At 37.2% G+C, this 144,179-nt stretch overlaps 2 protein-coding genes across 5 annotated transcripts; one reads left to right on the top strand and one right to left on the bottom strand.

Moving 5' to 3' along the window:
• Positions 1 to 23,206: 23,206 nt before the first annotated feature.
• Positions 23,207 to 41,657, bottom strand: APIP (APAF1 interacting protein). The gene is made up of 7 exons (XM_061203233.1): positions 41,492 to 41,657; positions 34,538 to 34,638; positions 30,195 to 30,243; positions 28,895 to 29,012; positions 27,300 to 27,435; positions 24,110 to 24,277; positions 23,207 to 23,483 (listed from the first exon to the last, which is right to left on the bottom strand). The coding sequence occupies exons 1-7, from the start codon at positions 41,546 to 41,548 to the stop codon at positions 23,384 to 23,386; spliced, it is 729 nt and encodes a 242-aa protein (XP_061059216.1). The 5' UTR covers positions 41,549 to 41,657; the 3' UTR covers positions 23,207 to 23,383.
• A 241-nt stretch (positions 41,658 to 41,898) lies between these two features.
• On the top strand, positions 41,899 to 118,999 carry PDHX (pyruvate dehydrogenase complex component X). Of its 4 annotated transcripts, XM_061203236.1 has the most exons (12): positions 41,899 to 42,071; positions 55,397 to 55,477; positions 78,160 to 78,260; positions 85,972 to 86,171; positions 88,826 to 88,924; positions 95,866 to 96,040; positions 97,662 to 97,809; positions 107,490 to 107,548; positions 110,746 to 110,904; positions 113,304 to 113,368; positions 116,131 to 116,252; positions 118,260 to 118,999. In XM_061203236.1, exons 1-12 carry the CDS (start codon positions 41,918 to 41,920, stop codon positions 118,349 to 118,351), a joined length of 1,455 nt encoding a protein of 484 aa, XP_061059219.1. In that variant the 5' UTR covers positions 41,899 to 41,917; the 3' UTR covers positions 118,352 to 118,999. The 4 variants fall into 4 exon arrangements, with proteins under 4 accessions (XP_061059219.1, XP_061059221.1, XP_061059218.1 ...); XM_061203238.1 differs by lacking the exon at positions 116,131 to 116,252 and having other exon boundaries at positions 118,260 to 118,326; XM_061203235.1 differs by lacking the exon at positions 118,260 to 118,999 and having other exon boundaries at positions 116,131 to 117,995.
• The last annotated feature ends 25,180 nt before the right edge of the window (positions 119,000 to 144,179 follow it).

The following is a 144,179-nucleotide window of genomic DNA, read 5'->3' on the forward strand; positions in this document are numbered from 1 at the left end:
GGAAATGCAAATAGCTTATTTGGCTGGAACTTTATGTGCTTGGAGAGGGTTTACAGAGATGGGGTTTTAAAAAGAAGCATGGGAAACACAGACTTGGTTATTTTGAGGCGCTTGGCTTTTGTTCAGCTTTGCCTTTGGTCAGTTAAATGTTGATGGCCTCTCCTCGCTTCCACCCATTCAAAACCACGAAAGAAAAACTTGGTAAATTCGATATGCAAAAGAAATATTTTTAATATGCTTGGAAAAAAATGACACAAAGTCAAAAGTCAAACAACAAACTAGGATAAAATATTTGCACTGCACAGAACGATTTTTCTAACATACTAAGTGTGTTTACAAATCAGCAAGAGAACTACGTGTGGTGATGCATGTTAACTAGATTTATTGTGGTGATTATTCCACAATATACACAAATATCGAGTCATTATCTTGTACACCTGAAACTGATATAATGTTATGTGTCAGTTATACCCCGATGAAAAAAAAATAAGAAAAAAAAAAAAAAGACCAACACATCGAGACAAAGGACCCAAAGAGACGGTTTAAAGAAAAGACATCTAAATATTTGTAAAGGTGCTCTGCCTACTTACAATAAGAAAAAATCAAATGAAATCAAGAGTAAGATATAATTGTCATTGTTGGTTTGGCAAAAATCAAAAAGTGTGGCAAACACTGGCCCTGCCAGGGTTTGGGGAAGCAGCCCCTCTCATACACTGCTGGTAGGAGGATAAACTGGCACAGCTTCTATGAGGATAATTGGGCAATATGTATCCAAATTACACAAGTGCGTATTTTTTAACCTAACAATTCCACTCTGAGAAATTTATTCTGCAGTTATATTCACACATGGATATGATGTTGTACATACAAGGACACATATATTACAACATTTTTTGTAATGGCAAAAGATTGGGAGAAAAAACCTAAGTGTCCTTCACTAAGGAACTGGTTAAGTCCATTATGACGCATCCATACCATAGAATTCTTTGATGTCTTTAAAAAGAGCAAGTCTGTCCTGTATGTACTGATGTGGCAGAATCTCTAACATATAGTGAAAAAAGCAAGGTACAGAGCAGTGGGTTAGGTTTATTACCATTTGTATGTGCATGTGTGTTGAAGGAAATATATGTACACATAGGCTTGAACATGCATTAAACACTTCTAGAGGAATCAAAAGAAAATTATAACACCAGTTGCCTCTAGGGAAAGAAAATAGGTAGCTGGGGAGAGAGGAATTATGAAGATCTACTTTTTTTTGTACAATCGTGGTGTCTTTGGCATTTTTTGGCAGTGTGTTTCTTTTTTTTTTTTTAATTTTTACTGGAGTATAGTTGCTTTACAATGTTGGGTTAGTTTCTACTGTACAGCAAAGTGAATCAGCTATACATATACATATAGCCTCTCTTTTTTGGATTTCCTTCTCATTTAGGTCACCACAGAGCAATGAGTAGAGTTCCCTGTGCTATACAGTAGACTCTCATTAGTTATCTATTTTATACATAGTATCAATAGTGTATATATGTCAGTCCCAATCTCCCAATTCCTCCCACCCCCCTTCCCCCTCGATATCCATATGTTTGTTCTCTCTGTCTGTGTTTCTTATTTTTAGGGGTTTTTTTGCATACCTTATCTGATTTTTAATAGTGAAGTTTTAAAATTTTGGTTGACCGACTCCCACCCTTCACCATTACATTGTTTTGCATTTGGTAGGACGATCAATTGAGATACATGTTTCATAGTTTAATTTTCCATAAAACTCCAAGCTAAGTTATCTCCTTGCAGGAGGGAACAGAGGGAAGAGCTTGGCCTCAATGAGCTGGAGCTGCAGGTTGAAGATGGCTCGGGGAGTTGGCTGCTTCTGTCCACTTGGTGTGAGGCCAGATCCTCGGCCTCCCTTGCAGGTGGGGCAAGTGAGAAAGATCATGTGTCGGGGCGCTGGGGGGGAGGGGAAGGTGTGCACCAGAGTTCACTGGGAGTCTTTGATTTAAACACTTTTCCAAACCCTGGCTTTCTGGTTACTTAAACCCAGAGACAAAGATTGTGAAACTCCTGTCTGGCTTCGGTTTTGGTTACAACCCTGGGTATGTGTTCACTGACACATTCCGGCATGGACATAATCTTCGCTAACCTTAATTGGAGCAAAGCTCAGTTTTGCTGAAAAGAATGAATTTATATATCTATTTTTTAGTGAAGTATCTGGTATCAGTCTGAGTGAAGTATCTGGTATCAATCTGCTTTGCTTTCATATGCTTATGTCACCTCACCAAAGGACTGATTTCCTCAGCAAATAAGAACGAGTGCAGAAGACCCAAGTGTCCAGAGACTGTGTTTAGACCTCTCAAGGTATAATTAATAAAGACAATAAAGGATCAAAGGTGATTTTCAACTGACAAGGCCAGGCCCTTCTAATTAGTGAAAACTGCCCAACTGCCTTGCAATATTTTCTTTGCCAGGAGACAACTCCTATCCTAAATGTTTAAGCGACTTCTTGTTGATCTGGTTTCGGAGGATTAAGTTCAGTGTAATTTCATCTTTCCCAGGTGTGAGACACTTGTGTGTGCAGTAATATGATTCTGTACTGTCAGGGAAAACAGTGTGTCTTTGTCAGCACTGTTTGACAGAGTCAAACCCCTGAATCACAACCTCACTCTCGACAGGCCTAAATTCTGTGTGGTTACCACTTGCCCCTCTGCTGAACGCTGCAAGGCTTCGGCTGATGGCTTGCGGTCACACAGGTCAACGGGGCAGAGATGGTGTGTGCCAGCAGCCAAGCTGGACTTCAGAAAGCGTTTCCTTTCTGATTCCTTTGGATTCAGCGTCTAAGGGCTGAGCGATACTACCCCTATTTTCATCAAGGGTTAAAAAGAAACGCTCAGTAATTAATTTGTGTTTGTGTTAGCTAGTAGTGAAGTCAAGTATTTTTCTGATTCTTTGGGTAATGTTCTCAATGATGATTTCCTGATGAATGTTTGCATTTTTGATATGTAATATGCACCCTGATATAAAACGTATTAGCTACTGTTTATTAACAATAATAGCTAAATTTTATTGAGTTCTAAGAGTCACGTACTCACAAATCACGTGACCAAGAAAGGTGAATCTATTCTTGTCTTGGTCCACGCGGAACCTAGCACTTGCTATGGACAGACAGAAATGGGCCGTATGGCTATTTGTCTGTACCTGTCCACACAGAGGGGGACTAGAAATGTGAGACAATTGTATTCTGAGCTGGGGATTACAGAAATTTATTTTAAGTCTTGCTGTCTTACAGGAGCAAGGAGCGAGAAGAGTCTTAAGGGATGGAACCTTAAATATCATAAGTCAAACCCCACAGTTTCACAGATGAGGAACTAATGCTTCAGAGACAGAAAGCAACTTATACAAAGTCACAGAGGAGATGTTAGTGGCCTTGCTGGGCTTAAAGCCAAAGTCTCCTGACACCCAACATAGGGGGTCTTCCTTTTACACCTTTTTGTTTCCACAGAGTTTTCCTGACTCTTGTCCTACAAAAATACTGTGTGGGCCTGGTTCCTCACTGTATGGTTTAAGGTCAGTGTGTTCCTCAACATTGCACATTAAAGTTCCTTATCTGAAGTCTCTATATAGGTAGCCCAATCCACATGAATTTGCTGCTTTTATGATTCAAAAAGATTGAATTTAGTCAGCTTCTTAAGATTCTACTTGATGGTTTTTTATTGAGAAAGTAGCAACTAGCCTAGTCTGCCTTGAACTTAGTACATCAAGAAATCATATTCTCTTATTGAATTACTTCTTTGTCCAAAGGCATCCCCTAAACTTATGTGAATACTTTCTAGTCTTTCTTTTCCATCCAGAAAGAAACATGTAACAACTTGAGAAGAAGAGAGGAGGGTCATCATAGGTAGGACTTGCCCAAGGCTACCAAGTGTGATGAGCCATTAATAGCCTCTGTGTTCTTGGCAATTAAACTTTAAGATATTTCTTCACTCCACCATCATGACCACCAAAACCAGGTCAAGCTTCTTTATCATACATTCTCATAGCACCATAGCTCTCTTTTTTAGCACTCTTCCATTTGCTTGTGAGATGATGTGACAAATTTCTTCCATCTCCCTAAGGGTAGGAACCTGACTGGTTTTGTTCATTCTGCACCTCCCGCACTTAGCACGGTGTGCAGCACATAGTAGCTGCTCAACAAATACATGTTGAATGAATGAATAAACAAAAATAAAACCATAATACTTTGTTTTATTCCTGTCCTCATCATCCAGCAACCTAATGTTAGAATGTTTTATTTAAATTTAAATCCAACAGTGGAAATCTATAGGAAGATCCCATCTTAATACTTTGAGAGGCTCACCTGTCCCATGCTAGCCAATGACCTATACCAGATATCAATGTATGCAGAAGGCAGCCCTGGAAAAGACACCCCTTGAAATTTCTTTGTATGGCCATGAAGCTAGTATGTAGATTTAACTTAAAATTTGGATCTCAAGCTTCAGAGGGCTTTAAAACCCATCAGCTAGACATCACCACAAACATTTGGTCATGATGCTTTCTCACCATTGGGGCAAATATTCTGACAACTTCCCTCACCACCCTGACTGGCACATATGCACACACAGCAGGTCAAAGGCAGACCCTGTGGTAAATCCAGCTATGTAGACACGGGCTGGTAGAGCCACTCCAGCAAACAAGGGCAGGGGTTGGAAGTGAGAGGAGCAGAAATGGAAGGTCCACTCTCCCCCAGTGGAGTTAGACCAACTGGGGCACAGTGGAAGATGCTCTGGAATAGATTTGGGACAGGAGCCCATTACTGTCTAGCCTTTCTTTGAGAAAATGATCTTACCCTAGAGTTAATCCAAAGCATGTCAGTGATTTAGAAGGCCAAATCCACACAAATAACCTAGATGTTGCCATACCTGCATTCCAGAGTAGGACCTGACGTGAAACCTGGTGTCACTGCAGAGACTTTTAGTGATTGTTTATTTGCCTAAGCTAAGGCATAGAAAGAATGATCTTTCCCCAGCTGGAACGAGGACAGTGTGACCTTGCACCATAACTACTCTTAACTACCTTGTAATCTTCTACTTATGATCAGTATCTGTGGGCTGGGCGTACTAGATGTCTTTCCCCTGACATCTCAGCAGGGCTTATGACCTGCTCTGCTTCTGGAACATGAGAAAGCCAGGCCCTGAGAAATAGAGACAGATTGCTTGCTTCAGAAGCCAACTCATCAAACAGGACTTCGTTTAAGTAATTGGTCTAAGTTTAGGTTGAATTTGACAGCAGCACAGCCAGAATTCTCTGTCTCTGTCTTTTTACTACTGAACTTCTCCAATTAGTGGTCTATGCCTGCTTCTCAAGGTCTTCTCCTTGACCCTCTGACGTTAGCCTTCTATTTTTCAGTCTTTCCCAAGTTTGGCCATCTCCTCATTTGGATCCAGGTTTGTTGGTTCTTTCTACACTTGCCCCTGCTGTTTCTCTTAATGGTTCCCTGCTACTATCCTTGCATCCAAAGTCTAAGTAAGGGCAAGAAAAAAATATTTTGTAGCCTTCTAAATTGAGGTGAGTTTGATGCTTGATTTATTCGTATGCTGCTCTGGTTATGAGAGACAGAGTCCCATTCAGCCCCAAGTTCTGAGTTGTGAGGGATACTTTGCTTAAATTCCCAGCTCTGTGACTGAGCACATCCCCAAAGTTAAAAGGTTGAGGCATTTGGGCACTGAATGGGGGACCTAAATTGTTATTACAAATGTCCCCTTTATTGCATCTTACCAGACGAGTGCATAGTGGGAGATTCTCACTCTGAAGTACATAGACACTGGCAGGGTTTATGAGGAAGAGCATATTGAATTTTGAAGCTTAAGGACTTTAGGCAAATTTCCTAGAATGCACCAATTCTCCTTTTTGCCAAATTCAAAAGTGCCCCCAAAAAAGCAAAATAAAAAACCAAACTACGATTTATTAAGCAGTATACTTGACACTTTGCATATGTGATCTCATTTATGCAGTCCTTAAAGGAGGCATTTCCATCCCCACCAAAGGCACATCACCAATAAATGGTGGAGGTAAGACTCAGAGTTATGTATCTCTGAGGCTAGAGTTCATGTTTTTAATAATACTACCTACACTTTTTTTAGCAGCAGATATTTTACCTTCTCTCTCCCTTTGAAACTCTCACATCTTAAACTAAATGCTATGCTCTTCTGGTTTTCTACCTACTTCCTCTTTTTCTATTTCCTTTGCTGGTTTCTCTTCTCTCTTCTACACTCTGGAATGTGCCCCGAAGTTTAGTGTTCCTCCACACCCTTGGAAAGATCATCTATACACATGGCTTCAATGAACACTTCCACGATACCATCAGAGTCTAAATACCAGGATAACAGAGACAAGATCTGTCTTATTCACTGGAAAATCTCGAGCATCCTGCAGAGTACTTGACACACAGTAGATGTTCAATAAATATTGTTGAATAAATGAATGGATGAATGGATGGAAGAATCACTGATCTGCTGAAAATTCTCCCACATTCTTTTTCCCAATGTCTAGACCCATATCTCCGGCTACCTACTGGATATTTTCACCATAGTTTCCTGCCATTGCTATGAAATGGCAGTAAGAGTTTGGTGGAGCCATTGAGGGTTTAAACAATTTTCTGGGGCAGCCACACCAATTGGACTCTCTCATGGTTTACCATTGGAGGCAGCCTTATTACCATAGTGGGTTATAGACGTTCTACAGGGGAGAATAGAAGCTTGGTTCCTTCCAATGATGTGGGTTTGGGCTCCTTCGAGAAGGCCCCAGTGCAGCTGCTGGGTGGAGTCCTTGCTAAGTAGACATGGATGGAGAAAGATTGCTGTATCTGAAGCCACTGGTAGCTCATTTAAGGGTGACAATATCACCACACTCGCTGGGTAAATGCATCTTTGTGTTCAGCGCCCAGGGAGACTTAATGCCAGGTCAAGTCTAGGCATGGAAGAACAATGAGCTCATAGCCATGAAGAGTCATGATCCTATCAGGGCCTTCAGATCTGACTCTTGGTTCCTCTTCCTGCTACAAGTCCTCAAATATTCCTGTAAACTCGGTTATGAGTGCCAAAGTTGGTGGCTGTCCTTAGTTATTACGGGTGCAATCAGCTGAAGATTTGTTTAGTCTGAAATAATTAACCAAATGACTTGTGGGAGGTGCTATCAGAGAAGCACATAGAAGCTGGATGACATCTACTGCCTGAGTTGTCCTGTCCACTTAATTGTCTCATACCTGTTCTACAGTACGTGCCCTGTGGTTGGCATTAACACGTGCTTCAAAGATCTTTACACTTCATGCTGCTGTCATAGGTCTCTCCTCATGCTTCTACCTCAGACCAATTTGACCCCAGTTTTTCAGTCTTCCTGCTTCAGGCACCTGAGCAGCCAGCCAGGCCATTTGCCACTGCCAGAGAGTCTGTATATATTTTAACCTTGAGCCACTTCTTTTGTCCAAGCAAAGTGGGTGACCACATTCATCACCTGACACTCTCCCCAGGGGAAGCATCTTTGCCTCACCACTATTTTTCTAGATTACCCCTGGGTGAGGATATAGTGCAGTCTACGGCTATTTTTGACTTCTATGCACATGCTAACTTAACCATCCATAAGTCAAGCCCAGGCTTTTTCCTCTTCTTTCAGCTGGTTAAGGAACTCACCACATGACCATAGGTGTGAGATAAGGGAGAAGTGCTTGTGCCACAACGAATGTATAAAAGCCTGAGCTCTCTGCTATTGCAACTGCCTCGTGACCTCTGGCCCAACTCATGCTTGACTCCAGGGGTACCACTGCCACCTTATGAACTGTGGATGTGCCTAAGCGACGACTTGGTGGGTCTGACGAAACCCAGCTCGTGATGATGATGGGTGTTCTGGATGCATGGTCACCTGGTGTATCAGTCAGGGTTCTCTAGAGAAAGAGAACCAATAGAATGTGTGTGTGTGCATATATATATATATATATATATATATATATATATATATGCACACACACATATATACACATTATACATATACACACACACATATGGACGTGGAGAGAGAGATTAATTTTAAGGAACTGGCTCACACAATTGTGGGGCTGTCAAGTCCAAAATCTGCAATGCAGGCCAGCCAGCTGGAGACACCGGCTAAAGCCAGTGTTGCAATCTTGAACCCAAGGGTCTCTGGAGGCAGAATTTCTCTTTAAAACACTTCAGTCTTTTCCCTTAAGGCCTTCAACTGATTGGATGAGGCCCACCCTTATGTGGAGGGTCATCTGCTTTACTCAAAGTCTACTGATTTAAATGTTCATCACATCTAAAAATTACCTTCAGAGCAACATTTAGACTGGTGTTTTCCCAGCCCTCTGAGCACCATAGCCTAACCAAGTTGACACATAAAATTAACCATCAACCTTGATGTCTCTATGAGACACACCCAGGAGCACACTGTGGTTTTTCAAAAGGCAAATAATCCTCCATTGCAGAAGCCCGGGACCTGCATAGTGATTCTCCCACTGGGACTTGCTGTAAACTACACATGATAACTTTTTCCACCACGAATTCTCAAATATCATAGGGTCCTGTGGGTCCTATGGCCCAAGTAGCAGGGCTGCTTCCACCACAAGCTGGAGCTGCCGCAGAATCCTTTCCTGCTCTGGGTGTCACTCAAAGCTGGCAGCCTTCCAAGACAACCAGTGTATATGCTGGAGCAGTATTCCCAAGTGTGGAATATATTGCCTCCAGAACCCAAAGAGATCTATGAGGCATTGTGCTTCCTTCTTCCTAGTGGGAGGTATAAGATGTAAAAAATTGTCTTTCCCTTTGGATGGAATATGCTAGCATGCCTCTGACCATTGGACCTTTAGCATTTTTCCTCATGTGGTAAGCTCCTGAATCTTCATAAGATTTATCTTGCACCACTGGAGCAGATGCTAGTTAGCTAGTTCTTGCTCACCTGGCTCATTTAGCATAATGTCATCAATGTAGTGGGTCAACACGATGTTCTGTGAGATATACAGAAAGTCCAAATCTCTTTGGACTATATGTTGAGAGTGAGCGCTAACACAGCCCTGGGGGAAAACTATTGCCTATGTCACATGAAGGCGAACTGTTTGTGATCCTCTTTTCTGATATAGAAATTGATGGCTCCGTAACATGTATCTGAGGCCACGTTAATCTTCTTTAGCAAAGATGCCATATCTGTCATGGCAGCTGCAGTTGGGTTTGTGATAGTCTATTGTCATCCTCCAGGACATATGACTGATTTCTGTAGGGGTCCCAATGGATGAATTAGGTGGAGATGAAATGGGGATCTCTACCATCTCCTTTAGATCCTTAAGGGTGGCATTAATTTCTGTCATCCCTCTGAGGATATGAATTTGTTTTTTATTTAATATCTTGGCTGGGAGCAGGATGGGAGTAGATAGCAGTTTCAAAGGCTTCTACTTGGTCTCCTCTACTCTGATAGATGGTTTTTACCCCACAGGCCAAGGATCCAATGTGAGGGTTGTATCATCTCCCAACTATGTCTGTTCCAACTATACATCTGGAATATGCAATGGGCCCACAGTCAGCCAGAACCTGGTCAACAGTCTGTTTGTAACCGGCTCTTCTGAACCCACTGTAATAGAGAGGCCATGATACTTTGGGTCTCTAGCTACCAATGTTACCTCAGACCCTGTGTCCAACAGTGGTTAAGTGCTTGAGTATTCCCCCTTCTCCTACAAAATAAACCAACTCTCCCATAACCAGTCTTACATCCCAGCTTTCTTTGTCAAGCACCCTTGGAATTCATTCCCGCAAAACTCCCCTGGCTCCTGCTGGTATCTGTAGCTATGTGTTGCAACTCCTTGGGCGTCCATTTCCTCTCTAACCTGACCTAGCAAAAACACTGGCTGGGTTATTCTGTGACTTAACCCTACTTACGCGCCGCCTCGTGGCCAGGAGGGGAGGTAGGGACAGATCCTGGGGGATGCTGTCTTGAGGGGGGAGAGGCAAGGGAGGAGTGCCAGTTCCTAATAGGGAAGAGAGTTCACTTCTTCAGGCCCAGAACGATCCGGGAATCTGGGAATTAAAGATTTTCAGGGACATCACTACTGATTTCTCCACTGAATGTGTCGAGGTCCCATTCTTTCCTAACAAGAGCCTTGACCTTGTTATGGCAGACTGGCCTTAATTGCGAGCTGAACATTCTTTGAATCTGAGATACTCTGATAATTAAAACCTGGACCTGTTCTTCAGCTTGCTTTGTTTGGCTACTGCGGGAGATGAGAGTCTCCTGGCTACCAAAGAAACCCTCTGGCTTTCACCGTTGGCTTTCAATTACCTATTAATCACTGTCAGCCTTTTGTTATCTTTCACTGAAGCAATAATCACAGTAGCCACCCGGTCCCATTGTCGTTATGGTGACTATTTGCTCCATAATTTTCAAGTGCCTGATATACCGTGTGTGCTAGTGTTTTCTCTTCCTTGGTATGCAATCCTACTTTACCATTGGTGAAAGTTCACAATTGGACTGTCGCCTCGTGTCAGGGGCTATTTGCTCCAACTATCACTCGATGGGGTCAGCAATGCCAACGTGGTGGTAAGAGATTCAGCTCTAAAACTCTATCTTATACCTACTTTCTCAGATCACCCTTGCTATTAACTGTCACAGGCTGAGTACCGCGGGAAGCAGACTCTGAGACTGATGTACAGGATATTTATTAGGTGGTGTCTTCAGGATCAACACATGTGGTTAGGGTGACAAATTTATCCTGGTTTTCCTGGGACGTTCTTTATTTTAGCACTGAAAATCCAGCATCCTGAGAACTCCCTCAGTCCTTGGAAAACCGGGACTGTTGGTAACCCTACCTGTGGTAGAGAGGGGGCAGAAGCAGGGTTGAATGAAGGGAGAAGCCAAGCTGTAATCCAGGCCTGATAGCCTCAGCTAACCCCATAGACAAAGAATTCTGGAATTAAATTTGCCCTTCAGACATGTCCGGCATCAGGCTAAAATTTCCAAGCCTTTATACTCCTGTTGCCTCAGACATTGGATGTGGGCTGCCCTGGGAAGGGCATGGCCTTGGGTGGGCAGTCTCTGAATGGGGCTGACAGCTAAAGGCTATCTGCTGACAGCACTTCTAGGAGTCCGGGCCACAAACCCTTCCATGAAAAGGGATCTATGTGTTGCATCCCTGTGTCTAATACAGATGTATGTAGGTATATTCTTATATTTGCATAGACTATCTGTGGAGGAATGCACAGGAAATTGGTATCAGTTGTTACCTCCAAAGAGAGGATATAGGTGACCAGGAGAGCAGAGTGGAAAGAGGAAATGCTCTAAGGAGATAGTCCTTTGTACAGTTTGAATTTTTCTATCATGTTAAATGTATATGTACATTGCAAACATGAACTTGAGTTGAAATATCAGTAAATAAATAAAAATTAAAATAAATTAAGAAATAATTCAGAACCTAAGGAAATAAAATGTTTTGTTTTTACAATACTTTCATTTGGCAGATATTTATGGAATACCTATTACATGCCAGGATCCTGGAGACCCAAAAATGAAATATAGATAAAACCCCTGTTCTTATGGATCTAAAAATATACCACATCCCTAGTTAACAAAATGGGTACAAATATTTAATTCTACCAAGTCTATATTCTTATTTTTCAATCCAAACCAACATATCCATTTGGGTTGTATGAGATGAATAGTAATATTAATAAACTGGTTTGTTATGGAATTGCCACCTGATTTTACACAAAATCCAAAGAGTATATCCACAACACAGTGTTTTACAACATTCATTTTGTTTTAGCCTTAACATTAACCTTTGATGTTAATGCCTGTGTTTCTATTTCTTCCTTTCCCTCCCTGTTCTCCCAAATCATCTTATTATGCAAATTTTATATGGTCCTGAATCTTTTTCAGAATGAGTGTGGGTATATATAAATGAAATATAAATGCTCTAACAACATATTTATGGTCCATGCTGTGCTGAATATAATAAGGCATATGGGATCAACAAGGTTGAAGCAGAACACTAAAAATTTATGGTACCGTGTAACCAGAACACCAATAAAAGCAATACTACTACTAATAAAAATGCTAGCAGTTAGCTTTCTTCCAGTATTTGCACCAAGCATCACTGTTAATCATTTACTTCCTTACAATTCCATGAGGTTGCTCTTCTTCCTTTAAGACGTAGGCCTTAGAGAGCATTTGCTTCTGAAAGACCCTGTTTTCAACGAATTTAGAAATCTTATCCAGTCTGAAGCTTTCTTCATTAACCCATTGTTTTATACAGTTGGAAATATAGCTTAACAGGTGGAAACAATGAGGGCTTGTGAAGCTACTAAATCAGCCCCCCTCCCTTTTTGCAATAAAGAATGAACATGTGTCCATTTTCAGCTTTCCTCCCAAAGTTTTCATATAATTCTAAAGCTTTCTCATTAATTGTGAGAACTTACCCTGACTGCTTTAAACAATGTGCTGAAAAAAAACTGTGTACCAACCAACACATATATATACCAATATACCAATATCATCTCTCTATTTACCAGTTTTGTAGGAAGTAATGTGCATACCAAACTCAGGTCCCATTCACATTAATGTGAGTTAGTCTTTTTATTTCCTACAACTGCATAGCATCTACTCTTAGGTATTGTACCAGTTAAGACTCTGTTAGGAAAGAACTCATCTCAAAGTAACTTAAGTTAAAAAAATAAAAAGCAAATTTGTTCATCCCTTCTGACTTGAAGGCTGAGGTGAATCCAAAGGCATGACTGAAATGAGGCACTGAAACTCACTATTTCAGTAGACAGTTCTCCATTAGAACTTTCTATTTCTATATCTGCTTTGAATGCTTCCCTTTGTGTGTTGGTTTCATTCTCTTCAACCAAATACACCTTTCCTCCATGTGGTAGGGAAGGTGGACCCTGGCAGCATTCCTTGAATCAGGAACCTCATAATTGGAACCATCCCTGTGGGCAGGGGAATGGTGCCCCATGATTGGCCAGGCCTGGGTCATGTGCTGAAGCTTGCAGCCAGAGGGCAGGCAGGGTATTGTGATTGACAGTCATTCCAAAACTTAATGAGATGGCCAGGATGTGGAAGTGGGTCCAATGAATGAAGGGAAATGGGCAGACGGTTCAAGCAACACCTTACCACTCCATGAGTGCCAATACTTGAGCACTGAAGAAGTACTGAGTATAAAAGAAGAGTAGCTGAAATTAGGAGTCAAAAGATCCTTAGTAAATGGCAGCCAAGATATGGAAGAAAGTTAAGTGATTCTTCTCAAGGTCAATGTAAAAATATTAAGAATGCTAACACATAGATGTCAGGAGAGAAAGTATAAGTCAGGACAGAAGATTAAAAGAACAAAATAAAAGATATATGTTCAAAGAATAAAAAGGAAGAGAAACAAGAAAAAGGCAAGAGGGGGGAAAAAAGTAATAAAGAATAAAATCTCCCTTGTTAAGAAGGATGGGCAGGAGGAATTGAAGAAAAGGAAAAGCAGTAGGAAAACCTCAGTCCTAGGGTGTGAAAGCATTAAGAAGGATTACAAGTGATAATAGATACTTTAATATATTGTGGATTTGGTTTAAGGTAAAGTTTTTATTTCATATTGGAACTATAGGTGGTGATTTTTTTCTTAAGTAAATAGGAAAAATGCCTCAAGAATATGTGAATGGCACAGCATGATTGAAGATTAACAGCTAGAGGTAGTTAAGACCTGGCTTAAAATCACACTTATTTGTAAGTTTGGTGAGTCAGAATCACTGTAAATGCTAAATGGTAATTCTTATGAAGTTACCTGGGGGGAAAGTATTATCCCTCACATAACACAGCAAGGTTTTAATAGGAATTCTTGGCTGGGAAGGGAAATCACTGGAAGTAAGAATTCAATTTTGCTTTCTGGATAAAAAGAGGTAAAGGAGAAAATTACAATAGGTTCTGAAATTTAGGAAAATGGAGGAAAGAAGTTCTTTTCAGAGACTTTCTATAAAAAGCACATGTGATGCTGCATTCCAACAAAACTTTATTTACAAAGACAGGTGATGGGCCAGATTTGATACATATTATCACAGATACCTAACTGCAAGTAATTTTAGGCATTATTTTAAAAGATGACTTTGTGTTTGCCTTAGAAATGTGCCTTTGATCATCAACAAAGTGAAAGGCAATCTACTGAATGGGAGAAAAGTATTTGCAAATCCTATCTCTTACAAGGGGTTAATATCCAAAATATATAAATAACTCATACAGCTTAATAGCAAAAAACAAACAAACAATCCAATTAAAAAATGAGCAGAAGATCTGAATAGACGTTTTATCAGAGAAGATATACAGATGATGAACGGGTACATGAAAAGATTCTCAAGATCACTAATCATCAAGGAATGCAAATCAAAACCACAGTGAGCTATCACCTCACATCTGTTAGGATGGGGAGAAAAGAGAACCCATGTGCACTGTTGGTAGGACTGTAAATTGGTGCAGCCACTATGGGAAAAAGTATGACACTTCCTCAAAAAATTAAAACTAGAACTGCCATGTTTCAGGAATTTCACTACTGGGTATTTATCTAAAGAAAATAAAAACACTAATTTGAAGAGAAAAAAAAGCACATGTGATTGCTGATATGACATTGATGAATATAGATTGAAATGAGTTTATTCATTCCATTTTGTGATAAGATCACTCACTAGTTAGAGATGCCATGCAATTAAATTAAATACAAAATTGCTAAAAACAAGGGAATTGAAAGGGCAGAATTCTACCTGACATCCTGTAAAATGAATGGCTTTGAAAGTGTCATTGGAGAGTGTCACTTAGGTGCAAATCCTTAGAGGTTGGAATTTAAAACAGAATGAACACATTTCTAGGTTACATGAGACAGAGGTTATCAGGATCCTCATACCCATGAAGAACTATTAGAAGAAAATGGAAAGGGCAGAAATATACAGGTTCGTCAACTTGTATAAGTTTATTCTTAAGAATTGTAGAAGGAGATAGGGAAATAATTGCTTTTTTAATGATATCGTATATATGTATAAATGAATCACTGTGCTGTACACCTGAAACTAACACAACGTTGTAAATAACTATTCAATTAAAAAAAGGTTAAAAAAAAGAAAACAGATAAGTCAATCTGAAAATGTCCCTATGTACATTATCTTGAACAATTAAAAAATTTAGGAATCAAATGCATATATCTACATTTGCTGAGAGATATTTGTTCATCCAGGTTGGGCAAATGTCACAGAATTTAGAGTCAAAGGCCTAGGACAAATTCCCACCTCTACCACTCACAGGGCTTGGACAAGTTAACTGTTTGGAACTTATGTTTTCATTTGTAACAGGGGGAATTCTTCAAGAAACAAACATTTTTGATCACCTTCCTACGTGTGGGCTCAAGGATATGGAAATCCACAAGACATGACATTGGTTTGCCAGAAACTTGTATTCTTCGGCAGATGGTGATAACACTGAAATCACAGGATTGTTGAGATGACTAGAAGAGTGAAAGTGTTTGCTAGACTATAAGATTTTATGCAATTGTTATTAATGAATAAAGTGATTCATAGTTTGCTAATGGGAAGACATAAAAATTAGGCATTTAATAAAGAAATATTAGATAAACTTTATTGCCTCACAAGATTTTATAATCCTGTTCTTCCCAACCCCTTCCTTTGCAATGTAATATAATACTGATTTGTTTATTTATAACTCTCCCTTTCAATTCTGTTCCAGACAGGGATTTAAGACTTTCCCAGTCCTACTCCATTAACCACCGTGACCAACTATGTCCATAATATAAAAGCTAACATGACATTCATTCTTCCCAGGCTCAATTCTTTCTCTGTGGAATTAGGAGGAGGTGAGGCAGACACTTCATCTTACTCCTAATTCCCATCTGCTTTAATATTGCTGGGAGGCCCAGAGTCACTCATTCAATATCTCTTCACATCTACTTACTATCCTAGGTTTGCAACAATATCATTTGAGGGGTAACGATTTCCCATTTGGGCAGGAACATTCAGTGCCCTGCGGATGTGTATTCCATTCTCTTGTCCATGGTATATTCTTGTGGCATCTTTTAGATCATTTATATCAAACTTATAAGCTCACAGATGGTCATCAGTGCTTCGACTGGGAACCTTACATTTGACACCAACACAGCTGCCTGCTTCAAAAGAGTACTTGCTACCCTAATATGTTGTTATTTCCTTCGGATATGGTATTTTGGTTTTCACCCAGTTTTTATAAAATCATATAAGCTTAAATGAGCGTAAGATTTTTGTATTTAGAGCATGAGAAAGAAAAGTTTATTAATTGGAAAGCATGCATAAGGGAAGAGAACAGATCTTAGCTAGCCAGTGAGTTCCAATTACAGTGGTATTGAATCATGTTAAAGTTGACTTAAAGGGGTCAAACACCAGGGCAATCCCCCTTTTTCTTTACTTATATTAAAAGTGATGGATGCAATGAAACGTGAAACCAAGAATGAACATTTGTGAAACCAGTGGAAACATTTGTGAGTAGTTTTAAGACACAGTGTTGAAGTAGTAGATAAATGTTTGGTGATGGCTTGATCAATATCCTTAAGAAAGGAAACAAGTAGGATTGAGGGCCATCGATAAACACGTACTATTGAAAGAATGAAAGAAACTAGGTTAAATTCGCAAATTATACGTATAGGATTATATGGGTGATTTAAAGGATTTTTAAAGGTAATTCTGACTATTGGAGATTTTCACTTTACTCTTTAACCTTCAAACCTAAGATAAAGCTCCACTGTATACCAATACAAACAAAAAACAAACCAATTTCTTGGTTTCGTTTTCAAAGATGTGGCTCTAATTGCAATAAAAAATAATATCAAGCATGAAAATAAAAGGTACTTAGTAAAATTATAAGTAAAATAATAGAAGGAAGAGAATAATTTATATTTTAAACGGTAAAAGTTAATCATACAGTTGAATAATAAATGGAAACCGAATGCATGATTAATAAATGGTCCCCAAAGAAATTTTGGGAACTATTAGATCAGTAAAGCCAGAGAAGCTTCTTTCCCTAAGTCTCTAATGCCTATCTCAGAAGCCACATATGCTTAAAGAGGAAAACTCTCTTTACACCCATAAGAGCAATTAGTATCATATTGATGAGATAAAACTGATTTGATGTGGGAAAGCGCAGAGGGCTTGCTGGGCGGTCTTGGTAAATTTTTTACTTGGGTAGTTTAACCTCTGAATTTAATTTTCCTCATGTATTAAATGGGGGTAATAATACCTTGAAGGGCTATTATAAGAATTGGGTATAATGTATTTAAAGGTCCTTACCATAGTGCTTGGGCTCCTAAAAAATAGAGACTGCTATGATTATTACATTAACACCTGGCCTGGGCTGGGCACCATTATGATGACTTGAAGAAATTCATTCACAACCTTTACTTCTAAATCAGAAAGTTTCAAGAACAATCATAGAGGAGGTTGATACAATATTAATTAATGCAATATTTAATCATCTTGCTTATTCTTTGGTTTCTAAAACTCCAATAATAAAAAATTATAGAATTTTAAACAAGAAGAAAATAAATGGAGGAAAACTGTATTTTCTTCTTTAGTCAGGTTTATTTAATTTTCAGAAAATATACTTTCAAACAATAAAATTACACGATTAGTGACAACTATGACAAAGAGATGAACACAGCTTATAACTTATAACCACAAAAGAAGAATACTTAGTTCAGTGATTATCATCCGAAACGTGATGACTCAGTGATTATAGATTATAGGGCAATGAAATAAAAATCAAATTCTGTTTGTCTTATAGTCCTGTTTTAAAGAACTGTGGTGGGAGAATTCTTATTGCTTCTTGAAAAGTGATATCGATGTTATAAGTCCCATATCTGACTACCTTGCCTGGAATTGCTGATGAGATATGGCAGTTTTCTTCATCAAAAGGGAAGTATTTGAGCCAGTTGAAATATAAGATGAAACTCTGCTTAAGGTTATGACTTTACCGTTCTGATTGCTTGGGACATTCTCTGGGGAACTATAGTATTTTGAGTTGCTTCTCACAAAAGAGAGCTGGGTGGGACCAGAAGGCTCTAAAATCATTTGAGAAACAAATAATATACTCTTGACTAAAATGTTAATTCCTTATTCAATCTGGGAGTGAATGGAATGTCCTGCACTTAATGAAATAAAAGTGTTTGATCTAGATCTCTTACCAGTTTAACCTTTCATTCATAACCCACCTTTCCCCTCCTTATTTAAAGAAGTGGGGATAATTGAGAGAAAAACAGTCACAAGGGCATGCAAAGAATGTCTGTTGCTCCCTTCCACAAATATTCACTGAACATGCATGTGCCAGACGCTGAGAATAAGCTCTCCCTGAGCGGTATGTGTATCACCTTTGGACCTCAGCTTCTAACAGTCACATTATAGGGATCATATTCTTCTTTAACAACAACAAAAACTAACTAGGAGATACAGACTTCCACCAGCTACCTGTCTCCCCAACCTCTAAATCAGGTTTTGCTCATCTTTTCTGTGTGTCTAGTAGTAAAAAAAAATACAGTCGGAGACAGGCTGTACTACAGCACAGCTTAAATGACTTACTTGCATTACAATTACCGCGAGGGTAGCTAAGTGAGGGGTGTTTAGGAAAGGAACTTTATAGTTTGAATGCACTTCTAGTATATGATAGGCACTGTGGTAAGAAGTTTACATCCTTTCTCTTAAATTCTACATATTTATTATTCCTATCTGAGCTCAATTTCCTCATCTAAAAAAATGGGATAATACTTTGAAACCCTCTCAGGAGGATTAAATGGGACTTATAGAAAGGAAGGTAATTAATATTTATAGAGTAACTACTATGGGTCAAGCCCTGCGGTTTGTCCCTTCACATACTTTATCTCTTTCATTAGCTCCATCTTAAGAATGAGGAAAATGAGGTTAAGCAGAAGTGACCAAAACTATTTTTCCCCAGTGGAGGAACCTTCACCAAGAACCCAGAAAACACATATTTATGGAGTGCTTACAATGTGTGAGGCATTTTTCTTGGTTGTAGTGAACAAGACAGAGGTCTGTCTCAAAGAGGTTTGGCGTACTCATCCAGAAAATGTTTGGGGGTGAGAGGGGGCGGATAATGGCTCATACAGAAGAAAAATCAGTGGCACTGTTTTGGGCCAAGTTAGGTTTCAGATGCCTATTAGACATCCAACGGGTGAGGCGTAGGAGGTGGAGAGATATGTCTGGAATGTAAGGGAGACATCTGGGCTAGAGATAAAACACTGTGAGTCATCAGCACATAGATAATGTTTAAAGCTATGGTGCTGAATGAGATTTCCTGGCAAAAAAGTGTAGGTGGAGAACACAGTTAAGGGCAGAGAGTCCCGAGGCCCTCCAACATTTAGTCATCTGACAGAGGAAAAGTATTCAAGAACCACAGAAGTGACCAATGAGGTAAGTAGAAAATCGCATGAGTTCGGGGTCATGGAAGCCTAGAGAAAAGTTTCAAGGAGGGAGTCATCACCAGTGAAGCTACCGTAAAGGCGCATAAGATACAGAGAACTGGCCACTCATTTTGGCAAAAAGCTACCGTAAAGGCACATAAAATACAGAGAACTGGCCACTCATTTCGCCTTTCACTGAACAGATATTTACTGAGTACCAACTCCGTACTAGATACTGTTCAAGGGACTAGAGATACACCTGTGAACAGAACAGAGGAAAATCCCTGTCCTCATGGGATTCACATTCTAGTGAGGGGGGAAAAAGATAAACAATTAAATTATAGTATGCTAGTTGATTCTGAGCCCTTTACAGGAAACGCAAGCAGAGGCGAATGCTCTGGGTATGGAGAGTGGGGCTGCAATGTCAAATAAGCCCAATCAGGCTCTGGACTGGGGGCTTGCACCTGTCCGTTGTTACATCAAGGAAGGAAGCTTCCCTTTGCTTCTGAACGGCACTCAGTCTCCTTCAATTGACTTGAAGGACACCGGGGTTGGGGGGCGGGGGGAGTGGGCGGCATGTGTGGGGTGGGGAAGGACCCTTACTGGGGCCCTACTTGAAAGATTCAAACTTAGCAAATGGAATCTTGCCTATAGTGCTGGGAGGGCAAGCCCTCCTCGTTGTCAGTCGCTGGCAGTCAGAGGACGATCTAATTCACACAAGCAAGACCTTTAGAAGATAGCCGTGGAGCCACACATGGGAAGAGCATCCCAGGAAGAGGGCCCAGCAAGGGCAAAGACTCGGAAGCTACGGAGCATTGAAAAAAATAAAATAATAAAATAAAATAGAGTAATCAGGGAAGACAGCACAGAGGTGATCTGTGAAGTCCTGAACAAGCAGAGGGAATGAGCGAGGCAGGCGTCTGGAGGAAGAGGTTTAAAGAGGGAAGAACACGTGTGAAAGTGCCTGGAAAGTGGTAAAGACTCAGGAGGATGCCAGAGTGGCTGCAGCAGAGTAGGTGAGGAGGAGGGTGACCGAATGAGGCAAGAGGGGATCGGAGCCTTCATTGTGAGACGGGAAGCCTGGGTTTTGAGCAGAGAGCGCCATGCGGGCTACTGTGTTGAGCAGACACTGTCGGGACCAGGGATGAGGGTGGGGAGCAAAGGCCGAAGCAGGGAAATTAGTTAAGAGGCAATTGCTATAATTTAGGTGAGAAATGGCGGGCCTTGGGCCAGGTGGTATGTGAGTGCAGTGAGAAGTTTAGAGCAGGGGTCCCCAGCCCCTGGGCCGTGGACCCCGGTACCGGTCCGCAGCCTGTTAGGAACTGGGCCACGCAGCAGGCGGTGAGCGGTGGGCGAGCAGTGGAAGCGTCATCTGCCGCTCCCCATCGCTCGCATTACAGCGGCCTGAACCATCCCCCACACCCCGACCTCCTGCCGCCCCCGTCCGTGGAAAAACGGTCTTCCGCAAAACCGGTCCTGGTGCCAAAAATGTTGGGGACCACTGGCTTAGAGACTAGTCTCAATGTTAAAGCTGATGGGATTTGCTGATTAGCTGGATGTAGCCTGTGAAAGAAACCGCCAAGCAGGATGCTAAGATTATCTGCCTGGGTGACTGGAAGGATGGAGTTAAGGTGGCGAAGACACCAGGAAACTGGGAATTGTTTTTGGAATTGGGAGGAGATCTACTGCTTAAGGGGAGTGGCTGGCCTCAGTGGGAGTCATGGACAGTTCTTCACGAGAGTATATGCAGGCAGAGGAGGAAGCAAGTTCTTTCTTGGTGGTTTCTATTTTTTTCAGTGAAACAGCAGTCAAGGTCATCAGCCAAGAGGGAATATGCAGGGAGGTGTCTGAAGTCTGAAGAGAGAAACAGTTGTCAAGGGGAGGAGGGGAATGAAGAAACCAGGGTAACAAAGTAAAAGTCACGAGCAGCATTAAAGGCCCACTTGACCTTGACGTGGTTGTGTTTCCCTTCAGCCATATTAAGGCGCACAGGTGTGGGTTTGGAGTCAGAAGAGAGCTGGAATCATCTGTGACTGACGGTTTGCTGAGTACAATGGAACAAGGAGGAGGGGAAAGGCATTTAGTGTCCAAGGAATTCACTCACCCCAGGGCCAGGGGTAAGAGAGGAAGTGAAAACCACCACCACTGAGAGCTTCAGGGGAAATTGTATCCCCAGGGGAGACAGGTTTCACTTAGAGCAAAGAAAGCAAAGGAAGCATTCAAAAGGATGAGGATGCGGGGGATTTCTTATTCTTGGTAAAGCAGTTTCAGTGGCCTTGATGCTGCTGGATCGGAGTGGGTCAATGAGCAAGGGAGAGTACAGAAGTTGACAGAAAAGCAGATAACTATTTCAAAAAGCTTTGCTTTAAAGGTGCTCGAGTTAGCTGAAGGGTGGTTGAAGGCAAGGTTTGTGTGTGTATTTTAAGGTGAAAGGTATTACAGCATGTTTTTATACCAGTGGAAGAGGGTAAAAAATTAACGCAAGAAAGCAATGGGATAAATGTGGGGATCTTTGCAGAAAGCAAAGCCCTTGAGAAGGTCAGCGGACATTGGATCCAAGGCGTAAGTGGAAGAACGAACTTAGAATTCGGTGGAAGGAAAGAGGCAAAGAAGGCTGAAGGCATGAAGGTTGATGGAAACGTCAAATGGGAAGATTTGTTAGTTCCTGGGAATGAATCTACTTATCTCTGAAAGTATGAGGAGGTTATCATCTGAGAAGTGATGGGGGAAGGAAGATTGGGTATTTGATGTCAGATAAATAGAGCTGTGAGGAGAAATGGTCACCAGGTAGGGAAAACGAACTTACTAGGGAAGTGTAGTAGGTTTGTTTGGCAGCATGGAGTGCCCACCTGAGAGGTGTGGCCAAAAATCTGAAGTGAGATCAGTCAACATAGTTGTGTACTTTTTCCCATCAGGCCTTGCTGCTTTGGTACAGGTGCCAAGTAACTGGCTCACAAGGACTGTGGGTTTTGCCAGGTGAGTATGATGGGGGGGGTAAGATACAAGGGGGTTAGGATGTTTCCAATAAAGTGGTGAAAATGCTGGGCCATCATCCATGCTTCATAAGGAAGGAAGCAAGGATAGGAAAGGAGTCATGGACAATGACAGATGGTAAGATCAAGGGACTGGAAGTCTGGATGAGGCTAAAGACTTGCTGGAGTGAAAGAACTGGGGTAAATGAACGCAAATGGTTCAAGATGATAAACCGAGAAGGGGGTGTATGAGGTTATAATTTAGGAGATGGTGTATTATTTTCTCTCCCAATTAAATAGAAGCATTAACCAAATAAAACCTTAAGATCAAGATGATGTTGCTTTTGGCTACATTAAAAAAAAAGCACTTTCTGATTACATCTCTGGGTTGGTCACAGTTTATTTGGCTAGGAGAGTTTGAGTTAATATCACTTGATTTGAATTTTACAACCGATCCCAATATAAGATGAGTGCCCTGTGTTACAATCTAGGGAAGCACTACAGCATATAGGGGAAATCTATAAAATTGTTTTGACATCAACATTGAGGGATATATATGTCCTTGACTTTTCATGTAAATTTATGATACCAATATTAAAATAAGAAAATGCTCATTCTGTAATTAAGTGGACATTTTCCAATGAATTCTATTATCCTAACAACTTTAAAGAGTAATAGGAATTCTCTGGGAGTATATATAAAAAAATTAAAGGAAAATATTTTGCTGTTAAGGGGTTTAGAAATAAACACAAAAAACATTCATTATAAAATTTTTATTCCATTGTATTGCCATTTAAAATACAAGAATATAAGCAAATGTCATCCAGTGTCAGAAGATCTGCAGCATTTAGTGACAAATCAATAGCTTCATGGAAATTTTCAATTCATTTAAAAAAATACCCGAGCCATTTAAGTAATAATTAAAATGAGCTTTGTCTCTACGTATAATAAACTTCCACTTGGCTTATACAATTCCATTTTCTCCAACGGGAAGCTGTGTAGGATCCAGTCCTACCTTCTTCATTGATACGGCAACATCAAACAAATAGTCATAACACTCACACCTGTTAAAAAATAAATAAATAAAAGCAAAAAGAACTAAAAGTGTTCAGTGAAAAGAGAGTTCTCCAATCCTAACAATCACATTTTTCCTCTGCATCAAGTTAACCCTGTTCCTAGCAGATTTTTTTTTTTCTTTCCTCAATTCTAGGCAAAGTTTCTCTTAGTTTGTCTCCAACATTATTAAAACACGGAATCATACTGAATCATGCCACCATACTATATACTTCTCAGGAAATAAAAGGGAGTTTAAAATATACTACTTATGTAAATTTAAATTTTTTATTATGTGCCATTTTTTGAAATAAATATAGCAAATCTTTATGCGACTTGGGTTAACTATATTCTAGCCCTCAATTCAGGGAGCAAGATCTGTATCTCCTTCTTTGTATCAAAGAGCATAGTGCCTTGCCAAATAAAAGCTCATCTGAAAAATATTTCTTAGCAAAAGAATATATAATACAAATAAAATATTGAGAAATAATTAATGATAAACTATTTAAATTTAAACCAATTTGACCAGTAACACACAAAAAAATCATACTCCGTTTTCAATCATAAAACATATTTCATTCTCTTTTAGAGTGTGGTGACTTGCCCCAGACGTTCTTTGGTTTCGGTTTACACTTACATGCTTTTAGCCTTCTCCCACGTCTCTCCCCAGACGTAGACTCCATGCCGTCTGACTAGTACTGCACAGGAGTCTGGGTAATCATTCATTGCTCGGGCCATTCGCTCTTTGAGGTCTTTCTCCTCAGGTGTATTCTCAATAATGGGTACTACTAACATATCATCGTATCTGTTAAGACAAAACAAGCCATTTGCTTTCCTTTTTAAAACAAATAAAGGTATTCATATATAAAATTTATAATTTTTTCAAATAACAAGTTAGACGTTCTCTTTATATCTGAAAAGCCACTCCAAATTAGGAACAAGATGTTGCATGTTATTCTGTGTATCTTGTATAAACAACTGTATCAAGAGACGCCTTGGGAATTTGGCAGGCATTTTTCCAATCCTAAGTATAAGTGGCAGAAATTTGTACAGGATACCAAAACCTAACAAAGAAACTATCAAGATCATACAAGTATTTCCCTGAAGGATAGAGAATCACAGTAGTTTTAACAGGAGATGAGAAATGATAAATTTCAGAATTAGAAGCATAGGAAGGATTAACAACTGAACTACTTATTAAAGCAGGAATTTCCCAACGATACAAAATCATTCTATTCTATCTCTGCAGGACCCGAAAGTGTCTTGGATAGACAAATAAATAAATGCAGGTGTGGTTTATGGCCCTGGGATAGCAAAAACCTTTTGGAGCTAACTATTAAAGGTATGACTATATTTTCAGAACGTTCTCAAATCTGTGACATTAGAATTTCTTTACCTTATTTTTAGTAAGTACATGTGATGAAATCAGAATATGCATTTTTCATTTTTGTTTCTGCAGTAATATTTAAGCAAATAGCTTGTTACTGGTAAAACTATGTCTATTTGTGAGGTCATTTACAACCAATCAAAACTCAGACATGTTTTCCTTTTAACATGAATTTCTCTTGCCTTGTTAATGTTACATCTGCTTTTTCACTACCTCTGTGATGGCTAAACTTAACCAAAATAAGTTCTATCCATATATTACCAGAAGTTACTACTTTAGGGAAGGTACAGACTGAGTAGCTGTCATGTGATAAAGAACCTGGCCAGGGTTTCCCTGGTGGCGCAGTGGTTGAGAATCTGCCTGCTAATGCAGGGGATGCGGGTTCGAGCCCTGGTCTGGGAGGATCCCACATGCCGCGGAGCGGCTGGGCCCATGAGCCACAATTGCTGAGCCTGCGCGTCTGGAGCCTGTGCTCCGCAACAAGAGAGGCGGCGATGGTGAGAGGCCCGCGCACCGCGATGAAGAGGGGCCCCCGCTTGCCGCAGCTGGAGAAAGCCCTCGTGCAGAAACAAAGACCCAACACAGCCATGAATAGCTAAATAAATAAATAAAAAAAAAAAAAAAAAAAAAGAACCTGGCCAACCATTATCAGGAACAGTACGAGGTTGCCCATTATTTCACTTAAGTAAAATAGAGGTAATTATAAAATATCCTTAAATGTGGAAGGAATAAATTGCTAGTCCCAAATCTTTCCTAGTATTGGCCAGGAGAACCACAAACTTATATTTTCCTCTACCATATACCGAACAGTCAGAAATATCTCCAGGTGCAAAATAATTCACAGCAAAATAAGGCCTCAGGAACGGAGCCAGGGTAGTCCTTTGACCATCAAACAGTATTCTTTTCACTCTACCGTAGGCATGTTGCATCCAAAAGGTACAACAATTATATTTAACATGGTAACCTCCCCCGATAAGAATTAGGCATTTGAAAGTTATTATAATTTTTTTTAAGATGGACTTAAAAATTTTTAAAGTAGAATAGAAAATGTAAAAACTCCATCCTTTCTTAGTCATCCACCTTTTATTGCCCCTTCTTTTGACTGGACACTTAGGATTCTCCCCAAATACTGATGAAGTATCACTGCCCCTGAGCTGTGATAATGACCCTGTTACTGATTTCCCAGCCAGGTTCAAACAGAATTGCAAAAGCATGTCAAAAAACTTTGTACTCTTTAAATTCTGAGACATTCAAAATAATATATAAAGTGTATACGTTGTGATGCATAACAAATGACATCTTTTCATTCGTGTCATTCGTTTTTCCACAAAATTCCAAAGGTTCTCTATTGTGCTCTGCTCCTCTACCCACCGTTTCACACGTTCTTCTGACCTATTTTTATTTCTTCAGCAAAGCAATCAAATGCCGATGAAATTGATAGCACACATAACGCCTCTCCTTCAAGACCCAGATATGGAAAAGGCAATATGCGGCTATGCTTTTTTTAGTATGTACACTTTCATAATTTAAATATTTAACTTTTGTAAATAGGTGTTTCCCAGTGCTGAGGAATGCTTTAGGCACACAATAAATATTAACTAAAATCAAGTCCAATTAACTTCTCAGCACACTAGTTTAAACACATACAGTCTATTACGTGCAGTAACAGTAAGATACTGCTGTAAGAACACTTTAGAAAAACTGGCACCCTTTTCCTCTAAACAAGGCAAAGTGGATTCAGCCCCTTTAGGAAATTGGGAAGGGTGAAGGCTCAGGAACAAGAATGCCTGTACATTCAAACAAAATGCCGAGCCTGTCCCTGAGCCCTGGGAACGTGTTTCTTCATGTCACTGTATTCTAGATTGACGAATAATTGCTACATTTTTGTGGGCTGGTGGATTTAGCTGATTTTATCCAGAAGGCCTCTGTTCTATACTATCTATGCCAGTTTCCACACTGAAAAATTATAAACATATAGAGATCTACTTAATTAAAATAATAATAAAACTTCTTTAAAAATGAAAATATTCCAGAAATACTACATGAAATCAAAATGAAGCATAAGATTCAGTCAGAGCTGAAACTTCCCGAAGACAACGTGAAGGTGAGGACAGCTTGCTCTTGGAGTTCTTCAATAAAGGAACACACTCTTTCCATCTCTGTAGATACCTCAGCCAGGATTTTTGCATTTTACTCTGACAAACATTTAATTATTCATGTTGGCAATAATTTACCAAGGCTGGGTTGGGGATGGGGAAAAGGAGGGGAGGCATCTGATTTGTGTCACTGAGAATAGATCTGGAAGTATAATATGAAGGGGGGTACTATCTAACACAGATCTACAACATCTCATTAAGTACATAAAAAGATCAGTATCCTGTTTATTACAAGACGGAGAAATACCGTTCAAATTATTTAAGCAAAAAATAGGGGAAAATACCTGTAATACCCTCCCGAGGTACATTTCTTTATTCCTTTGATCATCTCTTGATGTGTAATTTTAAACTCCCTTCCTGGGAAGAGAAGGGTGGCCATGACAGCAGCTTTAGAGTGGGTATGAATCACAGCACCTGCTCCTGGAGGGGGAAGAATACAGTTCCATGCTCAGTGAAAACTAAATTGCACCTTTTAAAGAAAAAAATATATACACATATACACACAAACACACACACTTATTTGTATATGGCTTTGGACTTGTTTTTCTTGGCATGGAATAATAAGTTGGCAGCGGGTAGGAGGGGAGAAAGGAAGATAGGAAAAGAGAACTACTGATAGAGAAGTCAGAAAGCAAAAAGAAAAAAAATTAAACTTTATCCAGTATCAGGACAATGCACGATACTTTATACATGCTCAAGAAATATCCTTTAGATGGTCTGAAGTACCACTATAATGACTGTGGAGATCATAATCATAATACTACTGCCACTCAATTAGGGATTCCTATGTGCCAGGCACTGGGCAAATCCCCTTTATAGATGTTATCTCTTCACATCATCACAACAACCATCTCCCCCATTTAATGGTCAAGGACATGAGGCTCAGAGATGTTAAATAATTTGTCCATGGTTATTTAACTACGTTGTCCAACTACAGACAGTAGTTGAAGAACTTGGATTTGAACCCAGTTTAGTCTGACCCTTAATCACCAAGATATGCTTCATAGTGTAGGCCATATCTTAGTAACATAAGGGGATGGTAGGGATTTTAAGATATAGATGCAAGGGATTTACCTAAAAAAGAATTTGTATGCTATAAAACTCAGTAATGGCTATTTTTGCAATGGGAAGTTTATTTAGCTTTTTGCTAGGAAAGATTCTCCATGCTGTTAGAACCTGTTGCTGAAGTTTCATCCTTTCAGTAGTAGCTGATAATGTCTGGGAACAGCACATGGCATGATTACTAACTCTATATTGATTTTATTCAGGGGCTATACTAAAGCATGGTCCTAATGACTTCATTGTTAAGGCTGAGCCAGTACTTCAGTTATACTTTCCTATTTTTACATTGTCCTCTAGGTTCAACCGTTCCAGGTTGGTTTTCTACCACGATTTCTGGGAATTAAAGTAAGAGTCCTATTTTTATCATAAAGTAAAATTTTCAAAAAAGAGGATCACTCCCACTGAAGTGAAGAAAAGGGCATGATTTTCCCTCATTTGTATTTTGATTAACTTCTACTACAAGTTCCCAGAGATATAACTCTGAACTAAGAGTAGGAATTGGACTGTAAATATAATATTTAGTTGGTTAATTTGACAATCTAGTGGAATCATATTGATCTAGGTTGGAATTCTGGCCCCAATACTCACTGGCTGTTTATTTTGGGAAAATCTTCCCAGAGCCTCTGTCCTCTCATATATAAAATGAAGTAATAATGGACCTCCCACAGAGGCTGATGTGAGGACTGAATGAGTTAACATATTTAAAGTCCTTGCACATAACAGGTATTCAAGAACTGTGAACTACAACAGTAATTGCCATTATTTACAGGAGCCTACTCTGCAAATATTCTTTACGTTGAATACATTTTCTGCCTACCTCTCATTGTGTAAGCATTCATGAAAAGAGGAGTACACTGGCTTTTTTTAAGATTCTTATATGGCGGAGGTCCACTTATGTCCTGTTCATTGATGTCACAAACAAACATGTCTTCAGGCTATTTAGAGGGGGAAAAAGAAAAAAAGAAGGCTTATACAATATCAATTAGAAATGTCCCCTTTCTTGTGTGTGTGTGTGTGTGTATATATATATATATATATATACACATACACAATTCCATTTATATATAGTATATATAAACAGTGCTAATATAGATACATATTTAACTCACATTTTAAATATTTATATATAGTTTCTCTCTCAAAATTTTTTAGCCATTTTGAGAAATAAAAAAATGTTTTCTACTAATAAAAATCATCTCAAGAAAGTTAAAAAAATCGACCTTTAGAATTTGAAGAAAAAAGTGGTATGGAAAATTTAATATGCATGTAATGATGTTGATGTCATTTCATCAACTTAGTTTCTCAGCTTTGCCATGTAATTTCACAATATTTCAGAGACTATATAATCATCATGTTAGAATGGGTGTTATAATTTTTTTTATATTTCATAATATAAGAGGAAAAATACAGAGTAAAATTTTCTTATCCCTTGAGAAACTTAACTGGTACTCAGAAATGTTAATCTCGATGACGTACTCTATTTTTAAAGTTCTAAGGAATTATGTAGATCCACAGGTTTTTCCTAGTAATACATGCATATCTCTGACTTGTAACTTTCGTTTGCCAGGGTTTATTACAAACTACAATATAAATGTTTTATTAATGAAGCACTATGCCTTAGACAGAATTAAGTATTATGTGCTTGTTTTAACTCTTTTCTGGGTATTATTCTAGCATTAATACAGAATGGGTCTTCTCAAAATGTTGAAACAAAGTTTTATAACTTTAAATTGAAAAAGCTTTGCCATTATTAAATATGAATCAGTTTGGTCCATTTGAGACCACCAATCTGATTACCCTATTAGCCTGATAAAGATGGTGTTATAATGCTGCAAAGTTAGAATCATTTTTTATTATGACTTAAGACTGCACTATTCACTTTTGCCCTCTAGAGGCTGAATGAGAATTCAAAACACCTGGTTGCAAGCAGGATACTTACCACCTTAAAAAAATTTAATAGTTACTTAACAAATGTTTGTTGATTAGTTATTTAAATTATCACAATATAATCTCCCTTCAAAACTAAGATTTCTTTTAATATTAATTCCATTTCACAAAACAATAATCAAGTAGAGAATAACAGACATTTGGGTTTAAGAAGGATCCCTTTACCATACCTGAATCCGTTCCTTTTGCACTCCTGAAGGAGCAATGTAGATTTCATTGCTGGTAACACAAAATACAGAAATTGGTATTTATTTAACTCTAATGTTCTGCTTTTGCAAAAAGAAAAGCGTACCCTTGCAGTCCAATCATTAATGATCTTTATAAATCAAGTCATACAAATAGCTGCTTTATTTAATTAATGGTGTAGGCTGTATCGAAAGAATACCAAATTAATTTCTTTATAATGCTGGTGACACAGTAAAATGTTGATAGTTGCTTTTGTTACATTTTCATATATATTTCTTTATTTCTTTTTTATGGTGCAAAATCAATGGTAACCAGGCTTTTATCTGGTTAGGGGAAATAAAAATCTGAAAACATAAGTCTTTAGCATCTTTAAGCATGAATAAGCAGAGTTTATCTTACTATACATGGAACACAGTTATTCTAAAGTCCAATCAGGGGAAATATGCTCACTTGGAGTAGATCTCTGTGTTGCAAGAAATCAGGGTTAATTTTATTGTTTGAAATGTTATTATAAAACATGACGCTCAGAGACCTCTGCTGGATGGTTTGTTAAATTACAGCATTAACACTGGGCTACTTTTGGGGTGGAACAGTATATGCTTCCTAATTGAAAAACACTTCTATCTTGTGAAAATATTTGGTGACAAAGCGAGAACAATTGCAGAAAGTTAGAAATATAAAAGGCATGGCTACATCTGGAGATCTCTCTGTTACACAGCACACTGTGCTAAGGGAGATGCTATAGCAGTACCACTTACCACAAGGTGCTTTCAAATTTGATTTGGAAATTAATCTAAAATCTTCTCTAAATTCTCTCTACCCTCAACAAAGGTCCTCTGGCTCATGCATCAGTTTCAGTTGCTGACAGAGGGTGTTAAAGAACCGCCACATAATGCAAACGGAGGAAATACCAGCACCTGCACGCTCCAGCTTCTGCCACTGAGGCATGGACGTAGGGACACTGAATAAATATTAACTGTTTCCCAGTGCAAATGAGGATGACTGCCTATATTGAATTGAGCTGTCAAAGCTGGGGTTACTAATAAACCGATAGACTTGGAACTGACAAAAATTTAAGAAAGTTCCTTTAAGGATCTACTGGTAAATTAAGGTCTAGAAAATAAATGCCTGATAATGGGAGTGAAATCCAAAGCAGAGTAAGCTTTGTTCAAGCATTCATTTTCACAAAGTAGTTATTGCTTTAGAACTTTGTTGCATAAGAAAACCATAAAGTGGCACTCCTCTGGAAACAGTGGGAATGCATAGGGATCATTACTGTTAAAACGGCCCCTTATAAATACCAGGGATCCAAATCTTTTGTCCTCATGTAACGTGAAAGAGACGCTAGAATCATGTGTGGTACCTAGTCCAGTCACCTCCGCTGGTAAGTGGACTTGTAGGTCTTCTTGTGTGCGGAGATATTTATGCAGTCCTGGGAACAGACTCAAATAAAGTTCGAAACAGTCTGCTGGTAAAGAAACTCCACCTACAAAGTGGGAAAATCCAGGGTTTTTATTCAGTTTGTTCAAATAATTTGGTATGCTAAATGTCTTTTCTTTTTTTTTTGGCCATGCCGCATGGCTTGTGGGATCTTAGTTCCCCGACCAGGGATTGAACCTGTGCCCTCAGCAGTGAAATCGTGGAGTCCTAACCATTGGACCACTAGGGAATTCCCTGGTATGCTAAAACTATTTTTATTACTGCCTTTATAAAATGGAAATCAGTTTAGACTTTGATCAACTTTGAGTAATTAAAAGATTAGCTAAATAGGTTTTAGAAAAAACAAAGAAGGAGATACGTGGATAAAAATATTAATACAAAGATGACAGAGCTTTTATTTTAGGAGGGAAACATGCCAAAGACTAAAAGTGAAGTATTTACTTGGTACTGTAAGCCACAAACAAAAGCATTTTGAGTTTCAAGGTATTAAGTTTTAGAATTTATTTTCTCCAGACTCCCTGCTCTTTCACAATGTGGTGAGCAGGGGAACAAAACAAGAGTTTATAATACATGTTCTATTTTTATTTACTTAAAAAAAATCCTTTAAACTTTACTATGATTCAATTATCTTGTCTACAATATAGGTTTATTAATTTTAATTCTAATAGCATACAACAGGATTAGTGTCTCTGACACAAAAATATAATGCTGTGAAAGACAGGAAACCAGCCTAAGCACAATGGCTGCTCAGTATCCTGGAATTGCCTTGATTACTGTTATTTTCTTGGTCCTTCATTTCTTCCTTCTGATTTAACTCTTACATGTGTCTTAAGCTATCTTTTATTATATACATTTTTGGCACCATACACCAGTAGCAAAAGCTGAACTGATAGTAGCCAAACCTTGGAATCAGTAAATAATTTCATATTCCCCAAAGGGCTTATTGCTAGAATTATTCTGGAAACACAATCTATTGGGTTTGTGCTTCATTACAAATTTATTCGTTCTAAGCATCAGATAAAGAAAACCAAACTTTCACTAACATGAGAATAATATTGCTGATAAAATTATTGATATGGGTCTATGAAGTCATTTAAATATTAGGGAGAAAATTCAACATGTTACTACAAATTACCCATTTTACTCTGTATGGCAAAAATTTAGTAAGATTCCAAATACAGTGCCATAAAACTGTGGCTGTTTTCACCTGTGACCTCCAAGAGGCTCCTCACCAATTAGGAAGCTGAGGAAAAAGCATTTTACAAACACAATGCAACGTCCCTATAAATTGACTGTAGTGCCATAAAGCCAATTAATTTTAAGAGGTGCCAGTGAGTGTTTTAGGGTGACCACACATAATTTTAGTGCATGGTTCTACAAAGAATTTTAGTTTTACAAAGAACATAGTCTTTTATGTCTTTATGATCAAAAAAATTCCCTCTTGAGATCTGCAATGGTCCCTTACCTGCATTCTATTTTTAACTTAGCTGTTCTTTTTAAGAGCCAGTTGGAAAAAGTTATTTTAACTCAGTTTGGTAGAAAGCTCTCTTTTGTACATATACAAACTATTTCTGCAAATGCAAAAAAAAAGCAGTTAACTAAAGGCAATGTTTAGAATATAATTTATTATAAGTAATACAGGTGAGAAACCAAATTACTAGGGCTCAACTCCTAAATGAATAAATGAAACAACAACAAGTGTTGTTATTATAGGACTTTGCTGTGAACAGATCAACTTGAAAGTTTTGGCAAAATAACTTGAAAACCTGCAAAATGCTGATTGACACATTAGCGCTGGGTTGATGGTAAGAGAGGACGCACGTGACGGATGTTCCATGTATTGATACCATGTGGAACAGGACGTTTCCAGACTGAGAGCCTCCCTACACATGAACTGTGACATTTGTTGACTAAGGGCTCTCCTGTCATTTCCCACAGTTTAATTAATATTTCATGAATTCCTTGGTAATTTGAAGCAGATGAAATTTCAATGGCATCATCTTGTGGTATGCCATAAAATCCCCTTTGTTCAAAATGTTCTGATTATATTTTACATTCCATTCTTTTCTAAACAATTCAACATTACATAAATATTGTAGTAATCCAATTTTGTTAAAGAAAGTGAATTAGGATAAAGAAATAAGTCAAGTTATTCAGTTTTAACATTCAGCCTCCAGACAATATTATTCCTAAAATATTTCAGGAGCAAATACATTAATCCTGTTCCAGAAACACTTAAGAGAGTGAGATTCCACAACCTCTATTTTCATTGTTAGTAGGTTACTTATTTCTTCACCCTCTTAAAGGAAAGACAGTGATTAAGTCTAAAGAACAATTAACTACTATTCATTCCTTCTGTTTCAAGGCCAGTACCTCTCGTTTTGTCCTGTGAACAACATGGACCTGCAGGTGTTATGTCCATTAATAATGATACATGCATTTAGAAAGGCACATTGCCTTTTTTGGGACTCAAAAAAATGTAATTTTTAGAATTTTGGGTGGTTAGTAATCTGTATTTAAGTGACTTTAAAATATGTATCTGAACCTTTGAAACAAATCCTGTCTATCCAGAGTGGACCCTTGGTAGTTCCAGACATATGAACATACCCAGCAACATGTTATTTAACTTTGGTACTCCATGGACCAGGGACCAAATTATTCTGATTAGAAATTATGGTTCTTAAATCCTTAGATATTTATTATATCTGCAACATCTGCACACTTATTCCATTCAGTTATGCAAATACCTATTTCTCTATTTAGAAACTAAATACCTTCAGTATCATAAAACTGATCATCGGTTGTTCTTTGTACGTAATACATGTTAGGCTCTCTGTGGTCTACTTATATGGAGAATTCTCAGAGATGAAATCAGCCAGAAACTTACCCATGCTTCAAGCTAATTCCTCCTCCAGTCCCAGTGACCCAGCCCAAATGGTAAAACTGTTTGCAGAGCTCTGGGATCAGGTATTTTGGATGTTCCTTGTCCTTAAAAAGAAGATAATGATTTCCAAAATAGACATTATTTTATCAAATGACTATTCTAGATGATATCTCTGTTAAGAAACCAATTTAAGGAAGTTTAAGAAAATCTACCATAGAGAGGGTACGGTGAGGGAGAAAATTGTTACAAAATATATTTTGTTTTTAATGTTTGGAATGTGGATCTACCATATTATTTTGCAACCAGGAATTATTCAGGGCCATACAGTCTAATATTATGGAACAGGTTGCAAGAACAAGGTGGAGAAATGCCCAGATTATATTACAAAGTATCTACTGAAATGGCTGAAATAAAATAGGATCTAGTGCTAAAAGGAACATGCTTCAGTCTGTCCAGAAAATTTCTTTACACATAACATCTTATTCAATTAAGGCATGATATACATGATATACTATGATAGTTATTTGTTTATTATCTGTGTTGGTTCAATTTTATTTTTATTCTAAAAATGTCCTCTGTTTCATAGCAATTGTATTGTTTTCTCTTATTACAAAAGCAATATATACTTATTATGGAATTATAAAGTCAAGAAAATAATATAAAAAGCACTCAGAAACAATCATAATTAATACTTTCTAGGCCCAATCCTATGAAGATATATGTTGGGATAAACACTGAGCCTTATTTATTTATTTATTTATTTATATTGAGGTATAATTGACATAGAACATTATATTAGTTTCAGGTGTACGATATAATGATTCCATATTTGTATAAATGGTGAAATGATCAGTACGATAAATCTAGTTGAAATAAGAGCCTTACTTTTATATGCCTAATGATTACTTCTTTAGAAAACAAAACAAGGCGTTTCCCCCTCTTTTTTAAAGCTAAAATTAATGAAAACAAAACCTATAATAAAGAAATACAATGAATTCCATTTTGGCAGTATAATATACAACCCTTACCTTGAAAACAAGTAAAACTGCTGAATAAGTCATTCAAAAAATATTTCAAAATATACTGCTGAGCTGGCAAGAAAATAAGGTTTCACAGACATAAAAGAAACGAGAGTGAGTCTACCTGGGAGGGAAGTGAGATCCAAAGCCCTAATTTCCCTGAAGGTATTTGCAGATCTCTGGTGACCTCTTCAATTTTGATAGCTATGCATGCCACTAGAAACACAAGATAAAACCTAGGGTGTGCTCAAAATAGGGCATCTAATAGAAAATCCCTACATACGCATGAGACCCCAAGGGGCTATATCCTCCAGGTGAAAGTGAACAAGTAGTCACACTGTGCAGAGAAGCACAGCTAGCAAACCTGCATATATAAATCTTGGCACTGGGTAAAGGGGAAAAAAACATCTTTGAGTCCAAAGAGGGATTATTATTGAACAGACTAAATTTTCAGCTATTTAATTGGATTTCTTTAATTATGATATTTTCCCAAATTCACTGTTAATATTTTACATACACATTTTATTTTAGATAAGTACTACGAATGATCATTTGATGGAGTAGACTTAAAAATATAAAATTAAAAACATGGGAATGTTGACATTTTTTAAAAGTTCTGATTGAACACAGGCTTAGGAGTTAATGGACACAAAGACAAATCCATATTACGCCATTTATTGCTTACGTGACCTTGGGCCTCAGTTTACTCATCCATTAAATAAGAACATTATGAGGATTAAAATGAGATATAATGGATACAAAGCATGAAGCACAATGTGTGACACAGTCAACGTTCGTTTCCTTCCCATTTTAACGAGTTAAAAATCCCTGAATTAAAATTAAAAATAAAGTTATATTGGTCTTTCTTATATCTTTAATTATGAAATCTAGCCAAAATTACCCATGCCCTGTATAATTTGCTATTTCCTTTTTTAGGGATATAAGTGATATTTTAATTACATATTAAATTACAGCTAATGAGAAGACTCCTGCAGTTTTCCAATCCTTAACCATTAACTTGCAGGGCACGTTGCAAACATTATAGAAAACAGTCTGTTATTAAGGGCATCCCCTTTCCCTTTTGTCTTTCCAGTACTGAGGTATTAGAACAATTAGCCTGCTTCATGCTACAGGAATAACAATGGTAAGGCAGCTGCTGTTAATAAAGTTTCATTCAATCGTTCAAACCCACAAAATTACAATTTCAAGAAAAATAATCACTTAGCAGCAGGAACCAACAGAGATATATTTAGTAAAAATGCAGTCATTTAAGTTATCCAGAATGATAAGAAAAGTAAAAATTAAAATATGTATTTTAATAAGAATTCACAAGAAAGAAAAGGTTTAGTTAGTATTTAGCTCTCCCCTGAATGTCAATATTACTTGTCTGTTACTGTTAGGTCTGTTAGAGTAAGAATTTTGAAAGACATATCTAAAGATGGATTACAATCAACTTCTTACAGCAGAGGTTCCATACAGTGAGGAAGAAACATTTAACAGTATTTTGTATATACTTTCAAAACACTAAAGCCTAAAGAGTTTTTGAATCAATACTTCATTTCCCCAATTTTTCAATCTAGTTATTTTAAGGAAATCAGCCTCGAATGTCACTGAGATAGGCTCACAGCCAACAATGGCTCTCATCCCCTCCCCCACCTTTTCTTTCAAGTTAAGCATAATAGAGGCATTATTTCTCAGATAGAGGTTTTCACAAGGGACTCTTACAAACATAAAATGAACACGTGTCAAATGTATTTAGCCCATCAACTAAATGAGGGAACCAAAAAGATGATACACCTGTGTCCAAAGAGAATTCAAAACACACACACACAAAAATAATCAGGAATCCTGGATTTACAAATAAATGATATAGAAAAATTGGACAATATCCGCTGCAGCGATAAGTTGAATCTCTATAACACGACTTGCATTTCTATGAAAAATAATCGTCTGCATTACTGTCAGCATTCTACAATTCACAGACCTGTAAAATAGCGTAAAGATGGCCCCAAGACACCTAGTAGTCTTTTTTGATCATTTCAGTCTTGCAGAATTTTTCCTCGCACTGGCCTAAGAATGGACTGGATACAGGCACAGTCAAGGTGTCAGCATTTTCTGTCTCTGGTCTTTGTTTCCTTCTGCACTTCTGATTCATTCTCCTCTCTGCATACTGGTTTTCTTTGCAACTTCATCTCCACTCAAAGCCCTATTTCTCCCTCCTACCTTCACTACACTTAAAAACTCTTCTTACCAGTTAAGCACTGACTAGAAATCAGAAGACAAGGAGGCTGGCTTTAGCTTTGACCCCCACTAGCTTTGACCCCCACTATGGCGAGTCTGTGACCCTTTCTGGCTATCAGTGTCCTTATTTTAATAATCTGGATCAATGATTCCTAGACTTCTGAATTTCAAGACCGGTAGTTTTTGTTGCTGTTGTTTTTTAAATTTTAGGGACTGACATAAGGTTACCAGTTAATGACATTGGTTATATTTAACCATCCATTATCACATTTTTCAAAAAAGAAAGTGCATTTTTAACATAAAAAGAGTAGGAAGGATAATGTTGGAATGAAACATAGTCCTTTAAATGAATGCAATTAATTTTGTGAAATTCACTTTACCATCGTCCTTATTTTTCTTATTCTGCAAGAATTGAGTAAAAGCTCTCAAGGACACATATTTGGGGAGGATTAAAGTTATCTTTTCCTATTTGGTCTCCTTGCCTACAATTTCTCCTTTTTCTTCTCTTTCTTCTCCAGCTTACCCTTCACTCTATTATTAGTACTAAAATAATAACACTACTTTGATCGCTGAACTCCCTTCCTCAAATCATTTAATGTTCAAATATCACCCCCTGGGTCTCTTATTTAAGTCCATCTGCTTTCTTGCTCCAATTTAACTTTTCACATATTTTCTTTCACTTTTTTACATCCATCTCTCAGTTCTAGTCAACCTAGTTGTGGTAATCAACCTCCAGGATGGCTCTTAATGATCCCTGCTTCCTGGTATTCACATCCTCGTGTAGAGTTCCATCCCAAATTGTACCGGGCTGGTCTGTGTGAAGACAGACTAAGATGTGACAGTATGTCACTTCTGATGGCAGGTTACTAAAGCCTACAGCTTCTGTCTTGGTTGCTCTCTCTTGGATCACCTGCTCTGGGGGAATCCAGCTGCCATGTTGTAAGGGTACTCAGCCTATGCAGAAGGCCATAGAGCGAAGAACTGAGGCATCCAGCCAATAAAATGTGAGGAACAGAGGCCTGCCAATAACTTTGTGAGCTTGCAAGCAGATCCCAGCTGCAGTCAAGCTTTGAGATGCCTGCAGCTCCAGCTGACAGCTTGACTGCCAACTCATGAGAAACCTTGAGCCAGAACCCTGAGTTAAACTCTCCTGGATTCCTAATCATCAGAAACTGTGTGAGACAATGATTGTGCATTAAGCTTAAGTTTTGGGATACTAGCTGTGCAGCAATAGATGACTAAGACACATATTCTTGCCAGCCAAGAATACATCTTTTTCTCTTTGCACTGTTATTGCTCATGCTGGGTCTCCAATTATCCCACCTCTAGCTGTCAAACTCTTGCTTGTCAGCCTTTACACCAGGCTTCCTACCCACTTCCCCTATGATTCCTTCTCTCATCTTCTCCGCAGGAAGTGATCCTTCCTTAAACTCTGTGCCATGGCATTTGCACTGTGTACCTTTTTTTGGTATCTATTATATAGCCCTCTCATTCATTCATTCAACAAACCTTTACTGAAGGCCCTGAATAAATAAATACGAGTAAGAGAAAATCCTTACCCTTGAGGGATCAAACTCTAGTAAAGAAGTTAACAGCTGTGAAATGACAAAGCAATATATAAAACAAGATGGTCCAGGGCATTATGGGAACAGAAGCTACTGGTGGGAGGGAGCAGGAGTTGGGAAAAGCTTCATAGAGGAAGGGATGCTGAGCTAAGTTTTAATGAAGGATGGCAGAGTATGCAGGTAGGTGAAGAGGAGAAAGGGCATTTCAGTCAGAGAGAACTCTGAGTAGTTGGAACCGGAATTAGGTTCTATGGGATGGAGTGAGGAGGGAAAAAGACTGTAAGGCTCTTTCATGCCATGCACAGGAGTTTGGACTTTATGCTATAGATGGTTGATAACTGCTGAGTAGTTTTAAGTAGAAGATGATAGGATCATACTTTGTTTTTGAAACATATCTACAGTGGCAATAAAGAGGCTGAAGGGTGACAACCAAGGAAGCAAAAGACCAGACCAGAAGAAGGCTGTGGAAATAATTTCAAAATGAAATTGTAAGGTGGTGATGGTGGAGATGGATTTGGAAGATAATTAAGAAGTTAAAAAGAAAGGATGGGCTTTGGGTGAGAAGACTGAAAAAAGGGAAGGCTTAGAGGAATTCTAAGTTTCAGTTGGCTGAGTAGCTAAGTGGGTAGTGATACCAGTCATAAGTATTCCTTGAGTGTCTATGTACCAAGCACTTCCTCGGAATTCAGCCATGAACAAGACAAAGTCTCTGCACTAAAGGAGTTTATACTCTAGGGGGTAGTTTAAAAAAAAAAACGATGTCGACTGAAAAAAAATGCACAATGTGACAGTTAAGTTTAATTGGGGGCAAAATGAGGACCATAACCCAGGAGGGAGCCTCTCAGCTCTAAGGAACTGCTCCAAAGCGGTGGGGTTGGGGGGGAGGTCAGTAGAGATGTGATTTTAGTGAAGGGGGTTACATGAAATCAAGCACACATTTTGGCAGATGGCTGCTGTTAATCACAAGAAGTCTGCCGCTGGTCACCAGGAGATGTCTCCATTAATCCTTTTAGTGCTTTTCTAGATATAAGATGCAAGAAATTGGGCTCATAATATGTTCTCTTAAAAATAACTATCTGAAGGCCTGTTCTTCCTAGAGTATCTCATTCCTACCTCCTCTCTGAACTCCTTTCAGGGTGTGTTGAAGGTCAACCACTCCAGTAGATAGTGACCTAAACCTTGTAGAGGCAGACAGTGTGCGACAATTTTTAGTTGGCAGTGAAAAGAGGAAAAAATAAATAAACTGTAATAAGTGGGAAAAAGATAACAAACAAGGGGCTTTGCTAATCTGTATTAAGTCACTTATTCGCACAAGATAGTGGTTGACAAGTACTTCCCAATAAAATCTGTCATGTTACTACTTTTTAATTGGGACGTTCAGCCCCGAGAGAGAATAACAGGAGGAATAAGGACTTTCCCTGCCTCTTAAGCAAGGCTTCTCACATTGTAATTGTTTATTCGTCTAGCTCTCCTCCAGACCCCAGGCCATTGTCTTAATCACCACCCTGACCACGTGGGTGTTCCATAAAATTCTTGGTGCGCAGAAGTGAATGAAAAGTTATGTGCAGCCGGAGGGTGGATTTTCCTTTGACTTATGCTTAAGGAAAAATCCTTTTGACGATCATCCCATAATCAATCTAAACCGAGACAGGCAAAGAGCAGCTGTGCAGATGAAAAGTGCCGGCTACAGTCCGCAGATCTGGCTCGGCGGACGTTTCCGAGTATCTACTGGGCGGCAAACGTCGGGCTGGTCGCCAGGGCGCAGAAAAGAAGCTCGAGAGCACAGTCTTCGCTTCATTTCCACTCCAGAGCTTCACGTTTCCCAGCTTGGTCTGTCTTCATGTTAAGTGGTTTTGAAACACACACAAAAGACGCCCGACGCTCTCCTCCGTTATTTTTCCCTTTTCAACGTTTGGTGCCCAACCCCCGCCATCAAAGAATCCCAGCGCTGAAAGGAGGCCCGCCTCGGGGCCCGGGGCCTCAGGTCTGCACGAGGAACGGGAGCGGCGGCGCGCGGGGGTCCCGTCCGGACCGGCCTGAAACCCCACCCGACCTGCACCCAGCTTCCGCCGCCGCGCCGCGCCGGCGCCTCGCCTCCTGGGAATAGAGGGCATCGGTGGCCCCGCCCCTACCTGCGCGCGACACTGCAGTGAGCAACAGTCTCCCTCCGGAGCGTGACAGCCAGACATGGCCCGGACGAGGGGTACCCGCACCCTCCAACCTTCTCACGGCTTTGCTTCTGGCGCTCCGCCTGGGTTAACGCGGCAAGGGCAGAACTGCAATCAGGCGGCCCTGAGGGCAGCCCGGGGGCGGGGCGGACAAGGCGAAAGGCGGGTCTGGGAGGGCCTCGCTGCCTGGAGACCCAACCGCGGAGCCGCCTGACCGGGAGGCGGGGCCAAGAGGTTGGAGGCGGGGCTAGAAGAGCTTGAGTCCAAGGCTCAGAGGGGCGGCTGTCGTCCAGGGGGCGTGTCCAACAGGATGGGAGGCGGGGCCTGAGAGGGCCTTGATGACTGGGCGATCAGGCTGTGCAGAGGGCAGCCCGGGAGAAGGCCGGGAAGATGGCGGTCTCCTGGAGGTTAGGTTGTGATCCGCGGCTGCTGCGTTGCCTCCTGGGCTTCTGCGGAAGCCCAGGGCTGGTTAAGGGGGCTGCTGGGCGGTCTGTCGGCCGTGGAGCTAGTTGGAGATGGTTTCACAGCACGAAGTGGCTGCGGGGTGAGTGGCTGGGGCTCGCTCAGCTTCTGTGTATCGGAGCAATGGGCCTGGGGCTGGAGCTTTTTGATTGAAGGCCTGCATCTGGGTGTGAGTTGCCAGGGGCTCACTGTTCCCTTGGCTTTTTCTCGGGGAGGAGTCTGCTGACTTGGCCTACTGCATGCCGCAAAGGGCTTTTGGGGAAACTAGGAAAACTTGATTCCGTCCTTGGCCGCCTGATTGATACGGCTTCTCCGTGACCTTGCCTTGGAATTTGGGTTGTGAGGCATCTCTCAGGCCTCTTCCCAGTGACATTTCAGGTTTCTTTAGAGTTGTTAGGTTGACCAAGTTTGTTGAGATTCAAACGTCACCGTTAGCCGTTTTTATTCATTCTCCTGACCCGTCTCTATTGGGAGACCTTCGAGGCCACTTGGGTTGCTCCACGCGACGACTGTGGTAAAGGACCCAATTTGTAAATGTCCAGCCATTAGACGTAGGTCGGGAAGAATGTTTAACCAAAACATGAGCCTGAAAGAGTGAAAATTTAGGAGGGGAATCTTACCAAGAAGGTGTCGACTTAAAGACATACAACATAAGAGTTGTGAGTTTAAGTTTTATTCAGCGGCTTACTGACGATTATAGCCCGGGAGACAGCCACTCAGCTCCGAGGAACTGCTCTGCAGAGGTAGGGGAGAAGCCAGATTGTATATGAATTTTTTTGTCTAAGAAATACACACAGTCAAGCATATATCTTGGTAAAAGATTACTGCTAATCACAAAGAACAGATATCTCATGTTAATGGTTTTAGTATATTTCTACGAATAGGAAGATGTAAGAATCCAGGGTCATTGAAATTCTTCCTGAGATATGCTTCGAACTATCTAAGGGACTGTTTGTCCAAAGCAGAGTGCTTCATCCTGAATTCCTCTCAGGTCGCACTGTGGCTGGGCAACTTCAGTGGGTTATGACTTAACCCTTGTAGAACTGGATAGTCATTGAAATTCTTCTTTGCTCACAAAATTTATTATAGAAAGTTGTCATTAAAGAGTGGTATTGACACAATTAACGTAATTCTTCCAGTGTTTAATACTATGTAATATAGTGTGCCCGGCATTATTTTTCTTCACATGGGTGGCGGGCAGGTACTGAGTGTATTATTACCTGAGCATCATTCAGTCACTCCACAGGATGAATTGTAATATAAAAAATTAGGTGCAGTAGGCATTGCCTACATATTCTGAGCTACTTGAGGCTCAGAAAAAAATATTACACGAAGTTAATGGTAAGATGAGTACACTGAGATTTTAAGATCCGGTGATGAGACTTTTTTTTTTTTTTTTAAGAAGTGAGATATTCTGGTAATATCTACATTGTGAAATGGTATTTCAGCAACAGTCATGATATCATTATTTTAAATAAGATACTAAAATTGCAGACTGTGTATAAAAGATGGTAAGACCATTTAAGAGTTAAAGTTTATGTCACTGATCTCTCTGTAAGTTTCTAAGATGATATACTCTTAAATACACCTTATTGTTGTCTTTAGCATCATTTGCCTTTATGAAAAAATGTGTAAATCCCCAGACTATTATGCATGTGTTCATTCTTTTGCTACACTCTTGAGTGGTGATTTCTTTTTGCTCTTGTTCCAAGATTTCAGAATAAACTGGGATTCATGTAGAATTTAAATTTTATAGTTTAATACCAAGAAGACCGATATTGCAAGCTGAAACCTCTTCAGAAGTGTTTGGTTTATTTCACCCAGAGGAAATAGTTCTGCAACCATTCTGACATACCTTACAATTCCAGCAGGCTCTTTATAAATGTATCATTCAATACTAAGTGTATGAAGGAATCAACAGATTCTGTAAACAAAATGGATTGTATGGTGACTCTTTTTATTTTTTGTACTTGGTAAGCAGTACATTTACTATAGCTGGTGATCTACTGGATACTTTTCTTCAATCAAGGTCTTTCTTGTGTTAATGAAACATTTCTAGGGAAGAATTAAGGTTGGTAAATTTAAATACAGGAGAGTTTATTTGGGAAACTACTAACACTGATTTTTAGAGAGGCATAAACCTATTTGAAAACTGATAAAAGCTATACCACTTCTTCAGAAAAATGCATACATGCAAAATTTTGTATGTGATTCCAGGGAATTTGTAGATCTCCCTGTAATTTATCTATAAATGCCACCTAGTCTCCAGGCTATTACCATGAACATTTTGGTCATTTCCTACAGAAAAGAATTGTGCTACTTTGCAAGGGTATTTGCCATATCTGAGAACAAGAAAGGTGCGTTTTAATATAGGGGTTCGAACTATAAACAAATGACTCTTGGATACATTTACACAAGTGACTACAACAAAGGCAGTAATTTGGAAATTTTGATTCAGATCTGGGTTTGGGTTAAGTTTGTGCATTTAGGCTCATCCGATCATTCACCTTTACCTAAACATCTGTACTTCTCTTTCCTTTCTTTGCTCATATTGTTCCTTCAAATGGAGTGACCTTCCTTGTGGTTTGAAATTTTTCTTGTTACTTCAACGCCACCCTCTTAAATCTTTACAGGCTCCTGGCAGGGAATTGATGACACTCTAAAAATGGGTAATTTGAGGAGAGTTTTATAAGTGACTATTTTTGTGACTTTAGGGTGTAGAGATGGTGCTGTACTAATGGGCTGTTTTGAGTAAGGTGCTGTGACCACCCCTTGGCTTGAAGAGGCATGGGAAGGGAGCACTTCCTGGAACTGGGAAGGAGGGAGCCTGTGGGAGGACCTCTGATGGAGCTGTGCCCTTCAGTTAAAGGATCCAGCCAGGCCAGGCAACCCTACAAGGAGGAGGCTGGGGAAAAAATATCCTGACCTCACTCTCCTCTCTCCTTTCAGTCTCCTGCTTATTCTGCCCATTGGCGGAACCCAACTGGAGGCCAAAGCAAGGAGGTCTGTTGATGTAGCCCATATAGTAGTATGGGGGAGGGTTGATGAGTAGATCTGGAAGGGCAGATGGGAGATACCTCCCAAACCTACCTGACTCACCCATCAGTCATTACACTTTATATTGATACCTCAGCTTTAGCACTGATGCGATCAAGTACTGGCTTGTGTGTATATGTATGGTAGGTCTCATGCTAAGAGGGGAAGAGAGCAAGTGTAGTTTCTACACTTGGAAAAATCAAATGTAGTTTCTTTGGATTGTTTCCCTAGGCCAGTGCTTTGCACAAGAGTAAGCATAGGCTCTTTATAACTGACCTGATTTTTAATGGGATTTTTCTGTCTACATTTGAATAGCTGAATAGGAATCAAGTCTGTGTAGGCTTTTGGGGCACTTTTTATAGAAAGAAAAATGTTCTTTTTGGAGCTATGGCATCTAATTTGGATTTTTGGGTTTTTTTACTTGTACTCCTAACTCGAGTCATCCTTGACTCCTGATTTTCATATGCCACATCCAAACTATCAGAAATTCTTGTTGACTCTACCTTTTAAATGTAATCTGACCACTCCTCACCACTTCTGCTACCAACTAGACTGGTCCAAGCTACCACCACCTCTAATCTAGATTATTGCAGGAGTGTCCCAATAGATGTCTCTACCGCCACCCTTGGCCCAGTACAGGCCATTCTCCATGCAGCTTTCAGAGTGCTGCGTTTAAATTATAAATCAGATCATGTTACTCCTCTGCTGAAAACCCTCCAAGAGCTTCTCATTAAACTCAGAATGAAATCTGAAGTCCTTAACTGTGGTTTACAAAGCACAATATGATATGAATCCTCCACCTCTCTGAGTTCAGCTCTGACCATGCCTCTCCTCACACTCACTCCACTCCAGCACACAGCCTCCCTTGGTGAGTTCTGAACATACCAAGCATGCTCTCTGCTCATTTTTTTTTTTTAAACTTTAAAAACAAATTATTTATTTTTAATTTATTTTCTTTATGTGGGTAAACATACAATTTATTTTTTCTATGTTCTTATTTTTTAATATTTTTGATTTATTTATTTTTGGCTGCATTGGGTCTTCATTGCTGCGCATGGGCTTTCTCTAGTTGCGGTGAGCAGGGGCTACTCTTCGTTGCGGTGTGCAGGCTTCTCATTGCGGTGGCTTCTCTTGTTGTGGAGCACGGGCTCTAGGTGCGTGGGCTTCAGTAGTTGTAGCACGTGGGCTCAGTAGTTGTGGCACACGGGCTTAGCTGCTCTGTGGCATGTGGCATCTTCCCGGACCAGGGCTCAAACCCGTGTCCCCTGCATTGGCAGGCGGATTCTCAACCACTGCGCTACCAGGGAAGCCCTCTGCTCATTCTTGTGCTTGCTGTTTCCTCCGTTTCGAAGGCTCTTCCATTGGAGATTTGCATGGCTTCCTCCATTCAGCTCTACTCACTTTGTCAGAGGACGCCTTCTCTAATCAACCAATAAAATAGTTCCTCTACTGCAACTGGGTCCCCTTACTTTCCTTTCTTTTCTTAGAAGGATCTGGTCCTTACATGCCTTTTCAGTCTCTCAGGACAAGTGTTCTAAGTCAGTAAAGGAGAACAGGTAACACGTTCATGGGTATCTTCACTTTGTATTTAAAATCCCATTATTTTAGCTTTTCTGCAGGGTTTATAGTTGTGACCGTCTCAAAGCATGTGCAGTTTTTCTTCTTTTCTTTTTTGTAAATTATAGCCTTGTGAACATAGCCATGTCTGTGGAACTGCAAGCAAGTTCAATTTTTTTATTGTGGTTATTTCTTTTACTTGCTCGAAATTTTTTTCATGTCTTTCCATTGCTATTTAAATAATGTCAAACCCATTGACTAGGTATTAGAGTGTACTAGAAGGTACTATGGCTACCTACTATAAGGCAGTAGTCCCAACATACTTTTTTTTAACTTACATGGCCTACTTTTCATTTTCATTATGTTCTACTCTTTAGCCAAACTAAGCTGTAACTCCCACCGCTTTATGAGCATATGATGTTTCCCTCACCTGGAATATCTCTGCTGGTCCCTCACCTTGTTTTATTTGCTCAGCAGATTTTTTAAATTAAAAGTTATTTTTTATTGTAAAATATATATAAAATTTACCATTTTAACTATTTTTAAGTGTTTAGTTCCAGGGCATTAAGAGTTCTCACATTGTGTGCAGCTATTACCACTGTCTCCAGAACTTTTTCATAATCCCAAACTGAAACTCTGTACCCATTAAACAACAACTCCCCATTCTCCCCTCTCCCTAGCCCCTGGTAACCACTGTTCTACTTTCTCTGTGAATTTGCCTCTTCTAGGTACCTCATAAAAGCAGAATCATAAAATATTTGTCTTTTTGTGTCTGGCTTATTTCACTTAGCATAATGTCTTCAAGTTTCATCCATGTTGTTGCAGATATCTGAATCTCATCCCTTTTTAAGGCCGAATCACATTTTATTGGATGTATATACCACAATATTTTGTCTATGCATTCATCTATCCATGGACACTTGGGTTGTTTTCACCTTTTGGCCATTGTGAATAATGCTGCTGTGAATATGGTTGTGCAAACACCTGTTCGAGTTCCCGCTTTCAGTTATTTTGGGTGTATACCCAGAAGTGAGATTGCCTGATCAAATAAATGGTCATTCAATCTTTAATTTTTTGAGGAACCATTGGGTTGTTTTTCCACAGAAGCTGCATTGTTTTACTTTTCCACCAACAGTGCACAAGGGCTCTAATTTCTCCACATCTTGCCAACACCTTGTTTTCTGTTTTTTTTTTTTTGATAATAGCCATTCTAATGAGTATAAAGTGGTACTAGCACACAAATCAAGATTTTCTTTCTTGAACAGCTAGAATCTCGACTTTCAGCTCTTTGGCATTCTCACGGCATGTTTATATGCTGCCCTCTAGTACTTGTGTATTTGTCTTGACTTCCCATTTAAACTATATTCCTTTGAGGTCAAGATTCTGGTCTTATGTGGGTCTAAGGCTAGGATAGCAGGAGCTCAGTAAGCATTTGTTGAATGCCTAAATTTACCCTTTAGCTTTGGTAGTCAATATGACAGTACCACAGAAAGTAAAACATTTGCCAGTGACATTAATGAGAGTTTGGTTTTCAAATGTGCAATACAGTTAAAAGAGAGTTCAAGAGTTAGTGTACTTTAGCAATGAGGACAAGGCTGGATAAGGTAAAGAGTAGAAAGGAAACCTTCATGTTTAGATTGGGAAGGTGAAAGGAACCTGTGAATCCATCGCTCATTACCTGAGGAAGGAATTGTAAAGTAGGATATTGTGGTACGTCTAGCCAACTGTCTGGCTGCCTTCAGAGTCTACTCTTAACCATTTCTGTGCTGCCTATTAATAATAAACAGCTAACATTTTTGAGACTTACTTTTTGCCAGACCCCATTGTAATGACTTGGCATGTGTAACTTTATTTAGACCTTACCAAACTGTTTATTTTACAGAAGAGGCAATCAGCACAGAATGACTAGGTAACTTGTAGGTGCTGGATTGATAATTTGAACCTAGGCAGTTTGGCTCCAGTGCCTGTTCTTTCTCTAAATCACAGTGCTGCTGCTTAAGTTAAAAAAAAAAAAAAAATTAGTCATTTTATTAAATAATAAAATATTTTAACACAGTCATGCATGCATATAGTTTAAATAGTCAAATGGTACTAAAAGGCTTATAACAATACGGTGGGTCTCTGACCCATCTCTCCCTGCTCCCCCAGTCATCTTCCTCCTTAGAAGCAACAAGTTTTGTCTCTTGTTGCTTCTAAGTGTCCTCTGGCATTTGCTTATCTCTCTATTTTATGTTATATATTATCTGTGTATGACTTCTGATCAGTCATCCCCCTGTTTTCCTTCCACCATTCTCCCAATGTAGTTATTTTGCAATTCTTTTTTTTTTTTTTTTTTTTTTTGGGTTATGTAATTTGTATAATATTTGTACACAGTTTGTAATCTGACAAACTGACAGAGCCAAGATTCCAATTCAGGTCTATCAGTTTATTTTGCAATTCTTAATTAAATCTATATTCAGTGTTTACACCAAACAAATATGTTTAACTGAGAATTGTCCTATATCGTCCCATATTATGATTGTTACCTTTCTTACTTTTTGCTTTTTTTCAAGTCGTTGCCTTTAAAATTTTTTCTTCAGTTTTCTCTGTAACTATTACTAATTCATCCCACACCATCTAATAGCTTTTTAGCACAATTTCTGGTATTGTCAGTCACTTCAGCTGATCTCTCAGTTAACTTACTTTTGCAGTTTCTATATACAGTATCTCCAGGTGTGTAGGTTCAACCTCTGTTCCAAAGGTCTTCTCTTTTACCTCTGCAGAGGAAACAACCTCCAGTCTTCGGTTGAATGAGGGTGGTGTTACGCAGCACTTAAATAGCATTCACCCAAACCTCCCACCCCACCGCCCCCAGTATTTCCAAAGGTCCTCAGTACTGCCAGTTCTTGGGCCTTTGGGAAATTCTTTTTTTTTTTTTTTTTTTTTTAAATTTATTTATTTATTTATTTTTGGCTGTGTTGGGTCTTCGTTTCTGTGCGAGGGCTTTCTCTAGTTGTGGCGAGCGGGGGCCACTCCTCATCGCGGTGCGCGGACCTCTCACTATCGCGGCCTCTCTTGTTGCGGAGCACAGGCTCCAGACGCGCAGGCTCAGTAATTGTGGCTCACGGGCCCAGTTGCTCCGCGGCATGTGGGATCTTCCCAGACCAGGGCTCGAACCCGTGTCCCCTGCATTGGCAGGCAGATTCTCAACCACTGCGCCACCAGGGAAGCCCTGGGAAATTCTTGTATAAACCAGGTTGATTATCTCAGCTTTCTCCATTTCTAGTTTAGCATTCAGCTTTCTAGACTCTCTTTAGTCAATTATTACTATCTACATTATTTACTTTTCTGCTTCCAAAATTGTGTTCTATTGTTCCTTCTTCCTGTTCTTGTGGGTTTTTGTTTAAAAGTAACAAAAAACAAAGAAATAAAAAGCAGGTATAATAAAACCATCAACTAGAGATAGGCACTATTGTCATTTTGGAGTATATCCTTTCAGTCTTTGTGTACATACAAGCTAAGCAGGTAGAAATTGGATTATGCCATATATGCTGTTTTTGGGCCTCTTTCATTACATTTATTACTCTAAATGCTATTTTCTCACAAACTATTATGCATACATTTTCTATTGTTGTTCATTGACATTTTCAATCTATTCTTATACCAAAATAAGTATTTGTGACATTTTCAATCTATTCTTATACCAAAGTAAGTATTTGTGACATTTTCTATCTATTCTTATGTCAAAATAAGTATTTGAGTAAAGAAGACCCATATGACAAGCACTTATCTTTTAAAAAATTGCTTTACCTTTATTCAAAACTGCAGTATTAATATTATTCTGTGCCCTGGTATTGATTTTGAAATTACCGTTACGTCTTATGGCTTTATTTCATCCAACCTGCAGATGGCAGAATTGTTTTATTTAAGCAGAAATTTTAAAGGTCAATTTTATTTAATGAGTTCTTGCATTGGAAAGAGAGGTGATTAAATGAGCAGCATCTCTTCCTATTAAAAAAGAAGCAAATTAATGTAAGGAACAGAGAGCTGCACTAAAAAAGTACTGGGTAATTTATTCAATTTGTCTGTCTTCATTTCATGATTTTTGTGTTTGGATTATAGTCGTATAAATGGACTAGAGCATGATGTCCAAGCAGTACCATAAGTAAATTGTGGAATTTTCTTAATTACTTCAGTCAGAGTAATGGAGCTTAGATCTGCTTCATTATTAGCCACAAAGCTATTTGTTCTGCATTTGTATTTTAAGAGTTTGCTTATATTAATCTTTTTTTTTTTAATCTGGAAACCTTTTAGAATTGATGTATAGATCATCAGTTTAAAGCTTTTATAGGTTTTGCTGAAGTACGAGTGTTTTGAGATAAAAGAAATACTCTAGAGAACAAGAAATTAGATTAGTGTGGATTGCTGTAAGATTCAGTGATTGATCAATTGCTCATGTGCCTGATAAGGAAGGTAAAGCAGCAATATACTGAGTGAAAAATTTCAACTTATTGTGTCATTATATTGAGGCAAAAAAAAAAAGAGATTAAGACAGTTGTGATGGATTTGTGAGACTCTGCTGTTAAAATCAGTATATTTAAATATAAACTAGAACAATGTACATTACGGTAGTTACCTTAAAAGTTTTTAAATATGTTTTTTAACTGCTATAGAAGGGCAGACTTTATAAGCCATTAGGTATACTTTGTTAGCTTGATGAAAAGAAATAGAACACTAAAATGACTACAAAAGGGTTAAAGTCTAACAAAATTTGGGGTATTTTTTGAGTACTAATTGAAATAACCTGTATGACCAGTGGAGTAAAAAACTGCATTTCCTTCATTCTTACTATAGTTGTGCCTAGTTATGAGTAGGAACTGTAATTGGTGCCCATTTCAAGGCCTCCTCAGTTTGACAGGAAAAAGGTAGAATGTACTGCTTATTGGAATGAGAAGGGAAGCTACATATAATTTCTAATGAAATTAAGCAACATCATGTGTAGGTTAAAATTCCAAGGAGTCTAGAAAAGCCCACACTATCTTCAGTAGAATTGATGGCAGCCATAAAGGCCAGATATTAGTTATATGTAGCCCTGTCATTCAAAACTGATATTATGATTATATAATTACTTTCCCACTGGAAAAAATATATTTGGAAAAGATGTGTATAATGTTCAGGTTGAAAGAGGATATACTAGAATGAAATATGCATTATTATTAATAAATTAATGCTTCCTTTTAAAAATCATTTTCTAGCATGAGCGTCTGAGGATAGATTAGTTAGATTAATCAGAAAATACATTGCACATTGTACTCTCCATATAAGTCAGTATAAGCAATCAAGAGATAGTACCGAATAATGGAAATGTCCAAAATGTCTTTCTTTGGTTTTTGTCACCTTCATTTTGGAGTAAGGATAGTGATCTATTACAGAATTTTTATATTTTATTGTCATTATTCAGAGAAGCAATTTCAATTCATCTATGAAGGGTGGCTGTATGAGGAATGATTATGTTCTTTTTATTTTTAAAATATGAAAAATTTAAGGTTCTTGAGGTGGTAATTCATAAAACGCAAAAAGTTTCAGAATGAAGTACTTAATGTCAGGAAAAATGTGAAGGTCTCGTAGGTGAGAGATTATAATAGGAGAGAGAATCATAAAATGAATATTAATTGTATCATGGCAACTAGAACCAAGGTATAAAAATATTGAAGAGAGACCTTGTTTTGAGAGAACTGAGTTGATATTTGTCATAAATTGGAATCTGGACATAGAATCATAGAAGTTCATTTATTTTGCTTCTTTGTAGTGGAACTATTTGATGTATAAATTTACTGTGTATATGATTTTGAAATATTGCATCTCGTAGTGCCAGGCTTGAACTTTTTGATAGAGAGGGATTGTTAGGCTGCTTGATTGGACACGTGAGGAATGCTCACATGGATTTGATACGTCTGGTTTGTTGTGTTTGAATTTCTGGATGAATAGGCTATAAATAACCAATGATTAATTAGTTGATAATCCATATTGGTAAGGATTATCAATTAACGGTGAGCAGTAGTACAGTGTAGGAGAGGACAGCCTTGAGAGTTAGGCAGAATTCAAATCCCTTAATCAGTGGATTGTAGTTTTCTCATGGATGAAATGGGTGTGTTGACTTAGAATTTGGTTAGGGCTGTATCATTGTTGGGGTATTGAGAGTGATGATTCTACATTTCTATCCTTGTAGATTGGTACCAATTGAGAAGGCAAAGACCAGACAGATGGAGATCAAAGTAACAGTTTTAATGTTGATGGTTTTGTTGTATTGGAAAATGTGACTTAAATCTGTGGCCTTCTCCAGTTGGACTCCTCAGTACAACCCCTGTTTAGACTTTGGGCTTTTGTTTGAGAGAGACAGTTTGTGTATACAAAGCAAACACACATCCTGAATTGCTTCCCGGCACCCACTGGGCCCTGATGGCAGGAATAGAGAGAGGTGGGCTTACTATCTGCCTTTGAAAGGCAGGTCCATTTATGCCTAGTGCATAGAAGAACTGAAAGGAAAATACAGGTTCCCTGTAGGCAGGCAGGTCTTAAAATGAGGAAAAGGCTGAGGCAGATGTATTTGCCTGGATCCTTTTCCCAGTCCTTTAGAGGGGAGTGAATGAACAGTGACGGGAGGATAGAAGCTTCCTTCCAAATGCTTCCGAAATGGCACTCCTTTACCATGAAGCCATAGGAACTCTCCATTTGAAATTACAATAACATTAGTTCAGTTTCCCAAAGGAAATATTTAACTACATTTAACATTAGTATTCTGTTCCCTTATTTATTTTTTTAACACATCTTTATTGGAGTATAATTGCTTTACAATGGTGTGTTAGTTTCTGCCATATAACAAAGTGAATCAGCTATAGGTATACATATATCTCCTCCCTCTTGAGCCTCCCTCCCACCCTCCCTATCCCACCCCTCTAGGTGGTCACAAAGCACCGAGCTGATCTCCCTGTGTTATGCGGCTGCTTCCCACAAGCTATCTATTTTATATTTGGTAGTGTACATATGTCAATGCTGCTGTCTCACTTCGTCCCAGCTTCCCCTCCCCCCCCACCCCCATGTCCTCAAGTCCGTTCTCTACGTCTGCATCTTTATTCCTGTCCTGCCCCTAGGTTCATCAGAACCTTTTTTTTTTTTTTAAGATTCCATATATATGTGTTAGCATACGGTTCTTGTTTTTCTTTGTCTGACTTACTTCACTCTGTATGACAATCTCTAGGTCCATCCACCTCACTACAAATAACTCAATTTCATTTCTTTTTATGGCTGAGTAATATTCCATTGTATATATGTGCCACAACTTCTTTATCCATTCATCTGTCGATGGACACTGAGGTTGCTTCCATGTCCTGGCTATTGTAAAGAGTGCTGCAGTGAACACTGTGGTACATGACTCTTTTTGAATTATGATTTTCTCAGGGTATATGCCCAGTAGTGGGATTAGTGGGTCATATGGTAGTTCTATTTTCAGTTTTTTAAGGAACCTCCATACTGTTCTCCATAGTGGCTGTATCAATTTACATTCCCACCAACAGTGCAAGAGGCTTCCCTTTTCTCCATACCCTCTCCAACATTTATTGTTCGTAGATTTTTTGGTGATGGCCATTCTGACCAGTGTGAGGTGATACCTCATTGGGTTTTGATTTGCATTTCTCTAGTGATTAGTGATGTTGAGCATCCTTTCATGTGTTTGTTGGCAATCTGTATATCTTCTTTGGAGAAAATGTCTATTTAGGTCTTCTGCCCATTTTTGGATTGGGTTGTTTGTTTTTTTTGATATCAATTCCCTTATTTTTAACCCTAAAACATCAATGGGAGGAAAAAAAAGCCCTAGTCTACCCTTTTCCACATTTGAATTATGTCAGATGTGGTATATTTTGCTTTTTTGGGTCAGAGAGTTGAATAATCTGAGGAGAGAATAGGTTTTGTGGAAGATTTCAGGCAATGTAATTTGTTACTATGGCTACTGCTAAATAAGCACTGGAGCAATCTGTGAACTATTTTATTAGTATAAACTTTATGTAAATTGTAATCTAACAGCTGTGCGCTCTTTAAGTATGGTCCTGGACAGTGGAATTATCGGGAAGTGCATCTGGCCAAATATATAGCGTGTCTCCTTTTTTGATATCTAAGGAAAAAGTAGCTATGCTTTATTGAGAGGTCACCCTGGTTTGAGTCTATCTTTTTGGGTCCCTAGCTGAATTGTGGTATGAAACACAATCTGAGATTAATTTAACTACTTAAGTTCACTTGCCCTATCATTCTTGACAAGGCAAACCTCTGCTTTTCACACTTAGCATCAAGAACCTTCGATTTCTGAATAGTGTAATATTAGATTAAAGTAAAAACACAACCAGTTTCTAAAGTTTAATCTTGATTATTCTGTTGTAAGTCTAATCTTAATTCTTTTGTTTTAGGTTATCAGAACTCTAGTTTTATTTCTTTTTTTCTTTTTTTTTTTGTGTTTTCCTTTGGTCATTCTACTTGTAAATATTTTTTGCAGCAACAAAAGGGGAAGGAGAAGAAGATGAAACACAAATCAGCTTTTCTTTTTTTTAATCTTGTAAGCACCTGGCTTGAAAATATGCATAGAGGGCTTGGGGAACTATGAAAAAGGAGTTGAAAATATTCCAGAAAAGATTACTGAACACTTAGTTTGACCAGTTGGGTGTCTTTCAGACTGTGGAATATTTTTTTTCTCAAATTGAATTCGATATTAATTTACTTGAACTTTTTGTTGCTGCATCATGAGGTGCATTATTTTTTGTGTTTAATCTTTCCTTTTTTCAATTTCAGCTGATCCTATTACGATACTAATGCCATCACTGTCTCCTACAATGGAAGAAGGGAACATTGTGAAATGGCTGAAAAAGGAAGGTGAGCAATGCATTACTAATACCTGTGTTATTTGATCATTTTGGTTTTCTCCTAATGAGCTGGTTTACACAATACATGATATACATGAAATGATTGGTTCCTTTGCTTGTTAATCTTAATTGTTTAAATAAAAATTTCTCATGGTAATGTAGCAAAGGTTTTCTAGGTTCAGCCTGTATCTTTTCACAAGCAGAGAATGGTAAACTATTTTAGTGCTTTTTTCCAAGTTTTAGTTCTTACTCTTAGCTTTTAGTTTCAACATCATAAATTTGTCAATCCCCTAAAGTTAATTTGTGACTTTATAATAATTCTGTGTGTGTGTTTCCTGTAACTAGGCAAGCTGATTATAAATTTCATTGGAAAGAATAAATAAGTAAGAATAATAAGAAAAATTCTCATTAAAGAAGAGCAGAGAGGAGAGTTGTAGACCTACTAGATATTGAAACATGTTATTAAGCCTTTATAATAAAAACTGTGGTATTGGTGCTTAAAAAGACAGACTAACAGAACTGAATGGAAAATGAGGAAATAGACATGAATATTTAGTGTTTAAATAATGAAGGAAGACGATATTAGATTTAGTCTTTGTACTATCCCAATGATAAATTACAAGTGAATCAGTCACTTAATATACAAAAATGAAACCAGACAAGTACTAGGAAAAAAGCTGGTGAATTCCTCTGAACCTGGAAGTGGATAAGCACCCTAACTACAACTCAAAATCCAGATGCAATAAGGGAAATATAGATACATTTTATGGTAAAAATAATAACTTTATTATAGCTGTAAACATAATAAAGTAAAAAAGATGACAAATTGGAGAAGGGTATTTGCAGTTTTTAATCACAAAGGGTTAGTATTTCTGAAAAATAGAGAATAAGAAAACTATCAACTCAGCAAGAAAATGTGCAAGATATAAGAACAGATGGTTTGCAGAAAAAGAACTGCAAATTGCCTCTAACATATGAAAAGCTATTTAATATTTGTACTAATAAATATGCAGATTAATACTACACTGATACATCATTTCTTACCAATCATATTGACAGAAATTAAAAAGTTTGACAAGTTATTCTGTTGATGAGACTGTGGAGGGAATGGGGGGAAGCAGGCACTCTCTAACATTGCTGTTGGAAATGCAAAACGGTATAAGCCCTAGGGGAGAGAATTTGTCAATACCTAGAAAAATTACATTTATATTTACCCTTTCGCCAGGCAGTTCTATTTCTAGGGATCCTATCTCAAGGCAAAAATAAGAAAAGATGCACATGTGAGGCTATTTATTGCAGCGGTGTTTGTAATAGCAAAAGTTAGAAACAATCCATCTGTTGGTCAGTACACAATTTGATGAATAACGTATACTACATCCACAACTATAGAAAGGAATGAAGAGTGTCTATACTATTGTAGAGTGACCTTCAGAGGAAAAAAGCAGGGTGGTGACTAATAGATATAGTGTGTATCATTCATTGAAGAAAGGGATGGGAATACTAATATTTGGAAATTTTTTTTAAAAAAGGATAAAACAAAAATTTAACAACAAAAAAATGGTTATTTGTAGTGTGATGGAGGAAACAGTGTGGTGGATGGAGAGAGGAGCAGAAGCTAGACTTCTCTGAATACATCTTGTTTTGTCTCCTTAACTTGGAACCATATACATATTTTGCATAATTTTAACACAGAATTTAATTTTAAAAGACCCCTAAAAATGGAAACCAACTGAAACAGAAGAACCTAATTATATATTGAGTTGCTGATATAACAACCATGCAAGGAGGGGCTATTTCAAATGTCAACAAACTTGACTATCTATCGCTACTAGATTGTAATTAAAGGACAATGACATCTCTAAAAATATCTTAAATTGTTTAGAGTAATAGTATTATAGTGGTTATGTTGGTATTTTTATTCTAAGGTTTTTAAAAAATGTATTTTATGGGATAAAGCAAATGAGTGATTAAGATGGTATTATTGGGAATCCAGCCTTTGAGTGTGGTTTAAAGGAAAAACAGATGAAAGATAGCTAAGGCTAAGGAAAGATCCTGTGATGGTAAATTTTCTAGCTCTTTTTCATGGCAGGGCCTGGAAAAATGACAAACCCAGTAGCAATGAGCACCCCTAACAATGAGACTATAGTATCTAAATGCCATTTCCTACTAAAGTAAACCAAAGCTCCTTGGAAAATAGCTACTTCCCGGTCTGGGGCAGGAAATGTACAAGATGAGCTTGGAACATCTTGTCAATTTAGAAAGGAAAGCAGTTATCAAAAACTCCTGAGGGCGTCTTAAAGGACTCAGGAGCCAAAAATGGGACAATTTGAGGATCAGTAAGAATAATATCTACAGTGGATTGAAACACATTAAATATATTTAAATTTGAAGCTCACAATAATACCAAAGAAAAATACTAATAGTTGGTCTGCTTTGGGGGATGCTAGTAAATTAACTCATTTTCAAAACTGGTAATAAGTGGAAAGACTCAAGTATTTTTCCCTGCCTTTCCTATATGAACTGTAGTTTAGAGTAACCAAGTAGTTGGTGATGATAAGTTTCTAATTATTGGCATATCCCAGCTCTTAAAAGATGGAGGAATGATAGAATGTCACTGTATCACAATTTTGCAATCTCTAATGAATTAAGGGATATAGCCAGTGACCATCAATGGTTGCTAATATCACAAAAAGAGAGAAAACCAGATAGTACCACCAGCTATAAGGTTGTCTTGCCAGAAAATTGAGCTGAATTGATCAAGCCTGTAGTTCTTGCTACCAATTTCCAGGAAATATAGGGGAAAGAGGCATGTATCCAATGACACCAAGAGGAGTATATCAGCATAACCCGGACTGTGGGGATTTCTACAGGCCAATTTCATCAACAAATTCATGTCAAGGGATGGGAAGATGGGGAAAGGAAGGAGGTAGGGGAACCTATAGCTTCAAGGAGATTTAAGAGACCAGTTCCAATGTAGGGACCTTATTTTGTTTATGATTCAAGCGAATAAAACATTTGGGGAATTTGAAAATTATATGTTTAATTAGATTAAGGAATTAATCATTTTAGAGGTTTAATGATACTATGCTAATAATTTTTAAAATCTTACCTATAAGAAATATGAGTTGAAATACTTACGTATGAAATGATAGTACGTCTGGCCTTAACTTCACAATACCTCTGGTGGGAGGATAAGAGTATAAGTATTCATGAGTCAGTTGACAGTTGTAATAGTTATAAAAGTTGGTTCATTAACTTTCCTTATAACTTTTGTGTATGTTTGAACTTTTTGTACTAATATATATTTTCTAAAGTTGTCCAATCAGTAGCCTTTGGGATATAACATGGAGTGAGAAACTACTCTTTCCTCAGCTTTTTATGAGCTCCAAGTGAATTTGAATCTTGCTGTTACTAAGAAAATACTTGCTACAATACTACCTACAAAGCTATATTAATCTATTGTTTATAGCAACCATTTTGCCAGATTTTTTAAAATTTATTTTTTTACTGAGGTAACATTGGTTTATAACATTGTATATTTCATGTGTACAACCTTATATTTCTACTTTTGTATATGCTACAGCATGCTCACCACCAAAAACTTAGTTTCCGTCTGTCACCATACAGTTGATCCTCTTTGCCCATTTTGTCCTCCCCTCCTTCCCCTGGCCCTTCTGCTCTGGTAACCACTACTCTGTTCTCTGTAGCTACATGTTTGTTTCTGTTTGGTTTGCTTTGTTCATTTCTTTTGTTTTGTTTTGTTTGTTATATTCTACATATCGTGAAATTCTACAGTATTTGTCTTTCTTTGACTTATTTCATCTAGCACAATACCCTCAAGGTCCATCAATGTTGTTGCAAATAGTGAAATTTTCATCTTTTTATAGCTGAGTAATATTCCATTATATATATGCATATATCTCACATCTTTATCCATTTATCCATTGATGGGCACTTAGGTTGTTTCCATACCTTGGCTATTGTAAATAATTATTTTGCCAGATTTTAATACTTAGTATGGTGCTTAAAAAATAAGACTAAGCATATGAAGGCCAAAGAGATAAGGATGCTATAGCGCTCATGGTACAGAAGGAGGACAGAGGAAAAATTACTGTGAAGGAAGCTGGAGAAGGAGACTTTTTATTTTTCTGGCAGCTGCTTTCTTTTCCTTTTTCCTTCCTCTGGTCATTGCCATATGTGTCTGTAGAGTAACCAGGTACTGACTGTGGGATGGATTCTTTTAGCCACCTCCCTATGCTTTACTCATTCTGCAACATGTTAAACTTTTGGGGAGATGAATCTTCAGTCCCTTATTAGGGCTTGTTGGACAGATGCACAGAGAAATTGACCAGATGAGTTCCCCATAGCCATTATTATGCTTCAGCGTGAGAAATGGTAAACCAAGTGTTAAAAATGGAAAGAGAAAGGGAAGAGTGAGTTGAGAATGAAGGACATGGTCTGGGAGGATTTGACTGATTCCAGAGACTAGCCCTGGCAAGGACTTCTGGGGTCTCTATATGTGATTCGGTGGGCATGGGAGGTCATCCAGGCAAATGTTGATATTGAGTGGTCCAGGCTAGCGCTTATAAAATTGTATAGATTAAAAGCTTTTGCACAGCAAAGGAAACCATAAACAAGACGAAAAGACAACCCTCAGAATGGGAGAAAATATTTGCAAATGAAGCAACTGACAAAGGATTAATCTCCAAAATACACAAGCAGCTCATGAAGCTCAATATCAAAAAAACAAACAACCCAATCCAAAAATGGGCAGAAGACCTAAATAGACATCTCTCCAAAGAAGATACAGATTGCCAACAAACACATGAAAGGATGCTCAACATCACTAATCATTAGAGAAATGCAAATCAAAACTACAATGAGGTATCACCTCACACCAGTCAGAATGGCCATCATCAAAAATTCTACAAACGATAAATGCTGGAGAGGGTGTGGAGAAAAGGGAACCCTCTTGCACTGTTGGTGGGAATGTAAATTGATACAGCCACTATGGAGAACAGTATGGAGGTTCCTTAAAAAACTAAAAATAGAACTACCATATGACCCAGCAATCCCACTACTGGGCATATACCCTGAGAAAACCATAATTCAAAAAGAGACATTTAGGGCTTCCCTGGTGGCGCAGTGGTTGAGAATCTGCCTGCCAGTGCAGGGGACACGGGTTCGAGCCCTGGTCTGGGAGGATCCCGCGTGCCGCGGAGCAACTGGGCCCGTGAGTCACAATTACTGAGCCTGCGCGTCTGGAGCCTGTGCTCCGCAACAAGAGAGGCCGCGATGGTGAGAGGTCCGCGCACCGCGATGAAGAGTGGCCCCCGCTTGCCGCGGCTGGAGAAAGCCCTTGCACAGAAACACAGCCAAAAATAAATAAATAAATAAATTTAAAAAAAAAAAAGAGAGACATTTACCACAGTGTTCATTGCAGCACTATTTACAATAGCCAGGACATGGAAGCAACTTAAGTTTCCATCGACAAATGAATGGATAAAGAAGTTGTGGCACGTATATACAGTGGAATATTACTCAGCCATAAAAAGAAACAAAATTGAGTTATTTGTAGTGAGGTGGATGGACCTAGAGACTGTCATACAGAGTGAAGTAAGTCAGACAGAGAAAAACAAACCATATGCTAACACAATGTATGGAATCTAAAGGAAATAAAAAAGTGGTTCTGATGAACCTAGGGGGAGGACAGGAATAAGGACGCAGACGTAGAGAATGGAACTGAGGACACGGGGAGGGAGAAGGGTAAGCTGGGACGAAGTGAGAGAGTAGCATTGACGTATATACACTACCAAATGTAAAATAGATAGCTAGTGGGAAGCAGCCTCATAGCACAGGGAGATCAGCTCGGTGCTTTGTGACCACCCAGAGGGGTGGGATAGGGAGAGTGGGAGAGAGACGCAAGAGGGAGGGGATATGGGGATATATGTATACATATAGCTGATTCACTTTGTTATGCAGTAGAAACTAACACAATGTTGTAAAGCAATTATATTCCAATAAAGATGTTAAAAAAAAAATTGTATAGAGAGAACTTAGGCAGTGGTAAGAGTTCAGAGTCTGACCTAGTTATGCTGTGATTCTAGGAGATGAGCCGTTCATGGCAGTAAGGACAAGTGTTGGGCGTCGGGAAGAAGGCTGCAAGTATTTAGTAGCTTGGGAGTTTGAGAGAAGGCCCCAGTTCTTGCAGGTGGGGTGGGCAGGGCTGGGGTGCTAGGAAAGTCAACAAGAGAAATTACAGAATGGGCCTCACAGCAGGAGTTTGGGACTGTGGATTGGGCCAACATAGAGGATAGGAGGTGTGGCACAATGAGGCTATCCAGATGACCATGACTGGTCCTTGATGTGCTATGTACCACCTCTGATTGGAAGCACATCTTAATTCTGTTCCTTAGTGGTGAACATGTCTGAGTTTTGATATGTTTCCTTTTGTGGTTATGACTAGCATAGTAATAATCAATAGAACAGACCCAGCAGCACTGTAAGTGGCTGATCAGTAAATATATTGACAGAGGGGACGGTAAGGCAAGAGCAGGAGATGTGACAGGCATCGAGAAGGCTTTACAGATGAGGTACTATTTGAGTTGGTCCTTATGTAATATATGGGCTTTTTTTAAAAAAAAAGAAAGAAGGACATTATAAGTAATGTAAACAATTTGTCAAAATCTTGGAAGTGAGATGTCATGACATGTATTTTGGCAACCGTAGGTAGTTCTGGCTGCATTAAGGGCATGGAGGATGTGAGATAAGATAGATTATAGAAAGGATCTTGAATATCAAGCTGCAGTTTATCAGTCTGTGAGTGTCCTTATCCTAAAGCCAAGAGGTAACGACACTCATGGTTATTTTGTAGGAAGTGGTCGTTATGTGCTTTCTTGAGCCCTGATAGTAGCCTTGCACTGAATGGAACAGGCCCTAGGAGTGCTCTGGTATCAAGAGCTAACTGTAGGCAATTTAAGTAGCTCCCTTTACAGGCTCACATTGGAAAGGCCAGTCCTGAGGACTTCTAGTCAGTATGACCATCTAAACAGATGCGGTCAGGGTTCTGCTCACTTCTGGATAGAAAATTATAAGACAGATTTTTAAAATGTAAGTGAAGCTTAAACGCAGGAAAGAGGAATCACCAAATGTCAGCAATATCCAGAACAGTGAGCAGGAGTTGACTACATGCCCCGCTGGGCCTGAGCTGGAAGGGTGGAATAACGGAGATTGGGAAACAGGTGTGTTTTTTTGTGGGCAGGCGGGGAAATCAAGAATTAGGTTCAGGAGGAAACTTGCACAAGCCTCTTAGCCTCATCCACCAGAGGGCAGACAGCAGAAGCAAGAAGAACTCAAATTCTGCAGCCTGTGGAACAAAAACCACATTCACAGAAAGATAGACAAGGTGAAAAGGCAGAGGGCTATGTACCAGATGAAGGAACAAGATAAAACCCCAGAAAAACAACTAAATGAAGTGGAGATAGGCAACCTTCCAGAAAAAGAATTCAGAATAATGATAGTGAAGATGATCCAGGACCTCGGAAAAAGAACGGAGGCAAAGATCGAGAAGATGCAAGAAATGTTTAACAAAAACCTAGAAGAAATAAAGAACAAACAAAGATGAACAATACAATAACTGAAATGAAAAATACACTAGAAGGAATTAATAGCAGAATCACTGAGGCAGAAGAACGGATAAATGACCTGGAAGACAAAATGGTGGAATTCACTGCTGCAGAACAGAATAAAGAAAAAAGAATGCAAAGAAATGAAGACAGCCTAAGAGACTTCTGGGACAACATTAAACGCAACAACATTTGCATTATATGGGTCCCAGAAGGACAAGAGAGAGAGAAAGGACCTGAGAAAATATTTGAAGAGATTATAGTGGAAAACTTCGTAACATGGGAAAGGAAATAGCCACCCAAGTCCAGGAAGGACAGAGAGTCCCATACAGGATAAACCCAAGGAGAAACACGCCAAGACACATAGTAATCAAATTGGCAAAAATTAAAGACAAAGAAAAATTATTGAAAGCAAGGGAAAAACGACAAATAACATACAAGGGAACTCCCATAAGGTTAACAACTGATTTCTCAGCAGAAATTCTACAAGCCAGAAGGGAGTGGCATGATATACTTAAAGTGATGAAAGGGAAGAACCTACAACCAAGATTACTGTACCTGGTAAGGATCTCATTCATATTTGATGGAGAAATCAAAAGCTTTACAGACAAGCAAAAGCTAAGAGAATTCAGCACCACCAAACCAGCTCTACAACAAATGCTAAAGGAACTTCTCTAAGTGGGAAACACAAGAGAAGAAAAGGACCTACAAAAACAAACCCAAAACAATTAAGAAAATGGTCGTAGGAACATACATATCAATAATTACCTTAAATGTGAATGGATTAAATGCTCCAACCAAAAGATACAGGTTCGCTGGATGGATACAAAAACAGGACCCATATTTATGCTGTCTACAAGAGACCCACTTCAGACCTAGGGACACATTCAGACTGGAAGTGAGGGGATGGAAAAAGATATTCCATGCAAATGGAAATCAAAAGAAAGCTGGAGTAGCAATACTCATATCAGATAAAATAGACTTTAAAATAAAGAATGTTACAAGAGACAAGGAAGGACACTACATAATGATCAAGGGATCAATCCAAGAAGAAGATATAATAATTATAAATATATATGCACCCAACATAGGAGCACCTCAATACATATGGCAACTGCTAAGAGCTATAAAAGAGGAAATCGACAGTAACACAATAATAGTGGGGGACTTTAACACCTCACTTACACCAATGGACAGATCATCCAGACAGAATATTAGTAGGGAAACAGAAGCTTTAAATGACACAATAGACCAGATAGATTTAATTGATATTTATAGGACATTCCATCCCAAAACAGCAGATTACACTTTCTTCTCAAGTGCGCACGGAACATTCTCCAGGATAGATCACATCTTGGGTCACAAATCAAGCCTCAATAAATTTAAGAAAATTGAAATCATATCAAGCATCTTTTCTGACCACAATGCTATGAGATTAGAAATGAATTACAGGGAGAAAAACGTAAAAAGCACAAACACATGGAGGCTAAACAATACGTTACTAAATAACCAAGAGATCGCTGAAGAAATCAAAGAGGAAATCAAAAAATACCTAGAGACAAATGACAATGAAAACACGACGATCCAAAACCTATGGGATGCAGCAAAAGATGTTCTAAGAGGGAAGTTTATAGCTATACAAGCCTACCTCAAGAAACAAGAAAAATCTCAAATAAACAATCTAACCTTACACCTAAAGGAACTAGAGAAAGAAGAACAAACAAAACCCAAAGTTAGCAGAAGGAAAGAAATCATAAAGATCAGAGCAGAAATAAATGAAATAGAAACAAAGAAAACAATAGCAAAGATCAATTAAACTAAAAGCTGTTTCTTTGAGAAGATAAACAAAATTGATAAACCATTAGCCAGACTTATCAAGAAAAAGAGGGAGAGGACTCAAATCAATAAAACTAGAAATGAAAAAGGAGAAGTTACAACAGACACCACAGAAATACAAAGCATCCTAAGAGACTACTACAAGCAACTCTATGCCAATAAAATGGACAACCTGGAAGAAATGGACAAATTCTTAGAAAGGTATAACCTTCCAAGACTGAACCAGGAAGAAGTAGAAAATATGAACAGACCAATCACAAGTAATGAAATTGAAACTGACTAAAAATCTTCCAACAAACAGAAGTCCAGGACCAGATGGCTTCACAGATCAATTCTGTCAAACATTTAGAGAAGACCTAACACCCATCCTTCTCAAACTCGTCCCAAAAATTGCAGAGGAAGGAACACTCCCAAACTCATTCTATTAGGCCACCATCACCTGATACCAAAACCAGACAAAGATACTACAAAAAAAGGAAATTACACGCCAATATCACTGATGAATGTAGATGCAAAAATCCTCAACAAAATACTAGCAAACAGAATCCAACAACACATTAAAAAGATCATACACCATGATCAAGTGAGATTTATCCCAGGGATGCAAACATTCTTCAATATATGCAAATCAATCAATGTGATACACCAATTAACAAACTGAAGAAGAAAAACCATGTGATCATCTCAATAGATGCAGAAAAAGCTTTTGACAAAATTCAACACCCATTTATGATAAAAACTCTCTAGAAAGTGGGCATAGAGGGAACCTGCCTCAACATAATAAAGGCCATATACAACAAACTCACAGTAAACATCATTCTCAATGGTGAAAAACTGAAAGCAGTTCCTCTAAGATCGGGAACAAGACACGGGTGCCCACTCTCGCCACTATTATTCAACATAGTTTTGGAAGTCCTAGCCACGGCAATCAGAGAAGGAAAAGAAATAAAAGGAATACAAATTGGAAAAGAAGAAGTAAAACTGTCACTGTTTGCAGATGACATGATACTATACATAGAGAATCCTAAAGATGCCACCAGAAAACTACTAGAGTTAATCAGTGAATTTGGTAAAGTTGCAGGATACAAAATTAATGCACAGAAATCTCTTGCATTCCTATACACTAATGATGAAAAATCTGAAAGAAAAATTAAGGAAACACTCACATTTACCATTGCAACAAAAAGAATAAAATAACTAGGAATAAACCTACCTGAGGAGATAAAAGACCTGTATTCAGAAAACTATAAGACACTGTTGAAAGAAATTAATGATGATACCAACAGATGGAGAGATATACCATGTTCTTGGATTGGAAGAATCAGTATTGTGAAAATGGCTATACTACCCAAAGCAATCTACAGATTCAATGCAATCCCTATCAAATTACCAATGGCATTTTTTATGGAACTAGAACAAAAAATCTTAAAATTTGTGTGGAAACACAAAAGACCCCGAATAGCCAAAGCAGTCTTGAGGGAAAAAAACGGAGCGGGAGGAATCAGACTCCCTGACTTCAGACTATACTACAAAGCTACAGTAATCAAGAAAATATGGTAGTGGCACAAAAATAGAAACATAGATCAATGGAACAGGATAGAAAGCCCAGAGATAAACCCACGTACCTATGGTCATTTAATCTATGACAAAGGATGCAAGGATATACAATGGAGAAAAAACAGTCTCTTCAATAAGTGGTGCTGGGAAAACTGGACAGCTACATGTAAAAGAATGCAATTAGAACACTCCCTAACACCATACACAAAAATAAACTCAAAATGGACTAGAGACCTAAATGTAAGACTGGACACTATAAAACTCTTAGAGGAAAACATAGGAAGAACACTCTTTGACATAAATCACAGCAAGATCTTTTTTGATCCAGCTCCTAGAGTAATGGAAATAAAAACAAAAATAAACAAATGGGACCTACTGAAACTTAAAAGCTTTTGCAAAGCAAAGGAAACTACAAACAAAATGAAAAGATAGCCCTCAGAATGGGAAAAAATATTTGCAAACGAATCAACGGACAAAGGATTAATCTCCAACATAAAGAAACAGCTCATGCGGCTTAATATTCAGAAAACAAACAACCCAATCAAAAAATGGGCAGAAGACCTAAATAGACATTTCTCCAAAGAGGACATACAGATGGCCAAGAAGCACATTAAATGCTGCTCAACATCACTGATTATTAGAGAAATGCAAATCAAAACTACAATGAGGTATCACCTCACACCAGTTAGAATGGGCATCATCAGAAAATCTGCAAACAAATGCTGGAGAGGGTGTGGAGAAAAGGGAACCCTCTTGCACTGTTGGTGAGAATGTATATTCATACAGCCACTATGGAGAACAGTATGGAGGTTCCTTAAAGAACTAAAAATAGAATTACCATATGACCCAGCAATCCCACTACTGGGCATATACCCAGAGAAAACCATAATTCAAAAAGACACATGCACCCCAATGTTCATTGCAGCACTATTTACAATAGCCAGGTCATGGAAGCAACCTAAATGCCCATCGACAGACGAATGGATAAAGAAGATGTGGTACATATATACAATGGAATATTACTCATCCATAAAAAGAAATGAAATTGGGTCATTTGTAGAGATGTGGATGAATCTAGACACTGTCATACAGAGTGAAGTAAATCAAAGAGAAAAACAAATATTGCATATTAATGCATATATGTGGAACCTGGGAAAATGGTACAGATGAACCCGTTTGCAGAGCAGAAATTGAGACACAGATGTAGAGAACAAACGTATGGACACCAAGGGGGGAAAGCGGTGGTGGGGGTGGGGATGGTGGTGTGATGAATTGGGCGATTAGGATTGACATGTATACCCTGATGTGTATAAAATGGATGACTAATAAGAACCTGCTGTATAAAAAAAAAAAAAAAGCTGGAGAAAAAAAAAGAATTAGGTTCAGGTTTGGATGTGGTAAAGTTTGAGTTCCTTATTAGATATTCAAGGGAACGTGTTCAATAGACAGTTGGTTATAGGAATTAAAGTTTAGGAGTGAAGTCTGACTTGATAGACATTTTAGAGTCACCACCCTATAGATGGAATTTAATGCCATAATATGGCTAACAGACAAATATATTTATTTGTCTTGGAATAAAAATGCTTACCTTGTTGAAAATGTTCTCTCATAGGCATTTCTTCATGAGGCTTTGGGGTTCAGATTTGTAGTATTTGCATTTTCTGGGAACCCGTAAGTAGAGGTAAAGTGGTCCTGGGCTGATAATCTTCCTTGGTTACTTGGCAGAAGCCATTATTCTGGAAGAACATCGTCTCTAATCCAACTTACACGAGATTCCCAGATAAAGTCCCCCTTAACCACAAATTCACAGTTCCAAATTTAATAATTGACATGGAAGCTGCCCTTTAGGGACAAACGTTATTAGGTGTAACAAGCAACAGGATTAGACCTCCAGGAACTTCAGCTAATTGGAATTACAGATACATAAAAATGTATGTTTGAAACGACAAAACGTGTAAGAGAAGGAGTTGAAAATATGAAAAAATACAAACACTATCCAAAAAGTCCAGATAGATTTGAAAAGGACAAATAGAACTTCTAGGAATGAAAAATGTTGTCTCTAAAATTAGAAAATGAAAAACTCAAGGTTGGGTTAAAGTGTGATTAGACGTGACTTACCAAAGGATTCGTGAAGTCCAGCCTGTTAGCGTGCATGCAGCAGCAAGAGATAAAGCAGTAGAGAATATAAAAGAGAAGCTAAGACACGAAGAATAAAATGAGAATCCTCTACTAACCCAATAGGAAGAATTCCAGAAGGAGAAAAAAGAGAGAATGAGGAAGAGGTAATATTCAACAAAAAAATGGCAGAGTTTTCTAGAATTTGAGAAAGACATATGTCATATAAATGAAAGAGACAATGCTTCATTAGGAAGCATTTTGAGCAATCGGCTCTGCATGGCTGCTGCCATCTTCTAAAATAATTATCAATATCTAAGAAAGTTTCACCTTTATAAATAATGCAGTCAGTTGGAATCTATTTTTAAGTTTCTTTTTCCTGATGAATTACAGAGCTTTGGCTATTTCCATATCCAGTATGACAGAGTGTTGGTGTCATTAAATAATGATTCAGACACAGACCAGCCTTTTAGGATTATTATAAAAAGATTAAATTTCTTCACACTTTGAGACCTTCCTTGATAGGCAAGTAGATAGGAGGATTCTTTGTACCACATTTATCTCTCAGACTTCTAGCTTGCTGGCAGTCTGATAAGTTATTCACACCCATTAAAATATGGTGAGTATAATGCAGAGCCAGGAGACAAATGGTTTCATCGTTCTGTTCTTTTTCCTTTTGATTACATGTGCTATTTTTATGCAGGACAAGCCAGGGTGTACTTTAAGCCCCTGGAGCCTGTTTCCTTGAAGGTTGCTTTTAAAATTCTGTGTTCTGCCAACTCAGGAGAAATGTTGTTTACCAGTACACATAAGTAATTGAGAGCAATCTAAATCATTGGTTCTCCATAATTCACTGGCTTCGTTTTTAGTTCATCACCTTTGTGATTTTTTTTTTGAGCATAATTCAGTTCTTTTTTTTAAGAATGTTTTAAAAAATATTTATTTATTTATTTATTTGGCTGCTCCGGGTCTTAGTGCAGCACACGGCATCTTTGTAGTGGCGTGTGGGATCTTTAGTTGCAGCATGCAGGCTCTTAGTTGCAGGATCTAGTTCCCTGACCAGGGATCGAACCCGGGCCCCCAGAATTGGGAGTCTTAACTACTGGACCACCAGGGAAGTCCCTCATAATTTAGTTCTTTAACATTTATGTATTGTACACATGGGTATAACTATATATGTCTAAGTATGTTTGGTGCTTGGTACATAACTTGGTTCAGTCGTTATGTATTAAAAACATTTATATTCTACAAGAAAACTTCTTATATACCTTTTTTCTTATTAGCTATGTTTTTAAAATCTTTTATCTTGAGATCTTTATTGTATGGTCACTTATTTAAAACTGTTTAGACCTTCAAACATTAAGGGGATTGAAATTTTTTTATGAAAAAGAATAGTGTTGTATCTAAGTTTGAATCTAGTTTATTTTTAAGCTAATGCTAATGATCTGATAACCTTTAGTGGATGGCAGTTCGGTCGTACAAACCTTTAAGATTTCTTGAAAATCTGAGACTCTGTAATTCACAACTGTTACTAATGTGTGTGTGTGTGTGTCTGTTTTAAGCCAAGGCAATAAGGGTGCAGTGAAAAGAATTCTAGTCTAGGTTTGTCCTTTGGGGTTCCCACTCTGTCATGAAATATCTGGGAGTGAGTTGAATTAGATGATTTCTAAGATATATCCTTGACTTTAGAATTCTGTGATAACTCAGTTTCTTTTTCTTTTTTGAAGTCATAGTGTTGTATCACAACCTCCTCAGGAGCTTCCTGGGTGTAATCTGAAATCGGCCCCATACATGGAGGGTAGGGAGAGATGGAAGAAAGAGGCTCCAGGTTGGTAGCTGGCAGGTTTAATAAGCAAGGGGACTTTCATGTGAGGCTTGCCTCTGGCAGCCACAAGATGGGTAGATCCCCACACTGCCTGCCAGAATCTTAAAAATATACAGAGGCCTTAACTGGGCTCGATCACGTATACTGTCCAGGTGGTCTCAGCACCACAGTACTGTCTCAAGGCTGTGTCCTTGGGCAGCTTCCAGCACTGGGAAGGCAAGCGGAGCACACATTTCACGGATGGGGAGGGGGTGAGGGACCTCCAGTTGCTCTTGCCCAGCTAAGTGGTCACGTCCTCTTGATAACCTGTCTCACCACATGGAAACATGCAGTAATACAGCATATAAATTATTCCCATCTTCATTGATCTAATGAATGTTAGAAAAGTAGTTTTGTAATGAATATTAGAATACTTAATTTCGGTCTGAGGATTAAGTAATTTAAATTTTTTAAATAATATTTTTTTAAAAATATTTATTTATTTATTTATTTGGCTGCTCCGGGTCTTAGTGCAGCACAAGGCATCTTTGTAGTGGCGTGTGGGATCTTTAGTTGCAGCATGCAGGCTCTTAGTTGCAGGATCTAGTTCCCTGACCAGGGATCGAACCCGGGCATTATTAAGTTAGTAGGGCAAACAGTTCAGAAGTGCCAGGTAACATGTACAGGTTCAAAATCTGAAAGGTGAATTGAGCCACATTCCACATTTTTATTACAAGCTTGTTATTTGGTGGGGGAAGTGTGTGTCAGATTATTTTTAGTTTAATTAAAGTGTATATAGATTATTTTTTCGTCAGTTGTAAGGTCATATCTGTTAAAATAACAAAAAGGAAGAAAATATTCTTGTTCTGCCCTTTTGTGAGAGAATATTTGAGGGTATGAAAAACATTGTTTTCTTTCTTGAGATATTTAAGAACTTATCCTGAAACACTGGAACAAAACTAGACTGAGATGGTTACGTGAGGTACTTGGCCACACGTTGTCTGGAACAGACGTAGAACTTGCTTCATTAGCCATGTTACTGCTGCTGCTCTTGGTGTTTATTTTCCTTCAGAGACTGTCATTTCATGTGGGCTCTCCTTTTTTCATGGGACTGGGAATCTTGAATATTTAAAACAATTTTTGTGTAAATCTTAGATTGTATAATTAATACAGTGTGTAAAATTCAGAAGTAAAACTGTCTTGAAGGTGTTGATCACTATTTGAATTATCACCAGGTGCTACTTAGAGAGTTAAACGGGTCTCTGGCTTCTATTGTAGATGAGGCTTTGGTTTCTGTTATTTCTGGGGATTTGTATACATGTTTGGATGCTAAAATGGAAAACTTCTGAGGTGTGCATTTTACAAATAACAAGTGTTTTTTCAGTACACTACTATTTTAACAGCTTTTGAGGTATAATTTACACACTATAACGTTCACCTATTTTAAGTGCTCAATTCAGTGATTTTTTAGTGAATATATAGAGTTCTTCAGCCATCACCAAAACTTTAGAACATTTATATCACCTCCAAAACTCCCTAGTGCTTGATTGCAGTCACTTCTTTCTCGTATCCCTATCTTGATCTGCTTTCTATCTCTAAAAATTTGCCTTTTCTGGGCATTTAGTGTAAATAGAATCGTGTATTATGAAGTCTTTTGTGACTGGCTTCTTTGATTTAGCGTGATTTTGCAGTTCATCCATGTTGTAGCATGTATCAACAGTTCATTCCTTTTGTTGCTGAATAACATTCCATCATTATGCTTTTTTACATTTGTTGTTAATATTTCTATTATGTCAGAATTATAGAATTGGTGAGATTATAGTATTATTCAGTAGAGCTTCCTGTGGTGATGGAAATGTTCCATGTCTGCACTGTCCAGTGTAGTAACCACTAGCCACATGTGTGTTGGGCACTTGAAATGGGTAATGCAGTGAAATGTAAGAGCCAGAAGGATGTAAGGGAGGTTAACTTTGCCTAGCAGTTTCCTTCTCAAACAACTACTCCTGCCTTGAGTCCTCAGAGCAGGATGCCCTAGGAGCCAGGTTGCCTGGGGTCTTGGGCCATGCAAGTAATATCTTTTCGTGTGTGATGAAAAGAGTTGGCAAACACTGACTAGGGGCCCCTTCTCTATCCTCCCACGCTGCCGTAGGCATTGACTGGATGAGATTGGCATTGCCTGCTTGTTTGTACTCTTCCTCAGTCAGACTCTCTTATTTTATTATTATTTTTGCCGTAGGGTCTTGCACAGTGTCATGCACATAGGGGCAGCCAGTAAATATTTGTTGATATACGATTGAATTATCTTTGTCTCTAAGCATAGGTGTCGTTATGGTTCAGCTTAGCACTGAGAAGAGGTTTCTTTCTTTAATGTTCATGTAGATGTGACTTGGCCTCCCACCATTACCACCACACACGCCTTTTAAATAAAGACTTTTATTCTTAACTTTAGGCAGAGCAAGATGATCTTGTGAAAGTCATAGGATGTGTTTAGTTGATAAGCATCACCATTAACTGTGTTTGATCAAGACTACACTTCATACCCAGAGTTAAAAAGAGAAAGGGAAGCCTCTGTGTACTCCAGTCCTCAGCTCTGGCAGCTGCCCATCTGGACAAAGGCACAGGATGATGATGATGCTGGCTTCGGTGCTGGGGAGCGGCCCCCGGGCGGGCCTCTGCTCTGGCCCCTCCTGGGGCCCGCACTCTCGCTCCGGGCCCGCTCCACCTCGGCTGCTGACACGCACCACGAGGAGATGGCACAGGGACACGCAGGAACACGGCAAGGCTGCCATCTCCTTCTACAACCAGTCAGCCCTCAACGTGGCAGCTGAGGAGCCGTCTGTCACCTCACACCAGCCATGATGCTCTGTGCTAGCTTCTAAGTCTTCTCCTCTAGACTCTGAACTTGTGAACAGAACCCTATCTTATTGTTTTGTTTATACCCAGTGCTTACTTACAAATGCCTTATATACTAATGTATGTTGAATGATCTGTCTGAAATGATGGCGTATGGAGTAGGGAGCTAGAATGAGTCTTGGTTCTTAATGGTTATTAATAACATACCTAACTTTTTAATCTAAAGATGTTGTGAAGTGTTACTTGAAGAGGTTTGTGAAGAGTTAACATTTGCAGTTCCATGATTTTTTTTTTTATATAATAGCTGCACATTCAAACTTTCCTTAGAGTCAGAGAGATTCAGTAACTTGGTCAAGATTACCAGTAAGTGTCAGAGCTTGGAATAAACCTGTGTGTGAGTTAGAAGAGCTTGTAACTACTGTGCCTTGCAGGTTTTCCAAGTTACAGCGCTAAATTGTTGACCAGGGCTGAAACTGAGTATATTTGGAATCTTCATGGCTCGTTATTTGTCTCAAAATTTTTCTTTGGCATTCACATTATGTTTGATTATTGATAGATAGAACCCTAGTTTTGTGATATTAGGGGTAATGTGCCTTATATAATAATACAATGTTTTAAACCTTGCTGTGGTTCCTGGGGAAGGTTCACCACACAATAGATGCTTTTCTCTATGTTTCTTTACATTTTATCTCTCTCTCAGGATTCTCATATAGCTAATATATATATATGTTTTGTGAATAGGTGCACCTTTAATTAAAACAAAATAAAAAGGAAACAGGATACCTAAGTTTTTAAATGTCAGAAACATGCTACAAATCAAATGTTAGAACTGAAAGAAACATAAAGGATGGTTTGATGTATACCTTATGAGGAAATGAGGACTTGTGATATTATTGCAATTTTCTTCTGAAGTGTTTTAATCTCAAACTCATTATGTATGAGGCAATAGCTGGAGTCCTGGGGAATCAGGTAGAATGTAAAACACTTAAAGTGTGTCCTATTCCTATTATGAAGATGCTCATAGATTGGTAAATAGAAGAAAACCAATTTTTAAAAAAGTAATTAATAGCAGTTAACATAATATTTCACAGTACAATTTGTGATTCATTTCAAATTAATTACAAATACTATAGGAATTCAGGAATAGGAACAAAATCATCTAGGTTGATCTATGGCTGAGGTAGAATTTGTGAATCGTTCTCAAAGGGTGTTTGGAATTTGAAATAGGCAAGCACAAGTGATAGAACATTATTTTATTGTTTTCCTATGGCCAGAATTTCTTTTCTAGGTGTCTAAAAGAAGTATTTAATTGCTAGGTTGCCTGGTTCAATTGTTTTTTCCATGGTTACAGCAGAAACATATTAGTGTGTGGTTCCTTTCCTTTTGAAATATAATCTGTCTTAACTGCCCTAAGACATCTGTCATATAAAGAAGTGATGTGAGATTGTATAATCTGGCACTGTAGCTTTCTCTGTATGACAGACACGTTTCCTTTTTGGGTGGGATTCCTGCTTACCTCACCAGCCTAATCTCTCATCACTTCTCTCAGGTAGCATTAGCCAGATCCTCCGAAGTTTCCTGTTTTCTTTCACCTTGAGAGCTTTGGGTGTGTTGTGCCTTCTGCCTGGATCACTTGCCCCTTTACTTGATTGTCTCCTCCTCATCTTTTCAGGCTCAGACTAGATGTCTTTTTTTTTTTTTTTTTTTTTTTTTTAAGGAAGGCTGCTCTCGCCTTTCAAAAACTGAATTAGATACCCCTGCTGAATGTTCCCATACCATCCTGACTTCACCTAATTCCACTGTTATTTCCAGTTAATTTGTCACAAGATAGTAAGGATGCTTCTTGAGGTCAGAAATCTTAACCATTTTTTTCCTCCCACTGCTGTATCCTCAGTGCTCTAATACATTTTCAATAAATATTGGTTGAGTAGGAAAATCTCTTTGGGGTTAGACCGAGCACCTTTCAGGTGTTTAATAAATATCTAACAGATAAGTTTATTTCATTAAAATAGTTTGTATTGGTGGTTCTGAACTATTTTAACTGAGATATAGTATAATCATCTGTATGAAAATCTTGATATACAGTGAAGGAGTTTCAGTACAGTGAACTTTCAGAGCATATTTGTTATGTCAGTGTTTTAGATTTTCCTTCATGTTCTTTTATTGAGTGTGCCTATTCATACTGCTGTACCAGCTGTTTTTGGTGTATATGTGAGGGGGTGTATTTGTATGCTTCACATTTTTCTATATCTTACTTTTTATTCTGTTTTTGTTTATGTCTGTCTCTTATAAGCAACATTTAACTAGATTTTATTTTTTTATTCATTTTGATAATCTCTTTTAGTCGGTGGTTTTAATCCGTTTATGTTAATTGTAATTACTGATATGTTTGGACTTCTTCCATTTTTGTGTTTTCTGTTTTTATCCTTTGCTTTTTTCTTTTCATGCATCTGCCTTCAATTGGATAATAGTTTTTGTTATTTTCTATATTTCTTGCTTTTATGAATGCTGTAGGTTATGTTTCCATTTTTATATTTTTTGGTATACACCATTAAGTTTTTAGGATACATATTTAATTATATTTTGCCAGTGCAGTCTAGAGTTATCCAGTATTTTTTCCTCCTATCTGTATCAAAGTTCTTAGCATGTTTTATCACCTAAAGATATCCTTATCCAGCCTATTGGTTTTTTTTAATGTTTGAGTTGTAAACTTTTTTAACCCCTCAGAAATTACCTTTTAAATGATTAATAGTTAACACTTTATCAGTTTCTGTGGTAACTTGTTTTGTGTAGCCCATGGATCCCCTCTGTGTCTACCTTTCTTTTTGATAAACTGCATTTTGTAATAGCTCATCAATAAGTGGTAAATTTTCTTAGCTTTTGTATGTCTGAACTTTTCCTTCATTCTTGAATGATGGTTTGGCTGCATATAAAATTCTAGACAGTTATTTTTCCTCAGCTTTTTGAAGATATTACTCCGTTGTCTTCTGACCTCTATTGCAGCTGCTGAGAAGTGTGCTCTCAGTCTGTCATTCCATTGAGGTAATCTATTTTTTTCCCTCTGATAGCTTTTAAGATTGTGTTTCAATTGTTGAAAGTATGTAATTTCTATACAGTGTATGATGTGGAGTCATGTTTATACAGTCTAATACTCTTTTTTTCTGTTTAATTCTTTTTATCAAGGTATTACCTGCACAAAGTGTAAGCTCAATTAATTTTTACATAAACATATATCCAGGTTACCAACACCTAGTCAAGATACAGAATATTTCCAGCAAGTTCCAAGGCTCCCTGTGCCCCCTCATAGTCAATACACTATAGATAACCACACTCTAAACTCGTTCAGTACTCTTTCATTTTGAAGATATATATCTCTTTTCAACTCTGGGAAATGCTCAGCAATTATCTCTTCAAGTACTGCTTGTCCACTATTCTCTCCCATCTCTTCCCTTGGAACTCCATTGGACAAACACTGCAGCCTCAATTTATGTCCCTTAACTGCTCTTTTCTACTTATCTTTTTGTCTGCCCATATTAAGTTCCAGGTAGTTCATTGAAGCTATCTTTAATTTACTAAATCATTCTTTCACTCTGTCGACTGTAGAATATATCCCATTGATTGTTTCTTGTTATTTCATTCATTGTATTTTTCATTTCCAAGATTTCTAATTAGTTTTTTTCCTTTCAACCTGATGGTGCTTTATGTCTGTACATTATTTTTCTTTTTTATCTCTTGTTCTTGTGATGGATCTTATACCTTCATTTCTATTTCTGAACATCCTTAAGATACTTATTTTAAAATCTTTGGTGGGTTGCACTAAATGGATTGCATCTGAAATGAATTTCTGTTCCAATTACTGATTTTTGTGGTTTCCTTTCTTAGCATTAAATTTCTTCATGTTTTGGAACTTTGTCTTGCAATTTACTTTTGAGTGGAATGTTTCTGTTTTAGTTTCGATGTCTTCCCACCTGTCCCCTGAGTCTCCCTTTCCCCACCCCTCAATCTAGGGATTTTGCTATTGATATTTGGGATATTGGCAGATAAAGTAATGGAACCAGAGGGTGGCTTGACTCTGTTCTGGTATTGAGGTAGTGTTTTTGTTCCCTACCTTCTTAGACCTGCATTTCTGATATAAAGCCATAGTTCTAGTCAAAGGTTTTGGTTGCAGCCAGCCCTAGCTTTAAGCAGAGAATCGATTTGAGTCCCCTGCTTCAGCAGGCCACTTTTAGTTCCCTTTGCTCCAAAGGAAACTACTGTACTTCACCCTTCCTCCCCACAGCCTGCTTTTAGCTCCAGAAACCAGCAAGTCAGGTCCTGCTCAGCATTTTTGAATATCTATACTGTTTCTGTTGCACAGAAGTGTTTCTTATTTGACCTTAGCTGTGTCTTTGATTTTCTCTCTTTATGCTTATTAATATGTTTTTATTCATTTGTGCTCTGTGGTGCCGACAGGGTTTCTGAACTCACCTACAGTGTTAACCCAGAGGTGTTATTAATTGTAAAACTGTCCTCTTAAGGAATAATAATCAAAATATATTAAAAAGGAAGAAATATGGGGTCTGGAATTGATTTGTTTGGAGGAAGATATGCATCCCTTGCTATTCTCTATAAAATGCGATTTCATTTTTAATGTTTGCTTAATAATCTCTATAATCACTTTTTTATTATAACAGATATAATTTAGGTCCATTTATTAAGCTTTTGGAAAATGCAACAAAGCATACACATGTACACCACAGAAACACCCACGCAATATGAGAATTACTTGTAATTCCACAGCCCAGAAATAGCTATTGAGTGTTTTGGTACTTATTATCGTGTTTTACACACTTTACACACACCATCTCACATAACTAATATTCATATTTTAAAAAACAAAACAAACCCAGTCTTGTTTTGTAGGTGAAGCTGTGAGTACTGGAGATGCCTTATGTGAAATAGAGACTGACAAAGCTGTGGTTACCTTAGATGCAAGTGATGATGGCATCTTGGCCAAAATAGTGGTAAGTTTTTATTTTGATTGTCTTCAACAGGATGAAGATTTCTTAAACGTAAAGTTCTTTGAAATTGAGTTACTGTTTATTTTTACCTCTTTGTTTATAGTGTTATAGTATATCTACATAATACATTTTAAATTCAGTTGTTTTAAAATATTTTAGTGTTAAGGTCTAATAGTAGCCAGTAATGATCAAACAACATAGAACTGTTTCAACCATGATAAAGATACTCAGTGTTTTGGGTTCCCTAGTGGAAAATGAGAAGCATTCTGGCCTGAGGGATGAGAGAAGTCTATTTGAGGTGGAATTTGAAGACAAAGAAAGCAATAGGTTAAAGCTTAGAGCTAGTAATTTCCAAGTTTATAGTTGGTAAAATTTTAAAAAAGAAATGTTTTACTCTAATGGCATGAAAGCAAGAAACGCTGTCTTCATCTATCCCCAGGACTCCGAAACCTGGAAAGTGTATAAAGTGACTGTCTGCTCAGCTCCTTTCTCTAGATAAGACTATTTGAAGTCGTCCTATCCTGAGTCTTGCTTGTGGGTTTCATAGCCACACTCAGTGTCCTGGTCTACTTCTTACTCTTTCTTACAGTTTTATTCATCCTTTACATTTTTATAATTATTTAAAAATACAATTATATAAAAAGATATGTGTATGGAGTATTTCATATACTTGAATGTAGTTGACAATCTTATCTTTTGATAGCATATTTTCTGTTCCATGAGCAAAAGAAAATATACTTGTGGGTCTAGCAAAACCAAAGTCATTTCCTTTTAGATCTAAATTTTAATACATTACAGTAATTTTGAAGGCTCTTCTCTGAACAAACTTTGCTTTATAACTAATTAAAAATATGAAGCTGTAACTTGGATACTTTAGTGGCATTATTACAAGCTGAAGTTAGTACAACCCTTCAACCAAAATGTGTAGCAATACAAGAGAGGTTACTTAATTAATGGAAGGAAATATGGAATACCATGTAGCCAATGAAAAATTGTTTCTAGGAAAAATATGTGATTTCTTTCTAAGTTAACAAAAATTCAAAAAATTTTTGGGAAAATGCTTTTACAGTTGTGTGTGGACGGTGATTACAATCTTGTAGAACTTTAAAAACATAAATACAGAAAAGATTAGAAAGAAGTGTTATAAAAATTTGAGTATTTGTCTTTGGGTAGTGGAACTAAGTGATTCTCCTGCTCTGTTTTTTTCTGTTTTTCTCTATATTCTAAATTTTCTATAATAGGCATGTTATTTTTATAATGGAATATTAGAATTTATGTGAAAAGTAAGGTAAAATAAAATGCTTAAAACCTGTTTAAGGTTACATGGTATACTCACTGATGGAGCATGTTTGTTTCTTAACGTGTAGGACGTTTAATAGACAGCATGGTATATAGCAGCTAAGATTGTAAGCTCTGGAGTCACACTGCTGCCTGATTCATATAGCTAATAAGTTCTGCGGGTTACTAGTTATGTCATGATTGGCAAATTCTTTAACCTTCATAATAAAGTGGAGATAACTATAATACCTAGGTCATGGGGTAATAGTAGAGATTAAGTGAGATAATGCATATACACTCATCACAAGACCTGTCACCCACCAGGTGTCAATAAATATCACTGTTCCCATTATTATTACAGTTATTCATTCACTCTTGGTGACCATAAGCCCCCATTTCAGTCTGTATATTTGTCTAATAATTTGTGTTGGTTGTGACTAGACACTAAGCATCCATTTGTGCCTCTGTAGTTTGATTTGTACAGATAAGCTGCACGTCTATTAGTAGTCCATTGTTGATGTGGTTTTAATTCTCGGCTACCAGCTTACCTCTGCTTTGACCATGCATATAATGCCTTCCTTCATACATTCTATTCAAAGACCATACCTTGGGATGTCATGCTTGATATTTTATTTTTTACATTCTAATTTGTCAAACTTCCTTTACTTGTCATCTTCGATATTAATAGCCATGTTAAAACACATTGTGGAACATACTTCCTAGGAGGAAATATGAATGGAAGGCTAAAATTTCTGTACCTTTATAACTAGGAAAAAATAAGTGTTCGTACCAAAAATAGTTTGTTTCACTAATTTATGCAGCATTTTGAAAAGGAAAAAGGTTGTTTGAATTACCATATGTAATAAATGCAGCTACATTTTATTGTGTGTGCTTTGGCAAGCTGTGTTTTTGGCCCTAGTTCTGGATTGTTTGGCTGTGAAAGTCTTCCAGAATTGACAGCATTTTCCACTCAGGTGCTTAGTAATGCATTTCAGATTACTAATGATGTCATAGGTCAGTAGTGACTGTTCATCTGGCCCCAGAGCTCTGAAGCGGTGGGGGTGAGGGGGTGTGATTTGACAGCAGCTCTAGCGGCACAAATAGCTATTTCCTTGCCAAAGACTGTATGTTTGTAGTTTAGGGCTTTGTGCTTTATTATTATTCCACATGCATTTTGGATAATAGGAATAGGAGTATATTCATGTCACAACGTGTGCAATTTTATGGGGGAAAAATGGAGAAAAAAATTACGGTGGTTTTACTGATAGTGTTTTGTTTTTGTCTTTTTTTTTAGCCTTTCACCCCACTCCATTCTCAACCACCCCACTAGCAAGTTACAACTTTGTCTTTCATTGTGGAATAATTCTCATATTTTAGCACACATAATACATGATTTTTAAAGGGATACATATAAGAGATTTTTACTTACAGAATCAAGGAGTTGGATAATTGAGCTTGTTAAAAGGCAAGTGATGATATAAAACTCTAGTTTTTAGTTTGCCCACATTTTGAAAGATTAGGAATTATAACATTTTGCTCTTCATAGGGATTTATTTCCATAGTCTGTGAGAGGTTTTTATACTCTCCCTCTCCTCCCAATTTTATTATTTTCTTTGTACTCATAATTTTTACATCTGAATTCCATTTTAAATGTAAAATAATATTATTACATTTCAATTAGAGCCAGAAAAAAAGCTTAGAAGCTCTTAATAATATTAATAAAGAATAATTGGTATCAGTGTAGATAATTTTATGATTTCCAATTAAGTTAATTGGAGAGTTGTTCAATTCTCATTTAATCACTAGTAAGTTGTCATGCAAAAATCTTAAATTATTACACATAGATCAGTTCATAAGTTTAGTCTTAAATTATTCAGCAAATTGGATAGCAGGTGCTTTAAATGGTAATGTAATAGAATATTAGGATGACATTTTTGGAGAGTTTATTAGAGATTGTGTAGTTTGGCTTCAAATGTATTTAGGGCTACTATATAATTTGTCATACAAGTCAGGATACTTTTGAGGGTGAAGAGGGCATAGGATGTTAGGATTATTTAAACTTATATAATTAAAAAAAATTTTAACTTACATAATTTTAGAAAATTTTAGTTTGTTGACTGGCAATGCATTCATTGATAGAGTTTTATTTTATTGGTAAGCCGTTACTCTTCAAAACAATTTTCAGAAACAGAATTCTTTCTAAAACCTACCATCCATGGATATTAAAACAGATTTTTAAAAAACTCTTTATTGATCATCTGAATATTACAAAAACAACAGATCATAATTATTTTTGGTATTGTTCCTCAAATTCAGTCAATTTCTTGATTGTTTCTCACTCCAGTACTGTGTCACTGGTGTTTTCGAAAGAATGGATTTTTTCAGTAAGGTTTTATTTTTTTGTTAGATTCCCTCCTCCCCTCCATTATATTTTATTAAATTGCCTGCAGTCTCCTTCAGCGTTGCATTTTGTAGTTTGAAAGTTAATGGTTGAAATTTGAAGTTGTAAGACCTTCAGTTGATTCTTCTCTGTAGACTGTAATATTTTTAACTGAGAAAATACCCTCTCAAAGCTCAGAGCAAATTCTACTAATTGGGAGATACTCTCAGTTCTAATTTTTTTAATACTGAAATGGGTAAATGACATTGAAGTAGTAAATGAGTCTATGTTCCCCATGAATTAAAAGCTAAATCATTTATAATCTACTCTTCTTTTTTAAGCTTCTTTGTAAAAATAGTAGCACTGTCTTGAGGTGCTGTATGATCATTTTGATTGAGCGAATATAATTTACAGATTGGGTACTGATCATATTGAATGTTGTCTCTAGTGTCACACTGCATTGACTCCTTGCTAACTAGCCCTGTGATCTTGAGCAAGTTATTTAACCTTTCTCTGCCTCAGTTTCCTTATCTGTAAATGGGAATAATAATAACACTTCATAAGGTTTTTAAGAGAATTAAATGAGTTAATACTGTGCTAGAACAGTGCCCGGCACTTGAGTACCAGACAAACTGGTATTCAAGGACTTAGTGAATGTCTCTTCTCCCCTCTGCATTTTAGCTTGTCATTGATTTGTTTTCTGCTTCATTGTTTCCATGTGTCTTCCTTTTAAACCAAAGTTCATTGTGCATATAAGTTAAATATATATATTAAAGAATAAAAACAATTTAAAACTGTATAATGGTTCAAACTATGATGGAAAATCTGTACTGTTTTCAAACCAACTAAGCCAGTCATGTGACTCAGCTTATCTCCACTAACCATTGTGCATGCTCCTTCAGTACTCACTTAGCAGCTCTCAAACTGTTCTGTTTTAAAGAAGAAAAATATTTAAATAATTTCTTAACTTACTGATTATTTTTTAATGTCAGAATCAAAGCAGGCAGTATTTACCAGCACCTTTAATGGAGTGAACCCTCTCAAACAATTTCTCTGTTGGGAAATACTGCTGTAGATATTTTGTGTCTTCAGCATCTCATATCCTTGGGTACACTGGAGCTTATTAAGGGGGCTGTATTTATAGCACATTTGCAGATAATACATTTCAGCTTTTGGGGATGTCTCTGGTAAAGAGGACTCATACTAGGGGTCTGGGCCTAGGGATAGAATTCAGACTCTATAGGTATATGTATACTGAGAAATAGTTTGTCACAGAAATAGTTTGTCTCAATGTCTCACATGTCGCTGTTTACCCAGCCTCATGCTGGGCCTTTTGGTATGAATTTACAGCGCTTCCCAATCGGGACACTCCTCTGTAGTTCAGTCTTGATCCATGTTGAGTATATTTTTGTTTTAAAAATAACTTGGAGGAAAACATCACCGCAATCATAATAATAGCACCTTTCCAATTTATGTAGTACTCACTAGATGTCTGGTACTATTCTGAGTGTCTTGTATATAACTCATTTATTTCTTATGATAATTCTGTGAAGTAGTTACTATTATTATTTCCATTTTACAGATGAAGAAACAGGCATGGTGAGATGAAGAAACCTCACCAAGGTCACATAACTAATAAGTAGCAGAGCCAGCATTGAAACCCAGGGAGCCTATAGAAAACTGTGAGGGAAGGCTAGTAGTTTAAATGACAGACTCCAGATCCAATATTTGAGCATTAATGGGCTGTTTTAGCAGAACTAAGTATAAAAATCTTGCATTTAATATTAAATCAGTGACACAAGAGTAAGGGAGAATTTTGATCAAGTAAGTCAAATGCCTGGGAAAAGACCTGGGCCTCTGAGGTGTCACAAAGCTCCAGATGCTGTAGTGGAGCAGAGCGCATCCACAGTGCTAACTCAGAGGGAGCACTAACAAAGGCTCATTTGGTTTCTCAGCACAGTTTTGAAAAGAGCATATTCTTCCATTACTGAGTCTACACCAATTTTAAATATTTGCTGACCACAACATAAGCACATGTCTACAGGAAACTAGCACACCTCTAAAAGATCTCTTATTTCACTAAGGGAATAGAAAAAGAGAAGTGATCTTAAATTTGTATAGTGATTTTAATGACTTTAAATGGAACTATAATAGGCATTATTTTCTTATAACTTCTATTAATATGTTCAAGTTGTGTGGTAGTATATCATTGTTCATGGTATTTGGATTTCATGTTTCATCATGTCATTTTTTAATGGAAAAAATATGAGTAGTTAAAAATAAAATTTACTTGATATTTAGATATGGTAAAAATGGAAATGATACTAAATGCTCATTATTGCCCACTTATGAAGGTGTCAATAAGTAGGGTATATACGGAATCATTTATATGATTTATTGTAGTAAATGAAACAAGGTGAGGTATCAGTTTCAGATTCTATACAGTATCTGATTCAGGTTTTAGAAACCTATTGATATTTTTAAAATAAAACTTTCCTTTTTTTAAAGAATGCTTTTTATTTGAGTGATGTTCTTTGAACTTGGATATTGATCCTATTTCTGGTTCAGTTTTGATAGGAATTAACATCAAGTGTACTTCATATCACTTAATGCTTTTTTCTATCAATTTTTTTAGAAAATAGATCATTTTACTTTGTGATTTTGAGTTAGCAGTTCATAAGCAGGTAAATAGACATTTTCAGAAGAAGGAAAAGTGTTAACGCATTAGTAATCTTAACTCATCTTTTTGACATAGTAAAGAAAAATGAGCAGTCCACAGAAGTGAAACTTTTTAGTATGTGACAAACAACTAAACAAATTGTTCTTGGGTTGTTTAGCATTTTTCTTTCCTCAGCCACAATTCATTAAACATCCTTATTTAGTTTTATATACCCATTTCTTATATATATTTACTGTTCTTCTCCATCAGTAGTTAGTAAACTTAGAAAGCTTCCTAACTCTCAGAATTTATGCCTTATTATTTTAATAGTGCACATATTAATAAGCATGAAAATTACTGTTACTTAGAAAATGTCAAACCCATTCTAAGAGTTATGCTTTTACTTATAATTACTATATTAGTGACTGTCCTGCAGTCTATCATTCTATTATTCATTAGATTACATCTCTAATGAACCTTATTTAAAGTAATTGAAAGGGAACGATAGAAAACTTTGAAGGAATGACATTTTCTTCCAGTACTGAACTTATATTATCATCTGAAGGTTCTCTAGGGACTTCTTTTAATAAGTAAATAAGAATCAACTCTTTCTTTATAAATTAATGCTGCTGAAATGCTTAAAATATATTTGAGTTTAAAAAAATCATCTTCGATCTCATTTATATTTTTAATTGGCATTATCTATGAAAAAATGGTTAGCTGAGACACCACCATGTTTCTCATGTACTTACAGAAAATTCATGAGGTTTTTATTTTCTTTCTTAGGTCTTGCAAATATACATACAAGGAAGAAATTAAATATAGAGAAATGTGGAAAGTATATTTAACATTATTAACCACAGTAGTTAACCAATTCTCTCTATAGAATGGGACGTTCTTTTTTCCAGAGACTAAGTTTACTGAAAAGATTTTACTTTAAATTAATTTTCATAAATATGACTTATTTGAAGGAGTTAAACCCTTATGAAATGTTGGAATTCTCTAAGCCATTGTGGAAACTGTCTGGGAAAGACAAATATTTAAGATATGTTACTACAACTCCTGTTTTGGATTTGTACTGAATGACATCAAATGGAAGATGGTAATGGTAGCTCTTTTATATTTGAAGCCTGTCAGAAAGAGGAGAGAGTCTAGGTTTTTTGTTTTTTTTTTCAGGAGGTAGAATCAGTAACTGGAAGGAGGAGAGTGGTGAAGAAAGGGGTAGGTGCGGGAAGGTAGGCGAGGCACATGAAAGGCGGAGGCACGCTAGCTCGGATGCAGATTTTAGCTCACGTTAAGAGAGATTTCTAACTGGTACAGAATTATCCAAGGAATAAACTACTTCATGAAGTCATGAGTCTTTCCATCTCTGCAATTATTTTCTTTTTAAAATATAGGTTTCAGAAGGATCTAAAAATATACGGCTAGGTTCACTAATTGGTTTGCTAGTTGAAGAAGGAGAAGATTGGAAACATGTTGAAATTCCCAAGGATATAGGTCCTTTGTCACCAGCTTCAAAACCATCAGTGCCTTGCCCTTCACCAGAACCACAGATATCTACCCCTGTCAAAAAGGAGCACACGCCAGGAAAACTGCAGTGAGTATGTTTATTTGAATGATGTTATTTAAAAAAAAAAAAAAGAAATGTTACAGCAACTTTTTGAGTATTTTAATCATTATCCTTTTTAAAACACCTTTGTACATTAAGTAGGAAGTTGCTGCTCTTCCCTTTTTTTCTTTTAGGAAACTGAGGTCTAGGAATGATTATTTTACCATCATTGTTTATTCCACAGACAAATAGTATTGAATACCTACTATATTCCAGGTACTGTGAAGGCCCTGTACACCTTGTGGAGAAAAAGACAAATAGTCTGTGTCCCCACTGAGCTTGAGTTAGGTTTTAGGATTCCAGAATGGAATTCAGTGTACCAAACTTCATATGGTGTTCCCATTCGTGGAATCCTAATTACTGTAATGTGAATTACAGTTTCAAATGTATAGCTGATGTAAAATGAAATTAGCATTTTAACATGCATTCCCTTTCTAACTACCCTGCATTTGAGTTTCTGACATGTATTAGAGCTCGAGTTTGTCCAGTTGTTCTGTAACAACACAGATACTTAGTAAACATCGTTTCACTTCAGCTTTCCATAACTTTAATCGATGGACTCTGAAAATTATGTTTTATTTATTTATTTTAATATTCTCTATAATTATATGAAATTCCTTTTTTTGTAAAAAAAGTTCTTTTTAGAAAAATGGTCCTATTAAGAATGCTTTTGAGCGTAAATAAAAATGCAGACGCTTTCGTTTTTATATTTTTTTCCAGTCGTTTACCATTGTCAGTTCTTGTTAGAAGAAGTTGCCAGTGTGTTTCAAGTACTGAGTTTTAACTTTCCATTATCATGCACAGTATTTCTGACTCCATTGCCTTGACTCCTCTTTATTTTCCATGAAAATCACAAGGTAGGCTCATGGAAGTTTTGTACTTAATGCTCTTTTCCCCTTTGCAAAGGCAGTATACTCTGTGATTTTGTTAATATCCATCGTTAGAAATTTACACGGGTCTGAATGAAACCCCATGGTGTAGTTTAAAAACCAGCTGACCTGTGAACCTGCACAGTGTTGGCCCATGTAGTGATTTAAAAATTTTTCTTTCAGTTGGTTTGTTACTAGTTAATCTTACATTAAAATCTAAAATTTCAGTTTCTCTTGAAAAATCTGAAGATTTGGTACCACTGAGCCCATATCAGCTAGAGCTGTTTCCCAGAAATGCAGAAAATGCCACATTTGTTCCTCTCCTTTTCGGAGTTATAAACTTCTGGATCTAGCCCATTTTACTCATTTTTAAAAATCTGACTGTGTAGTTATTTGTGTTTGCTATTAGGCTTAAAGGTCTTATTTGAAGAGTAGACAGGCATGTGACCTTTTGGTGTGTGTCTCAGTTTCCTTGTCTATAGAATCAACATAATTGTGTTTGCCTCTCTTCTTTATATATGAAGTAAAAATGCTTGCATGTAAATACTAAGGACTTGAAAAAATATGTTAAGATGTAATTCAACAACAACAACAAAACAACCCAATTTAAATGGGTAGAGGACTCAAGTGTGCATTTCTTCCAAAGAAGATGTACAGATGGTCAGTAAACACCTAAAAAGATGTTAGGGAACTGCAAATCAAAACCACAATGAGATATCACTTCGCACTAATTAAAATGGTTGTTATCTAAAAACAAGAAAGAAAAACCCAAAACAGAAAATAACGAGTGTTGCTGAGGATATAGAGAAATTAGTATTTCTGTGCACTGTTGGTGGGAATGTAAAATGGTGCAGTCACTCTGGAAAACAGAATTGCAGTTCCTCAAAATATTAAAAATACAATTACCATATTATCCAGCACTTCCTTTTCTGGATATACTCAAAAAGAATTAAAAGCAGGGACTTGAAGAGATATTTGTATACCCATGCTCATAGCAGCAGCATTCACAATTGCCAAAAGATGGAAACATCCCATATGTCTAAAATGTGCTATATATATACAATGGAATGTGAGTCTTAAAAAGGAAGGAAATGCTGACACATACTGTAACATGGATGAACCTTGAAGATATGCTAGGTAAAATAAACCAATCACAAAAGCACAAATGATGAATGATTTCACTTACATGAGTTACCTAGAGTAGTCAAATTAGTAAGGACAGAGAGTAGAATGATGGTTGCCAGGGGCTGGGAGGAGGGAGGGATGGGGAGTTATTGTTTAATTGGTACAGAGCTTCATTTTGGGAGAATGATAAAGTTCTGGAGGTGGGTGGTGGTGATGGTTGTACAACATTGTAATTGTACTTAATCCCACTCAATTATAACACCTAAAAATGCTTAAAATGATAAATTTTACATATATTTTACTATAATAAAAAAAAACATGAAGGAACAGCATAGTTTCTTACTGATGTATGTGGTGAGGAGCCATGTGAAAAGTGATTAGTCAAAATAGAAGCTTTCTCCCTATGAATATTCTTATTAAAAGAGTGTTTTGAAATAATAACTAGTTAAATTTGTATGAAAATGTTTTCATAGTAAAATAGACCAGGTTAGTACAGATTAATTTATTTGACTGTCACTATCTATGGGAGTCATTTTAGCTCTATTATGTTTTAATTTTTCTAATTTTCAGCAAAACTGTGGACATTTAGATATATTTGAATCAAATATAAGTGTTAATTGGTTCCATTAATTTTCATGTTTTCTTTAGGTTCCGTTTAAGTCCAGCTGCCCGCAATATTCTGGAAAAACACGCACTGGATGCTAACCAGGGCACAGCCACTGGCCCTCGGGGGATATTCACTAAAGAGTATGTGTGTGCTTTTTGTAATAACCAGTTCCATTATTTATCATGATCATCTTTTTCTGAAAGTATTTAAAGAAGGGCTTATTCAGTGTTAAGATTTAAAAGGAAATACACTGTTCTTTTGTACTTTTAATTGCTTTTGTCAGCATAAAATGTATTTCATGCAAGGGTTGTTTTTTGAATAATTGCAGCGTTACTGAAAAATGGTTCTAATTTGATAACTAAGCCAGAACCTTAGAAATTATGATAAATGGAGAAAATTAGAGTGCAGAGTGGCGAATCTTTATATTGTTTTTAAGTTTGTATGAAATAATCATGCAATCACATTTAAATTTCTGAAGCATAGTTTAAGAAAAAATTTCATTCTTAACCCATTTGGATTTTGCTCACGTGTATGATCAAAGCAATTTCCATATGCACTTGGGTCTCATTTTAGATTTTCTTTTCTATTCCATTGATCAGTCTGTCCGTGAATTAGTACCTCACTTTTTTAGGACCACACTCCTTATTAGAAATATTTTATAGTAAGCTTTAAAATCTGATAGAGCTATCCTTGCTCTTCTTTTTCAGTAAACCAGTTTTCTTGGTTTATTTTTATTTTACTATTCTTCCAAATGAATTTTAAACAGTTTGTCTAGCCCTGCTGGTGGGGTTGGGCAGGAAGACTATGTTCTTTTTATTGGGATTGTATCACATTTTAAATTAACTTTGGGAGAACTGACATCTTTATGATGTTGAGTCTTCCTGTTCAAGAACACTATGTGTTTCTATTTGTTTAACTTTTGTGTCTTTCAAGAATATATTAAAACAGATGGCCCCTGCTCTATTGAAAATTAGTTTGGTGAGGAAGACAGAGGTAAATCAAATAGGCATATGATCTAATGTGAAATTGCTATAGTGGTGTCTGCCACATTTCTACTAGAGTAATATTAAATTTTGAAATTGAGTTAATGTTTTAAAGCAATATGCTTATTCCCTGTTTATCTACTATCGATAAAAGTGATCAGTAGTATTGGCCAGAAATTTTTACAAGTTGAGGTAGAGCAAAGTTAGGAAATTATTAAGTGGCAGACCAAGTGACTTTTCTTTCTTTTCATTGGATTATTTTACTCTTCATTAAAGCATTGGTTTATTGTTGGATATTTCTTTTAACGAAAGCAATACACTTTAATTCTTAGATATCCTCATTTATCTGTACTTCAGCCTTACTGATTTGTTAATCAGACAGGTGTGTGTGGTTTTCTTAAACATATACTGTGAAGTTTGTGCCACCATACTCACATGAGTTGGAAATCAGCTCTTCTGACCCCTGGCTGAAAGGCAACATCCTGGACTGTGGATTTTTAATTAAAAGACTTAAAAGTTTCACTTAGCCATAAAAAATTAAAATAAAGAATCCTGATAGGTAGTAAAGCCTAGTTTTTCCCCACATTAATCCTTATCTAGTATATACTACTTGTATCTTAATTTTGTTAATCTTCTACCAGTCCATACCTTATGAAAAAGTCTCTAAAAATGGGAGAAAACAACTTTCTTTATAACATGGTAGACTTACCCATATATATCTGAGGGATAAGATAAAGAGTCTATATTTAATTCATTAATTGTTGAAGATTTGGTGAAATGTAAAATAATCATAGATGTAACTTAGAAAGATCAATTTTGCAAATTTGTGAAAGATAAATTGGAGCAGAAAAAGACTTGAGGTAAGGAGATAAATTAATAGGCTCATAAAATAGTCTAGCTAAGAGAGAATGAATACTCGAATGTGGGTAGGAACGTAAAAGAGAGATCACTGATGGATACAGCATTATAAGGAGAAAATCCAGAAGCCTGTAAAGGATGGATTGTAGAGCACAGACCAGGATAGCAACGAGTCAAGGGGAGAACTTGGGATTCTGTTCCAGATGATGACATTTTGGCCCCATAAATAGAAATAAGGGATTTGTGGAAGCATTTGTCTTGGTAGAATAACTAATGTGTTTGGTTTGAAGCTTATTGTCAGTGCTGACAAACCAGATTCCAGATATTAGAATCAGTGAGGTGAAGATGCATCTTGGGAGATAGTTTGGTACTAGAGAGGTAGGTTTGATAGATAATAAAGTGATAGTTACAGTTGAGATCATCAGTAGGTAAACATTTTAGAAGGCAAAAATTTCTGTGTTGGAGGATATCTAGGAGATGGATATAAGTCAAGGAGGAAGGGATCTGAGAAAAGGCTCTTGAAGTTGGTAATTAGTGACCGTTTAGAGGGCAGATCAGTGGTGTGACAGCAGTGGGGTAAAGAAGTAGAGTTTTCTTTTTCTTTCCCTTCTCTTTCTGCATGTGTTTAATACATATACAATGGACAAGTATCTTTTTTAAACCCAAGTTGAAAGTTATCATAGTAGTCTGACATCTCCTAAGGAGGACAGAATGGTGTTATCTTGTTGGATACCCTAAGGAAGCAGTATTACAGAGTTATGTTTTTGATATCTTTGCTATCTTTGTCTGCCTATTACCCAGTCCCTTCCCTGCCCTTTAACTCCCTACCATAAGAGGGTCAACCTTCGGTCTTTAAAATATGACGTATTACAAAAGATTTTATGAGGAAAATGGATCCTTAAAGCATGCATTTTTGAGAATATTTACTTTGTATACTACTAAAGATACCTTGTCTTAAGTTAAACACTGAGGTGACCTTTGGAAAAAAATTTGTCCTCGTGTCATCTACAGAAATGTCATCTTCTGGTAAGATTGACAAATTGCAGCCTTCAGCATAAGCTGCGCCCCAAATACCTTAGCACACATTCTTGAAATAATGAGGGACATCCTTCCTCCTTACCTTGTCAACTAAAAGTGCAAGTAGAAGAGAAAAGTCAGTTGCAACAGCTGAGGAGGTGTCTCTGACCCGTTGTATTTATGAGGAAAACCATAAGTGTCATGTTTGCTATTTTAATGTTGCATGAAAGCAAGCATATTGCTCAGAGTATATGTTGTGCAAAAGCATGTAGACTTTGCTTTGCCTGTACATGTAACTGTTTTAGGAAAACAAGTGCCAGGGACACTGTTGGAGGTTCTTGGCCTATAGCCTAACTTCTTTGGCATATCTACGTCTTAAGTCATACTTGTAGCTAATGTTTGTGTTCGTATCACAGCATCACAAATATAGTAGGCATGACAGTCATGTCTAGTATGTTTTCAGTGATACTTCTTTTTAAAACTAATTCATAGTACACCCAAATGACTTAAGGGATCTGGTAGAGAAGGTTCTGCCTTAAGTGAATGCCCAAAGCAGAAGTGAATGGTGTATCAGTTTTTCTCTAATTTTTATAGCTTTTAATATCTACCTGATTCTTCGAGCTTAGACTGATTAATTACTTAATGGACAGAAATCATTAAAAATCATTCTCTGCATTACAGAAACTAAATTATTGGCTGTTATTAAACAATAATGAACATTCATACTTTATGAGCTCTATAAGTGTAAAATCAGCAATAAAAGTTTACCGTGAGCCCATGGCCAGAATTGATTTTCTGCTTGTTTATGATTGATGACTCCTACTTACTTTTAGGGATGAACCTTAACTGCCTTTTCTTGATAAAAATAGTAAGTAATAGTAATGCTGATAGTGAAATAAGAATATGTCTATTTAGTGTGACCGACCTTTTTTTAAGTAGAATGTATTCAGGCATTATTTTAGATTTTTTTAGTCTCCTCAATGAACAAGTGTTTATTGTTTTCTGTTGTTGTTGTTTGTTGGTTTGTTTGTTTTTAACCGATTACTGAGGGTACACTAGTGATCCCTGTATAAAGAAATCAATGTGTCTTGTATATGCCATTCTGATGCTAAACTTTAAAACCCAGATTAATGATAGATTTTGTTAGAGAGGTGTATTTAATTACCTTATATGATGAAAGGGGACTAATAATGTTAGACTGTGGCTTGTAACAGCTCTTAAACGCTAAATATCTTTTGTTGAAGGCATTTTTCTAAAACAAAAGGCCTTATCTTATATCAGTGCTCACACTTTTATCTATGTGGCCAAGGTTTTGACTCATGACATAAATCCCCAGGAATTGTAGGGCAGTCATTTACTTCACATGTAAATGTTATCACAATTAACTGGAAAAATGGTGCTTTGGGTTATAAATATCATAAGTAAATTTAAAATTAACTTCCAAATAGGAGTAAGCTTGCTGTTAAAAAGCCTTAAGAGCACATAAGCTCATTCCCCAGGACACTCAGTCTTTCTGCCATTACCATCAGGTTTGTGGCTCATCCTTGGAGAACCAGCCTTGCCTCCAGTTATGTTCTTGTTACTTTTTGTGTGGTGGGTGAAGGGCCTTTGTCTGGAGGTCCTACTTTTAGCTACTTCAGACTGGATAGATAACTGTTCTTCATTCAATCACAGAATTGCTGTTAATCTGAGATATGCTTATTTAATTCTATTCTAGCCTTTTCTTCTGAGAAAAATTTGTTCCGACTCTGCCTAGTTTAATTGGCATACTCTGCATAGGTATTAGAAAGGTAGTAGGAGATACACAGGCTTTGGAGTTGGCCATACCCAGGTTTGGTCCCAGCCCTGGCAGCTCCTAGCTGCCTACCTCTTCAGCTTCATCCTTAAACCCTCTCCACTTTGTTCACTGCCCTCCTTCTATGCTGGGCTTCCTTCTGTTCTTAGAAGCCCTAATTTCCCTGCCTTTACACTTGCTGTTCTCTGCCTAGAAACATGCTTTTTTCCCAGCTGTTCTTGAGACTTGCTCCTTCATGTCCGTCCACAGAAATATTATTTCTTCAGGCCTTCCCTGACCACCCTGTTTTAAAGTAACACCTCCTCTCACTCATGACTCTCAATCTCATCACTCTGCTTTATTTTCTTCACTATCGATTCATTTGTTTACTTGATTAATGTATGACTCTCCTATAGAATAACACTCCTTGTTGGGAAGTGTTTTAACATTATATTTTCAACACCTAGAGTAGAGTAGGTGCTTGAGAACTACTGACTTAGAAATGGAGTTTAACCTCTTTGAACCTACTTACTCATTTATAAAGTGGGAGTAATAATACCTCCCTCACATGGCTGGTGTAAGATTACATTAACATAACCACAGTACATACATAAGAGGCTCACTTTTCCACTTTTATTCCCTCTTTCAGTACTTAAAGATCGAGAATGATACAACCTTTAAGATTTCTTCTTCAGTCTGACCTCTTATCTTAAATGTCAGCTCTTTAATTTTGAAACAAGTAACTTACTTGCACTTAATGTTAAGTTCATGTATTCCTTTCTGGACCTGATATAAAAATCGTAGACTCTCCTTCCTTAAAAATGTACCAGTACACATTGGGAGATCCCTCCCATGATGCCTCCCCAAGCTAGAGCATTCCTGCCTGTGTCAATTTTCTATTGCTGCATGACAAATTGCAACAAACAGTAGCTTAAAACAACACCCACTTATTATCTAACAGTGCTGTGGGTCAGAAGTCCTGGTCCAGCATGGCTGGGTTTCCAGCTCATGGTCTCACAAGGCTGAAATCAAGGTGTCAGCCAGGGCTAGGGTCTCATGTGAAGGTTGGAGCCCTCTTCCAGGTTCACATGGTTGTTGGCAGAATTCAGTTCCTTGGGGTAGTAGGACTCTGAGCCCTGTTTTCTTGCTTGCTGTCATCCAAGGATTGCTGTCACCTCCTGGAGGCCTCCTTCAGGTCTTTGCCACGAGGTCACCTCCATAGACAGTTCATAAATGCCTGTTTGCTTCTCCAATGCAAGCAGGAGAATCGCCATTCAAATTTCTTCTTTTAGGAATTCCCTGTTCCTTTTAAAGAACTTATCTGATATGTCTGACCCTTTCAGGATAGTTTGCCTTTTGATTAACTCAGTGTCAACTGCTTTGGGACCTTAATTATGTGTACAAAATCCATCACCTTTGTCATGTAATGTAACCTAATCATGGGAGTGACATTCATCATATTCACAGGCCCACCCACACTCAAGAGAGATTATATGGGGTATGTACACTAGGAACAGGAATATTGGGGCCATCTCAGAGTTCTGCCTAGTATGTGATAATATCAAATCATTAACTGTGTTTAAGAAATTTTAAAAATATAATTTGCCTTTAGATTTGTGTTACCCTGAAGTTGTTTTTAGACTATGTAAAACCTTTTTCATTTAAAAAAGTTTTTAGATTTAAAACATTTTTAATATAAAACATTTTTAAGTACTTCAGAATTGTCAGATTAAAATATTTGAAAAAGCTGTTTTGTTTAAGGAAGTACATGACTTTATACCACTGTAACTTTGAATGGATTGAGAGTTTGAATAGTAGTCTAATTATATCCTTTTAATAAACAAAGACACCTTTGTTTTGCAGAGTAATACAAAGGCAAGTCTGTTACTTGTTTAGTTATTTTTCATTCTAAATGCCGCTATAGGTTAGGTTTATTACATTAGATTGTGCTGATAGCATTTGAGGTATGATTTCCTGGCCATAAACAAGCTAATTTGCACCAGGATAAACAATGCTTTAGTAAATATTCTAATGAAAGTCATAGGTACAGTAAGCTTGACACTTTCTGAATGCTATATGAAAATTATTTCACAAATACCATGAATGAGGGTATGGCTTAATTTATGAACTGCTCATCTACCAAAAGACACCACCCCCAGAAATAAAGACTGATTTTCCTTTAAAAAATAACTGTCTACACCCAATACTTTGATAAAATCTGTTTGTTGTTTTGTTTTTAAAATGTGCAAATATTGTAGCCATTGGACAAATATGAATCAGTAGAACAGGTAAGAGACACGATTTTCTTGTCTAGCTCAAATCATTTTGCATTGTAGCCTTGACATCAGTATATTTCTTTATTTTCCCTTCACATCTGGCCTCCATTTTCTGAAAGTTCTTATATTCCTGGTTGCTAATCATGGTTATCTAACTCCCTTCTTATCTCCAGGGATGCTCTCAAACTGGTCCAGTTGAAACAGATGAGCAAGATCACTGAATCCAGACCCACCCCAGCCCTGCCAACCATTCCCACAGCATCTTTACCCCCACGGGCCACAGCCAGGCCATCTTATCCCCGGCCAATGATCCCTCCAGTATCAACTCCTGGACAGCCTAATGTAGCGGTAATGTCATCTGAGTAGATTTTTATTTTTCAGATTTAAGTGAGAGAGAAAATAAGAACCATTACTCTGTTTTATGAGTTCTTTTACCAGTCCATTATAGTAGTAGCTCAAAGTGATGAAGACAAAAATTCTCTAAATGTTTTGTTTTGCACATTTCCATAAACCAGATTTGTTTGTACAGTGCTAACTTCCAAATAGAATTATGATTCAATTTAAATTTGCCACAAGTTCCACAATGTCAGTGCCATGTATATGCTCTATAATCGTGATACTTTTCATGTCTTTTTTTTCTTGGGTGTGATACTAATAATTGGTAGCTGACACCAGCTCCCTTTTGTGGATATGTTTTATTTTTTGACTAAGGGAGTTGACAGTCTTACTGTGAAGAACTATAGAGATTGTATAGCTAATCATTCTTTCCTTCTTGGATACATGTAATAGCCCTTTTTTGTTTTCAAATTACTCCATTTTGCCTCTCTGTCTCCCTTTCTTAGTACCTTTTATGTCATTTGCGTCCCATCAGAAGAAATGCAGGATAATCAGGTTTGTTTAAAGCTGAATGGGCACTGAAAAAAATAAATAAATAAACCTACACTGCTTTTTCTGATGGAGAAATATATTCCAATATAGTATTTTAAAAGAATTAAGAACAGTACAAGTTTCATGAGAAACAGATTTTTTAAATGTACATTAATGATTCATGACTACATACACAAAAGTTTATGAGTAATCAAATCTTATTTCCTTAAAAAGTAAGTTATTCAAATTTGAAAGATAAACCTTACTTTAAAATTCTTACAGTATGTAGACAGCATTTATTTTATTTGATCAAGTATTTTGCTAACATAAGATGTTTAATTCCCACAGAAAGCATTTATAAAAAAAAGAAGTCAGCTGTACTTTTGGCTGTTTTGTATTATCCTAAGTGATTGTAATCCAGTCCCAGAATGGAGTGAAGGACAAAGAAGGAAATAGACATAATTTAAGGTCCATCATGTTTTTGTTAGAGGTTCAAGGAACAGAATGGAAAAGCTACAGTAAAGTTACAGGAAGATTTTATTATCCCATTCATACTTTATGAGTTTCTTGGAAATAAGATGCTCATGTGATTTTTTAATTTTTAATTACAAACCAAAATAGAAATAATTTGGCAGATTATCTAGTATTTTGGATTACCTTTTTCTCATGTATGCCATTTTTATAAGTAAAAATAGCCTGTAGTTGTTGATTTATAGATTGCTTTGAGTTTTATTAAGAAGTGATGTTTGTAACAGAAGCTACTTACAGGCTTATAGGTGATATCTCAATAAGCACACCCATGAGGGGTTTATTCATGATTTGGTACATTTCTGTTTAATCATCTTAAACATGGTAATACAGATGTTCCATTCACAACTGAAACATGAATTTTTCTGCTTTTTTTCTACAGTCATATACTATAAAGTTAAAATTCCTCAGATTTCTTATATTTCTTCTCATACTAAGAATTTTTCATAACAGTTTTACTGTATTAATCTTTATTTTCATAAGTTAGGTCATTGAGACTGGATTTCAGTTACAGTTTGTTTGCTTGTTTTTTCCAATTCTATTTATGGTTTAATGGACATGTTATTCTTTGCAGGGCACGTTCACTGAAATCCCTACTAGCAATATTAGAAGAGTTATTGCCAAGAGGTTAACTGAATCTAAATGTACTGTACCTCATGCATATGCTACTACTGACTGTGACCTTGGAGCTGTTTTAAAAGTTAGGCAAAATCTGGTCAGAGGTTAGTAAAGTTGAGTTTATTTAATGTAATACACATGCTAAACTAACTATTATGAGATCCTTTATTTATGAAATGCACATTATGTAGCTTTTTCCATCAGTTTCATCATCTGGGCATATTTTAGTACTAGAAGAGAATTGGTTCTCTTTTCCTATAAGAAATAAACTGGTTCCATAGTATTGAATACATCATACTTTTTGGTATGATATCTGAAGAAGCAGTTCTTAACATTTTGGAAAGTATAAAATCCAAAACTGATTTAAGAATGTTTTAGATTGTAAATATATCTTAGATATCACTCTTTATACATTTTAATTTTTAGTTCCTCTTCAAAATGTACTTTCATGTTATTAAATTTGTAATGTTCCTTCTCCAAATCTATTAAAACTAAGGTTGCTGAGAGACATATAAATTTTTAGAATGATCTGATGTTTTATTTTTTTCTTTCCAATCTGTATGGCTTTATTTCATTTTCTTGCCTTATTGCACTGTCTAGGACCTCTGTTACAGTGATCAGTATGTGATAAAAGCAAACATTCTTCCCTTGTTCTTGATCTTGGGGGAAAGCATTCAGTCTTTAACGTTAGCTGTTGGTTTTTTGGAAGATTCCCTTCTTCATGTTGAAGAAATTTGTATTCCTAATTTGCCAAGAATTTTAAGCATGAATGGATGTTAAGTTTTTTCAAATACTTTTTGTGTATCTTTTGAAATAATCTTTTCTTTCCTTGTTAATATGATGAATTACATTGGTTGATTTCAAATGTTGAATCACCTTTGTTTACATGAGTGATTCCTCATTAGTGAGTGATTAAAATTCATTTAATCATTAAAAATTTTCTCATATATTGCTTGATCCCATTTTCTAAAATTTAGCTAAGAATCTTTACACCTGTGCACATGAGAAATACTGGTCTGTCGTTTTTCTTTTATTGAGTTTTTTTTACTGGGTTTTTTATCACAGAATAAGTTGGGAAATGTTTCTTACTCCTTTATTTTCTGGAAGAGTTTGAGTAGAATTGGTTTTACTTGTTTTCTAATTGTTCGGTAGAATTTACCAATGAAGCTTTTTAGGGCTGCCATTTTCTTTATGGGGATTTTTAACTACAAGTTCAACTTTTAAAATAGATTAAGAGTTATTATTTTTTCCTGAATGACCTTTGGTAGTTTGCGTTTTTCAAGGAATTTGTTTATGTCTTCTAAGTTATCAAATTTATTGGCATTAAGTTGATCATATTACCTTATTATACTTTTAACGTCTATGTATACAGTTGGCCGTTCATATTCACAGCTTCTGCGTCTGTGAATTAAACCAACCATATTTTTTTTAAATTCCTGAAAATTCCAAAAAGCAGAACTTGAATTTGCCATGCACTGGTAACTATTTACATAGCATTTACATCATATTAAGTGTTACAAGTATTCTAGAGATTTAAAGTGTACGGGAGGATGTGTGTAGGTTATATGCAAATACTACACCATTTCATGCAAGGGACTTGAACATTCTCGGATTTTGGTATCCAAGGGGTGTCCTGAAACCAGTTCCCCTTGGATACGGAGGGATGACTGTAAATGAAGTGAGATTACCATTTTTTATATTAGTAATTTGTCTTCTAACTTTCTTGGTCAGTCTGGCTAGAGGTTTATCAATTTTATCAATCTCTTCAAAGAACTAGTTATTTGATTTTGCTAACTTTTTCTATTTCTATAATTTTGTTTTTATTGATTTTTACTCTCATCTTTATTATTTCATTTTTTCTATTTGCTTTGGGTTTAATTTGCCCTTTTTATCCCTAGTTTCTTAAGGTGAAAATCGATGTCAATATAATATAATAAACTTTATTTCTAACATAAGCATATGATACTTTTAAGTTCCCTTTAAGCAGTGCTTTAGCTGTAGCCCATAAATTTTGGCATGTTTTATTTTCCTTCCTACTCAATTCAAGATGTTTTCTAATTTCCCTTGTGATTTCTTTTTTGATTAATCAGTTATTTAGAAGTATAAGTTTAATTTCCAAATATTTAGGGACTTTTCAGTTTTCTTTCTTTTATGATTTCTAGTTTAACTTCACTGTGTTTATAGAACACACTTTGTATGATTTAAATCTTTTTAAGTTTGTTGAGGTTTATTTTATAGTCATAATGTTACCTGGTCCAAGCTCATACTGCTCTTTGCACAACAGGCCAATAAATTGAGAGACGAGATGTTAGGGCAAGTAATAGCAACTTTATTCAGAAAGCCAGCAGACCAAGAAGATGGCAGACTGTGTCCCAAAGAACCATCTTCCCCGGGTTAGAATTCAGGCTTATTTTATACTGAAAGGGTAGGGGGTGTGACTGGTTGTTGCAGTCTTTTTGGTGCCGGAACCCTTTGTTCTTACAGTGCCAGGGTGGTCTGGTCACAATGTGCCTGTAAACCTCCAACAAGGCAATTGCTTTCCACTCTGCAGCTTTTTATCTCTATGTGAATGGAAAAGTGTTAACACCTTTAAAGTTCAAGCCTCTGCGGCAGGGCATTGAGAAAGGGCTATTATGTATATTTCAGGCTATAGGCAATATTCTTTTACAAAGGTGCAGAGCCAGCTTGACTAAGCACAGGCAATGGAGCACAAAGGTTAGTGTCCTTGAAAAGAATGTGTGTTCTACTTTTGAGGAGTGTTTTATGAATGTTGGTTCAGTGAAGTTGGTTGATACTATTGTTCTTACCTTCTGTAAACTTACTGATTTCCTGTCTCTTTGTTTTATTAATTCTTGAAAGAGGAGCGTTAAAATCCTTAGTTATAATTGTAGATTTGTCTGTTTCCTCTCTTAGTTTTTATCAGTTTTTGCTTCATGTATTTTGAAGGTCTGTTATTAGGCATATACACATTTAGGATTTTTATGTTTTCTTGGTGAATAGACCCATCATGTAATGTCCTGTCTGTTCCTGGTATAATATTCCTTATCCTCAAACCTCCTTTGCCTGAGATTTATATAGGCATTCCAGATTTCTCTGATTAGTGTTTTTATATTATGTCTTTTTACATCTTTTTACTCTGAATGTATCTGTATCTTTATACCTCACAAATATCATGAGTTCAGTTCCAGACCACCACAATAAAGCAAATATTTCAATAAAGCAAGTCACACTTTTTTTTTTTTTCTGGTTTTCCCATGCATATAAAAGTAATGTTACACTATACTATAGTCTGTTAAGTGTGCAGTAGCATTATGTCTAACAATACTTTATTGCTAAAAATGCTAACCACCATCTGAGCCTTCAGCTGCTGGAGGGTCTTGCCTTGATGTTGAATGCTGTGGATTGATCAGGGTGGGAGTTGCTGAAGGGTGGGGTGGCTGTGGGCATTTTTAAAAGAATAAGACAGCAGTGAAGTTTGCTACATTGATTGACTGACTCTGCTCTCACAAACGACTCTATGTAGCAGCGATGCTGTTTGATAGCATTTTGTCCACAGTGGATCTTCTTTCAAAAGCGGAGTCAATCTTCTCAAACCCTGCTGCTGCTTATCAACTAAGTTTATGTAATATTCTGAATCCTTTGTTGTCATTTCTACAGTCTTCACAGCATCTTCACCAGTAGATTCCATCTCAAGAAACCACTTTCCTTCCTCATCCGTAAGAAGCAACTCCTCATCTGTTCAAGTTTTATCATGAGATTACAGCAATTCAGTCATATCTTCAGGTTCTACTTCTAATTCTAGTTTTCTTGCTGTTTCTGCCACATCTGCAGTTACTTCCTCCACTGAAGTCTTGAACCCCTCAAAGTCATTCATGAGGATTGGAATCAACTTCCAAACTCCTGCTAATGTTGATATTTTGACCTCTTTTCATGAATTACAAATGTTCTTAATGGCAGCTAGAATAGTGAATCCTTTCCAAAGTTTTTCAACCTACTTTGCCCAAGTCCATCAGAGGAATCACTGTATATGGCAGCTATAGCCTTATGAAATGTATTTCTTACAAGGACTTGAAAGTCAAAATTATGTTTGATCCACGGGCTGCATAATGGATTGTTAGCAGGCATGAAAACAACATTAATCTTGTTGTACATCTCCGTCAGAGCTCTTGGGTGACGCGGTGCATTGTCAGTGAGCAATCATATTTTAAAATCTTTTTTTCTGAGCAGTAGGTCTCCACAGGGAGCTTAAAAAATTCAGTAAACTGTTTTGTAAACAGTATGTAAACTGTATGCTGTCATACAGGCTTTTTTGTTCTATTTATAGAGCACAGGCAGAGTAGATTTAGCATAATTCTTAAGGTCCCTAGGATTTTCGGAATGGTAAATGAGCCCTGGCTTCAGCTCAAAGTCACCAGCTGCCTAACCGGAGAGTCAGCCTATCCTTTGAAGTTTTGAGGCCAGCATTGAGTTTTCTCTAGCTATGAAGTCCTAGATGGCATCTTTCAATAGAAGGCTGTTTCATCTACATTGAAAATCTGTGTTTTAATGTAGCCATCTTCTTTAATGTTCTTAGCTAGATCCTCTGGATAACTTGCTACAGCTTCTTTATCAGCACTTACTGCTTCACCTTGCACTTTTATGTTATAGAGATGGCTGTTTCCATAAACCTCATGAACCAACCTCTGCTAGCTTCAAACTTTCCTCTGCAGCTTCCTCACCTCTCTCAGCCTTTACAGAATTGAAGAGTTAGGGCCACGCTCTGGATCGGGCTTTGCTTAAGGGAATGTTGTGGCTGGTTTGATCTTCTATCCAGACTACTCAAACTTTCTTCCTATCAGCAATAAGGCTGTTTTGCTTTGTTATCATTCATGTGTTCTCTGGAGCGGCACTTTTAATTTCCTTCAAGAACTTCTCCTTTGCATTCATTTGCAACTTGGCTAATTGTTCAGCACTAGAGGCCTAGCTTTCGGCCTACCTTGTCTTTCAACATGCCTTCCTCACGAAGCTTGATCACTTTTTGCTCTTGATTTAAAGTGTGAGATGTGTGACTCTTCCTTTCACTTGAACACTTAGAGGCCATTGGATGGTTATTAATTGGCCTAATTTCAACATTGTTGAATCTCAGGGAATAAAGAGACCTGAGGAGAGGGAGAGAGACGGGAACAGCCAGTGAGTGGAGCAGTCAGAACACACGCAAATATTTATCACTTAAGTTCACCTTTTTCTGTGTGTGTGGTTCGTGGCACCCCAAAACAATTACAATAGTAACATCAAAGATCACTGATCTCAGATCACCATAACAAATATAGTAATAATGAAAAAGTTTGAAATATTGAGAGAATCACCAAAATGTGGCACAGAGACATGAAGTGAGCAAATGCTGTTGGGAAAATGGCACCAGTAGACTTCCTTGAAGCAGGGTTGCCACAAACCTTCAATTTGTTAAAAAAAAAAAAAAAAAACCCACAATATCTGCAAAGGGCAGTAAAGCAAAGCACAATAAAATGAGGTATACCTGTATTTAGATGGTTCCTTGCAGACAGCATGTAATTGGTTCTCACTTTTTTAATCCAATCCTGTGGTTTCTGTCTTTTTATTAAGATTTAAACTATTCACATTTAATGATTTGTTCTTTGTTTTTCCTTTGTAAAATTTTCTTTTGTACCATTTATTGTCCTTTGTTTTTGTCCCATCATTCTTCCTGTTTTTCCTGTTTCTTATCTCATTTTGGATTACTTTTTTATTTATGATTCCATTTTATTTCTCTCTTTTTACTCTCTCTCCTCTCTCTCATTATTTATTTATTTATTCATGTTTATTTATTTTTGTGGTTCCTTTAGGGTTTACAGTATAATTCTTTATCACATCTACCTTCATATTTTTATTGCACCACCTCATGTATAATGTAAGCACCTTACAGTATGCCTGTATTCCCTCCCTCATCCTTTATACTGTTATTCTTATGCTTTACTTCTACATATGATGTCAGCAGAATATATGTATAGTTTTTTTTTTACTTTAGCAAATCAACTATATTTTAAAGTTTTAAAAATGAGGGGAAAAAAATGTCTTTTTATACTTGTCTGTATTTTTACCAGTTTTGTCATTCTTCATTTCTTTGTACAGAACCAGAGTGCTAGCTATCTGCTATCATACTTCTGCCTGAAGAACTTTCTTAATGTTTCTTGTGGTACAGGTTGGCTGGCAAAAAATGCTTTCAGTTTTTGTCTGGAAAAGTCTATTTCTCCTTCATTTTTTTCTGTCCCTTGAATTATAAATTCTGGTAAAATATACATAACATAAAATTTACCATCTTAACCATTTTTAAATATACAGTTCTGTGGTATTAAGTACATTCATATTGTTGTGCAGCCATTGCCACCATGTATATTCACAAAACTCTTCATTGTGTAAAACTGAAGCACTGTACCTGTTAAACAGTAACTCCCTGTTCCCCTTTCCCCTCAGCCTCTAGCAACCACTGTTTTACTCTCTGTCTGTATGAATTTCACCACTCTGTATCTCATTTGAGTGGAATCATACAGTACTTGTCCTTTTGTGACAGGCTTATTTCACTTAGCATATTGTTCTCAAGGTTCATTCACAATGAGCATATGTTAGAATTTTCTTCCATTTTAAGACTGAATGATACTCCATTTTATGTATATACCACATTCTGTGTATTCATTTATCTGTCAGTGGACACTTGGTTGCTTCCACCTTTTGATTTTTATGAATATGCTGCTATGAACATGGATATACAAATATCTCTTTGCATCTCTACTTTCAGATCTTTTGGTTATATCCCCAGAAGTGTTACTGCTGAATCATATGGTAATTCTAACTCTAACTTTTTGAGGAACTAACATACTGTTTTCTGTTGTGGCTGCATCATTTTACATTCTTATCATCAGTGCACAAGGGTCCCAGTTGCTCTGTATCCTCACTAACACTTGTTATTTCTGTGATTTTGATAGTAGTCATTCTAATGGGTGTGTCTCCTTCATTTTTGAAAGATATTTTTGCTGGGTATAGAATTTTGAGTAAACAGGTTTTTTCCCCCAGTATTTTTACTTAAAGATACCATTCCATTATCTTCTGACTTGCAGAATATTTGCTGCCATTCTTAATCTGTGTTGCCCTGTATGATGTTTTCTTTCTCTCTGGTTGCCTTCAAGATTTTCTCCAATAGCAGCTTGACTATTATATGCCTAACATTTTTTGTTTTTTGTTTTTTCCCTATTGCATTTATCCTGTCTGGGTTTCTCTCAGCTTCTTGGATTTGTGGTTTGTTGTCCTTCATTAATTTTGGAAAACTCCCAGATACAGTTATTTTTAACTATATCTTCTGCTTCATGTGTTTTCTCCTTGGAACTCTAATTATAAATGTTAGACATAATTGTAAAGCTTAGATGTAACCTCAGCTCCCTAATAGGCTCAAGAATGATTTTGTAGTTTATGTTGCTTTTCCTCCCACCCTATTTGGATGGGCACAACTTTCTCTTGTGGCTTTCTACATCCTAAGTGAAATCAGAACTGATAAATCAGTATAGGTACAGGCTTTCAAACCTGACAGATTTTAATAGTCCAAGGAACCAAATGGAAAGCTATTTTAGACAGTGATCAGTGTTCAAAAAGTTAACCCTGGAAGCTCCCCTTACAGGTTTCAAATCATACTTGCTAGTTATGATATAGAGGTTATTGTGATAATAATTTTCCTGGTTCCTTCCTCTCATGAGGCAGGAAACAGTACTATTTCATTGGAGGTATGGATTAGTGTAGTATCTTTGCATGGACCAGGTTTGGTATGTCCTTTCAATTAGGGATTTTTTGATGAGTCTTCAAAGGGCCCACATTAAAGGTTATAGTATATAACATTCCGTAAGTATGTTCCACACTTTGTTTTGTAACAATATGCAAAGGAGAATATTTGATATTCCCTCACAATGTATTTCCTACTATCTTCTTAATAAATGTTACCAATGGTCTTTCTGTATGTTTGAAAATGTCCGCAATATAAAAAAAAAGCAAAAAAACTTTTCTGTATGTTTTAAATTTTATTTACAAATAAAGGAACTTGAAAAAAATCTCCTTTGCACATATTAGATTTGGGATGCCTATCAGACACGTAAGTAGAAAATGTCATGTGAGAAAGAGGGTGTATGAGTCTGAAGCTCCAGATACACCAGGATTCAAGATAGAATTTGGAGGAATCATTATCATATAAATGGTATCAAACTGAAAGTTCTCACGTGGGGAGATGTCAACATTGAGAGGAAGGGACTGAAAGTAAGTGAGCAGAGAATGGAATAAAACCAGGAGAGTCTGTGACACAGAAGTCAGAAAGAGAACGTGTTTCAAGACGAAGAAAGTGGTCAAATGTAGGAGTATGATGAGGGCAGGGAATTTTAAGTGAGGACTATGGACTTGGGCAGTAGATCTGGAAATCATCAGCTGGTAAATGGTTTGGGAAGTCTTCACTGTGGACACCTATGGATAGTAGGTAAAGTGAGAAGGAGGCTGAGAGAGGCATGAGAAGTAAGCACAGTGTGTTCATAAAATATTCTGTCTACATATTTGAACTTATGCAGACCAAATTTTCTGTATGTGGGTATCATTAAGTCTCTAAGCACTGGAAATCCGTTTGTTTTTCTGCTCCCAAAGGAGTTTTAAACAAACAAAAATGTTTGTGTTTCTGGAAATCTGAATGATAAGAGCTGTGTATTAGAAGAGCAGCTGACAGTTACCATGACAGTTTGACAGTATTTAGGTTTATGGTAATGCATCTAATCCCTTTCTGAAATCTTAGCATGCCTTTGGAATGAGATATCATTCATGTAAAATTCCATGATAGTAGAGTAACAGGATTTGTGTATCCTGCCACATACCGTCAACTGACTAGATACCGATCTTAAAGTCTTTTTATAGAAGCCCTTGCAATAAAGAATCAAATGTAGTTTACAACACTTTCATACGCACTGGGAAAAGCAGAGGTATAAACCAAATGCTTTCATTAAGATCAGCTCTTTGGGAAGGGAGGGGACCCCAGCTTTATCTTAAAACATTATACTGGAAGGAAATTGATTTAAATGGATTCACCATAAAACTAGACAGAGAACCTCATTTTATTCATTGCATTAAGACCCACGCCAACATTGCTTCATCTTTGGCATTTGCTGTATCCTGTTTTGTTAAGGTAAAAAGCAGCTCTTATTTAATGCAGTGATCTTAAATTTTTTCATTGTACACTTTGTTAGTAAAAAATTTCTGAACATACCCTCTCTCTATATATATCTATGTTTGTTTCTTTAAAGTGACTACAGCTACCACTGTTCTGATATAATCCATGTATTATAAAGAATACACAGAATACGGACGTTTGAAAAGGATGCAGAAAAAAATGAATCATCTTGTAAACTTCCTGACTATATATGCCATGGACAGACCATTTGTCTTTTTCAAGACATGGGACTTGGATCTTTTCTTTCTGATTATGGTTGTCATGTATCTTTCCGGTTCTTGTGTATGATATCTGAGCAGTTTAAAAGAACTGTAATCAGGATCAGGAGAAAACTTTTATATTCGTGGTTAATATTATTTATACAGGACCTCATATAATGCAAGTTTCTCTACTCAGAGGAACCATGACTAAGCGAACAAAACCTGTAACATTTTTTATCATTGTTTGTCAGTGCAGTCCATAATTTAAAAGTTTGAAATCATAATGGTTAACTTAAAAGTTTTATTATGAACACTAATTTTAATACACTTGTTTTTCTTTCAGATGACATCAAAGTATCAGTCAACGATTTTATCATCAAGGCAGCAGCTGTTACCCTTAAAGTAAGTAGCAAACCCCAAATAATTCTGGCTTCCAAAGTAGTCTCACATCTTGGCATTTTATATAATAAATAGAACTCTTATTTTTAAGTCACAAAAATTTTATAACTTTAATGCTAAAAATATTCTGTTATTTAATCTCACTCAGTTTTGCAGGTGGAGAAACTGAGAATCACAAAGGCTTACAACTAATTACAGCAGAATAAAGACCATTTATTCCACAAATACTAATTGATCCCCTAGCATGTGCTAAATACTAGAGATATAGTAGTGAGCAAAAACCTACACATTTTCTGCTCTCATGGGGCTTATATTCTAGTTGGGAGAGGCAAACAAATACATATGTCAGATAGCGAAAGTGCTGAGGAGAAAAAGAAAGCAGGTTAAGGGAACAGAAGAACTAGAGGTGTTATTTTCAAAAGTTAGCCGAGGAAGGCTTCTCTGGCAGGATGATAATTGCGACAAGGCCTGTGGACAGAGAGGGAGAAAACCACGTAGAGGTGTGGTAGAAGATGCTTCAGGCAGAGGGAACAGCAAACACAGAGGCTGTGAGGAGTGGATCGTGTCACCCAGAGACACGGTGCTGGGGATCAAGTGTGCCTGGAGTGGAGTTAGTGAGATTAGGAGGGTAAGAGATGAGATTAAACATAAAAGAAGAGGGAGAGGGGCTAAGGGGGTCCCGAAGTACACGAGGCCTTGGTGACCATGAGAAGGAGGAGGAATTTTATTACGAATGAGAAGGAAGTCTTTGGAGGGTTTTGAGTGAAGGATTAACATGATCTGACTTAAAACTTTAAAAAGAAAAAGGAGAGCCTGCTGCGGCGGTTGTGTGGCACACAGCTTGAGGAGAGGCAAGGGTGGAAGTGGTTACATTTCAAAGGCAGAACCACCAGGGTTTGCTGGTGGATTGGATGTGGAATGTGAGGGAAAGAAGGACAAGGGTTTTGGTCCAAGCAGTGGGAGGAAGGGAATTTCCCACGTACTAAGACTGGGAGAGGAGCAAGTTTGAGGCAGGGAATCTAGACTTCAGTTTTGGACAAATTAAGTTCAGGAAGCCTCATAGTGTCCCAGCGGGGTGGCAGGAAGGCAGGTGAACGTCAGAGCCTGCAGTTCAGCGAGGTGTCCGACTAGAGATGTAAATCCAAAGCCCAGGCTTCCTGAATCCCTGCTCAGCACCATTTGCTGTCATGCCTTCTTTCTATAACTGCGCTATTTTCTGCATCACTGCTTACTAAGTGCTGTATTTAAAGTATTTTTATAAGGAATTTATTTTTAGTTCTTGGAGAGTACAACTATAGAAAATTTTAAAGGCATGCCGTTTCGGTCGTTTGGTATCTCAGTGTTCATATGATTTTTCTCTTTTGACCAAATAATATTTTGATTTATATTAACGATCTTCTAATTATGAATCATTCTTGCCTTCTTCAAGTGAGTCTCTAGTGGTCCATTAGCTATTTGTTAAGATTTCATTTTATAATTTTGTTATCAGAAACCGTAAGTAATTGTAATTTAAATTGTGTGCTAGCTTTTTCAGGTTTTTCTTTTTTCTAAATCATTTGCTTCATAAAATGAATTTGGCTGTATTTTTCCCTTTCCTTTCTCTGTGCTTGTTTCAGTATTACAAAGATTTGTATTTCTTGAAGTTTTATAGAATTCACCAGTAAAAATATCTGAGCCTAGTTCTATTTTGAGGAAGGGGCCTTGGCAGCTTTCCCATTTTTTTCCCCTATAATTATCAAGCTGTTTGGTTTTCAGCTTTTTCTTGAATCATTTTAGAAATTTACATATTCCCAGGAAATCATTCATCTCACCTGGATTTCCAAACTTATTAGCCTAGTTATTTGAATTTGTTTCTTATAATTATTTTAATGTCCTCAATGCCTGAGTTTATTCTGAACTCTGTCTCAGTTTTATTATTGCATATTTGCTTTATCACTCCTTTTACATTGTTTCATTACATGTTCCCTCCTTCATTTCCCTAGGTTTATTTTGGTTAGAAATATCTTGTTAGAAAACTTGAATGTGTAATTCATTATAATTATTTTTTATTAATAAGAAAGTTTAAGATGAATTTTCCTTTGAATACAACTTAGGCTTTATCCTAGAGGTTTTTGTTACATAACTTTCTAATTAAATTTATTTGCCAGACATTCTTCATTTGTGAGGGTTTGTTTGTTTTGTTTTGTTTTCTTCTTTTACTTCACTGTCCATGAAGAATTTAAAATCTTCTGGGAGATTGGGACTTTATTATTTTGACAGAGTGGCATTGTTGAATGAAAGAGTTGAGCCTCGGAAGAAGAAGTGAAAATTGCAATTGAACAGTGGTGAAATGGAAATGAGTGTAGCATAAGAGTGAGAAGCCTGAGTAAAGTGGAAATTCATCTTAGGGGAGTGGTCAGGAGTAAAATTAGATTGGATGGAATCAAATTGTGGATTGCCATGCTTAAATGACATGCTGGGAGGCTTGGATCTTACTCTGCAGAAAGCAGTGAATTTTTGAGAAGAGAAATTAGTTTTTGATTTCTGTTTTTCAGCATCATTTTCTCCTGTGATGTCTGGCAACATTATCAATACACACTGTTTCCAGGCATTTAGTCATCTCCTCTGGTTTTTTTCATCCTCAGTGTAGTTGTATGTATATTAAATATATATGTGCTCATATATAGTATATAGCATATGTTTATGAAGCCTAGGAAATCTCTCTTAAATAGGGAAGTCATTTATTAAGGGCCTGCTAATATTTCCCAGGGCTGTACTAGAAAGTCAGGCTTCCTCATGCCATAGAAGTAATGTGGTTGGATGTCACTACCCCTCTGCCCTCCCCTCTTCTCCTCAAGGTCATGTCGGTCATCATATGAGACAGGAAGGTTAACAAACGTTAAATACTTTCTAGCAATGAGGTTTAACAAAGGAAGCCCTTTTCTTAACCATGATATAAAGAGATCAAAACATGTGTACGTCATCAGAATTTCCTCAAGCTTGCTTCAAAAAAGATGGTATGTTTAATTATTCTTCCCAAACATAAAAGATATTTAATATAGAGGTCCAAACCCCTTTTGTCAAATCGAAGTTTTATTTATTTCCTTCAGTCTAGCTATATTCACTTTCAAAACTACATAATAATGTTAGTTATTTTTCCGTAACAACCTTGGTCTAAAGCTACTTCTTTAGCAACATTTTTCTCTACTTCTGCTTTCTAGCAAATGCCGAGTGTTAATGTAAGCTGGGATGGAGAGAGCCCAAAGCAACTGCCCTTTATTGACATTTCAGTGGCTGTGGCAACAGATAAAGGGTTAATTACACCAGTCATCAAAGATGCTGCTGCTAAGGGTCTGCCGGAGATTGCTGACTCTGTGAAGGTAGGTTAGCATACTCTGCCACACTGTGAGATAAGTGTGTGTGTGCGCGCATAATATATATTTTTGGTATTTCCAAGTGCTTATCAATTACTTATATAGACTTTTAAGTTTTTATCCAGGTACAACCCATTTTAAGAACATTTAACATTTAAAAATTCAGAAATAACATGCATACAAGTTAGGGCCAGCTGTCTTCAAGTTGGCTGCTTTGTTTCCCAAAGTCTATAATGCAACTCTAGAGATGGTATTTTAGATAAATTTTAAAGTTAAAGCTGAAACTATATCTCTATCAAAGTGGTAATGGACAGACCTCACTTTTCACAGCGTTTTATTCTTAAAAGTTTATTCATTTCCTCTCTACAATCGAGACCGCTAGAAGTACTTGGTATTCCAGAAGCAAAAACGCTTTCTTTTTCCTGGGGTCCAATATGGAAGAGTCAGCTCTCACCAAAACATCACATTGAATAGGCGGAACGCAGGCAGTAGGCCAGCTTCAACAGTTTTAAGAGGCAGAGGCAAAGTTTAGCTCATTAGTTCCCAGTAAATTTTTTGAATGAATTAGTAAGGCATGTGATATATTTTAGAAATATTTGCTAGTCAGCTTGTATTATGTCTTGTCAACTGGATGGTTCAGGAAACACGAGCTTTGATTTTTAAGTTCACATTCCCAGGAAATACCAGTGAGAATTAGTTACTTTCAAAACCAGTGATCCTCATCAGAATCTATTCTTATTCCACGCTCTTAGGAGTTCGTTGACAGGAATATCCTGCTGATGTTTTGGGTCTGTAGAGATTTTCTTAAAGTGTATTACGTGTGCTTTGTCATCTGTTGTTGTTTTTTTTTTTAATGAATATGTTTCTTATTTGTTGTAGCCTGGTAACTCATCAGGATGTGTTACGAAAGGCAGATGCCTTTAGAGGAATGCCTTTTAAAGTTCATGTGATATGTGCTTGTTCAGATCATGTGAAGTTATTATATTGCTTAAGGCAGGAGAAATGCATTTGTAGATTGTCCTCTCTACTTCTAATATTCCAAGGACTATACAAGTCTAAATTCATCTTTTATTTTTTTCATTCTGGATCTAAATAGTTTTATAAGTAACTATATCCAAATAATATAAATCTGTAATTGATTCATTTGGCAGTAAGTGACAGTGATATGTTGAGATCGTTTTTTGATTTTTAAAGAATGTTTTATTTTTCAAAAATTAAATCATCTATGGTTCAAAATTAAGTAGTTTTCAGTGGGGATTGTAATTGTACCTTTGTTAGCTATACAATACAGAATATTAAGTAAACCCCAGATTTATATCATCTACCCAATGACAGTAGCTTATCCCTACTCTCCCCCTCATAAAGTAATTCTTCATTAATTTTTCGTATGTAATGACTCAGTCTCTGTCCCCTTGCTTTTGAAGCATTGAAAAATAAAAATTAAGATGTGTGGTTAATTGCAAGTAGAGGGAAATTCAACTACTTTTCCTCATGTAGCTCTCAGAGTGTTATCTGTCTTTCCCTCTGTAAGTTTTTAGACATCAGTTTTGTCAAGGGTGATATGAAATTACTACATTTTTACGTTCCTTGTAGCAGGGTAGACTAGCTCACAGGAAATGTTTTAGCTATAGGATCAAGAACCAAAAAAAAAAGTTCATTTTCTAGGACTTTGTAATTCCATTTCTGAGAATTTATATGAAGGAATTCAAAAGAAACGAACCAAATTACAACACTAGGAAAGTGACTAAATTGTGGCAGATGCAGTATTTAGAATGTTAAACAGACATTTAAAAATCAGTTGCAAAGACTAACAATACAGAAGATGCATATAATATTGAAAAGTAACTATAAAATTCTCTGTTTGTTTTAACAACTGTTTGAAGTTATATATATGTTGTGGGTGAAAAAGAAGCAAACACTGAAATGAAAATCAATGTGTTGGTTGTGAGATTGTTGCTGTTGAATAATTTATTTAAAAGCTACTAGAGTAACAAGAAGGGCTCTTCTAATACTTTGTCTTACAAGAAAAAATTTTATAGGCGAAATGGAAAATTTCACTGTATATATAAAAAACACGGAAACATCCTGCATAGTGTACAAGGTAATTCCAATATTTGAAGAATTTTTAAAGGGAAATGATTTTTCTAGAGTTCTGATTCACATGTGTATAGCTTCTTGGATTATCTGTGCTCTAACTCACTCATTTTTTTAAGTGTGTTAGAGAAAATTATATATATATAATTTAAAAATATATATATATACATACGTATGTATATATAGTCTCTTATAAAGTCAAGTCAAGGCATATCAAAGATGAGAGTGTACCCTATAAAAATATTTTCAAGTGACAAAATCAGCCATGTAATGTAGTGTTGGTTGTCATGCTCTGTTTGTATTTTTCTCAGGCTCTATCAAAGAAAGCTAGAGATGGAAAATTGTTACCTGAAGAATACCAAGGAGGATCTTTTAGGTAAAATTTAAACTTAATTATTTGTAGCATCAAACAGACATAAGACTTATGAAGTCCTTGTTAACCTATTTCATTTATTTTCTGAAACATTTCTTGAAAAATTTAAGCTAAATATCATACTTTATTTAGACAAGAGAATATGTGAAAATGTTCTTCAGACTAGTCTTTCATATGAATCAAAGCTAGTAGGAAGCCATTAGGGTTAGCCAGTTAACCCATTTAGATGTTCATAGAATGACATTCAGGGTCTGACATACAATAGATTTATAAACGTCAACTATTTTTTTTCTACTTGTGATTTATTTTAAGGTCCTTTGGGGTAAAATATTAACACATAGACTCTTGAGTTATTACCAGTCTATTTTTGTTTAAGTATAACTTACAGTACAGTACACTGAGTGTAGCTGGAATGTTTTATAAAGTGAAGAAAGGTGTGTAACCAACCAAAGCAAGATAATGAACATTATCTGCATCCCATAAGCCTCCCTTTACCCTTCCTAATGCTCACCCCCTTGAGGGTGGTAACCATGATTCTGAAAATTATCACCAAAGTTCTTGTTTTGCCAGCTTTGATCTTTACATAAATACATATTTTTCAGTGTCTGACTTCTTTCACTCAACATTAATGTCTGTGAGATGAACCATGCATGTTGTTGTGTGAAGCAGTCATTTATTTATTATTGCGTTATAGTATTCTGTAGTATGCTGTATAAATATGCTAGTGTCCATTTCACTGTTGGGCATTTGTGTTGTTTACAGTTTGGTGCTCGTGAACATTTTTGTTAGTGTCTTATGGTGACTATATGTACATATTTTTTTAAATTAATTAATTAATTTATTTATTTATTTTTGGCTATGTTGGGTCTTCGTTTTCTGTGCGAGGGCTTTCTCTAGTTGCAGCAAGCGGGGGCCACTCTTCATTGTGGTGCGCGGGCCTCTCACTATCGTGGCCTCTCTTGTTGCAGAGCACAGGCTTCAGACACGCAGGCTCAGTAGTTGTGGCTCACGGGCCTAGTTGCTCCGCGGCATGTGGGATCGTCCCAGACCAGGGCTCAAACCCGTGTCCCCTGCATTGGCAGGCAGATTCTCAACCACTGCGCCACCAGGGAAGCCCTGTACATATTTTTGTTGTATAGACCTGAAAGTAGAATTGCTGGGTTTATAGCTTTAGTAGATCCTGCCAGATAGTTTTCCAAAATGGTTCTACCATTTTTTTCTTCCATCAACAGTGTATGAAGAATTCCCATTGCTTCATATTCTTGTTAGCTCTTAATATTGTTAGGTTTTAAATTTTAATGAATCTTGGTGTGTGTAGTGGTACTCTTTGTGGTCAGAGAAATGCAAATTAATGATGTTGAATACCGTTTTCATTTATCTGTCAGCCATTTGGGTATCTGGTAACTCATCGGGTAAAATACCTGTTGAAGTCTTGTGTCTGTTTTTAAAAATGTTTTATAGGAGTTCCTTTTTCCCGATACACAGACTTTTATAGGATATATATTATTTGAAATACCTTCCCCACTTTGTACCTTGCCTTTGAAACTTTCTTGATGGTGTTTTTTAATGAACGGAAGTTCTGAATTTTAATAAAATCCTATTTATCAGTATTTTTCTTTATAGTTAGTACTCTGTTTTCTGCTAGGAATTATTGTCTATCCCAGAGTCATGAAGTTATTCTTCTGTGTTATCTTCAGAAGCTTTATAACTTCTCACATGTAGGTTGCAATTCATCTGAAATTAGATTTTGTCTTTGATATGGAGGTAAAGGTCACGATTCTCTTTTTTTCCCTTTGTGGATAATTAATGGACTAAGCCTCAATTATTGAAAAGATTACTTCTTCTTTGTAGCATTGAGAAGGTAACCAAGTGTGTTTGGTCCTTTTCTGTATTCTCTCCTTATCAATTGACCTGTTTGTCCTTCCCTTGCTTAATACCAGCAAACTATAACTTTTGATATATGACAATGAAAGTCTTCCAAATTTGTTCACCATCAAGATTGTCTTTCCTGGCTTTGTACTTCCAAATAAATTTTAGAATCAACTTGTCATTTTTCATACACACACACACACACACACACACACTAATCTTGCTCGGATTTTTATTGGGATTGCATTGAATTGTTTGATCAATTTAAGTTTAAGGAGAATTGACATCCTTATAGCGTTGAGTCTTCCAGTGAATGAGCATGGTATAAACCATTGTTTACTTGTTCTTTGATTTCTTTCAGTTGTGTTTTATAATTTTTTGTTTAGAGGTCTTATATATGTTTCATTAGATTTAGTCCTAGATATTTTGTATACTATTGTAAATGGTATTATTTTCTAATGAAAGCAACTTGTATATAGATGTAAATTTTTATATTGACTTATTATCTAGTGACTTAAATAAATTCATTTATTAATCTTACTAGTTTACCTATAGAGGCTTAGATTTTCTTTGTACACAATCAGTTCATCTGCGAATAATAAAGTTTTATTTCTTTTTTCTAGTCTTCATACCTTCTATTTCTTTTCCTTGCCATATTCCTCTGCCTAGGACTTCCAGTTCAATGCTGAATAAATGTTTACATTAGATACAATATTTGTGTGTTGATACTTGTTTTTTTGATCCTGCTGTAAATGGTATTCTTTGTCTTTGGTCTTTGAGTAACTTGGAATAAGGTTCTGTGGCACAGTTTTTTAATAAAGTAAAAATATATGACTCAGGGAAAGGGTTCGTTGATTAAGGCCATGCCATCTTCAGAGCTTTTTGTTTTCCCTTAGTATTTCCAACTTGGGGATGTTTGGCATCGATGAATTTACTGCAGTGATCAACCCTCCTCAGGCCTGCATTTTGGCTGTTGGGAGATTCCGACCTGTGCTGAAGCTCACTCGGGATGAAGAGGGTAATGCCAAACTGCAGCAACACCAGCTTATGACGGTCACAATGTCCAGTGACAGCCGAGTGGTAGATGATGAACTGGCTACCAGGTTTCTGGAAAGTTTTAAAGCAAACCTGGAGAATCCTATCCGACTTGCCTAATCCTCAAAGATGAGAAGTCGGTCTTTGGCTTAGTTAATTGTATCATTGTTACTGAGAAACATACACTATGGGAAAACAATTCGGTATTTAAGTGTGAAGTGAATGAAATGTTTATTTAGGGTGAAAGAGTTTGACCTGAGTTGTCTTCATTTTCAGTTTGGGTTCAGTGTTATATAAATAAATAACAAACTGTAACTAATGGAAGGAAGAGAACATTTGGTTAGTCAGATGCATTTTTAATTTAACCACTGGTGCTGTACAAAAGGGATGTTCAGCTAGATGTAAATTAAATTAGATGTTTGGCTCATTGGAGCGTTCTAGAATATTTGAGGATGTATGATAAGTTGTAAAATCAAAAAATTTTAGAACTCTACCTTAATTGTGTTGAAATTAGAAGTGGTCTTCAAAGAGAAACCCATTAATGTAGCAGTGGGACGTCACTTTTATAAGCACTGCTCTAGATATACTTGAACAATTTAATATGTACAGAAGTTTATTCTGGATACTAGTAGGTAAATAAGAATCACTCTGTATTAGGGGTTGTGGCAACATTATTGAATTTTTTATGTATATAAAGCCATATGTTTTAGAGTGGTTTCTATCAGTCTTATTTTACACTTCTATGACACTGTGAACTAAAGAAGAAGAATTAAAAAGAATCAAAGGTGAAGAAAGAGACCAAAATATTTTGTTTGCTTTGATAATAAACTACAGTTAAAATATCTAAACCTTCAGAAATAAACTGCTCCCCTTCATACTGAGTTGGAATATATTAAAGTAAGTTATGCTATTTCCTACCTAACATTTTAAGTTAGTGTTGATTTAAACACATGTTGTTACTCAGTGCATTTTAATCAAGTTTATACTGTGCAATAAAATATGAGAAAATATAAAAATTTCTATTGTATTTTAAATGTTATGCCACAGAAGTTTAGTACCTGGAAGTATATTAGTAATTTCCCTGGAATAGCTTAAAAGGGATTCTACAGGAGGAGAGAAGGAATTTAAAATCACAGTTAACCCTTGTGAGGGTGAGGGGAGCTGATCCCAAGCAGTTGAAAATCTGCGTTTAAGTTTACAGTTGGTTCTCATATCCATGGTTCTGCATCTGGGGATTCAATCAACCGGGGATCGGGTAGTACTATACTAGGTATTTATTGAAAAAACTCCACGTGTAAGTGGACATGCACAGTTCAAACTCGTTGTTCAAGGGTCAACTGTAATATGACATTAGGAAAAAATGGATGTGAAATGTAAAACTTCAGAAAGAATAGAAGGCCTGTGAAGCAGGTGAGAACTATCCTTTTTATTCCATTGATAATATGAAAATTTGACTAATTGTTGTAAAGGTTAGAAGAGCTTATTTCTCTCTTTTAACAACTCTGCTACGACTGACAAGCTAATTGTAACTGGAATTGGATGGTGATTTAGTTAACTAGTCACAGAGTCGTGTTGCTCTCTGCTGATGAGAATCACCAGAAGAAAGACTATGTGGTACAAGTTGTATGCTCTGACATGATGAACTACTTATGCTCTAACAAAAGAGCTTTCTAGAATAATTAGAGCCCCAGTATATCAATTGCTAGGAAGATGCTTAATCCAATTAGTTTTGGCAAGCTATTCTTTAAAAATAGTCTTCAAAACTTTTGTCATATTACTGAAAATTGTAACCAAATGCTGTTTTCAAAATAACTTTCATAAGTTACATTATTTTCAATCCATTTTAACTGAAATTTTTTTTTTTTTTTTTTTTCTAATTTTTAAATCTGAGGAATAGAACGTGAGACAGCTGTAAATCACCCTTGGCTTGGAGTTCTGTTTTTCCAATGGACTGACGTGCTTAAACTGTAGTGCATCTGTTTCCCTGTAGGTGAAATGGGCGGTGATACCCGCCCCTGCCTGCCTTACAGAGCTGACATGGACTGCACAGGAGAAATGCTCTGTAAATTCAAGACATTTTAATTCTTCATGGACATCACAGCCAGGCTTTTCATATAATCAGTTGCTTCTCATGGTTTGACTTTTCATGGTTTGATTTCTCAGCTGTTGGTACAAATGCCCGTTCATTCTGACCAAAAAATATTTTCTCTAATATTTCTATACTGCTTAGGTTTATGTAAGAAAATCGTCATTTCTAAAAATAGTTTTGTTGCAGCATGAGGTCAGAGAATAACACTGATTTGAGAAAGGGGTATGGTGTCTTGATTGGGATCCTTAAACAGAGGATGAACTGTGTGCTGTATGAGCAGGCTGTCTTCCACGTTATAAATTTATACTTATTTGTAGTACTGATAGGGGTCACACTGAGAGCATATGAAAATGAAATTTTATACCTTTTTTTTTTTTTTTCTTATTTAAACAACAAAAATGACCAAAATGTTGGGAAGACTTCTAAGGAAAAGGCAACACACGTTCTAGTTAACACTTGGGCATGAAAATATCAATGAATATTAGAATTTATAAGTCAGAACGGCCCTGCTTCTCCCTGATTGTGACTTCGAGTTAACATCCTCAGGCACAGTTTGTTCACTGACTATTTTGTGGCAGATTAAAATCTTCAGTATACTGCTGGCCAGACTCCTTTGTTTGAAACGTTACTAAGAAATTGATACATACTGGTATAAGTGTTTTACATACATGTCAAATGGAACTTCTATTTTTAGATTTTTTTTTTTTCCTTTCTGCATTTTAGACTTAATTTCACACTAAATTGTACAGGCCAGATATTGGGCATTATGCTAAAAGTAAAACTAGTTTCCTAACCTTTTATTGAAAGATAGGTGGTGCTGTGAGTTAATATATTGTAGTTAGAGTGTGGGAGAAAAATAGAACTGACAATTCTCAGTTTTCAAGGAAAATTTGTCCTTATTACTCATTGCATCATGATGGACTTTGTCTCAGGTGAAGTGAGGAAATGAAAGAACCAAGCGTATTGCTGGTAAGAATTAACCATTATTTTAAATGTGACGTTATTAATGGGAAACTTTTGTTGACTTTTGAAAAAGGAAGTAACAGGGCAGAATTACTTCCAGGTTAATCTGGCCACAATATGCAAGGTAGGTCAAAACAGAGAGGACAGCCGTCAGCAGAACCAGCTGGAAGCTTTTGCTATAATGAAAGTGTCCATTGATTAGATTCTGTACCAGGTCAGGGGCTTTAAAGAAGGGAGAAACTTAAGAATATTCGACATGTTCATTTGCTGTGGTATGTTATGTATATGCGGGGTGGGTGTGTGCTATCAGATAATGCAGCAACAATGATGCAGTTTCCCAGTCCAAAACGCTACCCTCCATGGCCTCCATCACCAGTGTACAAAAGGTTAAGATTCTGATAAGTTATGTACAGCAAGTGGTATATTTCAGGAAACATTTGAACTTTTTGTAAATGGGAAACACAACAGTTTTCTAATAAAATCATTTGAAATAGTTTTGTGGATTTTTAAAATTTATTTTCTAGTGTCTATTGATTTCAAGAGATGGGGACGGGGAGGACTGAAGGAAGGTGTGGTTTGTCTAGACTTGTAATATTGAAGACACCGTTGAATTGAAATTGTAGGGTACAAAGATGTATTTTGAAAAAACCATTTGCCTCTGTTAGTGGCAGTCTTTTATTTCTTTGACCATACAAAGTTTACTTTCACATTTACTTACTTATATTTTTTGCAACAAATCCAAGCAACCTTATTCTTCCTAACAAAGTGGCTACTTTTTAAACCTCTAATTTAACCTCTTCTATATATGATATATACAGTTAAGAGAAACTTGGGCTTCTATTAAAAGTTGAGAAATTATTAGCAAAATCATTAATTAGTCATGATTTTCCTTTATTCACACCTAAAGTAATTTATTTTTTCTGAAATTTCTTAGTCTATGAAATTATTACTCCTATAACTAAAAAAGTAGGTCTTTTAAAGATAAGGCTACTGTGGTCAGATTAAATTATATTAGTCATAGCACTTTATAAAACATAAAGTATTATATGAATATGTTAAATTTTTAATCACATAAATTGCACTTGTTCTACACTTCGTATGGCATTTATCAGGCAGCTATCATTTATTATTTACTTAATAAATTACTATCCTTATCAAATGGAGCTACTGGTCTTTAGTACATACTTCATTTCCCAAGTTTGCATGCTTAAATCAAGAGTATTTTAAGCCTAGTTTCAACTTCATCTGTAAATTACTGTGCTTTGGGTAAAAACTTTATCTCTGTGCCTCAATATTCTCTTACCTATAAAATGAGGAAACAGGAGGGAAAATTAATCATACTAATGGTTGCTTACCTTGTTTAAATCTTCTCAATTTTATAAGGTAGGTATATCTTACTTTATAACCATCATCACAAGACAGGATAAGGAAAGAAACTCAGGGATTATGTTATTTGGCCAAAGGCACACAGCTCAGAAGTGCCACAGCTGGGATTTGAACCTAGGTCTTTGCAAGTGCCAAAATTCAAGCTCACCACACTGCAGTATATAACTTTCTAGGCTGTGTTATTGCTGCAGGTATAGTTCTGTACTAACAGATAGCATTTTCTACTTGCAATAATTGGAAGGTCCTGTTCTTCAGTAATAACATGTGTCTACTACATGGCCACTCTTAATTCATATTTCTCTGTAGTGTAGTAGTTGGCTTTGTGCCTTTCTGGTGATTGATGCAGAAAGTGCTGAGGAATTTTTGTTTTCATTATGGACAGCTATTAACCTGCAATGCTGAAGTTAAGGGTTGTAACTTCTACCTCCAAATAGAAGGCTTAGAAAAATAGAAGCTTAAGAAAATTAGGGGCTTAGTTTCTCTAAGGATAAAAAACATGATATAGGACATTTTACTTTAATAAATATCTTTGGTTCAAGTCCAGAGCCAAAGGTAATTAATTACCTCAGTTTTTATTTTGGAAGCTCCAGGCTTCTATATTGACAACTGTATCTCAGGGTCAAGCCTTCTATATTGACCACCTTATCAGTCAGCATCCAATATTTGCAGCCCACTGGGTATCAGAGAAGTTCATTGCATTGCCCAGGACAGATCTGTCTGCAGTCGCCAGGGAAATATGAAGCCACCCTCCAGGGCGCAGGTAGGCCTCAGCTGAGAGGGTCACAGTGCCACTGCGGGTGGGAGGCCTGGAGCACCTGCAGTTTGTGTGGGGAGGGCCATGTGGGAAGATGGTCATCAGGCTGAGCTGGGGCTGCCATTCTGGGCACAAGGCAGGAGCAAAGCATCACTGGGTGTTCTACGCCCCCTGAGCAGTCCGGCAGCAGCTAGAATTGGCAATGTCTCCCAGGAGCCTTCTGAGAAACTTACTGTGCTTGCTGTAAAGGAGAAATGCTTAGAAGAATCATCGATTAGTGCAGAAGTTCAGAGCAGGCATTGAAGGGTACAATTGAATCTGAGAAATTAATTAGTGGCTGGCACAACAACCCAACCAGACTGGCTGGGAAATAAAATGTGATCTTGTAATTTGGAATAACTCCAAATGATAAGATATCTTAGTAAGGGATAGCAGTCTATGTTAGATCTACTTTGTGGGTAGGAATTATTTCAAATAAATTCCCCTGTTTGTTAGGTGAAACATTGATTAAAATGTGAAACAAAAGAAGATGTTGAGATATTCATTCAACAGTGGTGAGCATCTACTGTGTGTCGGCACTGAGGATTCATAGCTAATGGCCCTTACCCTCAAGCAGCTTAAACTACAGATAAATGAAATGCAATTCAGAGTTGCAATAATCAAGAGTCTGTGCATAGGACCTGGGTTGAGAGGACAGCATCACAGAGGAGGTAACATTTGAACCAGGTTTTTACATTACTGGTTATAACCAGCTCCTTATGGTTTCTGGTTTCTCTAATTTTAGTAACCAAATATTTAGCACTTGTTATACAAGCTCAGCAGTTCATTTTCCATGACCTTGACTCAGTACCTGTACCTATTACTATAATAACTTTAATCCCAACAAAGCTTAGAAACTTAGTTGGGAGGAAAGCTACCTAGTGGCAAGTTGCATGGGCAGAGAGAGCTTTACACCCTACTGCTCGCAAAGAAAATATTCTTTGCCAGCTCGTCATGCCTAAAGAAAGAGGCTGAGTTTGGAAGAAACAGTCACGCTTTTTATGATGGAAATGTGTTTCATACCTCCACTCTCCTACCTCTTCTCCAGGCCCTACTTTTTTGAAGGTGTCTTGTGTGTGCAAATGCATTTTGTTAATAGAATAAGTTATCTGCCAGGACAGCCACTTCTTTAGGTAATCTTCACACCCATTGTTTTGCTTCTCAAGGGACCGTCCGTCGAATTTATTTTCAGAGAATCAGGATCATCTTTTGAGTTCTCCAGCTGAGCAAAAATATAGGAGCAGGTAAAAATCAAGTTTTACTTTTACCATTCGGTATTTCTAATGCTAAATATCAAGCTAGTTTGTTCTTTAAATTTATTAGTTGAGAACGAATGCTTGTGAAGTGGAAGCCAACTTTACTCAGCAGTGAGCACCAGGTAGCTCTTGCCGTGCTACACAGCCACCACCGTTAACTAGGTTTCATTACTTAGTAAATAATTTGTGGGCATTCCATTTTGACACCAAATCATCTATTAATTATTGATGAATTAATAAGAATGTATCTTATCTCAACCTGTTAATTAAATACGAATTAGAATATCATGATGAGTTTCCAGGTATTCTTTTTATACCTATGCTTTGATGCAACTTTAGAAGAATGGAAATAGATGCTAAGATGTATAGATGTAAGTGTTCCTGAGAGCAAACTCTGTCCTTTTAAAATTTCAATTTTAGTCATTTTTCAGAGAATGCTTAAAGTCATTATTCCTTGCAGGTGAGAGTATATGAGCCTATGAATTAGGCAAAATTGGAAACTTGATATTCAGTGGGGTCACAGGGCTTTTGTATGTTTTGTTTCCTGGCTTTTGTATGTTTTGTTTCCTGAATGAGTCATCACAACTTTGGAAAATATTGGGAGGAATAGCTTCCTAAAAAGCCTTAAGAATGGAAAAACTGGTCAAATAAATTAATGTTTTAAAAGTATCATTTGAGAAATTCTCTACAGTACTCTTATTTTCTAGGTAGATATTTCAATATAATTTTCTAGTTACCTAGTTAGCTTCATTCCCACTAAGTAGATACAGACCTTTTCTTCAAACTATACGTATGCTGACCATGAAAATACAATACAATAGTAATAGCTAACTTACTGTGTTTCAGGCACTGTTCTCCATGTTTTATATGTATTATTAACTCAGAAGTTTTCATCATAACCTCGTAAGATAGGTATTAGTATTAATCAGCATTTCACAAAAGACATGTTAAGTAACTTGTCTAAGATTACACAGCTAACAGGTGGCGATGACAGGATTAAGACAAGCAGTTTGGTCCCAGAGCCTCACAAGAGATTCTTCTTTTAAAAACATCAATTTAATAGGAAATCCTGGAGGTTAGCACATTAAAAAGACTTGTGAGTTGGGGAAATGCCTATTAATGTAGTGAAAACACCTTGCTGAACTTCTCGGTAGCACCTGCTACAGGACTATAGAAATAAGAATATTACAGAAATAAGTCTGTAGCTAAAGCCACAGAAACGTTAATGTCCTCTAGATTTTAGTATTAATGAATGATGTATTCCTTTAACCTTCTGATTCACGAAGAGGTGGTAACTGGTGTGGATTAATAATTAAGGGTCCAACAGGAAAATACCTCAGTGTTCTCATTTAGAGGGCAAGTTATTGGGTGATAACCAAAAAGTTCTTTAGTTTTGCTATGAGATAACCAGCTATGGAAAAAGAAATGTCTAATAAATTTTAATTTAATAAATGTCTCTGTGGTTGAAAGTATGTGTTCTTTCCACACAGATACCAGAGCTTGGTAAGTAGAAATATCTCCTAGATTTTCCCCAGATTGTTTTGCAAGTGTCTTGAATATGTTTTTCTTTGAAGTGTATTGCTCCTCCACCCTCATCCTTACTATCACCAATGCAGTTATTAGTTTGTAAAGTATAACACAAGGCTCATACCTTGTAGGATACCAGGCTGATTGGGTTTCTCCCACTCTTCATCTCTCGCAGCCTCTAAATGTGTCAGTTTAACCTTCACCAAACACATTCCTTTTTTAAGGACCTGAGGAATCTTGTTGGAGCAGTTCTGTGCCTAGGTTTCAAGAACATACCGATTAAGTAGAAGTATTAGCATTTGTCAGGACTAGCCCATAACATTGTGTTTTCTCTAAGATGTTCTGAGGCCAGTTTCCCTTTTATGGTGGGTAAATATGTGAACATTTTTATGATGGTAGCATTGACTCACCTTTTATTAGGAGGTTAGAGAAGTCTTTTTGTGCATTTATATTTGCAGTACCATAAGACATTCAAAAGGAATTTACCGGAAGACTCCTTATCTACATCAATTGTGTTTTTTCATAATTGAAAAATTACACTTTAATTGGAGGATGACTCTTTAGTAGAAGTTTCTGCCACATGGTACTCATATAAAAATAACAGATATTTGGTGGACTTTTGCTTCTTTTGTTTTTAAAGAAAAATTAAGAAGTTGGAGGGGGGATAAGACTGTGACAAATGTAAAAGTACTCATAATATTGAATAGATTCATGGACTAGGACACACCAGTAACATGGACAGTCAGAAATCTGATTTGATCAGGGACAAATTTTGTTAAAACTTTAAAGTTTCATTGCAATTTTTTTTTCCAGCACTGAAGGAAACTCCTTTGTAGTTAGTGTTGGCTATTGGCATTGGCCTGAAGTTTCAAACAACAAGATTACCACACAACAGAATTTTTAAAATTTCTATACATCTTGGTTTGGTAATTGCATTTTATTTCACCTTTAGAAAGATATGTTTAAATCATAAGCAATGACAATATTCGTGTACACTTTGCTTGGTGAAAGGTGGAGGTGCTCACTGACCCTTATGTACCCCAAACATGTTCCAAATTTGACAAAAGATCAAACTCCTTGTTCACAACTTTGACGCCTCTACCCACCTCTCCTCTGCTCCCAAGGAACCATTGATGTGGATTCAAGGGGGAGGACATTTATTAGGCTATGGTGCCAAGGCTGCCTGCCACCTGTTAGGATTCTCTTATTTTTTCCACATGGCATGTGTGGTCAGATCAGCCTAAAGCTGTCCCTACTTGGAAGACAGCCTCCTTAGGAAAGGCTGGATTAGGCGGATTCAGTTATCTGCTTTGCGTCTTCAGGAAAATCTTTTCCTTTTGATTTGTGTTCTTGTACAATTCTGTGTGTTTTTCTTGACAGGGGAATGGTAAACTGAAGAGCTGAGATAAGGGCGTGGACGTATAGGATAGAAGGCATAGAAGCTGTTCAACCTGTTTTTGTTCTTGGGTTAGGCAGTGGTGTGCTGGTAAATGTTTTAACAACCAGCTCTCTGGAAAACAAATGTATATACATACATAATCAAATGTAAGTCTATTAGAAATTCTACTGATATACAAAAAATAATTTATACAATTTGCAAATTTAATGGAATATGCAATACTATTAAACAGTATCTTATAAATACAGTAAGAATTCAAAATATACAATTCACACACAATAGAATGTACAATACTCTATTGTAAATTTTTTATAGCTCACCAATTCTCAAAGAATGCTTTCATTGATTTTATGGAAGCCTTGTATCTGTAGCCAAGCTATGATTGCAGTTGATGAATAAGTCTGGTTCCTGACGTGAATGTTGATGTTTTTCTTTACATGAAAGAGTAAGATGATAGTTAAAACAACAAAGATGTCATATTTTGGAATTTCACTTGTTTGTTAATGAAGAGAGTAGCATCCTTTGTAAAATCAGACAATTTTCAAATATTTAAAGAACATTTCCTCAAATTTTGTGCTATTCCCAATGTACCAGCTACAGGCATGACATATTTTAAAGTTTAATCTGCATTATTTATATTTTTCCATCACTTTAAGGCTATAGACAACAATAAATCAAGCCCCAGTTTTTTAGCATTTGCTGATTTCCATGATATAAATGTTCTGATCTCAAGCTACCAATGTGTTGTCACTGAACATGGAGTTGGGAAGAGATGCATGGCCATGCACCATTATATAGCATTTCCCACCAGTGCATATACAACAGATGTAAAAACCTCAAGAACATAGATAATAGTAAAATGTAGTAAGTGATTAGGACATGATGAGCTTTGCATATTAGCTTTGTTTTTGATATAATTTATTTAATAGTAAGCTTATATAATCTAACTTTTGATAAGAGTTTGCAACATTCCTGAAAATTCAACAGTCAGCTTTTGTGAGCTGGTACAAGCCAGTTTCAGCACACTACTGGCCTTACACCTTCCAGCTCAGATTAGTGGTCCCTTAATGCCAGTGGTGATGGGGGCAGGAGAAGACATACCAATATGCCATGCTTTTTAAAATACAGAATCCTGGCCCCCACCCCTGGACATAAGTCTGAGATGAGACTTGAAACTGCAGTTCGAACAAAACCAAACCTCCCCGGGTGACACTGATGTGCGACTACATTTAAGAACTGTCCCTCTGGCAAGAGTGCTTATAGTTCAAGCCAGCTCACCAGGATCCATCACCTCAGAGTCTGAGTCAGGAGTCCCGTTAACAGTACGTCTTTCTTTGCCTGGCCTTGCTCTCTGCTCATATATTGTTTCCCTTTGGAACCTCAGCGGGGAGAGAAGAGAATGGGGTCTGAGGAGAACGAGTTCTCTTTTTTGAGATTCTGGGGCTCAGCCACTTTTTCTTCCCCTGTTAACATGGGGTATCTTGGCTAGCACCACTACGGATCCTACGGAAGTAGAATCTACCCCGCTTTCTCAGTTCCTGACCAGAAATTAGACTCTTAAAAGATACTCAAAAAGCAGAACTAGATATGAAAGGCTGTGGGCTAATTAGTTGGAACCATGAGATCTTTGGCTGGCTACTGACTCATGGGGAAGTTCTGTCTCAGTAGCCCCCATTTTCATGTCTTTGTTTAGTAAAGCTTAACAGCAAAGCGTGATTGGCTCTTGTGTTGGCGTGGAGCCTGCTCAACAAATGTAAAACAATGGTGGCCTCCATCATTTTTTTGAAATTAATTCATGAAAACCTGAAATTAGAACACATGAAGTAGGGAATGATGTCATTGTTTCAGAAGGGCTTTTGCTTTATGAAAAGGAGAAAGTCACCTAGAAAATACCCTTCAGATAATTTTAAACGGTGCTTACAAAATCCTCACTAATGTATATATTTGTGGAAATACTATAGCATTAAGCATACTGAACCTATGTTCATTGTACAGTGTCCAGAACCTGTCTTCTTATAGCTGGGAAATAGAAAATATGGTCCAATTGGGGTGGGGTGGGGGTAAGGGGGAGAATAGGGGAATTACATACTAGCATAAGTGTTTCTTTGGAGACAGTCACAGCACCAAAACCTTCTTCTTTGCTAGGCTGAGAGTTATTTGCAGGCAACGAGACTGAGCCAGCAATTTTGAAACTGCTTTTGTCCCTGTAACACATCCTGGCCAATGAAATTACTAATGAAAATTAAGGAACCTTAGCTTGAGTGAAAGTTTTAAACTTTTAAATTCTTGAAAAATCCATCATAAAACATATATGAGGGAAAACATTATGGGTTGTGGAGCACGGAGGCCAGTGCATGAAGTCAGATAAACCTAAAGTTGCATGTACTCATAAAATTCTGTTATTTATTAATTCACTTTACCCAAAACTTCTCATGGACAATTTAAAAAGCCAGTGTCCAGGGGTGGGGGGGTGATCTGTCCGGGATCATTAGGAGTCAAATTGTTTTCCTCATCAGTTCCCAAGTCCTCTGGTGAGCCTTAAGTACATTAGTGCACATGAGCTATGCTACAGATAGAAGCGAAAACAGATGAGTAGGGCATTACTTTTTTTTTAAGTAATGACATTTCTATCTAAAAGCTTCCTTAAGATCTGTGAATGCATAATTTCAAAGGGAGAATGTCTAACCTGATATGACAGGCAGGCTGCTCTTGGGCATGGAGAACAGAGATTGGAAACAAAAGCGAGCAAACCATGTGATTGGTTTGACTGATTTGCTAGTGCCTCACGTTTGTGCTGAGACCATTTACTCTATTTCCTTCTACCTTAGCTGGTCCAACTTGGAAATGTGTAATGTTCTGTGCAGCAATGTGGTCATGGGACAAAGGGAACCAACAGATCTGATCCCTTTCACCACGTTTCCTACCTCTTCCCCTACCCCTCTGTATTTCACATGTCACATGTGGGGCTTGCTGACTTGTGTCTCTGCCTCTGTGCATCCCCTATCTTCCCATCTACAACTGCTCTCTGCCACCTGGATCCCTCATTTCATGACCTTATGCAAAGAGATCTTGTTCCAGGAAGGCTTCCAGGATAATCACTATCCTGTAACCCGCTGCAGACCAGACTATAGAACCAGCACAGCTCTCTCTCAGAGCCTGAGGAAGGTCATTGCTATAAGTCTCTTGGAGAGGTAGACTGATGCCATGAACTGGTGGTAAGTCCTGACTAGTCTCCGCATGCTCTGTATGCTGTCCCTGGGGCCAAGAAGCAATGCCAGGTGTAGCAAATGGGGACACAGAATCTTATCATGAACTTAGCAGGGATATTGTCCTTTCATGATACCATTCTGTATGACAATCCTGCTGTCTCTTTCCTTCCAGTGGCTCCTTTTTAAGATAAAGTTAAAATTTCTTAGCCTAAGGGACAAAGCCCTTCATGATCTGGCCACGACTCTCCAGCTTCTCCCTTAATTATGTCCCTCTGCTGCATCCACATAGATCCATCTGTTTTTTGGATTCCCCCGAAATGACCACTACTTGCCTTTTAAAGTAAAGTTCAGGCAAGCATCACTTCTTGGCTACTTGGATGTATTCTTCTGGGATCTTCCAGGTGGAGTCAAACAGTCCTCTGCATACCTGTAAATGCCTTGTGGCTCTTTCCTTAGAGCCCTTCTTGCTTTGTCTAATCATGACCTTTCTTATTCACCATATTGTGAGCTTCCTAAAAGCAGACCATGTTTTTTTTAACTCTTATCTCCAGCACCCAGGCAGAAGTGCCAGACACGTGGTAATTCCTCAACTAGTGGCTGAATGAATAAATGTCCTATTGCATACCTGGGAATTAAAATTAATGAATATGAAGAGAGGAAAGAAAGAATAAAGATAAGAGATTATCTCTGAGCCCAACTCCTAAAAGACATCAGAATTTTAACACTGTTCAGTGACCCGTGGGAGTGACCCCCGCCTGTGATTGATGAGTGCTGGCAATCTAACAACATGTGACTCAGGTATTCCTAGGAGTAGAAAGCCCTGAGAAAGGGCAAACACACTAGTCAGGAAGAGCTTGAAATAAAAATTATCATTAAACACTGAGGGAGAGCCGCCTTTGATAAGAAGTAATGCCCTAAGAATGCATCAGGATTCAGAACAAATAAATCTAGATAAAGAAGAGATTGTATCAAAAGGAACCTGTTTCGTTAGCTGGAAAGGGAAGAAGGGTGATTCATAGCTCTCCTAGGTTGACAAAGTACAGGAGGTAAATCAATGACATGGTAGCAAAGAACCTACAGCTTCTTATTACAGTGTACTTTTAGCTCAGGAGAAGAAAGGTATTTCCTTCAGTATGATAGCATGTATGCCACATGGCCATTTAGTTGATAAGGTCAAAGAAAGTATCAATATATAGGACTTTTTCCAAGTTGGTGATAGTACCTATCAATGACCACTAGCAGCCTAAAGCTGCAAAGAACAGCATAGTTGTGTTGGTTTCCCCCAAAAGGTAATGTTTAACTTGTGGATGTGCTGGGTTGCATAAGGACAGCTGCAACCAGAGTTATATTGTGTTGTTCCCAGCCCAGCCCCACCCTGCTCCAAAAGGATTAATGATGGAAAAACCCGAAGGGCACAGAAATAAACAACACTCGTTTAACGAAACTGTTCTATAGCAATTAAGCATTGAAAAGAGGCCCAATTCAGGATCTTGGGCTCTCGCACTATGAGCTTAGAATCAAGATAGGATAAATTCTTATCACTACCTTTCTGCAGTGAATTGGCAAGAACTTTCCTGGTAGAGAGTCTTACTGGGTTTGCGGTTCTTACCGGACCTACTTTAAAAATGATCAAGCATGTTGTCTTTTCCTCGGCAAAGATCTTGCTGGACTGGTGTTGGCCTCAGTGAAAGGCACTTGCTTTTGAGGAGGCTAAAGCTAGGAGTCCAGAATAGGGCAGTTAGGACCTCAGTGGCTTTGTTTGGAAGACCCCTGGAGACAGCTTATTTTTCTAAACTAGTCTTGAAAGTAGCTCTCTTTGCCTGGCCTCTTGTGTTCCCTCATCTAATATCATTTGACTGTTTCCCCCAAACCACATCAATGCACTGATAGGTCAGTAGGTGGCAAAGAGATCCCAAGCTGATCAGTTTATTTTTTAATGATTTTAGGTTTTGCTGCCAGAATCATCCTAATTTACACCATTGCCACGAAGTGCTTGTGTTTGTCTATGGTAATGTGTGTGCTAAATAATGCAGGGGAATCCAGCAGGTGGTAGAGAGGGCACCGTCTACCTTTTGTCTTGGCTCTTTGTACATGCTGTTGAGGTAAACTGATTCTCACACTTCCTCTCTCACCTAAGCATGCGAAGAAGAGGGAAGCTGAGTCCTCCAATCTGCCGGTTATCCTGTATCCATGGTTACAAGCACTTACCTTAGAGCCAGACTGCCTGAGTTCCTACCCCCCGCTCCACCACTACTGTGTAACACAGGGCAAGCTGTTCAACCTCTCTGACTTTTACCCCATCTGAAAAATTGGGGTCATCATTATAATACCTTCCTCATAGGGTTCCAGAGAGGATTAAATGAGTTAATATATGTAAAGCACTTGAATGTTAGGTACTATTATTTTTAAGCCCTTCTGGCAGGCACAGATTCTCAGATCTTCAGCCTTGCCATTGCAAAACATAGAATTTATAGCTGAAAGAGATAGGGCTGATTGTCTAGACAGCTTCTCTTTTTTAATAAAGGAGAAAACTTAAATCCAAAGAAAAGACAGGCCTTTCCTAAAGTCAAATGGCTGTTAGGGATAGAGGGAGGAGTGGCATTTGGGCTCTCTGACATCCGAGGCATCTTTTTAGTGGTCCATGGCTCTTGGCCAGTGAGAGGATCAGACTTCCATAGAGTAAACTGGCTATATCTCAGACTAACTAGTCTTGTTTGCTTAGGCTTTCTGAATGGGCATAAAGGGGAGGACTTTATAGTTTAAGAATATAATGCCAGAGTCAATGTGCAAACTCAGGAGTCACAAAGATTTCAGAGGGAAAAATTACAAATAGCCAGTGGCCAGAACTCCCATACTTAGAGGGCCTTGGAACTCTGCTTTGGCAGGAACTGATGGCTGCATAGGTTCCAAGGTGGGCTGCATAGGAGGAGCGGGAAGTGGATTTGCCAGCCGGGGCTTAAAAAAAAAAAGACCTGTGGTCCATATACATATTCAGTTTGGCATCCAGGCAGTAAAATCAGTGTCTTTATCTTATAGTCCTGTCTCACATATTACCTGCACAAAATCCTCACCACCCCTCTCCCAAGATCGTGACTGTCCTTATCAACCAGACAAAGTAGGCATTGTGGCCCTCTTTACTGCCTCTTCTTCCCCCTTCCCCCATTTGTGGCTTCTTGACCACCCTTAATGTCCATTTCAGTGTGACTGAACCTCAGTATAAATATCAGGATGAGGCACAGTGTGAACTGCCATGATAGGAAAAAAAGAATTAAAAATCACCCTTTAAATAAAACTAGTCCACAGGCCCAAGCTGCAAGTGGTTACAAGGGTTACGCTTTGTGTGTGTGTGGGGAGCTGTCAACCTTGCTGGTCAAGTGGTCTCCCAGAGCCAGGGACAAGGGGTTACCCCCAGGACAGGAGGAGAGTTCCTCTCCAAGACTGCAGAGCACAGCATTCCTTTATTTTTGTTGCATCGAGATAGTCTCTTCATCCACCTGCAGGGTGAGGATAACTTACTGTTTATCTCTTGGGTTCTCAGGAACTGGCAGTTACCAGATTTTGTCAGTTAATTTACTTAATTAATTCTTTATGCCTCTCTGAGCCCTGGCAGGTTGGGAAGTAAGTGTAGTGTTTTCTTCCGGAACTGAGCCTGCTGACCTTTTGAAATAGCCTAGGGCAGCCCTGGTGTTGGCTCCTAGGAAGAGGCATGTAGGGTTCCCTCTTTCCCTCTGAGGTTGGGGCAACCTCCAGTGACCTTCTCCCCCTTTCCTTCAAACTAGGATGTTGCAGATGAAGGTGAAGCTGGTATGATAATGATTAGCCTGAGAAAGCCCAGCAGGATGTGAGTAAATTAAAGAATTGGGTTTTTTTCCTTTGGGTTTTTAGGCAGGGGGAACCTACCTACTATCAAAACTAAATAAAAAGTACCAACATGAATGAATGTAGGGGCAAGTCCAAAGCCAAGATACCATTTTTGCTCTAAGTAAATCCACAAAGGGAATTTCCTCCCTTTAAAAAAAAAAAAGAGCAAACTATTAGAAACTACTGCTTTCACCATTCTCTCTATGCCTAATTTTCCACTTTCTTGTGGGGTGGGGTGGGGTAGGATGGGGGGGGGGGCTCTTGGAAGCTAATCAAGGAGAATACTGTCGTTGGGTTAGATGGTTGGGGAAACTAATGACCATATATTTGGAGCCTTTATTGAAGGGGAAAGCAACTTGCTGCAGTTGACATGGGCCAAGGCGCTTGAATACAAGGCCAAGGTGACAAAATAAGGGTGAGGCTGCAGTGAGGGAGTACACCACTATGTTACTAACGAGTCTGGTGGCCCTGATTTCTTAGAGGGAGAGGGCGTCTAGCTTTGGAGTTGCCTGCCTCAAGCATTAGGAAACATTTTGCCTGCTGACTCTGTCCAGAGAGATAGAACTGGCTAAATATCTCAGTAGCCCAAATTCTAGGTCCCTGTTTGTTGAAAGAAGTCAGCCAGCATTCTGACCCTACTCAGGCTCCTAATTACTTTGAATTAGGTGGCCTGGAAAGCCCCAGAGATTTCACGTCTGATATCTGGAAGTCAGTTGAAAGAGAAACTGAGCAACAGGATCCCCAAAGAAAATATAAAAGTCAGCACCTTCTAGCAGTGGGTTCTTGGTCTCTGGAGTTTGTGTCTACATGTGGCCAGCGCCATGAGGAGTCATGCCTCTTGGTTTGGGGAAGGGCACATGGCATCGTCTCACACTGGGCAGTATAACTTTTACTTTCTCTCTAAGGTTTGCCTGCCTGAGAGAGATGTTGCTTCCTTTATTGTTGTTGCTTTGAATCACAGTTGTCTTTTATTTTGCTCTTGCCATGGAAACTGTAATAAATAAAGAGAAGCGTGATTTCTTAATGTTCTCCATCTTCAGATGCACTTTTCTGCCTGATTGCATCAGAGCATGCAGCTCATGGGAATAAAGAAGAAAGGGGAGAGGGAAGGTGAGTATTGGCAGGACTAGGTAATACATTCATGTCTGGAAAGCAGTGTACTCTTAGGCCAGTTCCTGACATTTGGTGTGGTTTTGTCTGCAAAAGGATACGGTGCATGCATTGTACAATTAAAAAAAATTTTTTTTTAATTGAGTTAAATCCAATTTTTTTTTGTATTTTGGCTATCCTTCACGTAACTTTCTTTAGGGGGGTGGTTTTCAATTACTTCAGTGTGGTGTCGCACAGACTCATTCCAGTGGAATCCAGTTAGATGGTCCAAATGCTTTTGTTCCAGAGGTAGACATGTGTTTTGATTTACATTGTGCTTGGATGGACCATGTGTATGCTTCATTCCTATGGAAGACATAATTTGCAACAGAAAACTCAGAATAGCAGCATCCTGCTTGCAAAGCTATTGAAGGAAAAAAAAAAGAAAAAGGACTTTCCGATTAATTCCAAAATCTAATACTGCTCTTCAGATAGGTACCATTTCAAGTAGTTAACCCAGTGTGATTCTCAATTCTGGGTCTACAACAACCTCACTTGAGTGCAACATTAATCCCGCCCACTCTTATTCTACCCAACCCCATCACTCCCAGTTCCAGAAAGTCCCAGTCTGTCTTGGGTGGGGGCCTTGGGATAGATAGGTAGGTAGGTAGGTAGGTAGGTAGATAGATAGATAGATAGATAGATAGATAGATAGATAGACAGATAGATAGGCTGATTGATTTTATTAAACACAAGTGAGTTTGAGCCTCAGCCATGGTTGAGAAACTGAGTTTAAAAATGTGTTTTTTTAAAAAGGCAATTTGCTTTAATGACAAATAATAGGTAAACCTAAGGATACAAAAAGAAGGAGATGCTTACAGAAATAAAGACAGCCAAATAATGTCTGTGGTCACAAGTCATCTTGTTTTATAACCAACTGCTCCCTTATCTCGTGGGGTAATTTGACTTTACATAAAGGTAAGTGCTGTAAAACTATAAAATTCCATTATGTTTTTGAAATCAAAAGCATGGGAAAAAGTCACCTCCAGCCATTAAAAAAAAAGACTGCCGTTTCACTGGGCTAAATCTGGCCTCACATACCAAGGTGACATGTATTAGTCTACAAATAAGGAGTGGTTAATTATCTGGATAGTGGTTGGCTGGTTCCTGGTAAATACAGTTTCAGTTGGATATGGACCCAAGCTTTATAAGGATTGTTCGGTACATACAACAGATAACCTGATAACAACTACTTACCGTGTGCTGGGTACTCTTCTAAGGCTTTACGTACATCACCTCCCAACATCTCTACAAAGTCGGCCTTGTTATTCCTACTTTACGAATGAGAGACTAGGTACAGACACTTGTCCACATCCTCTCGGCTAGTTGGCAGGGATTGGAACTTGGATCTGTATGGCCCCAAAGCCGTGCTGCAACCACCACACCACTTTGTCTCACCCCCTGCCCTGTGGAGTGGACCACAGTGGAACAATAAAGACCATGGAGCTGACGGCTATGCAACCACTTCAGAGAGATATGTCAGAGATTTACACACAAAGATGTGTTCTTAAGACATGTTATAGCAAAAAGCCAAATAGTCTTGTAAATGTGGCAGTGATGACTGAAGGGTTTTATTAAAAATATATTAAGTATGTACAGTGAAGTGTTAACCTCTGTTAAATCTGGGTGGTTTTATTTACCTCTCTATTTTTCTGTATGTTTGAAATATTTCATGGCTAATCATTCTTGGGCAAAAGGAAATGGAAGAAAGCTGATAAGCTCTTCTGCCTTGAGTTATTCAGGTAGTTTTGCATAAACTGGAGGGCAGATAATTGCTGATATGACCTCAAAAGAGATAAGGAAGAGAAAAGAATGTTTGCTAATTAGCTACCAAGAAAAGAGAAATGTTAGAAATAATTAAATCACCTGGTTCTGTGTACTCCTCCAAAGTATTCTCCCTGTATGCCTCTTCTGACCTAATAACTAAGAGCAATCAGCCAACAATACACTCCGGGAGAAAAGAGATCTTGTTAAGCTTTGAGTATCATGCCAGTGATGCGTGTATTTTTTTCACAAATTATATTAGTGCTCATGAACTGGAATTGCTCCACTTTAAACACTCAAAATTATGAGAGCAGCTGTCCCTAGTGGTTGCCTGGTGTTTGGAGTGAACCTCAAAGGCGATCCTTGGCTAGGAAAGACTCTTCCAGATTCCAGCAGCTTTTGTTAAAAGCAAGGCATATCTTATTTATGCTTCCTTCCAAGTTCAATGTAACATGGATGGTTGTGCTTTGATTTTTTTCTTTTGGTTCATGGAAGTAATAAATGAAGTTTAATTTTCTAATCTTGCCCTTCAGAGCAGCTGACACATCTCAGCCAATGTTTGTTGTACGTGCAAAATATAAAGAAGGAGTAGCCGCTTCTCAGTGTATTTGGCTGTGGGGCATTAATATGCATGTCTTGTTAGTGGGAGCTGTTGATTTTAAGAAAGCTACTTATATAAATAAGCTACGACAGAGGGAGTTCATCCAAGTTTTAATGAGACATCTCAACTCTCCCTCTGCTAAATTAATACATCTGCTTTGAGATTTTAATCTCTAGGAAAAGTGGCAACAGAAAGAGCAGTTGAAGAAACCCTTCTTGTACACATTCAAGATATTAATTTTTACGAAATCAAAGTTTTACTATAATTCCACTTTGTCTAAAAAAAAGTGTATAAATGCAATTAAGGCTAGAAGAATATACAAACCAGAATGTTCATAGTGACTAATTTTCTCTTGAAGGTGATATTTTAGATGATTTTTGATTTTACTTTTCTGTGTTTTCAAATTTCTCTGTAACAAGCCTATATAACTAGTTTAAAAGGAGAAAAAATACAGAAATGTTTAAGGGTCAAGAGAAAAAGAAATATAAATATGCCCCTACATGCAACAGCTAGACCATTTCTAGTGCTGGAATGTCTCAGGCTTCATTGCTCCCTTTGCAAATGAAGAACACAATGCACCTGTGACAATAGCTACTGCGATGGCCAAGAGTGACTTCTGGCTGTCCTGCAGCTTCTGCAATGGAAAGAGTCTACACAAATCCTCCTCCCCAAGGAAGGCTTTGAGAAGTGGAAGCTTCAGGAGGAACAGGCAGAAGAGATGTATATATATATTTATATATGTGCTACACACACAGAGGTAACAAAAACTTGATTTACCATAAGATATTCATTTACAAAATGAAAAGATATCACAGGTTCTTATCTGCCCACACTGGTCCTGCCACTGTACTTGTAGTCACAGTAATATTACCTATAATTATACTGATGTCTACACATATTCAAAAACAATATTAACAATGAGAGTTGTTATCTGTGGGTACAGATAGGATTGAACAGAAAAGAGTGGCCCTTTCTACCCTCTTGACCACCGCACACACGTAGGCTGTTTTCCCCCCATTTTGTTATGAACATTTTCAAACAAACAGTACAGTTGAAATAATTTCCTAGTGAACACTCTGTATCCACCACCTAGGTTCTACCATTAACCTTTTTTGTTATGCTTAGTTTATCCCATGTATATCTATTCTTCTCTCCATCCATCAATCCATCTTATTTTGTAAATTACAAATGTCAATCCATATCACCCTAAATATTACATCATGCATATTTTTAACTTGTTACTTTGAGATAAAATTTATAATACAATGAAATGCACAAATCTTATGTGGGCATTCACTGAGATTTGACAAATGCATACAGCCGTTTAATCCAAACCTACCAGGCTATAGTATATTACCATCACCCCAGAAAGTTTCCTCATGCCTCTTCCCAATCACCCCTGTCCTCACTCCCCAGGGGCAACAAATGCTATCATCTTTTTTCTACCATAGGTTAGTTTTGCCTTTTGCAGAATTTTATGCAAGTGGGATCATGCTTCCACTCAGCATAACTAACGCTCTTACTAATGAGCTCAGATAGAAGAGTGTAGGGACAATTTACTTCCTTCTGGTCTCCAGTGTGTTGAGACACTCATTTGCTGCTGCTGCCACCCCGGCTGGCCACTTGATGTAGCAGCTAGTTGTGGGTCTTGCCACAGTCTGTGAAATTGATGATAATGCCAGGCCACCATTCACTGGGATCAGAGGAAAATGGAAATCCTAAGTTAGGCATTTATGGAATGCGTGCAGGAAACAGACACTGCCCAATCCTACTGGAGAGTACATAGGGAGGAGTCAAAATAGTCTGGTGCAGTGGTTTTTGTCATTAATCAGGTAGTGCAAATCTGCAACTCTCTTATTGTTTGATAATACTTTTATTTTGCAATAAATCTTCTGGGCAACAATGAGCCGATTTTTTTTTTTAACATCTTTATTGGAGTATAATTGCTTTACAATGGTGTGTTAGTTTCTGCTTTATAACAAAGTGAATCAGCTATACATATACATATATTCCCGTATCTCCTCACTCTTGCGTCTCCCTCCCACCCTCCCTATCCCACCCCTCCAGGTGGTCACAAAGCACCGAACTGATTTCCCTGTGCTATGCGGCTGCTTCCCACTAGCTATCTATAACTAAACTAAAAGTATACATTTAGTGAACAATTAAATACTAAGCTTCTGTATCTCAAGACAAATGATGATGAAAGTGTAACGTGCACAAAATATGTTTGGCATTTACTATCAAATCCCTCACTACCAAGGGTAAGATCCCTTTTAATTAGGGTGTCATAGCCATATCACCAACCACTTGAAAACCAGAAGGCACAAATCTGCTGCAGAAGAAGCATCAGCATCTGCCTAATCCTAAGTGGATAGCTAAAGAATGTGCCCATAGATAATGACTGCAGCTACAGAATGTACATTTACAAATCACTTTAAGAAGCGTAGCATTTTCACTTAGATCAATGGAATATTTTCCTAAATTAATTTTACTTGTTTTCACTTTCAGGTTTCTTGTGCACATTTGAAAAGTGAAGTATTGGGCAACTGAGAAGGGAAAAAATGGAGAACATTGCAAACAGTTAAATAATTCCAGTTTTACCACTGTCACTTGATACTTCAGATAGAAAATCAGTTTAGTTATTTTCTGATATCGGATTTCTTTTTAAAATCCAATTCATGGAGTCCAAGGAAAGCTTTGGAAGTTCATCCTGTCCAAGGTGAAACACTTGAGGATTTTTTGAAAGTTACTATAAATTCAATTAAAATGCTTAACAACGATGATAAACTTATTTGCTTTTCCATTAATAATATAAAAGCAAATTTTGGTGAAGCATAGCCATATAGTAAAAACTGTTCTTACTGAATGAAAACAGCCTGTGGAGCCAAATTGTACTCAAAATTGGTTGGGTGAACACATAAGCCATAATTTTGTACAAACAAGTCACAGTATTTTACTAATTAAAAAAAAAGCTGTAATTGTCAAACTTTATGCACACACGTACACACACACAACTAAACTACCAAACTTTTTGTGACAAGGTTAATGTTGAAATTTAAAAAACTCCAAAACGTTGGCATAGTAATATGAGCTTTATCTCCTTGCTGCTCATAATCAATCAGATTTAAAACATTTTTAAGTCTTTGAATTTTTATTTTATAAATCTACCTAAGTGTCCTATAATGTATTGAATTTTTGTTTATTTATTTAAAAATGAGCTCTCTAAAATTTGATTGAACTTAATATAAAATCAGTTGGAAATCTTTAAAGTATGCAATAAATGGAAAGCTCCCAAAGTGCAACTTTTGAAACTTTTGGAGAACTGCCATGAATAAAAGCAAAGCTTGCAAACAAGAAGATCCTGAAATATTTTCTTATTAAAGCAAAGATGGAACTAAACAAATAAAATAATGATCACTCAAACAGTATATGAGATTTGATTTGGAATATTGGTAATTGAGTTTGGAATGTCTCAACATGTAGGAAGAATAATTTGATGGGGCTTCTATTTTTTTATTAGATAAATTGGTATTCTGTGCCAGAATGAAGTAAAAGTAAAACAAACCTATGATTTTTCACCATTTAAATCTGATGAAGCATTAAAAATAATAAATACAGGCAATCTTTACAGTAAATTTTGTCTTTAAAAATATTTGTCAAAAAAAGTTACTCCAAATGGAAGCTGAAAGATAGTATCTGAAATATTTAGGCTGAAATATTTAGTTCTTTCAATATAGAAAAATATTTTTGAGAATATCCTTCATCCTGCAAAAATCACCTTGCTCTTACCAGCATCTATAAGTTATTTTCTGAATTAAAAATATTTTTTTACTACAAATGACTCAGCTGAATATGTCAAGAATTTCAAATTAACCATAAATTACAATTTGAAGATCTCAGAAATTTTATGAAAAAAATCCACACAAAATAGAAATATACTGAAGGGACTTCCCTGGTGGTTCAGTGGTTAAGAAGCCACCTTCCAATGCAGGGGACACAGGTTCAATCCCTGGTCAGCGAACTAAGATCCCACATGCCGCAGGGCAACTACTGAGCCCACGTACCACAACTAGAGAGCCCACGTGCCGCAACTACAGAGCCCGTGCACTCTGGAGCCTGCACGCCACATCTAGAGAGAAACCCGAGAAGCCCACGCACCACAATGAAGAGCCCGCACGCCGCAAGGGAAGATCCTGACTAAGACCTGAAGCAGCCAAAAATAAATAAATAAATAAATAAATAAATATTTTTAGAAAGAAATATACTGAAAAAAGTTCTTCGGAAAAATACCAGTGACACCGTTTTAGAGTTTAAAATGGCTAAGAACGAATAAGCAGAGCACAGAAGATGTTTAGGGCAGTGAAAATACTCTGCCTGATACTATGATGGTGGATACATGTCATTACACATTTGTCCAAACTCATTGAACGTACGCCTCCAAGAATGGACCCTAATATAAACTATAGACTCTGGGAGGTAACGATGTGTCAATGCAATAAATGTACCACTCTGGTGGGAGATGTTGATAATGGGAGATGTGTGCATGTGGCAGGGGGCAGGAGGTATAAGGGCAGTCTCTACACCTTCTGCTCAGTTTTGCTGTGAATATTACTCAGCCATAAAAAAGAATGAAATTTTGCCATCTGTAGCAACATGGATGGACCTGGAGGGTATTATGCTTAGTGAAATAAGTCAGACAGAGAAAGACAAATACTCTGTATTTTCACTTATATGTGAAATCTAAAAAGTAAAACGAACGAATGAATATAACAAAACAGAAACACTCATAGATAGAGAACAAACTAGTGGTTACCTGAGGGGAGAGGAGTTGGGGGGAGGGGCAAGACAGAGGAAGGGGGTCAAGAGGTACAAACTTCTAGGTATAAAATATTAATAAATAAAATACAAAGATATAATGTGCAGCACAGTGAATATAACCAATATTTTATAATAATTTTAAATGGAGTATAAGCTATAAAAATATCAAATCACTATGTTTTACTCCTGAGAATAATATAAATCAACTATACTTCAATAAAAAAATATATATTTTAAAGGATAAAAATCACTAAGAAACTGATTGAAGAACAAGGATATGTACCAAGAATAACTATTCTAATTATTATTTTTAATGGTCATATAATCAATATTTAGACATTTAAAGTTTTTGCATAAATATACATGGATACATGTTACTTTCAGTTTATTAGAAATAATTTTTGAAAATATTTTTGAACAGTTGTCCTATCAATATAACAAAACTTTTCTCAGTCAATAAATATTTCAAAAATATGTAACAAATTATTTTAGCACTCCTTTCTCCTCTCTAAAGTGTGTTGTCATCCTACTTTTGAGGGCAGTTAAAAGAATGTTATGCATTCTGAAAGCAGTCCTAAAAAGGGAGTCACAGTAATGTTTTCAGCAAAGGCAATGGGATAACCACGGCACTTCTGAAGGAAGACACTTGATGAAGGACAATAGTCATGTAGAATACCCAGCATAAAAAAAGAAAAGGTCGGTTGCATTGACTCTGTTCTCTTGTCTGAAAAGAAAAGTTTGTCTTAAAGTAGATCCTACAAACCAGAGTGTGGGAATCACCTGGAATGCTTTAAACAAACACTGAACCCAAATCTCCATGAGTGATGGAGAAAATGCAGAAAGCCGCATTTTCAAAGGCTCCCAGGAGATGCTGAACCAGCTGCCTACTCAATAGTATGCATATACATATGTATATGATATATGTGTGTGTGCATGCACACAGATGTGTGTGTGTGTGTGTGTGTGTATATTTAACGGATATACTCCAAAAAGTTAGCCATAGTTACCTTTGGGTGGCAAACTATGGGTGATTTTTTAATGTATTTTCTCATTTTTGTTTGCCCATATTTTTTGAATTTTCTACAAGGAACATCTATTTCCTGTGCCATGTTGTAAATTTTCAAAGATGTTCTTTATTAAATGCTTTTTAATAAAAGCAAACAAAATTTTTCCATATGTGTATAAATACTTTATTTTGACCTTTTAGTTTAATCTCTGCCTCTTGAATTACTTTTCTGTGGAGAATACTTGGATAATTTTTCAAGTGATGGTAAGATACACATAACATAAAATTTACCATTTTAACCATTTTTAAGCGTACTGTTCCGTGGTATTAAGTACATTCTCATTGTTGTGCAACCATCACCACCATCCATCTTCAGAACTCTTCATTGTGCAAAACTGAAACTCTGTACTGATTGAACAACTCCATATTCTCCCCTTCCTCCAGCCCTTTGCAACAATTATTCTGCTTTATGTCTCAATACATTCTGAGTACTCGAAGTATCTCATATAAGTGGAATCATACAGTATTTGTTCTTTTGTGACTGTATGATTATTTCACTTAGCATAATGTCCTCAAGGTTCATCCATGTTGTAGCATGTGTCAGAATTTCCTTCCTTGTTAAGACTGAATAATATTCTATTGGATGTATATACCACATTTTCATTATCAATTCATTCATCCATAGACACATTGCTTCCATCTTTTGACTGTAGATAATAATGTTGCTATGAACATAGGGATACAAATATCTCCTTGAGTCTCTGCTTTCAATTGTTTTAGGTATATACCCAGAAGTGAAATTGCTAGATCATATGGTAATTCTGTTTTTAACTTTTTGAGGAACTGCCATGTCAGCTTCCATAGTGACTGCACCATTTTACATTCCCACCAACAGCACACAGGGTTGCAATGTCTCCACGTCCTTGCCAACAGTTGCTATTTTCTATTTTGTTTTGTTTTTGTAGTAGCATCCTAATGGATGTGAAGTGGTATCTCATTGTGGTTTTGATTTGCATTTCCCCAATGATTAGTGATTTTGAGCATCTTTTGATGTACTTGTTGGCAGTTTTTATATCTTCTTTAGAGAAATGTCTATTCAAGTCCTCTGCCTATTCTTTTAATTGGGTTGTTTGTCTCTTTGTTATTGAATCATGGACATTTTTTGTATATTCTGCATCTTAACGCCTTATCAGATATATGACTTGCAAATATTGTCTCCCATTCAGTGGGTTGCCTTCTCACTCTGTTGATTGTGTCCTTTGAGGCACAGAAGTTTTAAATTTGGATGTAGTCCAATTTATTTATGTTTTCCTTAGTTGTCTGTGCCTTTAATGTTATATCTAAGAGATCATTGCCAAATCCAATGTCAGGAAGCTTTTCTTCTATGTTTTGTTCTAAGAGTTTTACAGTTTGCTCTTATATTTAGGTATTTCATCCATTTTGAGTTACTTTTTTGCAGGTGGTGTAAGATAAGGTCCAACTTCATTGTTTTGCATGTGGAAATCCAGTTTTCCCAGCATCATGGATTGAAACCACTGTCCTTCTTCCCCTATATGGTCTGGGTACCCTTGTCAAAAATCATTTGAGGGCTTCCCTGCTGGTGCAGTGGTTGAGAGTCTGCCTGCCAATGCAGGGGACATAGGTTCGAGCCCTGGTCTGGGAAGATCCCACATGCCGCGGAGCAGCTAGGCCCGTGAGCCACAACTACTGAGCCTGCGCATCTGGAGCCTGTGCTCCGCAATAGGAGAGGCCACGATGGTGAGAGGCCCGCGCACCGTGATGAAGAGTGGCCCCCACTTGCCGCAACTAGAGAAAGCCCTCGCACAGAAATGAAGACCCAACACAGCCATAAATAAATAAATTAATTTAAAAAAAAATCATTTGACCATATGTGTGAGTGTTTCTGGGCTCTCTATTCTATTAAACTAGTCAAATGTCTGTCTGTATGCCTGAACCACACTATTGATCACTGAGTTTGAAATCAGGAATTGTGAGGCCTCCAGCATTGTTCTTTTTCAAGTTTGTTTCGGCTCTCCAGGGTCCTTTGAGATTCCATATGAATTTTAAGATGGATTTTTCTATTTCTGGA

The sequence above is a fragment of the Eubalaena glacialis genome, chromosome 10 (genome assembly GCF_028564815.1).
Source record: "Eubalaena glacialis isolate mEubGla1 chromosome 10, mEubGla1.1.hap2.+ XY, whole genome shotgun sequence".
Taxonomy (NCBI): domain Eukaryota; kingdom Metazoa; phylum Chordata; class Mammalia; order Artiodactyla; family Balaenidae; genus Eubalaena; species Eubalaena glacialis.

What these genes read in the sequence shown, in the direction of transcription:
- APIP (XM_061203233.1), bottom strand. Translation starts at nt 41,548, where the DNA reads ATGTCTGGCTGTCACGCTCCGGAGGGAGACTGTTGCTCACTGCAGTGT. An exon ending in GAATGCTTACACAATGAGAG is followed by an intron (nt 27,436 to 28,894) that starts GTAGGCAGAAAA and finishes TTCCCCCTCCAG; the next exon opens with GAGCAGGTGCTGTGATTCAT. An exon ending in TGGGAGAAGGCTAAAAGCAT is followed by an intron (nt 23,484 to 24,109) that starts GTAAGTGTAAAC and finishes ATTTTTTAACAG; the next exon opens with GTGTGAGTGTTATGACTATT.
- PDHX (XM_061203235.1), top strand. Translation starts at nt 41,918, where the DNA reads ATGGCGGTCTCCTGGAGGTTAGGTTGTGATCCGCGGCTGCTGCGTTGC. An exon ending in CAGCACGAAGTGGCTGCGGG is followed by an intron (nt 42,072 to 55,396) that starts GTGAGTGGCTGG and finishes TTTCAATTTCAG; the next exon opens with CTGATCCTATTACGATACTA. An exon ending in CAGCAGCTGTTACCCTTAAA is followed by an intron (nt 107,549 to 110,745) that starts GTAAGTAGCAAA and finishes TCTGCTTTCTAG; the next exon opens with CAAATGCCGAGTGTTAATGT.